The sequence below is a fragment of the Microcaecilia unicolor genome, chromosome 4 (assembly GCF_901765095.1).
Source record: "Microcaecilia unicolor chromosome 4, aMicUni1.1, whole genome shotgun sequence".
Taxonomy (NCBI): domain Eukaryota; kingdom Metazoa; phylum Chordata; class Amphibia; order Gymnophiona; family Siphonopidae; genus Microcaecilia; species Microcaecilia unicolor.
In genome coordinates this window covers 307,985,365-308,129,543 of record NC_044034.1, presented here as the reverse complement: position 1 = coordinate 308,129,543, position 144,179 = coordinate 307,985,365, and the positions used below count along the sequence as shown (strand labels likewise).

The 144,179-nt window shown below is 41.7% G+C and overlaps 2 protein-coding genes and 1 long non-coding RNA gene across 3 annotated transcripts in view; 1 reads left to right on the top strand and 2 right to left on the bottom strand.

Annotated features, from left to right (window-relative positions):
- Positions 1–27,018: 27,018 nt before the first annotated feature.
- LOC115469314 (disintegrin and metalloproteinase domain-containing protein 28-like) lies at positions 27,019–117,335 on the bottom strand. The gene is made up of 19 exons (XM_030201821.1): positions 117,264–117,335; positions 112,644–112,726; positions 112,032–112,108; positions 103,761–103,836; positions 103,256–103,332; positions 102,067–102,250; positions 96,418–96,477; positions 94,990–95,061; positions 87,137–87,306; positions 83,935–84,019; positions 81,816–81,946; positions 69,298–69,475; positions 64,422–64,511; positions 52,797–52,992; positions 50,054–50,156; positions 47,075–47,225; positions 36,597–36,680; positions 35,981–36,058; positions 27,019–27,065 (listed from the first exon to the last, which is right to left on the bottom strand). Exons 1-18 carry the CDS (start codon positions 117,313–117,315, stop codon positions 35,981–35,983), a joined length of 1,947 nt encoding a protein of 648 aa, XP_030057681.1. The 5' UTR covers positions 117,316–117,335; the 3' UTR covers positions 27,019–27,065.
- Positions 78,550–93,287, top strand: LOC115469315. Its single transcript, XR_003941991.1, has 3 exons — positions 78,550–78,635; positions 78,943–78,945; positions 93,276–93,287. It is a non-coding gene; the product is annotated as an uncharacterized LOC115469315 (long non-coding RNA).
- A 17,502-nt stretch (positions 117,336–134,837) lies between the features above and the next one.
- The window catches only part of LOC115469717 (zinc metalloproteinase-disintegrin-like brevilysin H2a), a 107,109-nt gene continuing 97,767 nt past the window's right edge, over positions 134,838–144,179 (bottom strand). The window contains exon 23 of the mRNA XM_030202504.1: positions 134,838–136,278. Within this exon, the coding sequence (XP_030058364.1) occupies positions 136,267–136,278 (12 nt within the window). The 3' untranslated portion in view covers positions 134,838–136,266. The remainder of the gene's footprint in view (positions 136,279–144,179) is intronic.

Here is a 144,179-nt window from a genome sequence, read left to right as displayed (position 1 = left end):
AGGAGCATTTGGTTACATTGTGCCATTATGTTTTAACATTTTTATTGAGAAACCAGCAAGGTGAACAACTTCAATGAGCTCTGTATGATTTGACAAAAATGAATAGCATATAAACAATACAGAGTAGAAAAAGGAATTCCATCCTCAAAGTATTACCAAATCTTCTCCCACCCACATTGTGCCATTTAAAAGTTGAAAATGGACCTAGAGAGAGAAGCTGGAGATATCTGTGGATCTTAATTTTTGCATTGGAAACTTCTTTGCTTCCCACTTCTTAGACACACAGTAAGTTAAGCTTCTCTGAACAGCAAACCACCTGAAAGGGCAAAACCTGTCCATTGTCCCCTTTTATCATGAACTTGGGCTTTGAAAACAATGGGGAACATGTTTGAACCTGTGCCCTTTCAATTGCCACTAAAACCATACTGCCAACGTAGAAAGTAACCCAAATGTATCAGCAAATAATTTAAAGAAATTGGGTGGGGGGGAAGAGGGGTTGGTGGTTGAGAGGCTAGGATAGGGGAGGGCAGACTTATAGGGGTCTGTGCCAGAGCCGTGATGGGAGGCGGGATGGTGGTGGGAGGCGAGAAATACTGCTGGACAGACTTATACGGTCTGTGCCCTGGAAAAGACAGGTACAAATCAAGGTAAGGTATAACATATGAGTTTATCTTGGGCAGACTAGATGGACCGTGCAGGTCTTTTTCTGCCGTCATCTACTATGTTACTATGTTACTATGACATCTCCAGGAAAACTTGGGCATCCCTTTCAATTATGCCCCTCCACATCATCTAAAATGCTGAAGAAGGAATTGTGAATTTTAGTTTTAGGTTTTTTTTTTCCCTGTGAGAGCGTCTTCAGGAGATCTTGATGAGTCAGGGTATCCAGCCCAAAGCTAATGAAAATAACAGTAGAAAGGACATCCACCCAGGACTTCAGAAGATGATTTAAAAAGGAGAGGGAAAGAGAAAAGGTACTTGTTCAGACCAAACCAGTGAGACTGAATAGATTCTGAACTTTATTAAATCTAGTTTTTTCCCCCTTTTGCTGCCTTGTAAATACTTGGTTTTGTGGTCCCTGCCTATTAAAGGTTTTTACTAAAGTAATCCACTAGAGGGAACTGAGATTCTTTTGGAGGTTTTAAGTGTGCTTGGAGTTTTCTTGTAGTCAGCTATTGAGGGCTTTGGGGCATCTTCCTCCCTTCCCTCGTCCACCTGAATGTTTTTGTTTTTCTTTTATCAGTTTGTGTACCCTCAGAGGAAACCGTTTACCTCACCAACAGAGGGGCTACATGTTTTAGATGGGAAATGAGACAAAATGAAACATTGGGGGGAGGGGGGGGGAGTTATTAACATGGGCTACGGTTTTTACCATAAGTTGAATTATTTATCACAGGGTCTCATTGCATAAAATGGGACCCTATGCGAAAATAACTGCACTGTAGTGAAATGACACATCTTAACAGTAGCCCACATTGATAACTTCCCTCTCAAACGTTCTTGCAATTTTCTCAGATTATGGTACTTTGGGCCATGTTTACTAAGGTGCACTAGTATTTTTAGCGTGTGCTAAAAATTAGCACGTGCTAACCGTGAAGATACCCATAGGAATATTATGGGCACCTACACGGTTGGTGCGTGCTAATGCTTAGCACGTGCTAAAAATGCTGCCGTGCCTCTTGCACACCTTAGTAAAGAGGGCCCTTTATATTTTGTCAGACCATCATAACATTTACCTAAAATTGTTGTGTTCCCTTATTCAGATGTTTAGTTGGTTGGTATTCATCTTTTTAGCTTCCCAGACATACTGCCAAACTGTGGTCCTTTGTGTAGAAAGAACCTGTGAGGCCTCAGAAGCTCATGATAATTTTTAAAATGTCCAATAAATGTTATCACATCCAACAAAGAATCCAGTTTTCTCCTGCAACTTTGCAGTGGCTAGAATGCTGTGTTTAAAGAAGGTGATTTGAGGAAACCCATTGATCAGCTCTTATCAATTAGAATCTCACCACATCTAGTTACTCAGTAACATTGTTAAGTAAAACATGTTCTAATGTCTTAGTTTATTAATTTATGCATTTAATTTATTTTAAAATTTTTGATAAACTGCTAAATTAAACAAAGTGCACATGATGGTTTACAGTTAAAATATAAATGTAAAGATAGAAAAAGTTACAAACATCATAGTGTTCTGCTAAAGCAATCATAGCATGTTCTAATCCTTTAAATGAATTTGAACCTCCGCTGGGGGTTAATTATCTTCCAGTAAGATCCATTGCCTTGGATATTTTTTCTGATTCAGTGAATCGGATATGTTATTAGAAAGGACACATTGAAACTGTAATCACTGTACCCACACACCTTCCAATACCTCCCCAAAGCTTAATTGATCATGAAGTGGGATTCCAAAATTGTGTCATGGTTGAGACTGATTTTAGGATGGTTACTGTTAATGCTTAGCTGTAGAGTAGAAGCTATGAGATGGTCATGTGCCAGACCAGCTCTGTACATCAGGTGCTTTGCTGTCCATTAATGAATGCACTCTGGGCAATCAGTAAAGTCTTTGAGGTTTTTCAAACATAGAATTCAACTCTGCACTATATAACATTTCCCTAATGTTGGTACTACTGCTACTATTATTATTGATGTATCTAAAGCTATGCATGGTAAAAAAAAATGTAGGGGCCCTTTTACTAAGCTGTGTAGGAGCTTACCCTGCTTATTTTCGAACGAGAAGGCCGGCCATCTTCCAACACAGATCGGGAGATGGCCGGCCATCTCCTAAACCCAGCCAAATCGATAAAATCGAAAGTCGATTTTGGCTGGCTTCAACTGCTTTCCGTAGCGGAGCCAGCAAAAGTTCAAGGGGCGTGTTGGCAGTGTACCGAAGGCGGGAGGGGGCATGGTTAAGAGATGTCCGGCTTCGGCCGATAATGGAAAAAAGAAGGCCGGCACTGACGAGCACTTGGCCGGCTTCACTTGGTCCATTTTTTTTAGGACCAAGCCTCCAAAAAGTGTCCCAAATGACCAGAGGACCACCAGAGGGAATCGGGGATCACCTTACTCCCCCAGTGGTCACCAACCCCCTCCCACCCAAACAAAATTTAAAAATTATTTTTTTTTCCAGCATCAATGCCAGCTTGAAATGTCATACCCAGCTCCATGACAGCAGTATGCAGGTCCCTGGAGCAGTTTTTAGTGTGTGCAGTGCATTTCAGGCAGGTGGACCCAGGCCCATCCCCCTCTATCCGTTACACTTGTGGTGGTAAACGGGAGCCCTCCAAACCCCCTAAAAACCCACTGTACCCACATGTAGGTGCCCCCTTCACCCATAAGGGCTATGGTAATGGTGTATAGCTGTGGGTAGTGGGTTTTGGGGGGGATTTGGGGGGCTCAGCACACAAGGTAAGGGAGGTATGCACCTGGGAGCAATTTTGAAGTCCACTGCAGTGCCCCCTAGGGTGCCCGGTTGGTGTCCTGGCATGTGAGGGGGACCAGTGCACTACAAATGCTGGCTCCCCATGACCAAATGCCTTGGATTTGGCGGGTTTGAGATGGCCAGCATCGGTTTCCATTATCAGCGAAAACCGATGCCGGCCATCTCAAACCCAGTCATCTCTGACATTTGGCCAGCCCCAACCGTATTATCGAAACGAAAGATGGCCGGCCATCTTGTTTCGATAATACGGTTTGTCAGACCTCTTTACGGCGCTGGCCTTAGAGATGGCCGGCGCCGTTCGATTATGCCCCTTATGTACCCAACACGCATCAGTTTTGAGTTACCGCCTGGCTACCACGTGACCTTTGCAGTAATTTCATTTTTCAAAGAGAATCTGCCTAAAGCGGAGAACTTAAAATGCCCCACGTGAAAACACAAAAGTGAAAAAAAAAGTGGAGGTTGACCACGGATGCCAAAGACTGGAGAGATGAATACTTGAAATCAAATGTTTATTTGGTAAAAAGACTCGACACAAATGTTGTATTTTGGACTCTAAGCCTGCATCAGGAGTCTACAAAAAAAAAAAAAAAAAAAAAAAATATATATATATATATATATATACATACATATCAAATCATAAAATAATAAAAGATAAAGTTTAAATTATTAATGACAATAAAAGAATGGTGGCAAATAAAGACAAGATATTCAAATATGTTAGTAAGCTTGAACTTCTTTCAATAAAATCAAGCACCTTTAAAGATGACTTTGGACATAAAAATCCCCAAATGATGAAAATCTGTTTTACTGATCTGGCATCTTGCCAGGTATTTCTGACCTGATTGGCTACTGGGCTTGATGGACCTTCGATCTGTCCCAGTATGGCAACGCTTATATTCTTATGTCCATATGAGAAAAGTAGAGAACAGTTCTATAGCTGATTTCCAGTGCCAGTGACTGAGAATGCAGTCTCGTTGCAAGGAAGATGAATTCTGGACACTGGGTAGATGCTGACTATGGTTTTCCCTTGGACCTCTGCCTCATCTTTCACATGTTTCAAGTTTATTTGATAGACTGCCTATAGATAAGTCATCCAGGGGTCTATCATAGTCTTTAAACAGTAATAATGTGACATAGGACAGTACAATTAAGGAAGTAAAGCGAGAAAGAAGGAAATAAGATAAGGTTACTATTTCATAAGAGGGGCATAGAAAAAGCTTCACTGTTGTGGCTCCAGATCCCGGGCAATCTCATAGCCCCCTTCCCTCTCATAGCTTGAGTTATCTGCAGCAGGGCCCATTTTATACTATGGGCTCTGCTAAATGGAGAGATCACTATTCAAAGTGCTTTAAACTTACCAGCAGAGCCTGGCTACTTTAATTGCCTGTGCAGGGCTATCCACTGATATTCAGCAGCAGTAAGCTGGTTAATCGCTGAATATTAGCACTGACTGTTAAACTGAATGCTGGCTATTTTGTGAGCAGTTATGTGGTTAAGTGACGATATTCCTCACTTAGGGGTCCTTTTACTATGGTAAGTTGAAAAATGGCCTGCGGTAGTGCAGGCGCGTGTTTTGGGTGCACGCAGATTCATTTTTCAGCGCATCTGCAAAAAATGGCTTTTTAAAATTTTTCCCAGAAATGGACGAGCAGCAAAATGAAAATTGCCGCGTGCTCATTTGGGTCTGAGACCTTACCGCCAGCCGTTGACCTAGCGGTTACATCTCACTCGGTAACCGGTCAGTAATGACCTGTGTGCGTCAAATGCCACTTGGTGCGCATCCAAAAATAAAAATTATTTTTTGGATGTGTGTATCTGACGTGCACCAAAAATGAAATTAGTGCAAGAGCCATGTGGTAGCCCGGCGGTAACTCCATTTTGGCATGCATTGGGTGTGCGTAGATGCTTAAGCGGCTTAGTAAAAGGTCCCCTTAACCCTCTAAGGGGGCCCTTTACAAAGCCGCACTAGCGTTTTTAGCTCATGGTAAAAATCAGGGTGGTAAGTGCTGAGATGTCCGCTCACTGGACAAATCTCTCTTGTCATCCCCCTACTCCTCCACTGCTAACTCCAGACTTTGCTCCTTTTCCTTCGCAGCACCTTATGCCTGGAATAGACTTCCTGAGCTTGTACGTCTAGCTCCATCTCTACCTGTTTTCAAATCTATGCTGAAAACTCACCTTTTCACCACTGCTTTTGGCTCCTAGCCACTACTCAATTGCCCTCCCCTTGTTCCTTCTCACCCAGTACTTCCCTCGCTCTTAATTGTCTTGTCTGTCTGTATTTTTAGATTGTAAGCTCTATTGAGCAGGGACTGTCTCTCTGTGTCAGGTGTTCAGCGCTGCGTGCTAATAATAATAATAATAATAATAATAATAATGGGTGTCTCAGGATTTACCAGCAGATGAATTTTTACAGCAATAAACATGCTAGCGCGGCTTTGTAAATTAGCCCCTAAGTTAAGCAGATGAATCAGACTGCATACAACTCAGTCCTATCTTTATGTGGTATCAGTAAGGGGGCCCTTTTACTAAGCCGCATAAGCGTCTATGCATGCCCAACACACGCCAAAATGGAGTTACTGCCCAGCTACCACGTGGCTCTTGCGGTAATTTCATTTTTGGTGCACGTCCGATACACACGTCTGAAAAATAATTTTTATTTTCAGACGCGTGTATCAGATGTGTGCCAAGTGGCATTTGACTCATGTAGGTCATTACTGCCCAGTTACCACATGCGACTTTACCTCTAGGTCAATAACTGGCAATAAGGTCTCAGAAAAATGGACGCACAACAATTTTGATTTTGCTGCACATCCATTTTTGGCAACAATTTTTAAAAAGGCATTTTTTTGCAGGCACGCTGAAAAATGGATCTGTGCACATCCAAAACACGTGTTATACCACCACAGGCCATTGTTCGATGCACCTTAGTAAATGGACCCCTTAGGCAGTTAAGTGCTGAATATTGCACTTAACTGCATAAGAGATAGCCTACCACAATAATCTGAATATTCAATGCCAGTGCCTAGAGATGGCTTGGCTTTCACTATCTGGGTATAATGCTGAAAGCATCTAAAAAAATGCTTACCGCTGCCAGCAAATATCTACCCCAGAAAGGTGAATGATATCTAGCCTAACGTGCTGAAAGGAGTGAAAGACTAGGAGGTTTTGCTGAAGGGATCTAAATGTGCGTGGAGAGGAGTAAGGGATCAGAAAGCATAATAAGAAAGGTGGTATGCTGGAATGGACAATCTCCAGAGTATATGTTCCATTTAATTGCAGTAATGTTAAAAAATCACGCTATTCGATCAAAAGACTCTTATATCCTGTACTTAAGGGAGTAAAATTTAAATTATTTATATGGTGGGTTTGTTTATCATTCTATTCAATGCTGGAATTCTTTTCCATTAGAATAGAGATTGATCCTATGTTATTTGAAATTTTGTACTGTTAGTGCGGCTGAACATTACCACAGACCACTAAGCTCAAAGCTGGCTATTTTGTGGGTGGTCCAGAGCAGAATTGACACTTATGCGATTAAATACCAATATTCAGCACTTACCCGCTTAAGGGGTCCTTTTACTAAGGTGCACCTAAGAGTGGCCTGCGCTGGTGTAGGGTGTGTTTGGACACGTGCAGGTCATTTTTTCAGCGCACCTGGAAAAAAGGCATTTTGTTGTAGCCTAAAATGGACGTGCAGCAAAATTAAAACCAGTACACATCCATTTTTGACTTGAGACCTTACCGACACCCATTGACTTAGCGGTAAGGTCTCACGTGCTAACCGGGCGGTAAGAGGCCAGCGCGTGTAGATTGCCGATTACCGCTGGGTAAGCACCACTCGGTACAAAACAGAAAATATTTTCTGCCGCCTGTTTTGAATGCGCATCAAAAATGGAATTACCGCCCAGGCATGCGGTAGCCAGGCGGTAGATCTAATTTGACGCATGTTGGATGCACAATGGAGGGGCATAATCGAACGGGGTGCCAAAGTTTTCCTGGGGCCATCTTCACAGGACGGCTCCGTGAAGGGGGGGGGAAACCAATATTATCAAAACAAGATGGGCGTCCATCTTTCATTTCGATAATACAGTCGGGGATGCCCAAATCTCAACATTTAGGTCGACCTTAGAGATGGTCGTTTCTGATTTTTGGCGATAATGGAAACTAAGGACGCCCATCTCAGAACGACCAAATCCAAGCCATTAGGAGCCAGCAATCGTAGTGCACTGGTCCCCCTCACATGCCAGGACACCAACCGGGCACCCTAGGGGGCACTGCAGTGGACTTCACAAATTGCTCCCAGGTGTATAGCTCCCTTACCTTGTGTGCTGAGCCTCCCAACCCCCCCCCCCCCCACAAAACCCACTCCCCACAACTGTACACCACTACCATAGCTCTAAGGGCTGAAGGGGGGCACCTACATGTGGGTACAGTGGGTTTCTGGTGGGTTTTGAAGGGCTCACATTTACCACCACAAGTGTAACAGTTGGGGGGGGATGGGCCTGTATACGCCTGGCCTGCCTGAAGTGCACTGCACCCACTAAATCTCTTCAGGGACTTGCATACTGCTGTCATGTAGCTGGGTATGACATTTGAGGCTGGCATAGAGGCTGGAAAAAAATTTTTTTAACGTTTTTTTAAGGGTGGGAGGGGGTTGGTGACCACTGGGGGAATAAGAGGAGGTCATCCCCAATTCCCTCCGGTGGTCATCTGGTCAGTTCGGGCACATTTTTGAGGCTTGGTCGTAAGAAAAAAAGGACCAAGTAAAGTCGGCCAAGTGTTCGTCAGGGACGCCCTTCTTTTTTCCATTATCGGCTGAAGATGCCCATCTCTTAACCACGCCCCAGCCCTGCCTTCACTACACTGCCGACATGCTCCCGTGAACTTTGGTCGTCCCCGCGACGGAAAGCAATTGAGGGCGCCCAGAATCGGCTTTCAATTATGCTGATTTGGACGACCCTCAGAGGACGCCTATCTCCCGATTTTGTCGGAAGATGGGCGCCCTTCTCTTTCAAAAATAAGCCTGATAGGCACCTACGCGCCTTAGTAAAAGGTCCCCTGAGTTTATTGTTTAAATCAGACCACAGAAAGCACAGTCCTATCTTTATGTGGTGTCACTTTTATGATTAAACTAGTAAAAAAGGCCCATTTCGGTATGAAATGAAACAGGCGCTAGCAAGGTTATCCCTCTCTCCCTCCCTCGCTCTCTCCCTCTGTCCCCTCCAAGTCCCACGGCCCCCTTTCTTCCCTTCTGATTTCCAGGCCCTCCCTCCCTCTCTCTCTCTCCTCCCTCTCTCCCTCTGTCCCTCCCCCGAGTTTCAGTCCCCCCTCCTCTCTGTCTCACAGACACGTCCTTGCGATGCCTCAACCCGCGGCCTCCCCTCCCTGACACTGGCCCCGCCCATCCCCCTACATGCACGTTTCCCCCCCTCCAAAATCTCCAACCCCTCTCTGATACCCTCCCCTCCTCCCTCTTACCGGGGTCCTGGCGGCAGCAGTGAAGAGCCTCGCGAGTCTGCTGCCTTCCCTTCTCTTCGCTCTCAGCTCTGACTCTGGTCCTGCCCTCATTTCCTGTTTCCGCAAGGGCGGGACCAGAGTCAGAGCTGAGAGCGAAGAGAAGGGAAGGCAGCAGACTCGCGAGGCTATCACTGCTGCCGCCGGGACCCCGGTAAGAGGGGGGAGGGGAGGGGAGCAGAGGGGGGTTGGCGATGTTGGAGGGGGGGCGACATGCACTTAGGGACATCTCTGCCCGCTCCCACTGTTCTTCAACGCGCATCTCTCACTGGGATCGTAACCCCATGCTGACATCAGGCAAGCAGGGTTCTACTGCTGGCCAGTGACATCAGCAGGTGGTTACGATCCCAGTGAGACACTTTAGAACGTTCACATAGCAAATTATTATATTAGAAGCTGAATAGCGCACTTAGGGGTCCTTTTACTAAGGTGTGCTAATGATTAGAGTGATGATTACAAAACGGCAGTAGAGCTACCGCACGTGTACTGAATGCCAAGTTGAAACTACCGCCTGGTTAGCGCGCCCACCTGGCAGTAATTTTGAAGTTGGCACGCACTGTTTCCCGCGGTAGAAAATATTTTTCTATTTTCTACCGAAGGGGGTGTTCCCAGTGATAATTGGCAGTGCAACCACATTGGCACACACTGTATGAGCACCGCACATGTATAGCGTGAGCTCTTCCTGCTAGGTCAATGGGTGGCATAAGGGATCTGGCAGTAAATAGCTACATGCAACTTTTAATTGTAGTGCAGAACCATTTACTGCCCCCATTAAAAAAGCCTTTTTTTCCCAGCCATGGTAAAAAATGGCCCAGTGCGCACCAAAACCACATCCTGCAGGCCATACTTTACCGCAGCTTAGTAAAAGGACCCCTAAATGATTAGCACTCACAAAATGATAAGATGCCTATATAATGGGCATGTTACATTGGCCAGAATGAACACAATACTAAATACACAATACAGAGGCTCATGATATCTCTGTATTGCACCATGGAGCAATACAGAGGCATTATGGTATCTTGGTCCTAATAATTCCTAGCATCCTGTTTGCTTTTTGGCCACCGCTGCACACAAGGCAGACAATTTCAGCATATTGTCTACAATGACACCTAGATCTTTTTCTTGGGTGCTGACCCCCCAAAGTGGACCCTAGCATCAGGTAACTATTATCTGGTTTATTTTTCCCAATGCACATCACTTTGCATTTGTCCACATTAAACTTCATTGTTCATTTTGATATCCAGTCTTCCAATTTCCTAAGGTCTTGCTGCAAAGTTTCAGTTTGCATGTGTTTTAACAACCTTGAATAGTTTGTGTCATCTGCAAATTTAATCACTTCACCCATCGTTCTAATTTCTAGATCATTTATAATTTATAGATAGCACTGGTCCCAGTATAGATCCCTGTGGCACTCCACTGTTCACCCTCTTTCATTGAGAGAAGTGACCATTTAAACCTACCTTAGGTTTTCCGACCAATAACCAATTCCTAATCCACAGTACATTGCTTCCTATCCCATGACTCTTTAATTTTCTCAGGAGTCTCTATGAGGAACTTTGTCAAAAGATTTCTGAAAATCTTGACGCACTTCATCAACTGTCTCACCTTTATCCACATGTTTATTCACGCCTTCAAAGAAATGAAGCTAAGTGGTGAAGCAAGACTTCCCTTGGCTAAATTCATACTGTCTATGTCCCATTAAACCATGTTTATCTATGTAGTCTGTAATTTTATTCTTTATAGTAGTTTCCACTATTTTACTCAGCATTGTCAGGCTTACCGGTCTGTAATTTCCCAGATCACCCCAGAAACCTTTTTCAAAATCAGTGTTACCTTGACCACCCTACAATCTTCAGATACTATGGTGATTTTAATGACAGGTTTGTTGGCACATAGCTATATAGATACTAACAAATATAAGTTTTATGCAAGACTAGTGGGATGCTAATCACAGCACAACTATTATTTATCATAATCTTGTCACATTGTTTTTGAATTCTAAGGGATAGGTGATAGAATGTCATCAATGAAATTGGGATCTGAAGTAACTGTCTGTTATAAGAGACCCTATGATCCATTTTAATTTGCTGATGTCCTACCTTATGGATTTTATTATAAAATATATTTAAAAAGAGTTAAAAAAGGATAAAAATCAATAAATAAGTTGATAAGATTTTTAAGTTATTATATTAATGGGAAGTGTGCCTGTTCTTTACCTACTTAACTTAGAAGTTTGAGTATACTTTACATAAAACATGTTCTAATGTCTCATTTTATTTATTTATTTAATTTAGAATGTTTAATATACTGCCAAGTTACAAATGTTAAAGTGTTCTGCCGCAGCACAAACAGCATGTTCTAATCCTTTTCCCTTAAATGAATTTGAACCTTCTTTTGATAGCTGGTGGTCAGTTATCTTTCAGTAAAATTCATTGCCTGGTATACTTTTCTGTTTGCCTGAGTCATTGAATTGGATATGTCATTTAGACAGGACACATCGAAACTGCAGTCACTGTACCAATACACCTTCCAAAACCTCCCTGAAGCTTAAATGATCATGACGTGGAATTCCAAAAGCATGTCCTGGTTGTGACTGTGATTTCAGGGCAGTTATTGTTAATGCTTAGCCTTAGCTAGACGCTGTGAGATAGTCATGTGTCAGGCCACCTCGTATGTCTGGTGTTTTGCTGCCCTCTAATGATTATACTCTGGGCATTCAGCAAAGTATTGAAGGTTTTTCCTAACATGAATTCAGCTCTTCCCTATATACATTACCCTAATGTCATTACTTCTGCTGCAACTATTATTCAATGTGTCTATAGCTGTACTGCAGAGTGTGCAAACCACAAAATTTAGTTCTTTCCTATGTTAATAGGATTTTCCAGCTAATTCAATTTTTTGTCATTTCAGCTGTAATGTCATCAATGTGCATTATTGTGCATTTGTGTGCACTCTCCAAAGTGTGTCCTATAGTGCTTAAAAATGTGCACTAGTGAACAATATGTGTTTATTAATATTTAGAGTACATAGTTGAACAACAGTGCACATTACTGATCAATTTCAGATATTGTCCTGACTTTGAGTTAAAAACAACATGAATGATATGAGGAATATCATTTCTAATGAATTGTTCTACTGTCCTGTAGTTTCAGTGATTACAATGAGAGGAAATATATTTCCTATTTCTAATTTAAACCCACCAACTCCAATTGCTGAAGTATGAATCTGGTGAAAGTATCATTCTTGATCTTACAGGTGCCCTACAATGAGGCATATGTCATTAAAAAGCACTTAGAATCCCATTAGGCATATTTTCAAAGCACTTAGCCTTCCAAAGTTCCATAGGTTTCTATGGAACTTTGGAAGGCTAAGTGCTTTGAAAATATGCCTCCTCCCCACCCATCCTACAAATCAAATTTATCCCCTAAGTTGCACCCGCAACATCCACCAATTCCCCTTAGAATCCCCACTGCATTCCATCAAGAAGAAACAGGAGCAATGCCCGCTCGTTCCTGCCTTTGTGCTGCTACCTTCAAAAATGGTGGTGCCTGACTGTGCAGTGCATCTTGGGACTCACTGCACTGGGTTAGTCTGCAGAATAAGGGGATTTTTCCCTAATTCGGTAGTCTCCACCCAAACTGGATTCCCCAGGGTTCTGTGCTGTGACTGCTGCTTTTTAAAATATGTATAAGTGATCTAGAGATGGGAATAACTGGGGAGGTGATTACATTTGCTGATGACACAAAGATTTGAAAGTTGTTAAATCGCAAGAGGATTGTGAAAAACTGCAAGTGGACCTTATGAGACTGGAACATGGGCATCCAAATGGCAGAAGATTTTTAAAATGAGCAAGTGCAAAGTGATGCATGTGGGAAAGAGGAACCCAAACTATAGCTACATGATGCAAGGTTCCATATTAGGAGTCACCGGCAAGGAAAAGGATCTAGGTGTCATCATTTTCGAAAGAGGACGTCCATCTTTCAACATAAATCGGAAGATGGACGTCCTTCTCCCAGGGACGTCCAAATCGGTATAATTGAAACCCGATTTAGGACGTCTCCAACTGCACTCCGTCGCAAGGATGGCCAAAGTTCAAGGGGACGTGTCGGAGGGGTAGCGAAGGCGGGACTTGGGTGTGCCTAACACTTGGTCATCTTGACCCATAATCGAGAAAAACAAGGACGTCCCTGATGAACACTTGGACGTTTTCATCCGGACGTGTTTTTATTACGACTAAGGCACAAAAAGGTTCCCGAAATGACCAGATGACAACCGGATAGAATCGGGGATGACCTCCCGCTACTTCCCCAGTGGTCACTAACCCCCTCCCACCCTCAAAAAATATCTTTAAAAATATGTCGTTCCAGCCTCTATGCCAGCCTCAGATGTCATACTCAGGTCCATGATAGCACATGCAGGTCCCAGGAGCAGTTTTAGTGGGTACTGCAGTGCACTTCAGACAGATGGACCCAGGCCCACAGCCCGCTACCTCTACATTTGTGGAGGAAACAGCGAGCCCTCCAAAACCCACCAGAAACCCACTGTACCCACATCTAAGTGCACCCTTCACCTGTAAGGGCTATGGTTGTGGTGTACAGTTGTGGGTAGTGGGTTTTGGGGGGATTTGGGGGGGGGCTCAGCATACAAGGTAAGGGAGCTATGTACCTGGAAGCAATTTATGAACTCCACTGCAGTGCCCCTAGGGTTCCCGGCTGGTGTCCTGGCATGTCAGGGGGACCAGTGCACTACAAATGCTGGCTCCTCCCACGCCCAAATGACTTGCATTTGGACGTTTTTGACATGGACATCTTTGGTTTCGAAAATCGCCGAAAGTCAGAAACGTCCATGTCTAGGGATGTCCAAACCTAGGGATGTCCAAATTTAAGGATTTGGATGTCCCTGATGGTATTTTCGAAATGAAAGATAGACGTCCATCTAGTTTCGAAAATACTGGGTTCCCCGCCCCTGGATTTTGCTGTTTTGCATGGACGTCCAAATCGCAACTTGGACGACCCTTTTGAAAATGCCCCTCATTGAAACCCTCTGTTCAGTGTGCAATGACATCTAAGAAAGTAAATAGAATGTTAGGAATTATATGAAAGGAATGGAAACAAACGTGAGAATGTTATAATGCCTTTATATTGCTCTATGGTGCAACTGCACCTTGAATACCGTGTGCAATTCTGGTCACAGCATCTCAAAAAAGATATAGAGGATTAGAACAGAGAAGGGCAATGAAAATGATAAAGGGGATGGGAAAACTTCCTTAGGAGGAAAGGCTAAAGTGTCTAGGCTCTTCAACTTGGAGAAGAGATGGCTGAAGGGAGATATGACTGAAGTCTATAAAATACAGAGTGTAGTAGAACAAGTAGACGTGAATCACTTGTTTACTCTTTCAAAAGATAAATCGACTAGGGGCCATGCAATGAAGCTACTAAATAGTAAATTTAAAACAAGCCAGAGAAAATATTTCTTCTCTCAACATGTAATTAAACTCTAGAATCCGTTGCAAGAGAATGGGATAAGACAGGATAGGAGGGGCAGTGGGGTCCGGGAAAGATTGCAGTTGGGCTGGGAGGCTTAGCCTCCCCAAGCCTCTTATATGGGGTGCCTATGACTGGGTCCAATTTTCCGCTGATGAAGAAGATACATCAGAGAAGGTGACTGTAGAGTGTCAACTGGTTGCAGGTCAGGTGAAAGGGGTTTTGTGTGAGTGCATAATCCAATGAGGAAAGACTAATTGCTCTTGTAACTGCATAGCATTGTGAATGATTACCATCATAGCTGTGTGCTGAGGATTCTTATGACTGTTGCTGCATTGTTCCAATTGTTAAATAAAGTTCAGTTACTTTTCTTGTGTGGTTCCTATGTGTGACATGGAGGGACCCTGAAGTGATTTTTATTTTCGGATGCACGTATTGGACACGTACCAAGTGGCATTTGACGCGCATAGGTCATTACCACCCGGTTACTGCATGAGACTTTGCTGCTAGGTCAATGGCTGGTAGTAGGGTCTCAGACCTAAAATGGACATGCGACAATTCTCATTTTGCTGCACGTCCATTTTTGGCAAAAATAAAAAAGACATTTTTTACAGGTGCACTGAACAATGATTCTGCGCACGCCCAAAACACGCGTCTACACTATTGCCATTTGTTAGCATGCCTTTGTACAAGGACCCCTTAGTTTTCTTTCCCTCCTTTTAGCTTTGAGCTGAAAGGATGTGGTTAGTGAATGCTGTGTAATCCATTTCTGAAGCACAGTTTGAGGTATCTGTCATGACTACAACCAACAGGTATAGTAAAATTGTGCACTTCAGGAGCAGAGTCCACATTACAGAAGGATTGGGGGGGGGGTAGAGGGGAATCCCACTAGACCACCAGGACTATTATTGGTTACTAGGGGTCTGGCCCTGCCGAGGCCCACCAGGTCGAGTCAGGGGGACCTCTGAATCACCAATGATGTGCTTAGTGGGTAAGGGGGTTGGAAGGAGGGCCACTGGATCAATCATCAAGGATTTTCTTTTAGGAGGGGGGAGTCCACTGAATGCCAAGGATTTTTTTAGGTGTAGGGGGATTGGGAGTGATCCACTGGACCAGCAGGGAGTTGCTCCAGGAAACCGGGGGGGGGGGGGGGGGTCAGGAGTGATCCAAACATCCTTGGGCAAAAACACAAGAACTGTGCATACCGCACAGCTCTTGTGGGCATGTGCAAGGAATGTTCGGACCCCTTTACCGACCGATGCACAACCTTAACAACGTGCAAATAATTTGCATGCTGTTAGTGTTGCGCATCAGTCGGTAATTCCAATTCATAAATGAGTTGGTGTTTTTCTGGCACTGTTTTACAGGGCTGGAGTTCTGTGTATCAGTCCCTGGTGTATCAGTCAGCCCTATGTTATCATTGTAGCAAATCAGCAATTTCTTAGGAGATACACTGCTGATTTTGTTTGCTTTTCCAAAGATAAGAAGGACCTTCAGAGATTAAGCCACCAATTAACAGTCCATCAGAGAGCTTCAGTAAACCTGCTCTGCCCTGCTCTAAGCAGGTGGAGCAATTCTCTTTTGCTTGAGAACAGTTGGATTGATTACTTTTTTTTTCCCTGTAGCCTACAAAACCAACTTTCTGGAAAAATGGAAGAGGCAGGAGAATTATGATTTGCCTTTGCAACTGTAATCATACAAATAGCAATATACCTTTTTCCTGGGCACCCCTTTACATAGAAAAATGATTCTATTTCTTTACACATGGCTGGGGCAAGGAGAGAGGAAGGAGTGTTGCATGTGTTAGTGATGGTCATGACAGAAGTAATTGCCATTTTTGCAACTCATTCAGGGGGTCTTTTACTAAAGGTTAGCTCGAGTTATCTGCAGCAGGTCCCTTTTATTCCTATGGGCCCTGCTGCAGATAACTTGAGCTAATCTTTAGTTAAAGACCCCCTCAAATTGTTCAACTACCATACAAGAAGAGCAAAATTTGTGGCTTTTTGAGGTGATTTTTAAGTCTAGAGAGAGAAGCACAACTGCTCCCTCACTCAATGGAGGTGTAAATGCTGACATGTAGTAGCCACACTATGCTCAGAATATACATCTGCAAAATCTGTCCATGCTGCCAATACATACGTGAAAGATGTGGCTTTTCTGAAATTAATTTTTTTATATTTGTAGGTCTATTTACACATCTAATCTAGCTTTGTACACATAAATGCCACCAAACATTCTAAAATACTTACTACATTTTTTAAAACACTAAGGAGCAGTGGCATTCCTAGCCAGGATGGCACCCGGGGCAGATCGCCGATGCGCCCCCCCCCCCCACGGGTGCAGCGCCCTCCCGGGTGAAATGACACCTTCCCCCCCTGGTGAAATGACACCCCCCCAGGTGCATGCCACTGGGGGGGGGGGGGGTTGCCAATGTGCGCCCCTGTCAGCTCCAAAAAGTTTGCTAACTTCGCTCGTTCGCTGCAGCTCCCTCTGCCCCGGAACAGGAAGTAACCTGTTCCGGGGCAGAGGGAGCTGCAGCCAATGAGCGAAGATAGCGAATTCAGAGCCAGGCACGTGCCGCGGCACCCCCCAGCGGCGTGCACCCGGGGCGGACCACCCCCACCGTCTCCCCCTTGGTATGCTACTGCTAAGGAGCCAATTTCACTTTAAGAAGTTCACGTGCCTGGTATTTAACATCTTTTCTCTAAGCATACAGTCTCCTCTTTCTGTGATTGAAATTCAGACCATCACCACCGTCACATATGCGCTAAGGTTTGTGTTGCTAATGTCACTGGTGAAAGTATCACTGTCAGCTCCACTGGACATGCTGTAGAAAACCAGTTCCAGTTTGAAGAACTTTTATTCAAGGACATGCCCTGAAAGATCAGTATTCCTGGCAGAGGTATGAACATTTCAAAATGATTGGGGGTACCAAACAATAGAAATGACTTCTCCTGAACACAGTGAAGGAGTTTGCTCAATATTGGGGGTGCTCAGCACCCACCTGCACCCACCGAACTAGCTCCTGTGGTTCCTGGTATGAAAAGAAGGTCACTAGGCTGCCAATCCAAGGATTCAGGCAAAAATATAGTGCTGTGTCTGTGCTCCAGTCAATGACGTGAACATTTTTCTTTCAAAAATCTCGAGACAGGGATCCATGTGAGGTTTCTTTTAAGACAATCATCTCAAACTGGATGAATGCATTAGAAAGACCTTGGAGCCATCAAAATTCAAATCTTCTTGCTATCATTCAAGTTATTGCTACTGTTAAATGTGGAGTCAATGTGCCAGTCATTGCTCAGAAGATAAATGGAAGCAAATGCAGGAACCTGGAAAAGAATTGTTGCTAATTCTGCTCTGTAACGAACCTGCTTGTTGAGATCTGGCAGTTTATGATCATGTTGAGAAAAGGTCAAATCTTAGTCAGCTCATCCTGCTTTTTGCTGACGAGATTCTCCCGCTAAGAGATTGGTTAAATAGTACAAATTATATCTGAGAGCTTGGTTAAATTGTACAAATTACAGCTGGATTATACCTTCCATTGTGAAAATTGCTTAAAATTGTGACTCACAGTGTTGTATGTACATTTCTGAGAGAGATTGAAGTAGTCATTTTCTATAGTATAACCACAAAGGATCAGATTTCATTTTGTTTTTATATTGCCACAGAAGATGTCTGTGGAGGTTTCGTTTTTTGCACTTAGAAAACTGATACCATAACACCTAAAACATTTTTTTAATTTTGCGATAGGATTTATTAACCACCTTTATGAAGAGATGCATTCAAGGCAGTGTAGAATAGGTATAGCTAGATATAAACAACTTGTGTTAACTATATAACAATAGTAAAATCACCAAATGTAATAAAATTAATGAGATAAGCTTGGAGATAGACAAATAAAATCACATTGATAACAATGACATAATTGAACATCAGAAATTTGTACATTAAAACAGCACAGTAGAACTTTCATCACCACCTTGGGTGAATCTGTTCGTAAAGATGGTTAAAATAAATCCTAATCAATCAATCAATCAGCATAACAGAATATGTTGACAGAACAAAAATGATAATCATATGGAAGAACATTTGTATAACATAGATATGATACTCACAATATCAGCACAATAAAATTAAATACCTTAATAGGCAGCTGGGGGAGGGGAGGCAAATCCAGTTCAGATATATAGCAGACAAGATGGGTAGGAGAAAGGCATTGGTAGTATAGCTACACTGAAGGTAGTTCAATAAAGTATGTGGATTTGGCCATAGTTACAAGATATGTGGAAAGGTAGTCCCGATGCAGAGTGAGTTTCTAGTCAGTTACCAAAGTTATTAAAGGCTTGGGAGAAGAGCCAGGCTTTTACCTACTTCCTGAAGTAGAAATAGCCTTGGGAGAAGAGCCAGACTTTTACCTACTTCCTGAAGTAGAAATAGCCTTGAATTAGGCGTAGCCTCTCTAGGAGTGAATTCCAGAGTGTGGGGGCTACTACTGAAAAGGTCTGTGGTACGTGTCACATTGTGCAATTTCCTTTGAGAAAGGCACAGATAGGTGTGCTCCTTGGGAGAACCTTAGAGGTCTCAAAGGTGTGTAGAGAGTCAATTTAGTAAAGGAGTAGCAGAATGGATAGTGCAGAGGCCTGAGAACCTGGGGAACTGCGTTCAATTACCATTGCAGTTCCTTGTGACTCTGGGCAAGTCACTTAATCCTCCATTGCCCCAGGTACAAAATAAGTACCTGTATGTAATATGTAAACTACTTTGACTGTAACCACAGAAAGGCGATATATCAATTCCCATGCCCTTTCCTTTAAGTACTGTGAACTAGTTTTTTCTGAGCGCATTGAAGATCATATAATTTTAAATTTAGCTCTGTAAGGTACAGGCAGCCAGTGCAGATTATGTAGAAAGGGTGTGATATGGTCATCCACTTGCAACCCTTTATCAGAGCTGCAGAATTCTGATTTAGTTGAAGTTAGTGCAAACTCTTTTGATTTGACTAATATATAATGCATTATAGAAAACTAGCTGTGATATTATCATGGCCTGGGTACTGGGATCAGACTTGCCTTCTCTATATGGAGAGAAACTTCATATTTATCACAGGTTATAGAGTCAGTTTTTGAAGTTGCTTGAATTTGTTGGATCGAAGTATATGATGAGTCTAGCAGTATCCCAAGATTCTTGACTTTTGATTTTAGGGTGAATTCATACTTCCCAAATGGTATTCTTGTATTCAGGAGCCCACAGAATCTCGTTTTACTTGGGTTCAGGCAGAACTTGTTGTTTGCCCATTCCTAAATTGCTAATAGTTGATTCAAAGCTATGGATAGATCTGGTTCAGTAGGTATGAGTAGCTGTTCATCATCAGCATAGATATAAAATTTTGTTTCTATCAACTGAAACAGTTCAGCTAAAGGCTTCAGGTGGATATTAATAAAATAAGTGACACTATGGATCCCTGCGGTACCCACAGCTCAGTGTCAAAGGTGTTGATATGCTGTTACTGAACAGATTTGATTGCTATCTGTCTGACAGATTTGATCTATGCAAATACCATACCACTGATACCTGAAGGCTGTTGAGAAATCCAGCAATGTTTGTACTGAGGCAGATCCCCTGTCATTGGTTTCTGTGGAGATATTCTAGCAAGGATACAAGAAACTGTCTCCATCCCATTCGAAGCCTGAAGCCAGATTGACATGGGTCTATCGAGTTTCTTAATCAGCTGTTCAGTTGAATGCAGACTGTCTGTTCTATAAGTTTTCACAGGAAATAGATGTTAGATACTGGCTGGTAATTTTACAGCTTGTCTTGGTCAAGGGAGCTCTTTTCCAGTATACATCTAGTAGCGCGCTATAGAAATGGTAAGTAGTAGTAGAAAAAACAAAGGGAATGCTTGTGTGAAGAGCCCAGGGCCTTCTTTTCAGTGGCCATTTTTTTTCTAAGACCATTGTTACGTGTGCATTCAAGATATCAATCTGTTTTGACACTAGTCATCTTTTCATCCATATAGCAGTAGGAAAAGGCCTCCAAGAAACTCGCAGTAGATAGATTTCTCATGTCTCAAATCTCCTCCCAAATTCTGTTTGGGACCTTCTGGTTTAGGATGTCCTTTATATAAAATTTTATTAGAAAATGGTCTATCCATAATAGGGATGTTATCTTGGCACTACCAGCCTTGTGTTCAAAGATGCAGACTCCTTTCCAGAGCACAAAGTCTAATATGTGACATGCTCTACAGACTGGAGATTTGATCACCAATATGAATCCTTCAGCTGCCATTTCTAGTGTTTTCTAGTGTTAACGTCTATCAGGCACAAGGCCACTTTGACCTGTAACCCTAGGGTTGGAAAGCAGCTGCCTTCCAGGATTACCTATTAACTTCCAGGATTACCTATTCTGCTTCTTGGGAGTCTGACTGTAGCTAGCCCACTTCTAGCTGTGTCTTATATTTCTGGTACTCTTAGTTCCTACTTCCTGACTGGCCCAGCAGGAATTAGCCCAGGGCAGGCTTGAGCATTTCTGCCCACCACTTGGCTTGTTTCCTGTTGATCAAATGTTGTTTTCTTGTCAAGTCGTGCATTTGCTCCCTGTTTTTGCCTTGTATATAGTAGCATGTAGTGTAGCATATAGTGCCTTTTGCTCCAAAGGAGTGTAGTCAGGGCAGGAGTGATCTCTAAGAACTATTGCCCATGTTGGCTCTGCTGTCAAATGGCTGCCATGAACTTAGAGGCAATCTCATTATTTAAATTATTTTATATATATTCTAGCTTGGATATTATTTTGGTGATTATAAAGTAATTCCAGGCTCTGTTGGGTATGATGAAGAGGCAACATTTTAAACAAACTTGTGGCGTGCAGAAGCTAGATTCTATGAGAAAGGAACCTGCAGTGATTGTTTAAGTGCAAGTACTGGTCAGCTTATAAGTACCTGTATATATGTAAACGCTTTGAATGTAGTTGCAAATAGTGTTAGTTGGGAAATCATATTACAATGAAATGAAGTTATATGCTCTTGATTGTAATTTTTCAGAGTAAATAGTCCTCACATTCAGTGACATCAATGTGCTTTTTTAAATTCTGGATCATGCATCAGGCTGGTATAATGTCTGCAGTGTAGACCTGTGTCTAGGCTCCTTACCCTATTTTTGTAAGAATCTATGTCATGCTTGTCCTTAACGGTTTTATAACTAAAATACAAATGGGAGGACATCTCAGTACTACTTTATCTTGTTGCTTGTGCACAGTTTGGGTAAGCATAACAATCTGGTAATAGTGATTTTTTTTTTTTACACATTCTCTCCAAGCCCCTATCTCAGGGGATATTTAACTACATCTTCATTGACTTGGGAGCCTAACATGCCAGACTTGTTGAAAACAAGTCCTTATTAAATTGGCTCTCCCAGTTGTTAGCCTGTGCTTACTATTCTGGACTGGAGGGTAATAATCTCCTGTGGGTTATGCAGAGGGCTGCTAACTAAAACCTCTGGAAAATCCCCAGTGGGCCTCATTGGTTCACATTCAAATAACCAATTTTAGTTTTTCAGTTTCAGTGTTTGGATTGGGCAATAAGTTTCAACTGAAGTTTAGTTTCAGCCAAAAGTGTTTAAACAGTTTCAGTAGCAGTTTTGATTTCAGCTGAAACTGAAAAAACATGTTTGGTCGGCCTCTATGGTGGTAGACAGGTAGTTGTAATGGGCGTAGTTAGGTTTTTTGTCTCTTGAGTTTGTGCCCTTATTGGCAGATGAGGGAAGCTCTAGTTACTACCAAAACACAAAACCACAAAGACCTCACTTCAATATGGGTGTTATATTGCAATTTGGTAATTTATAAATAATGATGTCATCACATAGTTCTGGGCATCAGCTAGCTCTTCCAGTCAACACTTGAAATCAGGGTCACAACAAAAGCTTTAAGCTCTACTTAGAGTGTAAGCTCTTTGAGCAGGGACTGTCTCTCTTTGTTAAATTGTACCGCGCTGCGTAACCCTAGTAGCGCTCTAGAAATGTTTAAGTAGTAGTAGTAGTAGTACTTGAGCTGGGTGCAGGCCAGGGCCGGATTTACTCTGGTAGGCTGTAGAGTTTTAAGACACATTTTTATTCTTATTTTTCTTTGTTAGTCCGGGAGTAAATAAACTTCACTCTCACCCAAGAAATACTCCAGTCCAGGTTTTGTAAACTAAACACTAACTTTATTTGAAGTCTGCAACAAGCAGTTTATCCAAACTTCATATCGTTGATATCAGTAATTCTTCCACTAACAAACAGTCCAATTATATCCAAACAGTTAATAGCTGAAAAGAAGATTTAAGTGCCGTTCAAAGACAATATTTAGAACGTGCAAAACTCGCTAAGCGTATTCTGTAATGCACAATGCCTAAATTCTAATGCGCGGGGAAATGGGCATTCCAAAATGTACGTGCACTGTTATAAAGATGCCCCTCTGTGCCTAAATCTATGCGTTGGTATTTACATCATGTTTTTCTTGGTGTAAATGGATGCACGTAGTTCTAGGCGCTGAGATGTCAACAGAGCATATTCCGTGTCTAAATGTAGACGCCCGTTTTTAGATTATACTTAGGTGGAAAAATTATTCTGCGTGGATTTTTCAGAGCCCATATATAGAATCTAGCCCTGAATGTATTTGTTTTCATTTGCTGTCAGTAGTTAGCTGCTCTCTCTCTGTCTTCCCCTGGTTAATTATAATAACTTGTCATGTAAAAAATGTTTCCTGGGCTTCAATTTACAGAGTGAAGAAATATATTAGAAGTCATTTACTAATGGTTATCATGGCATTATCTGCTACAAGGCCCTTTTTATGCCATGGACCCGTGGCACTTAACACACAATAATGGTGTTACTTTATGAAAACCAAATACAAATGCAGCACAAAAACGGCCGGATTGTGAAAGATAATATACATTAAAAATGTCAATAAAACATAAAAACAGAGGCACAAACTTACTCACTGTAAACTTATTAACATCATTGATAGCCTGACATGTTTTGACATAGAGTGTGCATCAGGGGCCCATGTTCATAATGGCATCATACAACACTGGTCCTCCGTAAACAGACATTTTGAATAAATGCTATCTTTTGCATTGCGCCAGTATTTGTACTGCTCTTGCATTTTGGTTCTAAGTTTTTACAGTAGTTTTTGCCTCTTTTTTTGTGTTCTGTTACCATATGACAACTATTAGTAATGACCCCCCCCCCCCCCATTTTCTAAAACCATTGCTAGAAGGGTAATTCCTAGAAATTAAGTAATAAATACATACAGATGAATAAGTCTATGCCTTTAAGGTAGCTGAGCCATCTATATTCTTACTATACTGAGGTTGCTTTATCTGTTCCTTCTCTTGGATGATGTGCCAAGCAGATGTCACTGATGGCTCCAGCTTTTGCTGGTCTACAATGAATAGGGAACCAGATGGGATGGTCTTTGAAATAAATGACCACGTGATCCCTTTTTTGGTCTACAGCTTGTTTCCCAGCTCAACTTTTTTCTAGTTGGACGTAAAGGTGATATAAACTTTTTGAATGGGCTTTGTTTCCTTTAATGCAAATTGTAAAATACCATTATGCATGAACTGGGTGTCATTTAGCTATTTCTGGGAGACCCCACGCAGTTCATGTTCCTCTGGATATTTATGAAGGGATCTTGTCAAAGGTAGGAAAATAGAGCTCGGACACTATGTAAATGTAAAATCATATTAACCCTTTATTTCTTGCTGCCATTGATTTACATATGGCTTACAAAACATCCTGGTTGATGTTCAAAACAATTTAACCAGCCCAAAATGGCTGCTGACCAGTTAAATTGCTTGTTTAGAGCTATCCACTAATTTTCAGTGGCACTTAACTGGTTTATCAGTGCTGAAAATTAGCGGTAGTGCCTAAATGAAAGCTGGCTATTTTGGGGGTGTTCTGAGGGCAGAGTCAGTACTTGGCTAGTTTAAATGCCGATATTCAGCACACAACCAACTAAGATAACCACATAAAATGCAACTATTTTTATGTGGCAACTCATGGTCAGTTAACTTCTGAATATCGACTTAACCAGCTATGTTTTAGCCAGTGCCGTATAAACCAATTATTCAATGCTGAAGCCCAGACATGGCCTGGCATGAATATCTGAGAATAGCTCAGGCAGTAGTCAGACAAACACTCACCATCATCGGCTGAATATTTACCCCCTTGTGTCAAGTGCTTTTTCTCATATCTTTTGTAATGAAGGAATAAGGTTCAAGACCATGGTGAATTAGATTTGCTGCTTTTTCTACATCAGCAGATAAAAAGTCACAGAACTAAGCAGAACTGATGCAGCTGCATGAGCCTATGACATCAGTTTTTTATACACCCTTGCAGCTGCATCATCACAAATCATGCATTGGAAAATATTGCATATTGTTTTTGTGTGTTTTTGTTTTAACTGAATGTTTATTAATAGACTCAAGTATGTTTTGTTGATGGAAAAATTCACAGCTGCTTACATAACAGGAAGAACCCTTTTGAGCATCATTAGTAGGTTTACAACAATTTTTGGAAAATGTTATATATTGTTTGTGTTTTTTCAAAATTTTTTTTTTGAGTGCTTCATTTCTGCTATTTTTTTTCCAGTATTAACACACACCACTCTAATTAGTAGAAGTTATCCTTACATAGCAAACACTATTCTATTTAGACCACACTCTATGTAAAATAGTAACATCATAAATGTCGGCAGATAAACACCTGCATGGTCCATCCAGTCTTCCCCAAACAGGTAGCCGGAGTTCAATTGGCACTCTGCATAGGTTCCACTTCTTCATGATTAAGTGTTTAATCTCTGTCTCTCCCTGCAAGGTTTGGGCACAGACTGTATAAGTCTGTCCAGCACCCAGTCCTACTTCCCAACTGCTGGAGTTGTCATCGAGCTCACTCCAGTCTTGAGCTCGATCTGTTTTTTTTACCATTTACAGGATCCAGACCATAGAAGTCTGCCCAACATTGGTCCATATTTCCCAACTTCTGAAGCTGCCATCAAAGTTCACTTCAGTTATGAGACCATTTAAGCTTTGTTTTAATTGGATTCTAATCCTTTTTTCTATGTAGTGTTTCTCTGGTTTATCCCATGCATTCGTGACTTCTGTCACCAGTTTGTCTGCACAACCTTCCTGTTTGAGGGCATTCCAGGCACCTACCACCCTTTCTGTAAAAAGTATTTCCTGACATTGCTCCTAAGTCTCTCAGCTTGGCAACCTCAACTCATGATCGCTAGTTCTTCTACTTCCCTATCTTTTAATATTTAAACATCTGCATCATACCCCACCATCCATCCTTCCTCTAAGATAAAGTCCCTTCCAAATAATGATAACAAAAACCTAAATTTTTTTTCTGTTCTGTTTTGAAAACAATATGAGCAGGATTGAGTAAATGACGCTCAAAGTTAGGCGCTGAAAAGATACACACTAAACTAGTTTACTCGCAACCAACATTGGGTGCTGGATCTATACTTGCTGAAACCTGGTGTAATGTCAGTGCCCAAATTAGGCATAGATATATTATTCTATAACATGGCACCTAACTTATAGAAACAACCCCTGATCTGTCCATACTCCTCCCATAGCTATGCCCCTTTTGAGTTGCGCGCTATGAAGTTCAGGTGTGAATGTTATAAAGTAGTGATTAGGGTCAATTAATTCCAATTATTGATTGTTGTCAGCTCATTAATTAATTAATTTGCACACGCATCAGCCTTAGGCACCCAAATTTGTGTGACCTATGTAGAATCTGGGGGTATGTAACAACATAAGATGTCATTGTCAGTTTCAAACCACTGTACATCCCTAAAGATTTTTGCATTTTTGTTTACCAGCTGTGACTTTGGCTTTGTATCTGTAGGAATAAAATAATTGACCATACATGAAGTTGAAAGGAATTATAATTACTGCATTGTGTCATGGTCTTCAGTGCTTGAACACTGCCAGATTGTAGGATATTCTGTATGAAACTCCAGATCAGGAAAATGTGGATTTCTCGTGTACATTCTCCCTCATTCATCAAACACAGTACAATGAAAGACAACAGCAAATCAGTGCTTGCCTTTATTAACTGTTTTCTGATACAAGAAGGTAGTGAATGCTACTCAAATTAGATCAAATACAACTGCCATCGAGCTTAGTTTTCAGCATAATTAATCTGCATTTTGTTAATGAGCAGAACTCATCAGCAATATGACACATTACCTCCTCAAGCAATTCTTGGTAGCTGATCTATAAATCTTGCTAATGATACCATATCTCCAAAATTACTTATATAATTTATATTTTATCAAACACTGCTATTGATCTGTTTTAGATCCACACTTATATGCATTTAAAATCTTTCCTGGTCAAAGATCCCATATAACATATGAATGCTCTGCTCTGAAGATTTGATTTCTGAACAAACACTTAATCATGGTTATTAGAAAGTAGCTTAACAGAATTTATCTCTTGACTGGGAATTCGTCCATATGATTAAATAAAAACCTTGAATTCCCGGTCATCTGCGGAATTTCTACAGATAATCTTCAGTGGTCCTTTTCTTACATCTCTTGAGGTTCAGATGTCACGAACAGGGGTTGTTTTCACAAGTCTAAAGATATACAACCAAAACACTACATCAATAAACAATGTAATATGACCAATATTTATTCCACTGTGCTTTGGTTTCTCCTTTTAATAAAGAATTTGTATTGAGAATTTACTCTCTAAAAATCTCAACTCAATCTCAATAGTCAAGAAGTCAGAAACATCTTAACTTTATGTTCCATTTAATTTTATTCATGTCACACACAATTGGTGTTGGTTTAAGTCTCAGAACTTCTATGCTCATAAACCCTTAATGGTATCAGAGCAAAGAGTCAAGTCTTCAAAACTTGTTGAGTTGAATAAAAGTAAAATTCAAGAGGTATTCAAACCTGTACAGCTGACTGCTGAGAGCTATCCTTTGTTTGAACAAATTTATCTATCTGAAAAGGAAGAAGTAAGGTTCCCATATATGAAGCACTAGTGCTGCTTTTCTGATCAAAAGTGAAGCTGTTGGTTAATTCAACCCTATGTAATATAAAGACAGCAAGATAGAAACTGTCAGCTAATCCATGAGCTCCTGAAAATGTGTTAAATATCTGAAGCTAAAGTTTCAAGGCAGTTTTGACCATTTATATTATTAGTTTAAATCAGGGCTGCCTAGAGACAAACCCGGGTCTGGGGCAAACACCCCCTGGGTCCGCCCACCCCCCCTCTGGGCGGGCAGCCCCCCTTCAGACCAGCCCCAGTTACTTGTCCTGCTCCTGTCACTATGTGCAAGAAAATTCTCCAAGGTCTGGCACCAGCATTGCTCTCCTGTTCCTGTGCATGGCAGCGCCACAGAGCAGAGTCCTTCCTTCCTTCCTGCTGCGTCCAAAGAGGCTGTTTGGATGCGGCAGAAAGGAAGTACTCTGCTCTGTGGCGCTGCCATGCGCAGGAACAGGAGAGCAATGCTAGCATCAGGCAGGCCTCCCTTGGATGCTAGGCCCAGGGGAATTTTGCCCCCCTCTCAACAACCCTGGTTTAAATCTACATGGACCTCCAAATTCTATAAATTGTTGCTAAAATTGCGTGTGCAAATTTGGGTACTAGCCCAATTTATGTGCTCAATTTAATTGAGCTAATTAGCACTGATAATTGGCTTGTTAATAACCAATTATTGGCACTCATTAGATTTAATCGAAATATACGTGTGTAAATTTAGGCACAGGATCTGCTCCTAAATTTGACATATTATTTCAAAAAGGATCATGTGTGGAACAGGAGCCTTCCTAACATTTGCATGTATTGTTATAGAATGAGGTGGGATACACGCCTAATTTAGGCATGCACATTTGCACCACATTTCAGTTGGTGCAAATGGCCATGCCTAAGTTAGCTGCAAATCCCGGGTGTAAGTGCTGTTCTATAAACAGTGCCTAACTTTAAGTGTGGTTTATAGAATTGCACTTTTTTGGCATTGATGTTTTTGGCACCATATATAAAATCCATTCCAAAATGCTTGGAAATTCATTTTGCATAGCTTCAACATGACACAAGAAATGATTTTTATATATTTAAACTGTTAATAAGAGATGAGAAAAATAAGAGATGTATACAGTAGGTAACATTCAGTGGCAGAGTTCTGCCTATTAATTTAAACACATTAGGCTTGCTATTCAGTTGCTAGTCTTGATTCTTGCCATCACTCCACTTTCTCTCTCTTCCCCTGACCATGTGAGTGCCCACCTGCAATGTACACACCATCATGTTTTGGCATGTACTTGCAGAATACTGCATGCTGAAAAAACGGTCAATTATACATGTATATGTCCACATATACACATAAATGTCTACAAGTACTGACATTTGTACACATTCTTGCTGCCCAAAGCTAGATGGCTCCTTATAGAAATACTGCCATATTTACATATGGAAAATTGATACCATAAAATTGCATGGTGAATATATGGCGATGTAAACACAGAAGAACAAAATCACACAGGAAACAGCAAAGGTGACTGAAAGAGGAGGACTGGACAATGCTCTTGAATACAGAGTTTATTGATCAATCTACAGACTCGATACGGCCTTGTTTCGGCCAAAGGGCCTGCCTCAAGAGTCTTGAATTGCTGCAATTAATAGCTATATCCCTTGTTTTTTCCTTTCTGGACCAGAGGCACAGTTCTCGTTAGTTCAGGGATTCCATTGTGCATCCCGACTGAGCATCAAGTTATAACAGTATCCAGGGCCGGTCTTAGCAACTGTGGGGCCCTGTGCAGACCAATTCACTGGGGCCCCCCCAGTCCCACCCAGCCCCGCCCCTTGTTGACAAGATATGTTTTAAACATTTTCTTTTATTCAAATAAAGACAAATCAAGCAAAACTTGTGTACAAAAACTAATTCAAACTTGAAAAAATGCTATACTAGGAAACCTTTGGGTTTAAAAAGCAAAACCATGTGCAAGTAAGGACTAGATAAATAAATTAAAACAAATCCCCTTAATATGTAATACTGGTAGCAATAATGAAACAGTGATTGAATATTCAGATAGCAAGCAGCCTGAGACAACAGATTTATTTTCCACTGAATATCATTAACTTTGTATGACTTGGCTGCTAATAGTGTGCTGAACTGGACAATGTTGGCACATTTAGCCACACCCGTTTACTAGCCATGGTGCATATAAACAGTAATCATTGAAAATATTACACCAGTACAGGAGAAGAAAAATTACTTTTTTTTTTCCATTATAAATAATTTCTTTAAGCTGTTACAGCTCCAGTATACCCAAAATGACACAAACCAAATTAGCATACAGATTCTGCAAGCAGCACAATACCAGAAAAACAGAACATTGCTATACATTGCAAAATAAGACAGCAGATGTAAATTCTCAAATTGGACATATTCCAAACACTAAAAATGAAAATAAAATGATTTTTTCTACCTTTGTTGTCTTGTGACTTTGTTTTTCTGATCATGTTGGTCCCAGTATCTGATTCTGCTGCTATCTGCACCCTTAACCTCCACTTCCAGGGCTTCCTTTCCATTTATTTCTTTACTTTCCTCTTTTCTTCTTCATTTCTTGCCCTATATCCATAGGTAAAAATCTGGATCCTCCGCGGACTTGACTGGAGGAGGTATAGAGTGGATCCAGCTTTTGCCTATTTTCTCCAGCCATGTGCAGTTTTTCTCCTCTTTTTCCCTTTCCCTCATTGCTGTGAGTATGCATCTCCTTCCTCTCTCTTCCCTCTCCTCCATCCATGTCCAGCATTTCTCCTCTCTCTCCTCTCCTCCATCCATGTTCATCTCATGTCCTCTCTCTTCCCTCCCCTCCATCCAAATCCAGCATTTCAACTCTCTCCTCTCCTCCATCTGTGTCCAGAATTTCTCCTCTCCCCTCCATTCATCCATTCATGTCCAGCATTTCTCCTGCCCTCCCCTCCATCCATCCATATCCAGCAACTATCCTCTCTCCCCTGCCCTCCCCACCCATCCATGCCCAGAGATTCTCCTTTGCTCCTTGTCCTCCCTTCTCATCCACATCCAGTGATTCTCCTTTGTCCCCTGCCCTCCCATCCCATCCCATCAATGTCCAGCGATTTTCCTCTTCCCTCCCCTCCATGTCCAGTGACTCACCCGCCCCAGCCCCCAATTTAACTTACCCCCCTTTTCAGCCCCCAAGTTTCTGAGGTCCCAGCCCCATCTGTGCCCTCAGTTTTCTTCAGCTGCTTCCTACCAGCCGCCGTGCATTTAAAAAGTTGTAGTGGCAGCAGCGAAAAAAGCAGGCTCGCCTCTAGCCTTTAAGCCTTCCCTTCTTCTCAGTGTGCACTGTGCCGCCTTCGCGGAAACCAGAAACAGAAATTGCATCAGTGCACGCTGAGAGAGAAGGGGAAGGCTTAAAGGCTAGAGGCGAGCCTGCTTTTTCACTGCCACGACTTTTTAAACGCAGGGCAGCTGGAAGGAAAGCACATGAGCGACAATATGGCAGGGAGTGACAGGAAGCACTGCGGGGTCCCTGGAGGTGCGAGGCCCTGTGCAACTGCTCCTGTCACCCCTGCCTAAGACTGGCCCTGACAGTAACGCCGTTTTTTTTCTTTCCTTCCAAGACTTGCTACCATTCATTGACCAATTGACCAATTGCAACTTACTCTGCACAAGTTCCACTTCTTCAATTATCTTGAGTTAAGATATAGCTATTAATCTCAGCAACCCAAGAATATTGTCTAATCCTCCTTCACTGTTTCCTTTGTGTATGGGTGAATATATGCTCATAAGTGTTCATACCAACAAGAACACATTCACTTGTATGGAGTCAGTGTGTAGGTGGTCCCAGGGAAGTTCAAGTGTACAGCGCTGTGTACATCTAGTAGCGCTATGGAAATGATAAGTAGTAGTAGTAGTAGTAGGGATGGTGTTTGAGATACACACATAGGAGAAAATTCTATAAATGGTGCTCAAAATTCAGTGCTGACAAAAAATCAGCACAGAACGTTATTCTATAACAGGCGTTCCAAGATTGGAATAGTGTGTACTTCCAGGATCCGCACTCAACTTTGGGCATGAGGCATTCATCTGAAACTAGGTATAAATCCCATGTGCAAGTTGGGCATTGATCCCCAAATTCTGTAACACTTTGCACATTTTAAGAGAATGCCCCTGACTTGCCCATGCCCCCCCCCCCAAAAAAAAAATCGCCAACCACAATCTTCAAAGTGATCAATCACATGTTTGCTGACAAACTAAACCCAACATGGGCCATGTTTCGACACCCTAGCTTTCTTCAGGGGTTGATGTTACTATAGGCATCTCTCAGATATATTTGATGTTGATTCGCTGACCTAAGCTTTTTAGCATTTTGAGGTTACTCAGCATCTATATTTATGATAACCTCGCTGGCTTATAAGAACCCCTGAAGAAAGCTCGGGTGCTGAAACATGGCCTGTATTGGGTTCAGTTTGTCAGCAAATAAATGTGTGATTTATCACTTTCAAGGTTGTGGATGACTTTTTCCACCATTGTGGATTTTCTCGAACTGCTTGTGGAAGAGTTTGTTTTTGTGGTTTGTTTGCCCATGCCCCCACCCATGGCCACACCCCTTTTCATAATTTGCAAGGAAACATTTAGGTGCTATTCTTTAAATAGGCTTGTGTATTTTCATGCAGATCTTAACATTCCGCATAGATGTAAACATCCTGGCCATGTTCCACAGACCTTGGTGGTGGGGAGAGATCAGAAAAATGGGATCAGATATCAGGGGTGATCATATTAGGGAGGGGGGAGGAATATCTTTAGGAAACTGGTTTTCCACTATTTTTTAATTTTTATTTATGGTTTATGGACTGGGCCTCTACCACATTTCCTGCCGTGGCAGATAGCATAGAAGCATCCGGTCTATCTGCCACTGCATGTAATGTATTGTGCAGTCAGTGTCTGCCCTGTGTGATAAATGCAGGATAGATGCTGGGCACATCCCTTGCAGTTACTGCAGAGGCCTTGCACTTATTGTGCCTTAAAGTTTGCACTTAAGGTGCAGTAAGTGCAAAAACTTACCACACTTTAGTAAACAAGCCCCTTAGTTTATCCATTTAAGTTGGATCACACAAATATCTGTCTTACCTTAAATGGATAACCTATCCATTTAAATTTAGGACTGCATATTCAGCAGACCAACTTAAACAGCGCAGCTGAAAATCCACATAAAGTTATGTGGATAACTTATTCTGCTGAATACAAAAAAAACAATCCTAAAATGAATTCAAAAGTTATGTTGATTTAAAAATAGGAAATGCTAGTTGAATTAATATGGTACAGCACAATGACAGATGTTATTTTTAGTTAAAATTGTGTTGTAATGAATTGAAAGACTGCAGATCCATTGCCTGTGTTTTCTTACCAAACTACAGTTTAAGGTGCATTGAGACTGGTGGCAGTCTTTCTTTCACCAGTCTGATCTTCTAGTACCCCAATGTTGATGGGTACCTTGCAGGATTCCACAGCACCACAAAAAGTAACACTGGAGACTACCGTATAACAGCTTCAAAACATCCAAAGGAGGCAGGGGGCGGTAGCTACGCCACCCAGTTTAGCCTCAGGCCCGCCCCAAAGAAGATCCTTACCCTCTCCTACCCCCGCCACAGCGCTTCTTTTAATGCTGTCGGTGCTGCTGTGCAATGTCTCCCACCCCCGCGGCGGCGCTTACATTTCGCTATGGCGCTGCCTGCCAGCAACTCTACAGATGCGTCACCGACGTCCGACATCCTGCTCCGGGGCCTTCCGCGTCCAGCCTCCATAAACAGGAAGTTACATCAGTGCAGGCAGAGAGAAGGTCCCGGAGCAGGACGTCGGACGTCGGTGACGCATCTGTAGAGTTGCTGGCAGGCAGGCAGCGCCATAGGGAAGTGTAAGCGCCGCCGCGGGGGTGGGAGACTATGCACAGCAGCCAACAGCATTAAAAGAAGCGCTTCAGGGGTGGGAGAGGGTGAGGAAGTCAGGGTGCTGGCCCGGGGAGGAGAGGGAACAGAAGGGTGAAGGGTGCTGTACTTGCCAGGGGCAGAGGGTTGGAGGGAAGGGAGAGAGGTTTTGTATTTGTAGAGGGGAGGTTGGAGGGAAGGGGAGAGGTTTGGGATTTGCAGAGGGGAGGTTGGAGGGAAGGGGAGAGGGTTGGGATTTGCAGAGGGGAGGTTGGAAGGAAGGGGAGAGGGTTGGGATTTGCAGATGGGTGTTGGAGGGAAGGGGAGAGGGTTGGGATTTGCAGAGGGGAGGTTGGAGGGAAGGGGAGAGGGTTGGGATTTGCAGAGGGGAGGTTGGAGGAAAGGGCAGAGGTTTGGGATTTGCAGAGGGGAGGTTGGAGGGAAGGGGAGAGGTTTTGGATTTGCAGGGGAGGTTGAAGTGAAGGGGAGAGGTGCTGGACATGTAGGGGGGCTGGATGAAAGGGAAAGAGGTGCTGAACACGTAGGGGGGGCTGGATGAAAGGGAGAGATATGCTGGACATGTGGGGGGGGGGGCTGAAGGAGAGGTGCTGGATATGCAGATGATGGCTGAAAGGAAAGCAGACAGATGTGGACCTGCAAGGAGGGCTGGAGCGAAGGGAGAAAGGTGCTGGACCTATGGGAGGGGTTAGAGGGAAGGGAGAGAGGTGCAGGGAGAAAGAGCCAGATGCATAAGGGGAAGGAAAGAGAGGAAGAGAAGCTGGTTGGAGGGTGGGATTAGAGAGGAGAGGGACACATTGGTGTGGGGGAGGGAGAAAGGGGACATAGGGAAGTATACAGATACAGAAGGGAGATGATGGGCATTAGATGGGAGCATGGGGACAGGGACACAAATGTGAGATGCTGTATGGGAAGGTACATGGGCACAGAGGGGTAATGCCTGACAAGGGGGGGGGGGGGGGATAGGGAATAGAGATACAATGCTGGACACTGGAGAGGGGGGTATATGGACACAGACGGGGGGAGAGATATCAGACAAGGGGAAGAATAGGAACACAGAAGGGATATGCTGGGCATGGGGTGCATAGGTGCACAGAGGAATGATGATGGATGAGGGGATATGAACACAGGGGAGATACTGGACAAGGAAATATAGGAAAACAGAGATGGGAGATGGATGATGGACATGAAGAAAGAAGAAATGTCAAATAGGAGACACTGGCAAGTGAGTTAAGAGAAGACAGAGGGAAGCAGAAACCAGAGCCTGGGACCAATATGATTTGAGAAAAAATGACCAGACAACAAGAAGGTATAAAAAAAATATTTTATTTTCAATGTTGTGAATATAACATGTTGGATTTGAAATGTACATCTTGCCAAAGTTGATGTTAAACATGGCTGGGGTCCTGGACTAAGGTTACCATATGGCTCCAGAAAAAGGAGGACGGATTGAGCCAGCCGGGTTTTACTTCCATTGCTTTCAATGGAAGTAATTGAGCCAGCCGGGTTTTACTTCCATTGCTTTAAAGCAATGGAAATAAAACCCGGCTGGCTCAATCCATCCTCCTTTTTCTGGAGCCATATGGTAACCCTATCCTGGACAGAAATCTAGGAAGGATCCCAAAGTCCATTACCAGGCTGCGCCTTCAGCTTACAGCATGCAGGCTTTCTCTGACCAAGGAACCAAGCACAATTTATTTATTTATTGCATTTGTATCCCACATTATCCCACCTCTTTGCAGGCTCAATGTGGCTTACAATATGGTTCCATCCCCTAACACCATCCCTGGCATGTGCCATCTTTATATTTTGCACAGGAGCAAATGCCTTTCTTTGTTTCACTGGTGTTGTACTACATGCAAGGTCTAGTTTCTTGGGGTTTCCGTTTAATTTATATTTCTAGAGTTTGTGGTCACTTATTCTGTATTTGGCATTTGTGTCTTGTGTGTGTGACTGAGGTATTCTGTTAGCATGAAGTTTCCATGTAGCATTCTGTAGTAATTTGGCTTGTTCAGCTTTCCTGATAAATGTATTTGTATTTTAGGGCCCTACTATAATATTTAAGGCACTTCTTTTTCATAGTTAGGATCTTTGTTTTTGGAAGTTAGTGTTGGCATGGTAGATTTGCTCTAGGTTCTGAGTGACTTTTGTTTTTTGATTTTTTTAAAGTTAATTTATGTCTGTAATTGAGATTACACTAGAAAACAAAATTTCTTTGTATGATGAGTTTTATGGAGAGTTGTCCTTGCTGTGATCTGTATCCATTGTTGGTGGAAAGCCAGGAGGTTCTCTAGATGCAGAATGTGTGGTTCAATGGGGCTGAATAGTGCAGTCTATTGTACTTCCCTTAGCTCTCAATTGGCCTGCAGCCACTGAAGCCTGCACTGCAACCCTCATTGAAGTTATGGGGAGTGGGGTAGGGACAGAGCATGGGGTGCATCAGGTTGCTGTTTTTTCTCTTTCAAAAAAGTTGGCAACTCTAGTGCCCACCCATCCAACCTGTTGGCCCACCCAAAAATTGCCTTCTGGCTATGCCACTGAAAGGAGGAGAAAATGAGTTGAACTCACTTATGGAATAAGAGGTTTATCGCAGTCTGGTGAGGCCCATCCTTCTTCACACTGACACTCCTGCTCATTGTTACACACCTGTCAAAGCCAAATTATGTATTCGTTAACTGTTGCCAAGTAAAGTTGTTGCTCAGATGACACAGAATAATTTCTAAGGCATCACACTCTCCGTAGACAAAGCCTGGAGATATGACAGCATAATGCATCATCCAGTGAAAAGTTACATTCAAACATCAGGCGAATAGGCTGATGACAGCTGCTAAGATATTCACATTTCATCTTTATAGTATAGATAAATCTAAATGGTTTACAATGCTAAAACTAAAAATATAAGGGGGTCAGGAAAGATACAAAAAGTATATCAAAGATACTGAACCAAAACCCAATGTGCATCGGGTATGGTATAAAAAAGTTACAGTGTTCTAGTGAAGCATAGCACTGGTGAACAACTAAAAGCAATGATCTGATCCATTTTAAAGATATGTGTGAACAAGCTCCATTCTTTTAGGGAAAAAGGCTAGGCAAATAAATATATCCTCCAGTTGGGATGACATCACAATCATCAGCCAATCACACTGCTGCTGCTCATCAATATGAAACAGAAAAAAATCCTTACTGCATTCCCTTTGCACTTTTTGGAGCAGTCAGGGTCGAAACTATAGGCTTCACTAACACCCAGACACGTACTGTTGCTGCACACCTGTAATTCAAGTCACAGACATGCATATAATTTTCAGCAGTGAGTAATACGTTCTGCATCATTTTCACCAATAAAGCAATTATTTAAAGAATGTAAAGTGGAATTTTTATGATGGTGCTGTTTGTATTGTACTGACATAAATCATAATTCAGTTATATGATTGTCCTACAATACTGTTAAATATGTATATTTCTGATACAATTTCATGGTAGTCTTATTACTATGTTTCAATTCACTATTTGCAAGTTTACCTCATTAACTGTATGTATGTATGGTTATATTGGTCATTTTACTATTGTTATGCTGTTAACAAAATTGGTTTATGCTAAACTGAGTTTGCTGTACAATGCCTTAGGTGGACCTCTTCATAAAGGCGAATAATAAATGCCAATAAATAAAATGCCCACATTGGTGATCTGTGCTACTCATTCCATGAGCATATGGCGGGTAATTTTATAACTGGGACCATAGTAAAAGAGCTATTTAGGGCACTATCATAAGCCTATTTTCTAAAGAAAAGTAGGTGCCTACTTTTCTTCATAAAATACCAACATAAGTGGTCAAAATGTGCTTTGATTTAAGGCACAATCAAATGCTTGCATCTAGAACACATATACATTAACTTATTTTCTAAGTTACATGTACATGTATGTTCCGCCAACACTCACTTAAATTCCACCCATATGCACATCTATGCATCTTTATAAATTAGGGACTAAATAGGTGCCCATCCTGCTTATTTTCGAATGAGAAGGCCGGCCATCTTCCGACACAAATCGGGAGATGGCCGGCTATCTCCTGAACCCGGCCAAATCAGTATAATCGAAAGCCAATTTTGGGTGGCTTCAACTGCATTCCGTCGCAGGGCCAGCCAAAGTTAAAGGGGAAAGTTTCGGCAGGGTACGGAAGGCGGGATGTGGGCGTGGTTACGAGATGGCCGGCTTCGGCCGATAATGGAAAACAAAAGGCCACCTCTGATGAGCACTTCGACGGCTTTACTTGGTCCATTTATTTTTAGGACCAAGCCTCCAAAAAGTGCCCCAACTGACCAGATGACCACCGGAGGGAATTGGGGATCACCTCCCCTTACTCCCCCAGTGGTCACCAACCTCCTCCCACCCAAAAATGTCAAACCCAGCTCCATGACAGCAGTATGCAGGTCCCTGGAGCAGTTTTTAGTGGGTGCAGTGCACTTCAGGCAGGCGGACCCAGGCCCATCCCCCCCTATCTGTTGCACTTGTGGTGATAAATGTGAGCCCTCCAAACCCCACCAAACACCCACTGTACCCACATGTAAGTGCCCCCCTTTACCCTTTAAGGGCTATGGTAGTGGTGTACAGTTGTGGGTAGTGGGGTTTGGGGGTTTTGGGGGGCTCAGCACCCAAGGTAAGGGAGCTATGCACCTGGGATCAATTTGTGAAGTCCACCGCAGTGCCCCCTAGGGTGCCCGGTTGGTGTCCTGGCATGTGAAGGGGACCACTTCACTATAAATGCTGGCTCCTCCACGACCAAATGGCTTGGATTTGGCCGGGTTTGAGATGGCCGCCATTAGTTTCCATTATTGGCGGGAAACCAATGGTGGCGATCTCTAACGCCAGCCATCTCTAACGCTGACCCCGACCGTATTATCGAAACGAGAGATGGCCGGCCATCTTGTTTCGATAATACGGTCAGGTATGCCACTTTCCAGGGCCGGCTCTAGAGATGGCCACCCATATAGATGGCCGACCCCGTTCGATTATGCCCCTCCATGTGCCTTAGGAGTGGAAGAGTACCCTAATGGTTAGTACAGTGGTCTCAAAACCAGAGGAACTGAGTTCAATTCCTACTGCAGCTCCTCATGACTCACGGCAAGTCACTTAACCCTCCATTGCCCAGGTACAAAATAAATGCCCATATATAATATACAGTATAACCACAGAAAGGCAGTATATCAAGTCCAATCCCATTTCTGTTTCTTAAGCTAGGCACCTCCTTTTTAACATTACCTCTTTATGCCTGAAATTTATGATACAGATGGAATGGGGGGGAATCAAGATGGCGACGTGAGCGGAAGTCGGGACCGCCAGCTCCTGAATTTTTCATTGACGTCTTGGCAAGGGGAAAGTTTCTCTGACCTAGCGATGGGGAAGAGAAAAGGAAAGATAGCGGTTCCTATCTCCGGGGTCCCGCAATCAACTTCCACCACACGTCAAATGACTTTGGATAATTTTGGGATCGGGGTCCCTGGAGAACAGTCACCCACCTCGATTGACTCAGCCCCGTTGAGGATCGAGTGCAGCATTGAGGGAGTAACGCTCACCCCTCCCTCTTAAACTGCACCTCCATGACCCGGAAGTGATTTGTTACACTCGGGGTCACAGCGTCTGGAAGCCGCGGAATCCCCCGGCCCTTCAGCGTTTGTTGCAGGAGGACCCACGAGTACTTCTATTCCAGGCCAAGGAACAACGATGCAGGACTCGGTTCGAGGATCTGCGCTAAATGCCCTGGAGATCGGGACCGTGAGTACTGGAGTGTTAGAAAGACTTGCAGTGGTCACTATGAATGTCTTATGGGACGCTATTCAGGGAGTGAACAATACTTTACTTTTGCTGAATATTTCACTTAAAAACGAAATAACTGACTTAAAGAATTCTAATCAGTCAATGTCTGAACAAATTCAAGAGCAGAATGCTAAGTCTCAAAAAACTGAAGAACAAATTGTGAAATTACAAAATCTTACAGAGGCTTTAGTCAAGGAACGGGATATCCAGGATAGAAAACTTGAATACCTTGAAAATAATGGACGAAGAAACAACCTGAGATTCTTGAATTTCCCAAAGTCTACTTTAATAAATGTGTTAGATATGTTGAAAAAATATTTCAAGGATGTATTGGGGATTCCAGAGGAGGCATATCCTCCTATAACGAGAACCCAATATATCACAGGGATATCATCATTACCTAAAGATAAAACTCAAGTTGCTCCTTCTACTGAATTGAATTTGACAGATTTCTTGGAATCCTCCCTTGAATTTATTTCCGAATGCACTACATTGCTGGTGACATTCGCACTTGAACTTGACCGCAATAACATCTTATGGTCATATTTCAGGCATATAAATGACTTATTCATGGGACATAAAATTCAAGTATTTCGTGATTTGGCGCGAGCTACTCAAAGGAAAAGAAAGGAATTTTTGATATACAAATCTAGGGTTCTAAAGTTAGGTGGTACCTTTATTTTGAAATTTCCCTGCAAGTGTTGTATTACCTTGAATTTGATAAACTACCTTTTCTTTAGCCCAAAGAAATTATTAGATTTCATTGAAGCAAAAGAAAAGAATGCTCAGTCCTTGGAACAGAACCCATAATAATGAAATGCTGGTAAAATCGGCTGTGGGGGCTTGTATCTCCTATCCGCTCTTTATTGTTATAAATTTAGGTCTTTCCTATGTTAGAATTTCCTAGTTCTTGATTCATAATTTTTGTGGACAAATGTATGAAAAATATTTTTGTGTTATATTCTGGGTAATATATTACCCCATAGTATTTATTTCTGAATTTCATCACATTTATGTTTTATAGATATAAATGTAAAATTTAATAAATAAAGAATTAAAAAAAAAACAGATGGAATGGGAAAGAAGGCTTTAAGAAGTCAGGCTATTAGCATGGTACCTGGTGCATGGCAATGAGTATGATATTTCTGGAGGAGTAGGTCATAAGGTTAAAATAAGTGCAAAATCAGAAAACACAAATTAATACAAAGATTGATAGCAAATAAAGTAGTTCTGCTAACAGATCTAGCACCAGCTAATAATTAGTGTATGCTAAATGATTTTACACCCATAGGAATATAATGGGCATCGTATCATTTAACATGTGCTAAATCTGTTAGTGCACCTTAGTAAAAGGACCACAAATAATGAAAAAAGTCTGAGACCAGGGGAACCCTTTCTTGACATGGTTCAGAGCCAGGTTATATCTGCCTTCATTTTGTTTAGTTAACAGGGAGTCTTATCCTAAAGAACAGTGCATATTATCTGCAGCAAGGCACATAGGAACAAAATCTTTAGTAAAAGACCCCCAGAATGTCATCTGTGATTAGTTTCAATTTTGAGTTTTTTTTTTTTAAATTTAAAACATCCAGTTGATTCAGCTTTTTAAGGAATTTAGTGAGGGTACATAGTCAGCTCTCCAATTATGGAGGCACTAGGGATAGGCTGGGGGAGCAATGCATTGCTTCCTCCTCCTCCTCTCTCCCCCCCCCCCCCCCCCCCACCATGAATACATGCCAAATATACCTTTCCTGGTGGGGATGCTGAAGCCCCACCAGCCAAAGAAATACAGTGTCACGGCTTTCCTCCTCGCCGCGCTGCTTCCTTGAGGCATAAGTTCAGCCGCTGACACCAGGTTTTCTTGCACACATTGTGATAAGGCTAGTAACCGTGGCCTTAAAGAGAAGCAACTAACCTCAGAACTACAATACCCCAAATCCCATAGGAGACGGAAAGAGAAGGGAAGACCTAAAAATGCAAAAGGGATTTCTAACACCAGCAGGGGGGAGAAGTAGCTCAGGGCAAGGTGGGCCAGTTACTCCATTTACCACTAGGGGGAGCAGAAGAGAAGAAGCCCAATTCCCTTGGCTGTGAAAGCAATATATAATTCCCCCCAGCTGTGAGGAGGGAAGGACAGATTTCCTGAAAGCTCCCAGAAACCAGGAGGGAGAAGAGACCTACTCAGAGAAAAAAGAATCCATGGAGTACGTGGAGGAAGGAAAGGATCTGCCTCCAGAACTTCCTTGCATAGAGGAGCAATCTACCATGGATTGGGAGAATACAAATGCAGACCATTCCAGCAATTAAAGGCAGTGTGGGAGGACACAGAAGTTTTGGTGCTGTGAAGTGGGAGATGAACTGACAGCCCTGCTCACTGCAGGGCACCTGAAGTGCAAAGAAGGAAAGGTGATTTAATTATTATTTTTTCTGAAGGAACTGTCTGTGTGGGATTGTTTGAACTGTCTGAGACAAAGAGGAAGGGGCAGAACTGTCAATAAGCCCTTCTTGGGAGAAAGGTCCCTCTTAGAAGCAGAGCTGCCAAGGGGTCCTAATTTTTGAGAGGGAGATTTTAGTCCACACCCCCAGCCCCGCCCCACTCTGCATTGGCTCCATCCACTGGCTCCAGCCCCAACACCTCAAACCCACGGCCATTTCAGCAAAAATGTTTTATTTAATAGCCTAATACCCTTTTCAATTAGCTTTCATATGCCAAAACCTCCTGCCTTAGGTCAGGTCAGTATAATGCTGTTATGGTATCCTCTCCTGACCCGAGGAAGGAAGTGCTGGTTCTGAAAGCTAATCAAAAATGTTTTAAAATTAGTGAAGGTATCACCTTATTTTCTATTTTGTGTTTTATTTGCATTTATTAACCTTTAGTAACATAGTTACCACATTACTTTATCCTAAATTAAAAGTAAAATTATTCTGTGTACCTTTGTTGTCTGGCCATTTACTTTTTCTAATTGTGTTGCTCCCAGTCTCTTGATTCTGCTTTCCTTCGTCTTCTCTTAACTCTCATGCCAGGATTTCCTGTACATTTGTCATTTTCTCTCTTTTTTCTTCAATATTATTCTGCCTCTCTCTCTCTGTCCATATTTAATTCATTCTTACTATCCATTCTTTAATTTCCTTCATTTAACTTCATCTACCTATAGCTTTTCATCTTTTCCTCACCCTTGTTCTCCCCATGCCCCTTCTTCTTATTCTCCAGTCTTTCACTACTCTGTCCTCTCCCCCTTTCCATCCAGCAGCTCCCCTCTCTCCCCATCCTTCCAGTGTCTCCCCTCTTTCTTTCTGCATCCTTCCATTCAGCATTTCCTCTCTTTTTCTCCCTACCCTTCCATCCAGCGTCTTCCCTCTTTCTCTCCCCATCCTTCCACCCATCTACCGTTTCTCCTGATCCTTCCATCCAGTGTCTCTTTCTCCATCCCCCTCCTTCTATCCAGTGTCTCTCTATTTCTCTACCCTTTTCTGTTCCGTGTTCCCTCTCTCTCTATACATCCTTCCAGTCTCTTCCCCTTTCTCACTGCATCCTTTCATCCATCTCCCCTCTTTCTCTCCGTATCCTATCCAGCATCTTCTCTCTTTCTCTCCCTATCCTTCCATCCAGCGTCTTTCTCTCCATCCTTCCATCTGTCTTCCCCTCTTTCTCTCTCCATCCTTCCATCCGTCTTCCCTCTTTCTTCATCCTTCCATCCAATGTTTACCCCTGCTCCCAATCCTTCCATCCAACATCTAACCCTCTCCCGATCCTTCCATCCAGTCTCTCTCTCTCTCTCTCCTTCTTTCCATCCAGTGTCTCTCTGTACCCTTTTTTCTATCCAGTCTCTCTCTCTCTCTCTACCCTTTTCCATTCATCATGTCCCCTCTCTCTCTCCCCATCCTTCAGTGTCTCTCCTGTTTCTAGCCCTACCCTTCCTTCCAGCGTCTTCTCCCTTTCTCTCCCTCCTTTCATCCAGCAGCTCCCCTCTTTCTCTTGCCATCTGCCCAGCAAGGATCCCCCCTTTCTCCCCATTCTTCTCTCTAGCAGCTTCTCTTTCTCTCCAGCCCTTTTCCATGTCCCGTCCTTCTCTCCCCACCTTTCAATCTCTCTCTCTATATACCCCTCTTCTATCCCATGTCTTCACTCTATCATTTTCTCCCCTCTCTCTCCTGCCTCCCGCTCCCCCTTCCACCCTTCCCCCTTCCACCACTCGGTATCCATTTCCTCACCATTGTTGCTTCTCCTGTTGGGCAGCAGAAAAAAAAAGCAAGTGCGGGGCCGCAGCAGCCTTCATGTATGGGCTGTTGGCTCTGCCGCTCCTCTGTCCTCTCTCTGCCCCTGGAGCAGGAAGTTGATGTCAACTTCCTGCTCTGGGGGCAGAGTGAGGAGTTGCAGAGCCGACAGCACATGCCTGAAGGCTGCTGCGTCCCCTCGCTTGCTTTTTTTTTTTTCATCGACACTGCTGTCCAACAGGAGAAGTAAAGCAGCAGTGGCAGGAAACGGGTACCAGGTGAAAGGGGGAGCGGGTGACAGGAGTTGTTTTGCCGCTGCTGCTGCTGCTCACAGGGAGAAGTAGCAGCAGTGGGGGAAAAAGCAATCTGACCTGCAGTTTCTCAGCGGGAGACTTTCCCGCTTTGGCAGGAGTGCGGGAGATAACCCGCCAAAGTGGGAGTCTCCCGCTGAATGCGGGAGACTTGGCAGATCTGTAGAAGGGGAGGGGGAACCCCCACCTTGCATTTTGAGTGAGCATTTGAATTGAATTGAGCCTGAGTTTTTGAACTGAATTTTGATTGTGCTTTTGAACTGAATCTTAAACATGTTGAACTGTGCTGGAACCATGTGAACAGAACACGATTTCCGCAGAGAACCCCAGGCGGAAGTAGAAGACCTCTTTACGACATGCAAGAAGTTCTGGTGTCAGTAGCGGAAGCCACACTACTTCTGCCTTAAGGAAGCAGCGCAAGGAGGAGGGGAGCTGCGGTACTGTATTTATTTGGCTGGTGGAGCTTCGCCCCCCCCCCCCCAGCAAAGGTAAAGTGGTGTTACAGTTCTGGAGGGGGCAGGACCCCCTGTGGCTATTCCACTGCTTCAGTGTATATGAAAGACAGCATAAACCTCAAATGCTTTCAATAAATGTTCAAAGCCCAACTGTTTGCATCAGAAACAAATTAAAAAGTTCCAGAACAGGTAAATTTTCAGCATCACGTGGTACCAGCTCTATCCTGGTTTGGTCAGACCCAGCTCAGATCTGCTGAGCTTCCTGGTAAAAATGACTTTATCTGTGCAGTTATGGGTTTCTGAACATCAGTACCTTAGAGATAGGTATGTGATCTTTCTGTTCTTAAGAAGTTACCTGAGCTCACACTACATGGTAACCAGGCCTGAATGTATGCACAGCAAAATGTGGGGATAGAGCTTGAAGCTCCTGCCCCTTGCCACCCTGATGACTTCCAGTCCTGTCCTGGCTCTCCAATCCTACTTCATGCCCTGAACTGCCAATGTCTTCTCCCTTGCAGATCCGAAGACTTCAAATCCAGCTCTATTGCTATTAGATGGGATAGAGTCATTGCAGCAACACAGGCAGACTGACTCTTTCTCTGTGCTTACCATATTATAATGACAGCATAGCCAGAATCAAAGCCCTGAGATCTGTACGAGGGGTGAGTGATGGAAGGGAAAAGATCATAGGTTTAAGCCAAAGAGGGTGGGAATTAAACTGAAGGTATTCTATAAGGGGGCTAGGTAAATGAAGGCTCATAATGATGCTGGAGGAAACAGTCAAATAAGTGGTCCAGAAAAGGTAGGGAAATGAGAGGTCCAGGAGTGGAAGGAGAAAATTTGGAGGTCAACTTGGGGGGGGGGGGGGGGGGGGCAAAGGGCTGTATGGCACTACCACTGCTTCAAAGCAGCAAACGCCAGACTCTTTCCCTGATGTTGACTGAGCAGGGAGGTCAAGAAGGCAAACCTATCCAGGGCCTTGATGTCACACAGTAGTCAAATATGTAGATAAGATACAAAATTTAGGCATAAGATTTATTTATTTATTTGTTGCATTTGTACCCCACATTTTCCCACCTATTTGCAGGCTCAATGTGGCTTACAGTCGGTGGATAATAAATACAAAGTTGTATAGTGATCGTATGAGGTATAAGTGGAGGGTCGGAATGGATGAAGATTGCGTGTTGTCCTGTTCAATCATAGTCGTGCTGTGTTGGTAGGTGAAGAGGGTTATGTGGGGTTGTTGGGGTAGGCCTTTTTGAAGAGGTTGGTTTTTAGTGATTTCCTGAAGTTCAAGTGGTTGTGGATTGTTTTCAAAGCTTTTGGGAGCCCATTCCATAGTTGTGCGCTTATGTAGGAGAAGCCGGATGCGTAAGTTGTTTTGTATTTCAGTCCTTTGCAATTTGGGTAGTGTAGGTTTAGGTTGGATCTTGATGATCTGACTTTGTTTCTTATTGGTAAGTCTATGAGGTCTGTCATGTATTCTGGGCCTACGCTATATATGATTTTGTGAGTAAGGTGCAGATTTTGAAGAAGATCCATTCTTTGATTGGGAGCCAATGCAACTTTTCTCGGAGGGGTTTGGCACTTTCAAAGTGTGTTTTGCTGAATATCAGCCTGGCTGCTGTATTTTGGGCATTGTTCTTTGCAGCCCATGTAGATTCCGTTGCAATAATCTGCATGGCTTAGGACCACTGATTGTATTAGGTATCGAAAAGTTGCTCTTGGGAAGAAAGGTTTTAATCGTTTGAGCTTCCACATTGAATAGAACATTTTCTTTGTTACAGAGTTTACTTGGCTCTCGAGGGTAAGGTTGCGATCGAGTGTGACACCGAGTATTTTCAAACTGTCCGAGGTAGGGAGGGTATGTCCTGGAATATTTATGGTTGTGGGTTTGTATTTGTTATATGACAGATTGATTTATAGATATGATCTGGGCATAAAGACAATGGATTATGGACATACGATATGGCTTATGCTTATAGAATGATGACTGTGAACATAAGATATGGAGTGTGTACATAAGAAATATAGATGCAAGTTATGAAATATGAATGTGTCATATGGATATGGTACCTACATGTAGAATATGGATTATGTGGAATTTGATGTACACATCTAAGAAATGGGTTCCTCATTGTCTATTATGGGTACTATGCAGGCCTGGCAACCCACTTTGGTTCAGGCTCTGAAATGACAGTAAAACTGACAATGCCCAATTCTATGTGACTTTCAGCTGAACTGCAGAATAAATCAAGAACTCATGATCTGTCACAAGCCATATGAGGAAGGCTGGAGGTGCAAAATGGCTGATCACAAGGGTTTAGTAATGTGACAGTTAGTGACAGTTAACAGATGTTCGGGAGAAAGAAGTAACAAAGTAGTTCCTTGGGAAGGTGACAGGGCTTCCAAGAAATGTTAGCCACTTCATTAACATACAACCAATTATCCATAACCAATTTATTATCATAACCTATCATATGTAACCAATCAATTAGCATGTAGCCAATTACCTGTAACCACAATATTATCATATGTTATTGAAATTATCCATATAAAGATGACTGTACCAGGAAACTGGAGTCGGAGTGTTAGATACAGCCAATGCCTATGTATAGCAGTTCTATACTCTCATATGAGAAATTCCTATTTGTTATCTGTGCTTGGTAAGTAAATAAACAATTGCATTTCTCATAACTACGTAGCCTTGGTTTATTTATTCCACCTATTAGGAGGTGGCTGGTCCATACATCTTTAGTAAGGGATAAATAAACCTAAATAAATTCATCATCAATGGTACATATGTGCAGATAAATCATCACTGTTCCATTATTACTGCTGTTTCAAGTGAAATACAGACATATAGGACTCACCTCTTCATTTCCACATTTTGTTCCTGTTTCCACAATCCCAGTCTTTAGGCTAGGATGGAAAGAAGTTTTGCAGGAACGTATTGAAGCTGCATTTCCTGTTTTAGGTAGCTTGTTACCACCAGTGCAGAATAGCTTCCCGCACTCCATATCCCTGTTTCAGAAAGAAGGGGAAACAGTTTACTGATACTTTATCACAATAACATACTGAACATTTTAGAATATGTTTGCCTTCAGGCTGTTAAAATCTACATCTGGCTCTACTTGAACTGTACTTGAACCAGTATCTAGGGAATTCGATAAATGGCACCTATAGTTAAATTCTGCACCCAACTTTTGGCATAGAAAAGCGCTGTAATGGATGTAAGTTGAAGAAATAGGGCTGAAATGGCAGATCAGCATAAAAATGCATGTACAGTTATAAGATAGTGCCTCAGTGTATCCACCTACAGTTACAAAGGGGATAATCCCATGGGAGGGGCATGGGCAGGTTAGGGGAATTCTGTAAAATTGTATGCAGTATTATAGAATAACATGGGTGCGTGCCAAACTTGTATGCTAGGATTTACACCTGGTTTCAGTTGGTGTAAGTCCTCATGGCCAAAGTTGGGCGTAGAATTCGGCACCCAAGCTATTCTGTACAGAGTGCTCATCCCGAAGTGCCCTTTATAGAATAGTGCTGGGCATCGATTTTTTTTTTGTGCCTATATTTGGACGTCATTTACTGAATCCGGCCCTAAATGTCCTTCTGCTTCCTGCATTCAGACCACAAGCAAGACTAGCTGTGCCATCTCTAAAGGACCTGTGCTTCACAAGTATGAGAAAGGGCCTTCTTAAGATTAATTTGCACCTTGTGGGACTCTACCTGCAATAAATCTGCCAGTCTTCAGAAAACTCTTAAAAACATAAAATTGCTTTCTAAACCTGAGAAGCAATTGCAGCCTATCTTTTGGATATACCCTCATAAATGTGTGACTTGGGTGTCTCTAAAGGTCTTGAAACAGAAGCTGAATTTTTCCTGACATGCGTTTCAGTAGTGGTTCTGCTCTGGAAGAAACATAAGTGTGTTCCTAGGAATTTCTCAGCTGGGCTTTCAGTAAGGGAAGAGCCAGGGATCCTTTAGGTGATGTGATGCCCAAAGATGTCTGGGCACCAGCACTGAATACTCGGGGCTATTTTCTTATGTGCTGGCTGCCAGAGCTTATGAGAGTCCTGGACAATATTCAGCTGGGACCCTCATAAGACACTTATATGGGCGCTGGTTGAATATCAATTGGGACCACATAAGGGAAGTAGGTGCCCTCTGATTCTGATCCCCCCTGCCTCCCAGCCCTCCAGAACATCCCAAAGCCCCCCTTTGATCCTCCCTCTCTCCCACCCATTCCCTAGAAACACATTCCCCTCCCCCCAGGTCCATACCAACATCCCCATCCCATTCATAATAGCATACCCCTTCCCCCAGAGCTTACCAAAAGTCCCCAGGGGCCAGTGGAGGTGATGGGAACAGGAGCGACCCTCACTCGCTCCTGCCACTAACAGCTGCTTCTGAAACATGGCTCCTGTGACCTCTACCTGCAGCTGTGCAACACTTTGGTAGTACCACAATGCTGCCATAAGGGTACAGCAGTCAAATTTCCAAAGGCAGCTGCTAGGGGCAGGAGTGAGTGAGGTTTGTTCCTGCCCCCATCACCTCCACTGGGCTACCAGGGGCTTTTGGTAGACCTGGGGGGATGGGGATGTGGGTATGGCTCTGAGGGTAGCTGCCTTGCCTTGTCGGAGAGATGGGGGATCTTGCTTTGTCTGTTGTAGGGATGGAGAGAAGGGGATCAGAAGCAGGACTAGGTGCTTCCGGGAGGAGTTAGAGGGAGGGGGATTGGAGTCGGGCAGGAGGGAGGGAAGATGTGCCTCCATGGGAGTGGGAGAGAGTAAGAAGAGATCAGAATTAGGAGGTGTGGGGGGGGGGGATGTGCTTCCAGAGGGGTGGGAGCGAGGAAGGGAGGACCTGGGGGGGGGGGATTTGGGATACTCCGGAAGGAGGGAGGGAGAGGTAGCTGGTGACTCTTTAGATGTTAACCAGGCTCTGGCTCCCCAAATCCCCCCCAAAACCCACTCCCCACCACTGTATACCACTACCATAGCCCTTATGGGTAAAGGGGGGCACCTACATGTGAGTACAGTGGGGTTTGGGTGGGTTTTGGAGGGCTCCCATTTACCACCACAAGTGTAACAGGTAGGGGGGATGGGCCTTGGTCCGCCTGCCTGAAGTGCACTGCACCCACCAAAAACTGTTCCAGGGACCTGCATACTGCTGTCAGGGAGCTGGGTCTGATATTTAAGGCTGGCATACAGGCTGGCATAAAATGTTTTAGATTTTTTTTTTAGGGTGGGAGGGGGTTGGTGACCACTGGGGGAGTATGGGGAGGTCATTCCCGATTCCCTCTGGTGGTCATCTGGTGAGTTGGGGCACCTTTTTGCGGCTTGGTCCAAAAAATAAAAGGACCAAGTCACGCCAGCCAATTCCCCACTTAAAGTTAGTACAGCCTTTTTTCTGTCATAATTTTATGCAGTTGCTCAGCCAGTTAACAGACTAAAAATCATTGCTAACCGACTTAGCTTCCGCTCTACCTGAGTTCTGCCCCCAGATCACCCACAAACTATCTGGTTTTGGCATGGGCTGTGAAAGGGGATATTCAGCAGCACTGTTCACTTGAGTGCAGCTGCATATTCCCAGATAACTCCAGACAAGCGATTTCAATGGTCAGGAGCCTCTCCTGGCCGTTCAAATTGCTTTCAATATCTCCCTCTTTATGTATGTTACTGCAGGTAGAGCTATGCAAAAAGCCTAAAATAAAAGCACTCTCATTCTGGAGTAAGTTGTAGATGGAGGGCCATTTTCTTTGGTTTAGATAGGGCAATAAAGTTCTACACACAAGCGCATACAAACACACATATATTACAGTGAAAATAATAAGTGAGGCTTACTTTCTTGTGCAGGGAATAAAATTTGTTGCATTCTTACTGCAGTATCCATACTGAAATCCTTTTGTGTTCAATGTAAAACAGTGTATTTTAGCCACTTCTGCATCTGTAAATAGAGTATACAAAATCTAGGAATATCCAGGCATGCTTCCTGTGTCTCATGGACCCCCCTCTGTTGATTAACACTTGTGATAACTTACCTTTGATCAAACGATTCTAAATCAGAGCAATAACTACAGGGAATAACATGAATGTTTGAAATTAAAGTTTTGGAGGTTTTTTTCCGATGATGAAGAAGCCCTAGCTCTTTCACCCGTTCATTCAGGGAGAAGGTGCTTCTTGAGGTTTTTCCTCCTATTTACGAATGTATAACAGATTACTTGCATTACAGCTCCCAAGTGTTTGTAATTTTTGGATTATCATGTTTCTTTTACCTGAATTTAAATACACAGATATAACATAGGAAATGTATTTCTGGGCCTGGCCTTTCATAGTACCTGATTTTCAGTTTTAAAATCATTCAGGCCTGGGAGGAAGGAAACTTTGGGATAATTCTTGTTGGTGGATAGAAAGAGGGAAACAGCTTTTCTTGAGCAGTGGTTGCTCTAGCTGGGAGAGTGTAAGGACAACATCAGGACTTGTATAGATGGAGCAGTAGAAAATAGAAGATGGACATAAATGGATATTTATATATATTAAAAAAAATAAATAAGGGAGATCTACTGAATGGATCTGCCACCTCGCCCAGGTCACCTGAAACAGATTGCCCATGCCTGCTTTTGCCCCATAAGGTAGTCCTGCTTTGCTTATTGAAGTCAGGGAGGTGTCATTTTGCAATTTGGACAATGCTGTCTCTTTTTTTTTTTTTTGGAATGGAAGTTTATTGACAATCTAAGAGACTCGAAACAGCCATTTTTCAGCCAAAAAGCCTGCCTCAGGAGTCTCTCTATGCTGTATGCAATGCAGTCGTCAATATTGACTGATGTGAATCTTGGCGGGAAGGCACACTAACTACCAATAAGTATTAAGCTTTAAAACTCAACATAAAATATCCAGTCCTGAGAATTGTTGGATATTTTATGTTGAGCTTTAAAGCCTAATACTTATTGGTAGTTAGTTTGCCTTCCCTCCAAGATTCACATCAGTCATCGATCGATTCTACAGATTTTTCCTGAGTTGAGATATATGCAATATTAACGAGTACATTGCATACAGCATTGAGAAACTCCTGAGACAGGTTCATTGGCTGAAACATGGCCATGTCAAGTCTGTTAGATTGCTAATAAACTTCCATCCCACCCACCCCCCAAAAAAGAGTTTTGTCTAGCCTTCCTTCTTGGGTTACCTTTGCTGTTTCCAGTGTAGTTACAAGCCTGCAAAGGTTTTGTTCCTTTGTGTGTACACTGGTTTTGCAATTTGGGACAGGATTGCATAATGTTTTATTTATGTTTCATTTGTGATTTTAATATTTTATTTATGTGTATATTAGAATATTGTGATCCATTTTGGACATTTTGTTGAGTGTGAAGGCTGACTTATTTTTGAATTATATTAAATGATGTGGAGGGGCATAATCAAACGACGCCGTCCATCTACATGGGTGGCCATCTATATGGCCGGTGCCGGAAAGAGCGGTCCTGAACCGTATTATCAAAAAAGATGGACGGCCATTTTTCTTTCGATAATACGGTTGAGGCCGGCCAAATGCCTAGGATTTGGCCGGGTTTGAGATGGCCAGCATCGGTTTTCGGCGATAATGGAAACCAAAGCCGGCCATCTCAAACCCGGCCAAAACCAAGGCATTTGGTCATGGGAAGGGCCAGCATTCATAGTGCACTGGCCCCCCTGACATGCCAGGACACCATCTGGGCACCCTAGGGGACACTGTAGTGGACTTCTGAAATGGCTCCCAGGTACATAGCTCACTTCCCTTGGGTGCTGAGCCCCCCAAATCCCCCCAAAACCCACTCCCCACCACTGTATACCACTACCATAGCCCTTATGGGTAAAGGGGGGCACCTACATGTGAGTACAGTGGGGTTTGGGTGGGTTTTGGAGGGCTCCCATTTACCACCACAAGTGTAACAGGTAGGGGGGATGGGCCTTGGTCCGCCTGCCTGAAGTGCACTGCACCCACCAAAAACTGTTCCAGGGACCTGCATACTGCTGTCAGGGAGCTGGGTCTGATATTTAAGGCTGGCATACAGGCTGGCATAAAATGTTTTAGATTTTTTTTTTAGGGTGGGAGGGGGTTGGTGACCACTGGGGGAGTATGGGGAGGTCATTCCCGATTCCCTCTGGTGGTCATCTGGTGAGTTGGGGCACCTTTTTGCGGCTTGGTCCAAAAAATAAAAGGACCAAGTCACGCCAGCCAAATGCTCGTTAAGGCCGGCTTTCTTTTTTCCATTATGGGCTGAAGCTGCCCATCTGTTAACCATGCCCATGCCCGCCAATGTCCCGCTTTCGCCACACCGCCAACACGCCCCCTTTGACGTTCGCTGGCTCCGCGATGGACTGCAGTTGAAACCAGCCAAAATCGGCTTTCGATTATGCCGACTTGGCTGGCCTTGAGAGATCGCCGGCCATCTCCCGATTTGTGTCGGAAGATGGCCGCCGATCTCTTTCAAAAATAAGCTGGACAGTCATACAGGCAAAGAGGCAAACCCAGGCTTTTCTGTTCCTGAAAGATGTAATTAATTAAGATAAGAAGTCCTAGAGGAGAGCAATTTCTAAAATTCCCACTTACCTTCCCCCCACTCAGCCACACACTGGTCGTGCATTGTGGGGCATTTTCCCATGTAACAGTAACTTTGGTTATTTTTGCAAGGGGATCCATTCTGTCTAAATTTGTCTGCTGGACACCAGGCTGACTGGCCATCACAGACATCAGTGAGATCACATTCTTCTACAGATGGTCTGCATACAGATCCAGCACTCTTAAGCTATAAGAGATAAATATTAGAAATAATATCTATTATCTATGGAGGGTACAAGAACTAAAAGCTATACCTGGACAGCAGGAATTGCAAGATTGCATAGTACGATATCAAAAAGCTTCCCCCTATAAGGTGTGTTAAGAGATCTATCACTGTCAGTGGGTGCATCTTTCCAGGGATTTTGGAGGGAACTGTAAGAGACTTTGTTGATCAGGGGATTACGGGAGATGTCAGCACAGTAAGAGTGCTGAAGGAACCTAGGAGGTTTCAAGGGCTGCCAATAAAACACCAGAGAAGCTAGGGCTAGTCTAAATATCAGAGAAGACTATGTGGTTGTGCTTCAGTGCTGGGTGGACAGCAAAGAGCATCTGCAGTCAAAGAAAAATGGTAAGCCATGACAGCCACACAAACTCAAGACAACCATCAGCACACACATTTACCTACAGAAAGGGGGTAAGCAAGTTTCAAATAGACTATTTATTTGAGTACATGGCTTTTGGACTTTTGGAGATGTCCTTCTGTATCTGTGTGTGTGTGTGTTTTGTTTGTTTTATTTAATTAGCAAAAATTGGCCTTAGCATGGTCTTACGTGGGTCTTTCTTGCTTACTAAGGTCATTTTTACTGCAGCCGTAAAATGGCCTATTTTCTATTTGTTGTATTAAAGGCCAAGCACTAATTTCTCATTAGCACACATCCATTAAAAAAAAAAATTAGCACGCTTACACTTACTGCCATCCATTTTGTAGACAGTAAGGGCTCATGTGGTATCTCTGCACTTACCAGTTAGTATCCATGACATGCCCCATATATAAGAATGTGCATAGATTTTAGAAACGCCCATGTCCCACCCATTCCAGCCCATTGCCACACCCCCTTTTCAACTGTGCAACTTAGAATTTACATGCATCATCTTATAGAATTTGTTTAGACAGTTGTGCGCGTAAATTCTAATTAATGCCAATTAGTGTCAATAATTGCTTAAGTGGCAATTATTGGTGCTGATTGACTTATTAACTAAGTTGCAGGCACAAATACAGAATACAACTGGATTTGCGCTCACAACTTAAGTTGTGCTTCATAGAATCCGGGGGATAGTGGGAAATATCCATACAGGTAACTAGAAGGGTAGAGACAGAACCTTCTGGGAGGGAAAGAATATAAATAAACAGAGGCTACTCTAGGCTCACTTTTCTTGTGTTAACTGGGCCCCACATAGTATCGCTGCTGAACCCCAGCAACATTAGAATGTATCGGGTTGAAATGCACATTAGAAGTAAAAAAGGTTTGAGGGCTTTGTTAAAATACGATGATTCAAGTCATAGGTAAATAGGCAGTTTGCTCTACAACTATAGGTTGATGATGCCAAAATCAGAACAATATATTAATCAGAACTCTATATGTAATTCAACAGGGAACACCAGGGGAAATGTTGTAATAGCCTAATGGTTAGCATAATAGGCTGAGAACCTGGAGGCCCCAGTTCAAATCCCATTACAGCTCCTCACGGTTTGGGGCAAATCACTTAACTCTCCATTGCCTCAAATACAAACCTAGATTGTGAGCCCTCCAGTGACAGAAAAATGCATCCTATATCTGAATGTGCACTGCTTCAGCAGTTTGCAGGCTGTACATAATCTCTGTGAAAGTACAAGTGCACTCTTCTGTAAATAAAGATTGAGACAGGGGTCCACAAACTTTTCAAGAGGAGGGCTACATAGAAGAGACAAGGGCACAAATCCCTCCTTGGAGTTTGATGTGCAGGTGGAGGGAGGACGGAAAGACACATCTAGCCATTTTTATGACTTTGAAATTTTGGAAAGGAAAAGGCAGAGAACAGGTTCCCAAGGGTGTGGCAGGTAGATAGTAAGAGTGTCAACAATAGGGCCCGATATTCAAAATGATTTAACTGGGTAGGAGAGGTTTCTTCCTGGTAAAATTGTACTGGCCTGTTTAACCATCAACATTCAGCTGCACATGCCCTGATACTGCTGCTGAATATTAGCACTGGCCACTATGGCCTATCCAGTTTACTATAAGAACATTGTTTAACAATCTTATAGGATCCCCTTCAAACTCATTGGATCTATTCTACTGGTTTACCCATTTTCCTAGCAGGTGTTCCCATCCTTTACTCAGTGTGTCATCGATTACAATCATGCAACAAAACCTTCTCATGGTCACTGCATATTCAAGGTGAGAATGGAAGTGGCATATAATCAATGGGTTGGAACTGGTTGCTGAAGGAAACTCCCCTGACTATGAAACTTTGACTCGCCTTTGAAATCCCATTTTTGGATTTTCTGAGATCTCCCCAGCCTCTGACCATAATTTTAAGTGGAGAACAAGTTCCTGGAGGAAAGGTCCACAGTCTCCTATTGAGACAGACATATGGAAGATACTGCTTACCCTTGGGCTGGTAGCATGGAATGTTGCTACTATTTGGGTTTCTGCCGGATGCTTGTGATCTGGATTGGCCACTGCTGGAAACAGGATACTGGGTTAAATGGACAATTGGTCTGACCCAGTATGACATGCTCTTAACCTTGAAGCCTAAGCCTTAGCCTCATGGACCAGAAATTAAATAGACTGAGTTCTGTGTTCCCCAAGTCAGTACATTAAGGTCAAGAAAGACCCAGACCCAGTAGTACATAGCTGACTGCAGTTGCTTAAGCAACTGTCTTATTTATTTATTTATTTATTTATTTATTTATTTATTTATTTAACACATTTATACCCCACATTTTCCCACCAATAGTAGGCTCAATGTGACTTACAAAACCATAGGGCAAACTACATTTCAATTAAATAACATAACAATGTGATATAGTTCAGTAAAATAACATAATAATGTAATAAAAAAATAGTAAACGTATAGGTATCGTAAAGAACAACAGAGATAATAAGAGTGAATAATAAAGGTAAGGGTCCATGGAATTTGCTGTAACAGGAAGAGGTAAATTAAGTTGAGTCATGAAGGTAAGCAGTCTTAAACAGGATGGTCTTCAGTAATTTCCTGAAATTTAAGTGGTTCTTATTGGCTGACAGAGGACACAAGGAACCTTTACTTCCCCTGTTGAAGTACTGAGGAAAAGAAGAAAGGGGTCTATTTGTATAACTTTTCCAGCAAGGCAACCTAGACTTCATCCCATTGACTGGTGACCCAGAAACACCACTGGTTTGAAGGAATTATATCATCAACTAAAATTACAGGGCTCCTGAGGCCTCAAGAATACCTCAACTGATTCCTGTTGAAAAAACCTGCGTCTGGAGTTTCATGATCCCTGAAACTCACTGCAGCAGCAACTAAGAACTATAAGTGTGACTTTTATTAAACTGTAGTGTACTGTTACCTCCAGTAGCAGACCTCTGAGTAAAGGAACTGAACTGTGTTTTCATCCTGTCACTCTGTAGTAGGAATAAGAATATAAGTAGAGTGAACATTTCTGTGAACTAGAAGTGTAGAGTAAATGACACCAGAGCTACTGTACATAATTATTGTTGCCCCTTGTTACCTTTTAAATTGCTACTGCCTCTTGCACATTGTATTTTGACTGCCAAATAAGTGATTTTAGTGAACAGTTGGTTTAGAAAAGCAGCCTTGGACTTAATTGGCTTGTTGTAAATGTGAATAAAAAAAAGTGTGGAAAGCTGTTTCTTAGCCTCATGGAGAATTCCAGCCCCAGCTCTGGTTCCAACTTATACAAATATTGTTTATGTGCAGAAGGTATCCATATTGTGGGCACACAATTGGATGGCCACCGAGAGGAAACAAATGACCCTCAGCTATATGTGGTTTATCACTTGCTACAGTGAGTCCAAGAACAAGTTCACCATGGACTTTATGTGCAGTGTCTCCACTATCACTATCAGCACCTTTAACCATAGTGAGTAAACTATGGGTTGGCACCTGTTTATCCTGGGCATCATGCAGTCAGTATATATTCTTCCTTTTCTTTTCTAACCATAGTTTAATTGTAATGTCACCTTGCTGAGATCACTACATGAAGGTATTCAGCAAGATTTGAGAAGAAACATTTATTCTTTCCCCCTCAGAGATACCTAGCAATCCACCAGCTGTTACTGCTGAATGTTATGTTTTGCTCTCTTTTTACATCTCACCCCCCCCCCCCCCCCCCCCCAAGTAGGCTGCTGAAGACACCTCTTCCCTTCTTTGATAGATAAACATCATCTCTGTTCAGCAGCCCTTGGAAAAGAATCCCATGATCCAGGAAGCCAAAATGGTCTTGACGACACCATCTCTGCAACCACATATTCATCTCCAGGATGCAAGCTTCTCTGTCTTGACCTTTACCCTCAAGTGCATAAGGTTTGTGTGACATGGAGGGGCATAATCGAACGGGGCACCCAAGTTTTCCCGAGGGCGTCCTCGCAGGATGTCCTCAGGAAGGGGCGGGGAAACCCATATTATCGAAACAAGATGGGCATCCATCTTTCGTTTCAATAATATGGTCGGGGACGCCAAAAATATTTAGGTCGACCTTAGAGATGGTCATCCTTAGAGATGGTCGTCCCCGATTTTCAGCGATAATGGAAACCGAGGACGCCTATCTCAGAAACGACCAAATCCAAGCCATTTGGTTGTGGGAGGAGACAGCATTTGCAGTGCACTGGTCCCCCTCACATGCCAGGACACCAACTGGGCACCCTAGGGGGCACTGCAGTGGACTTCAGAAATTGCTCCCAGGTGCATAGCTCCCTTACCTTGGGCGCTGAGTCCCCCAAAACCCACTACCCAGAGGCGTAGCCAGGTTTTGATCTCAGGGGGAGCAGACTTTTATAAAATAGGCACCAGCTAGTGTCAGCTACACAGCAGTGTCTGTGTTGTTGCTCAGGGGCTGTAGCGAGCACTGATTAATACAGGCTGTCTCTGTTGTGTCCTGCCTACAAGAAACAGTAAGTTTCATCAGGAGGCAGGACGCAGAAGAGATCCCTGGACTGGCCAGAGAAGGCAACCTGTCTTCTTAACTACAAAGTAAAAATATTCAAATCGTGACCATCACCTCAGGAATAGCACACACATTCCTTCCACTGCTAGACACCTTGTTTAAATCAGATGGGCTTTTGTTTGTGTGGTGACTCTACAGGATGTGAAGAACACTAGTCTGGAGCATTTTTACTTGGGTGACAAGTGCCACCAAACCTTGCCCTAGAGTCTACTTTCAAATAGGGATAGACACTTTGTGAAATAACACAAACCACTGCAAAAAAGACACCAAAAAACTTATACTGAAAACTTACCACACCATATTTATTTATTTATTTATTTGTTACATTTGTACCCCGCGCTTTCCCACTCATGGCAGGCTGTATGCCCTAACCCACCTATGAAAAGACGGTGCCATAAATATTACAGTGGGACCTAGAGAAGTGTTTCCCTAGGTGGTCCTGGAGTACCCCCCCCCCCCTTGCCATTCATGTTTTCAGACTATCCACAATGAATCTGCATGAAAAAGATTTGCATGTAATGGAGGGAGTATATACAAATCAATGTCATTCGTATCTATTGTGGATATCCTGAAAACCTGACTGGAAGGGGGTACTCCAGGACCAACTTAGGAAACAATGCCATACAACACAAAACTTACCACACCATAACAGCCGTAACCCACCTATGCAAATACAGTGCTAAATATATTACACTGGGCGGGCTCTGGAGCATCACTTAACCTACTATTGGGAAACTGGAACAAACTACACTGTTACACATTCCTACATAAATGCTACATGCTTGCAGAATCCTTCATCTCAGTCACACATGCAGAACATGGACAGACCCTCATCTATATAATATAAACCAATGGTCCATCTAGCCCAGTATCCTGTTTCCAACAGTGGCCAACCCAGGTAACAAGCACCTGGCAGAAACCCAAATTGTAACAATATTCCATAATACCAATCTAATACAGAATAGGGAGCCACAAAAAGAAAAAGAAAACAGAAAACACTATCACCACCACCAACAAAAATTGAAATAGACCCCCCCCCCCCCCCTCTCTGCCCAAGAAAGCCAGACTCTATAAACAGTGCAAGGAAAGCAAGTTTGGGCCAGTGAAGATTAACTCAAAATAACCTGGTCCTTAGCTGGGCCCTAGTATTACCATATAAAAAATGCGACCATACCATGCTTCTGTGGCTATGTTCCACTAATGTTAAACTAACTGGATTTCTTGAAAGGATTATATACATTTAGGATGCATGACTAGGGACACAAACATACACTTATTTATTCAATAGCACAATTACTTACTGTATATACAGCCACAAAACAACTTTTTAGGGTGGATCGTATTCAGTGGTGTGCTGGTAAATTTTTAACAACAGGCTCTCTCCCCGGTCCACCTCGGCGCCCCCCCCATCCACCACGGTGCCCCCCCCTGTCCACCTCTGCGCCCCCCCATCCACCTCTGCTAGCCCCCCCAAATTGCAGAGCTGGCTATAGCCGGGGGGGGGGGGGGGGGCAATGCATTACTCTCTCCAGGAAAAAAACTATTAAATGATCCCAGGTTCCAATCTAATTCATGTTTAATGTGGGATAAAATGCCATAAATAAGTAAAATATAAACTTTTAATGTTGAGCACCTGATTCTCAAGGTGAACATATTCCAAACACTATAATGAAAATAAAATGAGTTTTTTTCTACCTTTGTTGTCTGGTGACTGTTTTTCTGCTCATGCTGGCTCAGTATCCGATTCTGCTGCTATCTGTCCTCTTAACTCCGTTTCCAGGGCTTCCTTTCCTCCTTTCTTCTTCATTTCTGCTTTCTTCTTCATTTCTGGTCCTCAGCTTCTGCCTATTTTTTCCATCCATTTGCAGTTATTCTCCTCTCTTCCTTTTCCCTCTTCTCATCTCATTCCTCACTCTTCCCTCCCCTCCACCCATGTCCAGCATTTCTTCTCTCTCCCTTCCCTCTCCTCCACCCATGTCCAGCAACCCTCCTCTCCCCTGCCCTCCATCCACCTACCCATGTCCAGCAGCCCTGCTCTCCCCTGCCCTCCATCCACCCACCCATGTCCAGTAACCCTCCTCTCCCCTGCCCTCCATCCACCCACCCATGTCCAGCAACCCTGCTCTCCCCTGCCCTCCATCCACCCACCCATGTCCAGCAACCCTCCTCTCCCCTGCCCTCCATCCACCCACCCCCATGTCCAGCAACCCTTGTCTCCCCCCTATCCTCCATCCACCCACCCACCCATGTCCAGCAACCCTCCTGTCCCCTGTCCTCCATCTACCCACTTATGTCCAGTAACCCTCGTCTCCCCCCTGTCCTCCATCCACCCACCCATGTCCAGCAACCCTCATGTCCCCTGTCCTCCATCCACCCACCCATGTCCAGCAACCCTCGTCTCCCCCCTGTCCTCCATCCACCCACCCATGTCCAGCAACCCTCGTCTCCCCCCTGCCCTCCTCTCCTCCATCTGCCTTCTTCCAGCCTTCCCCACTCCCCTGGTCGTCCATCTTCCGTCTGCAGCTCTGCTCCCCGATAGTAGCCCTGGTTTCCTTCTTGCCCCGCCACCCTGCTTTTAAAATTTTTATTTCCCCTCGAGGCGCGCCAGCGTTGAAGCGAAGGCAGCAGGCTCAGCTCGGTTCCAGACTTCGTTACGTTCCTTCACATCATGGCTCCGCCCTCTCGCAAACAGGAAATACGTCAGGCGAGGGCGGAGCCATGATGTGAAGGAAAGGAACGAAGGCTGGAACTGAGCTGAGCCTGCTGCCTTCTCTTCAACGCTGGTGCGCCTCGAGGGGAAATAAAAATTTTAAAAGCAGGGCGGCGGGGCAAGAAGGAAACCAGGGCTACTATCGGTAGATCTGCAGAGGGCAGATGGAAGATGAACGAGCGGGGGAGCAGAGGCGAGCCGGCTCGCACGGGCCAACAACCGACTCGCAAGATGCCAGTAAATTTAACAACCGGCTCTTGCGAGCCGGTGCGAGCCGGCTCCAGTACACCACTGATCGTATTCCTATTATCATCGACCAAATAGAGGTAAGAGTTTTTAGTTTTGGCACAAGATAAGTCATCATCACAAGAATAAAATATAAGAAAACCAATGGACTGCATTAGGGGGCTTATAGCCCATTTATGTTTAAGCAAAAGAGATCTGCAGGAAACAAAATATTTAATAATTATAAATATTTAATATTTATAAACCACTTGTCCCTGAAACATGCACAAACAACAGAATAATCCACTTGTGTACCTAAAAGGCTGCGCGGGGGAGTGAAAACAAATTAATCAAACTGTCTGGCTTCCTTGCATTCAGTGGACTAGATGGCTCACTTTCACTTCGATCTAATAATCGAAATTGGCCAGATTTTTCTCCCTTCTCCTCCACCCCCCCCCCCCCCCCCCCCCCCCCCGCTGTTCATGCTCCCTCTGCCCTGGAACAGGTTACTTCCTGTTCTGGGGCAAAGGGAGCATGAAAACGAAGAGCCGACAGGCGCGCGGCACCTCCCAGCGGCGTGCACCCGGGGCGGACCGCCCCCATCCCCCCCCTTGGTACGCCACTGTGCTGGACATGGGTGCATGCAGGGCAGGGGAGAGGAGGGTCACTTCTGGACATGGGTGCATGCAGGGCAGGGGAGAGTGTTATGACCCGGTAGTAGTGACCCCCTGTGCCCTGACTGAGCACGGCAGAGATGGAGTGACACCGCACTTGGTCAGGCAGCCAGACAACCCCTAGCTTCACCTGGAAAGCGACCACCGTTCACCGGGAGTTGAGCTCCCATCTGCAGGTAGCCACCAGGACTTCTGGAACCGGCGAGGTTGCACAGCCACTGACCAGGATAGCAGGAAACAGACACAGTCCAGAACCAGAACTCCAACAGGCAAAGAATAGTCAATTCAGTCCAGGGTCAAGGCAGGCAGCAAACAAGCGTAATCCGAGAAGACTAGCCAAGGTCTGGTACACAGGAAAACAGGAACAGAAGAAAGTCGGTGAACAGCACTCTGACAGCAGCTCCTCAGAACAAATGAGGACCCTCCTAAGACTGAACCTTGTCCCTCTTGAATGAAGCTGAGGAATGACTTAGCCAAGAGGAGTGTTGAACAGGTGAGGGATGTAACAGAGAGGAGGGTCACTGCTGGACATGGGTGCATGCAGGGCAGGGGAGAGGAGGGTCACTACTGGACATGGGTGAATGCAGGGTAGGGGAGAGGAGGGTCACTGCTGGACATGGATGCAGGGCAGGGCAGAGGAGGGTCGCTGGGTATGGGTGCATGCAGGACAGGGGATAGGAGGGTCACTGCTGAACATGGGTGCATGCAGAGCAGGGGAGAGGAGGGTCACTGCTGGACATCTGGGTGCATGCAGGGCAGGGCAGAGGAGGGTCACTGGGTATGGGTGCATGCAGGGCAGGGGAGAGGAGGGTCACTGCTGGACATGGGTGCATGCAGGGCAGGGGAGAGGAGGGGAGAGAGAAGAAATGCTGGACATGGATGGAGGGGAGAGAAGAGTGAGGAAGGAGATGAGATGAGGGAAAAGGAAGAGAGGAGAAAAACTGCACATGGATGAAGAAAATAGGCAGAAGCTGAGGACCAGAAATGAAAAAGAAAGGAGGAAAGGAAAGAAATAAATGGAAAGGAAGCCCTGGAAACGGAGTTAAGAGGACAGATAGCAGCAGAATCGGATACTGGGCCAGCATGATCAGAAAAACAGTCACCAGACAACAAAGGTAGAAAAAAAATCATTTTATTTTCATTATAGTGTTTGGAATATGTTCACTTTGAGAATCAGGTGCTCAACATTAAGAGTTTATATTTATTTACTTATTTATGGCATTTTATCCCACATTAAACATGAATTAGATTGGAACCTGGGATCATTTAATTGTTAAGTCCTACAAATGTAATAATATTCTTCATTTTACACAAAACAGTTGATCATTCCTTCAACATCTACAGTTAAGCTGATATCTAATAGGAACTTATTATTCAACTCCTAGGTTCCAATGGAATAAATTACTATTCAATATGAATATGCATTCATTAGTCTGCATCTGGGTGCTTTAACATTTTTAGTGCTCACAAAATCTATTTATTGTGCATTAAACTTCCAGTCTGCTCTTTTACTTGCCAAACAGGACTATTACATCAAGTTGACAAATTCTCTTGGCTCAAACCCTTAACGTCTCTTTGCCACACTGAACTCTCTCCTCAAAGAGAGAGTAATGCATTGCCCCCCCCCCCCCCCCGGCTATAGCCAGCTCTGCAAATTTTTTTTTTTTGGGGGGGGGGGGCGCAGAGGTGTACAGGGGGGGCGCCGAGGTGGACCGGGGAGAGAGCCTGTTGTTAAAAATTTACCAGCACACCACTGTGTGTGTGTATATATATACTAGTAAAAAAGCCCCATTTCTGATGCAAATGAAACGGGGAGCTAGCAAGGTTTTCTTATGTGTGCATGTGGGAGTGTGTGTGTCCCTGCCCTTTGTCCTCGAGTCCTTCAGTGTTAAGTTTCCTGCTGTGCTGTGTTTATGTTACAGAGATAGTGAGGGCTTCTGCCCTCTCTCCCCTCCCCCCTCTGAGTCCTTCACTGTTACAGAGAGAGCGATTTGATTTCGTGCTTTGCTGTGTTTTCCTTCACTGTTTGTGTTACAGAGAGAGCAAGGGTGGGGCAGACACTCATGGGGAAACCGGATATCTCTCCCCCTTCACACTTCCAGCTGGAGGCTTCATTTAGAACGTTGGTGGTGCCTTTTATATATAGAGATGTGTGTGTGTGTGTGTGTGTGTGTGTGTGTGTGTGTATAATTGGTAGGAGTCTTTATCAGTGAAGATTTCAGTTGTAGTTTTATTATATTTTTTTGTGATGTGTTTTTTTTTTCTAAGGGGGCTGTTTTGTTAAGGGGCTATTTTGTGTAGGGGCTATTTTGTCTGGACAGTTATCTAGACACCAGTACTGAGCGCTGCTACTCTCTGGATAAATTTTGGCTCCTCTGAAGCTCCACTCCCACCTGTCATAATGCTAGTAGGATAGTGCCAGGATGGTCTTCAGTGATTTTCAGCAGCTTTAACATATTCTGTAATTAGTGGTATATCAAGAAATTCTAATTACTGAACCACTGAAAAGCCATGGATGACCCCAAGCACCACTTTTTATCTGGGTAGCAGCCCACATATTTTTGAATAGCCAAGAAGCTGTATTTCACCATTGTTATCAATTAAAAAAACAAACAAACAAAACAATTTATGTAACCTACACTCACATACGGACTTCTGATCATGCAGCCCACTGCTGAAGAAACTTGGACACCTCTACACTACTGTATCTCAGCTGTAGGTGTCTTTCTTTCACTAGAAGAGCGTTTCATTACAGGTTCCTACTGTACATGGAGATTATTCCAATATTATCTGTACCTCCTATATAGTAGCACTAGATTTTAAGATTGTATAAAATAGGTTTTAAGAGAATGTCTTACCTTGCAGTTCTCACAACACTCCCCTTGAGCACACTTAGACTCTCCTATTAAAGTACATGTCTTTGGATCACAGCAAGGATTGGTACATTCCTATGATTAGAGAACAGCATATTAGTTAACTGCATTCATGGTCTTATTCACATGTTCCTTATCTGAACCAGCCTATCACTCCATTATGAGCTTTCAGTTCATTTTGGGTATCTGAGATGCAGTGGTGCGGCTAGAAAGAAATTTCTGGGTGGCCCCTGGTGGAATAGGTGGGCCAATGCATTTCCTCCCTACCCATGTCTCCCACCTCCAAACTGGCCTGGAGGGGTTCCAGCTGAAAATGTCTTCAGCGACACTGAGAAGGAAAGCTACAGCTGGGTTGAAGTCTCCTGAAGAAACAGACTCAAGATTGGCAGCAATGTGTGGAAATACTTTGCTAAAACAAGGTGATGATGAAGTACAAGGTTATGTTTGCAAGTTATGAAGAAAATCTACTTTAGATTATTGTTGTTCTGGTTTTAAAATGTTTTCTATTTTGGAATAGAACATACTGGGTAACACTTTCAAGAAATTAAAATTAGCCTATATGGGGGTGGGGGAGTGGGGGGGGGGGGGGGGGTCTGCATCCCCCATAATCACAGATTGAGAAAAGATAGCCCTAGTCAGCCTAAGCCAAATGTGGAGGACACTTTGATAGCAGGCTGTCTCTTAAAGGCACTGGTTATGGTGCTTATTTCAAGTACATTCTATAAAGAAAAGTAGGTGCCTACTTTTTTCATGCAATGCTTGTGCAAATGGCTGAAACTGCTCTTACATTTAAAATGCGAGCACTTACACCAATGTATATGAATGATAGTACTCTATAATTTAGGCAAGTACTTTGGTACGCCACTCATGCTTTGCCCAAACTCTGTCCAAGTACACAGCCACAGGCAAAGTATATGCCATCAAATTAGAGCATATACTTCTCCACTAGGCAGTACTCGATAAAGAGGTCATTTGTAGGCATGAGACCAATTACATATTTAAATAACTAAAATTACACCATTTAAGCATCTACTTGCCCCATAACACTAGGTGGCGCTTTACAGAATTACTCCCACATTGATCAGTGAATAATCCAGTGGGAAAGCTGAGAAAAGAAAAATGATCACCTTGATAATGAAAGAGCCCTGAAGATGGAGTCTAGGCCTGACATTCATCTAAGTTTATGAGCATCATTTACAGGTGTAGTTAGCAATGTGGGATGCCACAAATCCAGCTGTTTTAGCACAGGTCCCACTTTATGCAATGAGACCTAGTTACTACCGGTAATAACTACCATTCTCTATTTCAGTAGATGGCACCCTTATCCTCCCTGTCTCATCTGCTCGCAACCTAGGAGTCATCTTTGATTCCTCCCTCTCCTTTTCCACTAACATCCAGTAGATGGCCAAAACCTGTCGCTTCTTTGTCTACAACATTAGCAAAATTCGCCCCTTCCTCTCTGAATACGCTACCATAACCCTTATCCAAACCCTTGTCACCTCTCGCTTGGATTATTGCAATTTGCTTCTCACTGGTCTTCCGCTCAGCCATCTCTCTCCTCTCCAGTCTGTCCAAAATTCTGTGGCACAAAAATCGTTTTACCTACACTAGCCCACTCCTCAAGTCACTTCACTGGCCCCCTGTCCGCTTCCGCGTACAGTTCAAACTTCTCTTACTGACCTTTAAATGCATCCATTCTGCAGCCCTCCATCACCTCTCCTCTCTCATCTCTCCCTACATTCCTCCCCGTAATTGCCGCTCGCTGGACAAATCTCTCTTGTTGTCCCCCTTCTCCTCTACTGCTAATTCCAGGCTTTGTTCCTTTTCCCTCGCAGCAGCTTATGCCTGGAATGGACTTCCTGAGCCTGTACGCCTAGCTCCATCTCTACCTGTTTTCAAATCTATGCTGAAAACCCACCTTTTCACCACTGCTTTTGGCTCCTAACCACTACTCAGTTCCCCTATCCTTGTTCCTTCTCACCCAGTACCTTCCTCGCCCTTAATTGTCTTGTCTGTCTGTATTTTTAGATTGTAAGCTCTCTGTGTCAGGTGTTCAGCGCTGCGTGCATCTGGTAGCGCTATACAAATGTTAATAATAATAATAGTAAAATAACTCATCTTAATGGGAGCCCAAATTGATAACGTCCCCCCTTAATTAAAGAAGGCAGAAATGTCTATAGAAATCAAACTCACTGCTATCCTATATAATAATTTGTACCTCCAAGGTTCCACGGCTGGCTGGCTGGCTGGGTTCGTAACTTCTCCTGACATCAGCCAGCCTCTAGCATTCCATTCCATTCATTCTCACTGTCCCGCCCTCGCGTCAAAACTTAATGACGTCAGAGGAGGGCGGAACAGTGAGAGGGAAGGGAACGCTGGAGGCTGGCTGACGTCAGGAGATGTTACAAATAGAACGTTACCGTTACGGAAGCCAGCCAGCCAGAATTTTCAGGTACAAATCGCTGGACATGGAGGGGAGGAGAAGCACTTAGCATGACATTAAATGCCCCTGCCTATTTGCCTACATTCATTACAGCTCAGGTTAAATGCAATGAAACCAAGAGGCAGAGTCAGATCACTTCAATTCGTCTGCCTGTTCAGGCTCCTGCAATCGTTAGGCTGGCAGGGGTCCAGATAACTTGGGGGTGCTACAGGAAAAGCTGCTTTGTGATAATTCATTGCCCTCTCCGGTAGCTTTAAAACTTAATACAGCAAGTTGACTCCTGCTTCCTCCTCCCAGGCATTTTAAATGTCCATTGTTTTGCCTACCATCTGGGACATGTAAAATGTAAACAGTCTGTGGGCCATTATGGAAGTAGGTTTCGTTTTCTCAAGTTGAACAACGAAAGAGGAGGGGAGGGGAGGAGAGGGGAAGATAATAAGTTTCATCAACAGAGCTGTTCTGATAATAGAAATACTGAGAGCAAAGCTTTGATGGTGTCAACATGGTAGCTCAGCAGACTGCTCCTGTCCTGCTCTCAGCTACTGTATCAGGGTTGAAACCTTTGCTGGGAAGTAAAATTGGGGAACACACATGCACACACACTCTCACAAACACACACACACACACACTCTCTCTCTCACATACACACACACACACTCTCTCTCACACACTCTCTCTCACACACACCCTCTCTCACATACACACACTCTCTCACACACACACACGCACACTCACGCACACTCACACACACACACATACACACTCTGTCTCTCTCTCACACACACACTCTGTCTCTCTCTCTCTCTCTCACACACACACTGTCTCTCTCTCTCACACACACACACTCTGTCTCTCTCTCTCTCACACACACACACACACACACACACACTCTATCTCACACACACACACATACACTCTCTCTCACACACACACGCACACTCACGCACACTCACACACACACACACACTCTATCTCACATACACACACACACACACACACACACACACACTCTATCTCACATACACATACATTCTTTCTCACACACTCTCTCACACACACTCTCTCTCTCACTCTCTCTCTCTCTCTCTCTCAAATGCAGCCTTTTTAATACAATGCTTCTCTCCCCAGAAACTGTCTCTCACACATAAACAGAACATACCGATGGACATGGATAGAGAGGAGAGAATCACGAGACATGGATGGGAGGGCAGGGAAGAGGAGACTCGCTGGACATGGAGGGCATGGGAGGGGAGGGCAGAGGAGAGAGAAAAAAACACTTACATGAGAGCCTTGCTAGGCAGCTATAGCCTTTTTTTCTATATGATCTTTATCACAGGCCTGCTGTTATACATATGTCCAATAGTACATAATGCAAGCACACTGCCAGTTTTTCATATGCAGCTCCCAAAGTAGAGGGACTGGAGTGGTCACCTTTGCTCACAGGGATAGCACAATACACAACCCCCCACCACCCACACATTCAAATACAGCCTTTCAAATACCATGCCTCTCACACAAAAACAGAACATACCAATGGACATGGATGGAGAAGAGAGAATCGCAGGATGGGCAGGGGAGAGAGAAAAAAACACTTACACGAGAGCCTTGCTAGGGCCCATTTCATTGTTGATGAAACGGGCTTGGTTCCACTAGTATGTAATAAAAGTGAGTCAAGTATTGTGACATCATTGATGAGATTGACTTTTAGGCATTATAATATCACAACAGCAGCTCTGAAACTCTTCACAAAAAGGGGAGAAGTTATCAATGTGGACTAGCATTAAGATGGGTTATTTTACCACAATTCACGTGATTTTAGCACAGGGTCCCATTTTATGCAGAGGCCTTGTGCTAAAATAGCGCAACTTGTGGTAAAATAACCCATTTTAAGGGTAACCCCATTGCACCAGTTCTATAACTGGATGCATGTATGTATATGCCACTTAAATGTGTAAATGTACAGAATACTGGCACTTTTATGATGTAAGTGGTAGCAAAGCAACCAAACACTATTCTTTAAGGTAGTACATAATTGCCATATTTTCTAAATACAGTACTAGTATACTACACTATAATTGAATCTGGATGTCCAGATGAAATTTTAGGCAGGCTTTCACCACATGACACAGGGACACGTAAAAGGAGGTATCCCCTTATAGAATTGCCACTGTAATGCTGAAAATCAGTGCTCAGCTTCTAACTTTCCCCCCACCCTAAAACTACCCTTGTTGCCACCTACTTTTTAAAAGCTTAATATAGGGCCTAGTGAATCCTCGGAGTATAAATTCATGCACTCAGCCCTACTAATATCCTTTCAATATGAGCCTCAAAGTATCAAGAACTTCCATCAACAACCAACAGATCACAACTCCACCATCCTACTTAATGAGAAAATGTGCTAGAATGATGGAGGATTACCTCAGGACCTCCACAATCACATTCTTCTCCCAACTCAAGAATGCCGTTTCCACACAATGGTGTTGATTTTATGTCTTCGGGTAATGGCCTGTTCTTGGTGCACTCGAATGCGTCTTTGGAGGTGAAATTGTTAAGATCCTGTAGACTGCAATCACTGAATTCTTTTGCGATGGTTTTGCTGTATAGATAGCAAATGTAGAGCATAAGGTAAGACTGGATATTGTGACAAGCAAGCTAGGTCAAAACACCTGGGAGTCAAGAAATTAGGATTTAAACCATGTGATCACTTGAGAAACCCTCTATTCCCAGAAAAGTCAAAAGAACTTTCAATAATATATCCTTACCTTCTTGCTTCTTTGTCTACGTCCAAGGAACTCCCTGTAATGAGGCAAAGCAGAATGCATGGGGGAGGAATAGTGACAGGAAGAAGCACACAGAAGGTACCTCCAGCAGCCAGCTGGAGTTAGAGAGCAGCGCCTCTTGGGACAGGTAGTCCAGGACCTAGTATCTCCCCAGCTAGGACAGATAGCTCATTAGCTGCTTGGGCAGAAGCAAGAGAGTGAGGCTGGAAGCACATGCTGCAGGCAGTATTTGAAGGAGAAAGACATAGTACAGTGAAGGCCACATGCAGGCTGAAATTCATTGAGTAGTGTATAGACCTAAAAGTAAGAGAAGCATACACATGCAGGAATTCCTTAGGTAGATGATAGACCCTAAAATATGAGGAGCACAGGCAGACAGACTGAAATTCCTTGGGTATTGGATAGACCCTAAATCATTGAATCTACCAGGAAGGTAAAGAGGCTGGGAGAGAAAAGCCTTTGTGAAAGTTATTACAGCCTTGGAAGTGGAGGACTAGGAGAGAAAATATAGAGGATTTTATTGCAGCCTAGAAAGAGAACCTGGAAGAAGGTTTGGGCTGGGGAAAACAAAGCTATAGTTGGGGAGAAACCTCTGTATGCTGAGCTTTGTAACCCAAGGGACAGTACTGGTGGGCTGAACTGGGAAAAGAGTTTGAGAGCCTAGGTGTGGCACATGTTATATGCATGAAAAAGTGGTTTCAAACCTCTGTGCAGTGCTGTGCAAACCATAGAGAGGGCACTGTTAGGCTGAACCTGGAAGAGAGGGATTGCCCACATGTAACTAGTATTGTGTAGAACCAGAGAAGGGCTTTGGTAGGAATAAGTCCTCAATGATATGTTTCTTGCCCTATTGTTTGTAAGGAAAGATGAATATTACTTTGTTATTGGTGCTTTTGTATATTCTGAAAACCCTATAAGCCAATGCTAAGAATAGATGCTTGTATTTTCTGTTTGTTATAACCACAATAAAAAGCTTGGTTTTGGGGAATGCTAGGAATTGTGGTCATTGTAGGAAAAGGCTTCCATGGGGTTAGGTTGAGCTAGTAACAGGGGAAATAGGAATATCATGAAGGCTACAGCTCCCTTTCAGTACCAACCATACGTGTCTGACATTCTGTCAGAGACCGCACACTCACCTTAACTAGCTGTCAGGACCAGGACTTGCACCCTAGGTTGCCCCTAGTGGTGACAATATATATATCTAAAGGAAAATGAATGGCTCAAGGAAAGTTGAAGGAGAAAGCTATAATAAAAGTTATTAGTAATCATTCCCCAATATTCAAGCACCTGGCCAGTTAAACGACTCATAACTGGCTATCCAGCAATATTAAGCAGAGGATAGCCGGCTATCATCCACAGAATATCAGACGATATAACCGGCGACATAACTGGCTATCCACCAGTTTTCAGTCCCGCTTTAGTGTCTATGTTTGGCTATGGGAATACATGGTATATTTTTGGCCAGTTTGAACATAAGTGGCTAAGTCATTGGTTATGTTCAAACTGGCCAAAAATAAAATGGATGTTCAATGCCAGTCACTGGAAATGGTTCAGCATTGAATATCTGGTTTAGCGCTGTGACCATGGGAATTAGCCAGGCTAATGCTGGCGGTCTGAAAACTGGCCCCTTTTGTATTTAGACTACCTTTTCAATTTTAGCTGAAGATGTCTTGTGGTATCTTTTCATCTTGCAATCTAAGTGGGTACCTCAGGCAAATAATGATTATGGGATCAATATTCAAAGGGATTTAACCTAATCCCGCTGAGCTAAGCAGCTGCCCATATTTAGCAGCAGTTAATTAGGTAGTGCTGCTGAATATTGGTTCTAATTAATCATTCCCTAACTGGCTAGGTTAGGGGTAGTTTGGGGACAGAGCTTAGGCACAGTCACTGCTTAGCCAGTTAGCGGCAATATTCAGTCTGCTAACCGGCTAAGTAAGTGGATAAAGTTAGAACATCAAAAACACTGTCTTAACTTTATCCGCTGAGTTAATCAGGCACTGGTCTGAATATCAGCAAGTGCCAGGTTAACTTCTGGGTTGCTACACTAACCCGGATATTCAATGCCAGAGGCTGGACATACCTCAGCAGTGAATATTTGGGGTTAATTCAGCCTGCGCCTGTGAGCAACTTAAAAGTCACTTACCACTGAGGGCTGAATATTGGACCAAAAAGTGACTCATTTGATTCAAAGGGGTTATCCTACAAAAATTGTACAACAGTGGCGTAGCAAGGGGGGGTGGGGGGGGTGGTCCGCCCCGGGTGTCAGCTCAAGGGGGGTGCTCCCTGCCAGCTCCCCCCCCCCGGGTGTAGCACGATGACACTCCCCCTCGGCGCATCAACACCCCCAGACCCAGTGCCTACCCTCAGCTCTGTACAACCAGCTCCCGCACCCTACCTTTAAAGAAATCTCAGAAGCCGTGGCATGGCGAGGCGCAGTGCCTCGCACCTGCATGTAAAAGAAGTGTGGATCGTCTCATCGGGCCTTCCCTCACTCTGTCTGTCCCACCCTCCACTGACGCAACTTCCTATTTCCGCAAGGGCGGGACAGACAGAGTGAGGGAAGGCCCGATGAGATGATCCACACTTCTTTTACATGCAGGCACGAGGCGCTGCGCCTCGCCTCGCCTCGCCTCGCCATGGCTTCTGAGATTTCTTTAAAGGTAGGTGTGGGAGCTGGTTTGATGGAGTTGAGGAGGGTAGGCACTGGGTCGGGGGGGGGGGGTGTTGATGTGCCAAGGGGGGGGGGATGTCATTGTGCTGCACCCGGGGGGGGGGGGGGGTGCAACGGCGAACCGCCCCGGGTGGCAGCCCCCCTTGCTACGCCACTGTTGTACAAACTGATTATAAGAGAGCTAGAGATTTATTGTTTAAGGGAACAAAAGTTAGAGACAAATTAGAGACAGTGAATTGTGTCCTAAAATATGGCCCAGGGATAGAAAATACTTAGAATCTTGGGAAGACATGTTGTGACTATGAAGCCAGGCCTCAAAGACCTGAATCTAAGGATTGCATTCACTAGAAATCAGAATTTGAAAGAACTTTTAAGTCTCTCAGACACAGAGAGATCTGGGAGAATTCCAAAGACAATACAGGGATGACATGTGAAATGCCAAAACTGTAAAGTCTCTGATGTTATGTTGGAAGCACTGGCTTGGTTTGTAGATCTAGTAATGAAAAGAAAGTACTATTTGAAGTATCAAACCACTTGTAATACAAACCACATGGTTTACAAAATTTTCTGTCCTTGCTCTAAAGTGTACCTTTGAGAATGCGTCTATCAGAACATAGAAGTTGTATTAAAAGAGAGAAGGAGGAAGCACTGAGAGTGCCCCACTCTATTGAAAAAAGACATACATTTGAGAAGCTATGATGCTGTGCAATTGAGCATGTTAGTGAGGGTGTCTGGAATCGCTCCAGACATTTATTACGAAGAGAGCAATATTTGATTTTTCAATTGAAAACTGAAGAGCCTTGGGGGGGGGGGGGGGGGGTTAAATTTCAAATTTGAATGCAAGAACTTGATATGAAAAGAACATTATGATATGAATGAAAGAGTTTATAACTGGATATGATGTCAGATGCTTAGAGAGTATGAGTAAGAGCAACCTGTGGCAATGTTAACGGGACCTGTTTGTGTTTGATGCAGAGAGAAATATGCATCAGTAAAAATGATCAGTAAATAGTCAGAATTTTTAAATGAGTACTGGATTAATGTATTGATTTAACTGGTTTTTAAACACATTTTTTTATCACTGAGGTTTTGTTTAGTTGCTCACATGAATATTTATAGATCTTTTTTTTCAGATATAAAATGAATGCACCTTGAAATAGCCAATAAGGCGAAACTTTGGACACAGTCAGTGTTTGAATTATTGGGATATTTTTTTTTTATTTAAACGCTAAGTTTTGCACATATTTTAATTTTTGAAAGTCACTTATATAGGTTAACCAGAAAGATGAATATCGATGTAGGGTCTTAATGATTCATAACTAGTGGGTTTTTATGCTGATGACAAAAACTGGACCCTGTTAAAATCCTACCACATAAAAAAAGTTGTAAGAGGTGGAGGTAGGGGATTTGAGGCTTTTTCCTCCAGGTTCAAATCATACTTTGCATCAGGATTATTTCCATTGTAAGATTTTGCTGGACTTTTAACAGGATAAGAGTTTTACATTTGGTTTAGTGTTAAACTCTAGTCACTTTTAGTTTTCCTTTTCCTTTACAGTCACCAGTATAAGAACGTCATATAATCCAATGGTTTCCAAACAGGATCTGGGATTCCCTCTCCCCCAAGCCAGTCAGGTTTTCAGGATATCCACAATGAATATTCATGAGAGAGATCTGCATGCACTGCCTCCACTGCATGCAAATCTATCTCATAAATATTCATTGTGGATATCCTGAAAATTTGACTGACTGGGGTACCTCCGATTATTATTATTATTATGACATTTGTATCCCACATTATCCCGAACAAGCTCAGGTTCAATGCGGCTTACATTCAATAAAAAACATCAGAAATATAATACAGTCAGATAATTATAACACTTTAACATATTAGGAATAATTGTGTGATTGTCATGAAGCTAGGTTAGAGTACTGGTTATGTTGAAACATATAAGAGAGACGGCAACATTGGTTTATTCTCTTAATAGAAAAGCCTTTAGTAATTTACGGATTCTCAAATACCTTAATTGCTTGGGTAGAGAATTCCAAAGTTTGGTACTCTGATATGTGAAACCTGCAACAAGGATTGATTTGTAAGAAAGACCTTTGTGGTTTGGATAGGGGAGCGTGAGGTGTTCTCTAGATGTTTTTACTGTATTACGTGAAGGTAAATCAATTAGTTGTTGCATGTAGGAGGGTGATAAACCATATATGATTTGGTAAACAGTCACACATATTTTAAAGGTGATCCTAGCATTTATGAGAAGCCAGTGAAGTTTTAACAAGAGAGGGGAAGCCTTCTCAAAGTGAGGAGCACTACATACAAGGTGGGTAGCGGTATTTTGTGCTGTTTATAGTCAATATTCAGTTGTATGGTGAATGTAGAATTTGAAATATTCAACTTAGATGTTTTCAAATTATATATGTTCAGCAGTGCTATCCATTTAAGGGGTGCCACTGGACATACTTAAATAATTAGAATAGTCAATGCTAGAAATTTCAACTTATACCTACTATTTACATGGGGCACCTAATACGCTATTATTTTAGAAACATATCCACATGTAAATAGCAGCATTTGCATGTGTTTATAGCATACACATGTAGGGGTCTGTTTACTAAGCTTTGCTAGTGACTTCACTTCGGCATTGCCGACACAGCCCATTCAATGTGCCGGCACTAGCGCATAGCCAGTCGTGCTAGTGGCTTAGTATACCCCAGCCACTTTGGAATTTCACACCATGCAGAGATTTCATGGGGCGTGGTTTGAGTGCGGTTTGGGCAGAACTAAAATCTACACATGCATTCCCCATTTGATAAACGGACCTTAAAGACCCTATCATCTTAGATCTATGTCCACCAGGATACAAAATAACCCACTGGACAAGAAATGGAAAAAGAGGAGGAGCAATAGCAATTATATACAAATCTGAGTTTATCATCACAACAATAACCAAATCTATTCTACCGCAACTTGAAATTGCTTCGGTAAGAATTAATCACTCAAACCTGCAAGAACACCTTACCGCAGTCTTGCTCTATAGACCACCAGGCAACTGGCAAGAATCCCAAATATACTTCATGGACTTTATCTCGAACACTTGTGTCTCCAGCTCAAATCTCATCATAATAGGAGATATCAATCTACATCTTGAAAATCTCAACTCAACCAGTACCCAAAAATGCGAAGAGTTCCTACAATTATGGGACCTTTATAGGACACATACACAACCTACCCACAGAAAAGGACACACTCTAGACATCATCACACACAACTTTGACCTCGATGCAAACCTTATACTAACAGACACAAAATGGACACCCGTACCATGGTCGGACCACTATAAAGCAAACATCTCCCTCCAATGGCGATCAAAAGGATGACCGAATAAACAAGAACGGAAAACTTACACCACGAGAGGAAAAATAGATCCGGTAATATTATCACAATGAATGGACAATAAAAACAGATACAATCCAATTCCTCTTAGAATGGGACGACAGATGCAGATCTATACTAGATAACATTGCTCCAACCCAAACAAGAACCTCACACAGAAAAAACTCAAAACCATGGTTCAATGAAGAGTTGAAAAAACTCAAAACACAAGTCAGAAGGTTAGAACGAGCTTGGAATAAAAAGAAAGATGACACCACACTTAACACCTGGAAACAACTTCAAAGAAAATACAAATACACCATAAGACAAACCAAAAGACTACATTACAAAACCATAATCGGACCAAATTACAAGGACACACATGAACTTTTCCAACCCATGAACAAACTATTAGATATCACACCAGTCACAACCAACAGCAAAGACACTCCTGGAGCAGACAATCTCGCAAGATACTTCAATGAAAAAATAGTACAACTACGACTTAAAATACCTGTCAGTACCATCGACTATGCTGAACTCCTTAACTGCCTAGACCCAGTCCCTGGCATTCACCCAGCGGACAGGACCTGGACTAACTTCGAGATATTATCGGAGAACATCATCTCCCAAACGCTCAAAAGATTTGCCAAATCTCACTGCAAACTAGATATATGTCCAAATAACCTGATGACATCTGCTCCTCAACAATTCATAAACGACATAACGAAACACCTGAATTACATGCTACAAAATGGACTCTTCCCGAAGGAAAAAGGAAACATTTTACTCACCCCCATACCCAAAGACGCAAAGAAAAGTGCCAGTGAACTAACTAACTACAGACCAGTAGCATCCATTCCCTTAATAACTAAATTAACGGAAGGGTTGGTGACCAAGCAACTTACAAACTATCTAGATAAATTTTCAATACTTCATGATTCACAGTCAGGATTTCGGTCTAACCACAGTACCGAAACAGTATTAGTAACTCTCATGACTAAATTCAAACAAACGATTGCATCTGGTAAGAACATACTACTTTTACAATTTGACATGTCAAGCGCTTTCGACATGGTTGACCACGGAATTTTATTACACATCCTTGAATACTTCGGAATCGGAGGCAACGTCCTCAACTGGTTCAAGGGATTCCTAACCACAAGATCATACCAAGTAACATCTAACTCGACTATTTCAGCTGCATGGGTACCTGAATGCGGTGTACCACAAGGATCCCCCCTCTCGCCAACTCTATTCAACTTAATGATGATACCCTTGGCAAAATTACTATCAAATCAAAACCTTAATCCATACATTTATGCAGATGACGTAATGATCTACATCCCATTCAAACAAGACCTAAAAGAAATTTCCAATGACATCAACAAAAGTCTCAATGTCATGCATTCCTGGGCGGATGCATTTCGGCTAAAACTCAATGCAGAAAAAACCCAGTGCCTAATACTCACCTCCCAACACAACAAGAAAGAATTCACCGCCATTAACACACCAACTCTAAACCTTCCTATTTCACAAACCCTAAAAATTCTTGGAGTCACCATTGATCGACACCTAACACTAGAGAACCACGCGAAAAACACAACCAAGAAGATGTTCCACTCAATGTGGAAATTAAAAAGAATAAGACCTTTCTTCCCAAAAAGTGTTTTCCGCAACCTGGTACAATCAATGGTGCTCAGTCATCTAGACTATTACAATGCACTATATGTCGGCTGCAAAGAACAAATAATCAAGAAACTCCAGACAGCCCAGAACACTGCAGCTAGACTCATATTTGGCAAACCAAAATTTGAAAGTGCTAAGCCCTTACGAGAAAAATTACACTGGCTCCCACTTAAGGAACGCATCACGTTCAAAGTATGCTTACTAGTTCACAAAATTATCCATGGAGACGCACCAGCTTACATGTCAGACCTGATAGACCTACCACCTAGGAATGCCAAAAGATCATCCTGCACATTCCTTGATCTGCACTTCCCCAGCTGCAAAGGAATGAAATACTAATGCATGCGTCAAACTTTACCTACCTGAGCACACAGTTATGGAATGCACTGCCGCGCAGCTTAAAATCGATCTACGAAAGAACGAACTTCCGCATATTACTGAAGACCCATCTCTTTAATAAAGCATACCACAAAGATCAACCAATGTGAACATGCACAACTCGCCCATCTAAATTCAGAACTGTTTCACAATATCTACTTGTACACTATTACTTTGTTTTATTATCATCATGCTGACCAAGATCCTGCAATACTAAATGTTTATTTACTAACATTCTTCCACTACTCATGATGTATTGTAAGCCACTTTGAGCCTGCAAAGCGGTGGGATAAGTTGGGATACAAATGCAACAAATAAATAAATAAATACACATCTATGGAGAAAACCTTCAATGTCAGGTTTCACATCTGCTCAAAGGCATGCACAGGATTTTAAAAAATGTTTGTTTTGACTAAAGCTTTACAAGAGAATTAAGGGAGTCATTCTCCTTAATCGCATGTAGTCTATGGCCATCTCCAAAATGAAATAAAGGGGTCGGCATTCAAAAGGGTTTAACTGGGCAAGAGCATCTCCTTTGTGTTTAAACCAATGGTGTTCCTTGGTCGGCTGCCACCCGGGGTGGATCACCGCTGTGCACCCCCTCCACCTGGGTGCAGCATCCCCCTTGATGTATCACCTCAAAACACCCCCCCGGGTGCATTGTTCTTACCTCCTGGGGTGTTGGAAGCGGCTGTCGGCTCTGCTGGTTCCCTGCTCCCTCTGCCTTGAAACAGGAAGTAACATCAGAGGGAGCAGGGGACCCGCGGAGCCGACAGCTGCATGGCTGCTCCCTGCACCCCCCCTGCAGCGTGCACCCGGGGCAGACCACCCCTACCACCCTGCCCTCAGTATGTCACTAGTTTAAGCCCCACTGAGTGAGCCTGCCATTGATATTCAGCGGCACTTAACTGGTTATTGACACTGAATATCTCTGTTAACCAGCCATCACCTAGATTAGGAGTGAGCAAGGGGCAGAGTTATGGCATGGCAGTCGGTTATCGGTGATATTCAGTTCAAACATTATGTAGTGAGTTAACTGGGCTCCAGTCTGAATATCGGTCAGTGTCCAGTTAACTTCCAGCTCAGTGGATATACTTGGTTATTCAATGCTAGGAGCCACACATGCCCCAACAGTGAATATTTGGGATTAGGTCAGTCTGTGGCAGGAAGTGGCCTGCAAGATGCTTACCACTGCAGGCTGAATATCTCTCCTCTCCCCCCCCCCCCCCCCCGAAGTTAAAAATTGTGGTCTCACTACTTAATTGTCAGCACTTATACCTGTAGGTTTATAAAATGTGGCAGTTGCATGTGGAAGTGAAATTGCCACTTTTACAGATCAGTGCCGACCCCCCAGATAGAAGATGCTGGGTTTACACCATTGATATTTTTCAACTTATATATTTGAAAAATAGTCACTCATGTGCTGTACCTGCCATAAAATACACATGCACTCATATGGGCTCTTAGAAAAGTTTCTGCATCGACAAAGCCTTTTCTACTGGAACTGATCAGGTTCCACTTTGGACATCTCAACTCCAATCTCCAGGTTCTAGGCAAAACAAGGCTTCACACACATATTTAATGGCCGAAAACTGCTTCTTCAATATATCAGTTATACTTCTAAGTGGTGCAGCCCCCAGAATATGCCAAATTCCATTCCCTTTTTGACACATTACTTTGGACATGGGGGTACTTCTATAACACACATCCTGACTTTCGTGTGTCAATTATGCACATAAAAGCCAAAATGCCACCGAAGTGTTGTTCTGCAAATATCTGTTTAACTTCCATAGGGGTCCTTTTACTAAGTTACACCAATGAATTTCGCACGCACTAATGAAATAGTGTGTGTTAAATGCCGTGCAGCTCATAGGTACTGAATAGGCTATGCGGCATTTAGTGCACACTAAGGGATCCTTTTACAAAGGCGCACTGAAAAGTGGCTTGCGGTAGAGTAGGCATGAGTTTTGGGGCGCGCAGAATCATTTTTGGGTCTCTGACCTTACTGCCAGCCATAGACCTAGCAGTAAAGAATTTAGACAGTAAGGACCTATGCGCGTCCAAAAATAAAAACAAATTTTCAGATGCGCGTCGCGGATGCGAGCCAAAAATGAAATTACTGCAAGAGCCATGCAGTAGTCGGGCAGTAAGTCCATTTTGGCACATGTTGGGTGCACCTTAGTAAAAGGAGCCCATAGTGCGTATTTGCAAAGGGGATGTGCTCATGGGTGGGGCTCAAACTTAAACGTGCAACTTACAGATAACTGTATATAACATGTGTATCAATAAAATTTAGACGCGAGCATTTAAACCAGCTCTGTGACTGGCATAACCTCTAAATTTTAAGCATATATATACCCAGTTATGCTAATATTCTACCCAACGTAGGCAGCTTTGTTCCTTTATTGAAGAGGATCCTACTAGGTGCCCTGTTATAGAAATACCATGGTAGTAAATTATCTCCCTAATTCTATAAAAGTTACCAAAAATTGTGCATGCAAATTTGGATGTGCGCACAATTTAATTGAATAATGAGCCAATTAGTGCCAATAATTGGCTTTTTAAACAATTATTGGTTCTAATTGGAATCAATTAGGATGTACACGTGTAAATTTAGGCACAGGATCCGCACCTAAATTTTATGCACGTCCCAAATAGGGGGGGCACAGAAATAGGGGCTCGCGGGCAGTTCAGGGCAGATCGTGAGCGCATTTTTGCATTATGTGTTCAGTTATAGAATAAGGAGGTTCCACGTGTAAATTTAGGCAGGGGCATTTGTATCACGTTTTCGTTAGTTTTCACCTAAATTTACACGAGACCCCCCCCCCCCCCCAGGACTTAAGCGCTACTCCATAAACCGTGCCTAACTTTAAGGATGGCTTATAGAATAGCGCCTAAGTGTTTTTTCGTGCTGACTTTTTAGTTTTAGATGTGATTTATAGAATTCACCCCTATGCGGCCAAAGATATACATTCAATCACCTAAAATTAAAAAAGAAATCATTAAGGGCATCTTTTACTAAGGCGTGCTCACATTTCTAGTGCATGCTAAAATTGTGGGCATACTAAACGTTAGAGACACCCATAGGAATGCATTGGTGTCTCTAACATTTAGCGCACCCACAATCTTAGTGTGTGCCAAAAACGTGATCGCACCTTAGTAAAAGACCCTCTTAGTGTATCTGGTGCTATGAGGGTACAAGTGCTTTTGAACATTGGCCTTGACATCTCTAAAATGAAATGGTGAAAATGTGTGTCTCTGTGTGATGAGACAAGCATAATTTCAAGTGCTGCAAACTCATCAATAGACCAAACTCTTCTTGGGCATTGTTGGGTGAAAGTGTTGATGCACTACAGACTTTTACTGTGTTTGCAACTTGAGGCTGTTGCAACTAACAATATTGGCATGCTTTGTTTTCTCATACGCTGTTCTTTTCCTAATAAGGAGAGATTGTTTCTGCCATGTTAGGGAGGTGACATTTTTACACGGCTGATTATGTTACGTTCCAAAAATCCAAAAACTATCTACAATTTAACACTGGGGCTAGTGGTAGGCACAGCCACACGTACTTGTGCTGACTTTTTGAGTGATACTTTTTAAACTGTATTTATATATATTTATTAGGCAGTAACATTATACAGACATTTAGACATCGATCATGTGTATGATTGTTCTTTGGGGTGCCTATACCCTGTTTTGCGTACTCTTTTGTCTAATATATTCTGAATTAGAAGAGATTCAGAGAGGAATTTAGAATATCAGAATTTTCCCTGAAAATTTATACACGGGTCTGCTGGGGCTCAAACTTTGCCCAGACTAAGATAGAAGCACCCTTGGGGGAGCACAATTTGAACTCAGCACTGGGAATTTCTCCTGTCCAGTGCTTCTATTAGACTATGTTACGACAACCACTTGACTATTATGTGTAAAATCTCCAGATCAATGAAATTAATTCTTCATATTCTTTCTGCTTCTATTCTTTATGTATTGCCAAAGTTGGATGTGGAAAATATAACATTTGCAGAACGTTGTGTCTAACCTTAGTATTGGAGTCATGATACAAATGCTTCCATTGCAGAAGCAAGATTCCTTGTCATGGTTCATACCAAAACTGTGTCCCATTTCGTGTGCCATGGTTGATCCAACTTGGATTGCATCTTCAGAATAGTCCTATCGTGGCAGAAAGGATAAGTGAATTCCAGACCCCCAGTGATTAGTGTTACGTACATGACAACTGAAACTTACTTGGTAACCGCAAAGAAACACACAGTAACACAGTTAATGATGGCAGATAAAGAGCTTCATGGTCCATTCAGTCTGCCAACAAAGTAAACCTACATCCACCACTCTATGCAGGTTAAAGTCATTCATGCTTAAACACTGATTGACAATTTGCCATCATGTCAACCACATATAAATAGGTAGTTAAATATGATGCAGTTTTGGGACAATCTTCTATAAAGAAAAGCATTGCTAACAGTATTTAACTTACTAATTTCAACATACATTTATTTATTGGGATTTATTAGCCGCCTTAGTGCTGATAATTGGTTGGGCATGCACTCAATTTAACACACAACTTTAGTGCTATATGTAGAATCTGGGCCTATGTGTTGAAATGTAGGCCTGCCATTCATTTGTCTAGAGATAGAAGCCTAATTTAGATGCCTAGTGCTGAACATCAGCACCAAGCTCATAAATGTTTTCCTCATCTTAAATCCATCTCTGTTGCTACCCACATTTTAGGGTCCTAGTGCATGTAAGAGCAAAACTTTAGGAACTCAGCCCTAGTAAAATTTTCAAAAAGGCCTTTTGGTGCCTAACTCTTATGGTATGAAACCTAAGCCCTTCAAATATCAGCTTCTAAATATGTAATTCTTTCTTGACATTTCATAGGTTTATATCAGTATTTTACTAAGAATACAGTAGGCTTACATTACAGGACATAAAAACAATACCAATGCACATCTTAGATTTGTGTGTGTTGCTTGTATGTTATGCATAGACATTCTTGGTAATAGAGAGGATAAGATAGCACAATATAGAGATGGGAGAGAATGGGCATGAAGAGAAGGGATATAACTTATAGAAGCAGATGCACAATGGTCCCTTAAAGAATCGCTCTGTATTTCCACCTCAATAACAAATTACTGATTTGGAAATACAGAGGGATTCCCAAAGTGAATTGCATGCAAATGAGCTTGTTGCTGCTTTTGCGATCAGCAATGGGGGGGGGGGGGAGGGAAGTCAGCTGAGCATGTGCAGAGCAGCCAATCGCTAAGCGTGGCTCCTCTGCACATGCTACAAATGGCTTCCCTATACACACACAAACTGAGTGTATGAAAGCCGGCGTAGCTTTTTTTTTTTTTATAACTGCCGTGGTCAAGTTGCTGATGCTGGGAGCCTGCTATATGGATGTCCTGCCTACAGAAGTTGGGAGGGAGGGGGGGTTGCAGATCCCAAATACTGGAGCAGCTTTTAAGTGCTGATGAGTCTTTTAAAGCAGGAGCCTGCACTCTTCCCCAGCCCAGCCCACTGCAGAGCCTACAGCCTTGTTTGTTGTTTGAAAGGGTGTTTTTTTCCTCTACTGGTGAAGGGTGGGTGACAGCTGGTACTCCGGTGTGACTTGTTTCTCCCCACAGGTCATTCTCCTCTTACAGGAGTGGCAGAGGAGGTGGCTATAGAGCTGTAGATGTAACCTAATGTTTAGAGCAGCAAGATGGAACCCTAAAGGACCCAAGTTCAAATCCTACACCAGCTCCAAGAATCTTCCATGCCTTGGGAGAAGGCAATGGAAAACTACTCCTGTAGCATGCCAAGAAAACCATAATGGGGGGGGGGGGGGGAGTCGCTCACTGTGTGGTCGCCAAGAGTCAAGCCTGACTTGAGGGCGCATCTGGATCTGGAGGTTGTAAGTAAGGTCTTAGTCAATTGCTCATCATGATGGCTCAGATATATTTTTTTCTGTTTATTTTTTTCATATTCATTCTTTATCTCCCTGAGATGTGGAATTTTGCATTATTCTTAAGATTGTATAAAATTATTACTTCTCTTATGTTTTTTTTTTTTACTTTAGTGTTATCCTTTCCTTGATTTCAGTGTAAAAATTTCACATTTTCAATTTTAAAAGATGTAGAAATGTTAGATACAGTACACACCTGAATAACCGCAGCAGATTGATCTACAGAGCACATGGTACCCACAAAAGCTAGTCCCACTCTTGGTCCATCGAAATTCATATTTCTGTTTTAAAAATAAATATATCAAATGACATTGTTATAATTTTATAGTGACATTACAGTACAGTAGAGATGATTACAGTCCCTCATGGTAGGTTTCCTATGCAACACTTTGGGCCAGATTCAGTAAATGGTACTTAGATTTAGGCACCTGGAAAAATCTGCACAAACCACTATCATATGAAGGGCACTTTGGGCTGAACACTTTTTATAGAATAGAGCTTAGGGTTCCTTTTACTAAGCTGCAGTAAAAGGGGGCCTGTGCTAGCATGAACTTTTGATGCACGCTGAGGCCCCCTTTAACCACAATGGGTAAAAGGCTGGTCTTGTTTGGAAAAAGAAATGGCCGTTTGGTAGGTGAACCACTTACTGCACAGCCATTTTGGTAGGGAGCCCTTACTGCCATCCATTGAGATGGTGGTAAGGACTCCCATGCTAAACCAGCAGTAAAAGGGTAGCGTGATTACCGCTGGTTACGTTCCAGTGCTACAAAAATCTAAAAAATTACTGTAGCACCATAAATGGCACAAGCCAGGAGTAGTTACAGATTGGTACATGGCAAGCCTGTTGCTATATGCCAACCCTTTAGTAAAAGGGCCCCTTAGAGCAGAATCCCATGCCCAACATTGTGCCAGTGCACTTAGGCCAGCTGAAAACTTGTATAAATACTGACAAGGAAGTTGGGCACGTAACCCTGGCATTCGTAACACTGCACCTAAATATTCGGAATGCCCCTGACCCACCATGCCCCTCCTCATGGTCAGCCCCCTTTTGAGTTTCATATAAGACTTTGGGCATGCAGTGTTATAGAATAGACTGTAAGTAGATGGGTGTATAAATCCAAATTAGTGCCAATTAAGCACCCATTAATTCTAATTAACATCAATAATTGGTTATTAGCACCCACATGACTAATTAGTTTATGCACACATCTGGGTTTTATGCCCAAATTTGGGTGCCCACCTTTGGGCAACCTGTAAAGTATCCATGGGTTAGTGACTCTGATGAAAAACTGTAATGGTTCCTTTTTCAGATAAGGTCTTCTTATCTTTTGATCTCAACAGCTCAAATCCAACAACCTGTTTGGATATTTTTTTCTGTCAGTCCAATGAAGGGTCTTACAGCCTTCACAGAATGCAGTTTCTCCAAGGATAATGTGGCTGGAAACCTGCCTTACAAACACATGACACATCTATTGAACTCATCCAAGAGAAAATTGAGACAGTGTTACACTCTGTCACCAAGCAGAAATGAGATCTCTAACTTATAACTTATAGAGGTTTAACCATCATCTCGGTGTTGAAGAAAATTGGATTCTATGCAGGCTGCAATAATATTTATTGGAGCAACACAACAATAATTCAGAAGATGCAGTGTCTGAGGTTTGCAGGCTACTTAGATTTCATTCCAGAAAATTGTTTTCACTGTTTCATTCGAAGGAAGGATCTATTAGGCTCCTTGCAGTAGTTTCAAGTTTAGCTTAATGTCCCAAGTGGGTTTTAAGGGGTCCTCTTACTAAGCTGTGGTAGAAGTAGGCCTTAGCATGCCCTTACGTGGGTATTTTCCACATACCTAGGTCATTTTTACCTTGGTTGTTAAAACCTAATTTTCTATTTTTTGCATTAATGGCCATGCTGTAATGTCATTTTTCAAAATTACAGCGGGAGCACTTACCACCTCCTATTTTGTAGGCAGCAAGGGCTCATGCGTTATCCATGTACTAACTGGTTAGCACAGGAACACCCTCTCTCTGCCCCTGACTTGCCCCTCAGATTAAAAAAAAAAAGAAACAATTTTAGTGCATGGTTAGCATGCAGGATGCCTGAGCGCAACACGTGGTACTCCATTTTTTTTTTGCTGTTTTAGGTGTATATTTGTGCCTAATGCAACTTAGAAAAAGGACTCCCTTAGTTATTATAGATGTACATTTTTAGCCCAAAATGACCAGAATAAAAAAAAGTCTGTTTTTGTCCCCTATGTTGTAAATAGTGCATACTGTTCACAAAGAATGCACACTATTTGTAAAAACAAAGGGGAACACATGCATGCAACACTGAAAAGAGTGCACACCCTTTATGATTGTGCAAAACTAGTTACATTAGCCCAAAACAAATAAAATATATTAATGACACTAAACCAAACAAAAAATTATGGTCTGCATGCCCTTATTTGTTATTAAATCTGTTGTAATTATTAACTTGTTGTTTCATATGCAGATGTAGAGACCCTTATGGTTCTATTATGTCTTGATGGTGGAGATCTCTGGTGACTAAAAAAACAATGTATTGTGACCTTTCTATACCAGTCCTGGCTGACAGAACATGGGAGGGTACATCATTTCAATAGCCTTCAGGCTTATAGGTGTCTTATATATTCAGGTACAATAGGTATTTTTCTGTACCTGGATGGCTTGCCATTTTAAAAAATACTGATGTGGGATTTGAACCTGAGTCCCTTGGCTCCACTGTACTAACCATTAGGCTACTCCTCAAATCTGCATGCTGCTATTCTAAAAATGACTATATCTAAAACTGTCATACAGCCTGGTATCCCTTGCCAGTTTTGCATTCAGGGGAGAGGGAGGGGGACAGCAACCACTGGGGGATGCCTTAATCTGCAAGTGGATGAGTGCTCAATCAGGGCACTTTTCTGTAACCTAGATGTGACAAGTACCAGGTCTAAATACAAATGTTCATCTTTTTAGACATGGGTGCCCCTTCCTATTCTGTGATCGGAGTTGGACATCCATATTTTGGGCCTTCCCTAATCTTACTCAAAACATGGCTAGACCATGCTCCCTTGCCATATGGACATACTACAGTGCTAAATGTTTATATCACCCTTTGTAAAATTGGAATGTCCGTGCAATATAGACCTCTAAATGCTAGATTTCAGATGTCCAAACAAGAATTAAGCTTCTTAAATAACCACCAAAGACTGTAACTTTTGTATCAAGCCTTCAGCTCCTAGAGTCAAAGCAATGACAGCAAATCAATTATGTATCAAAGATTGACATTTTGTAAGAAAACCAACTTTTCAAATGATTCAAACACCTCTTGGCTTCTGGGTTGGTGGAAGGATGGGACTCAGAATGGAAAGTATTGCACACAGTGATGCTTACGTGAGAAGCTGAGCATGATCATGGTTCTTCTGTTTCAGTAACACCTCAGAGCGCCAAATGGAAAAATTGCTCAACGTAACTGAAATGTCTGGTGAAATCGTTACAAGATCTTCCTGGGTCCAAACTTCAAAGCCAATGAGGCTGACAAAAATATGAATTCTTCTGTAAACCTGGAGTAAAATGAGGCAGAATACTGATCTTTTTGCATACACGCAATGTTTATATATGTTACACAGTGAGCTTGAAAACTGGTTTCACAATATAATAGAGTCCATCTTTGGCTTTTACTAAACATATTCAGACTTGTCTTCTTCAGATAGTTTCAGAGGCACTGGGGAAAAAACTAAATAAGGAATATATCACAAAATAAAGTATAGCGGATGGCTACTAAGCTGAGCTAAGCACACTAACAGCTACTGCATTCTAAAAATCGACCAGCTCAATTAAAATCCTACCCTAGCTGCTTAGTATGCTTAGAGGTGGGAGGAAATGGGGCATGAGCTACCGTGACAGCTAACACACAGGGTATTACTGTACACTGTCACAACTGAAGATAGTGCAGCTGCAGGTCAAGAGGTAGTGTTAAGTGCAGATACACAAGCATCAGTACGGTAGCCTGGCCACAGTCTATTAAGAATCTCCTCCAATCCCCCTGGATCATGCCCTCCTGGTTATACCTCCCCACTGAAGTTCCATCCTCAGCTAACTCCCCTGGATAAGCCTTACCAACATGAAACTTAAGAATAAAACTTTCCTGAGTAGAAATCTACCTCCCCCCCCCCCCCCCCCCAAGCCTGCATTTGTTGTGAATAGCTAGGGCTGGGTTCAGGTTTTTCACAGCTGCCCAGTAGAGGACCCTGCTTTGAATTTCAACCAAATTAACTTTTGATCTGTGTGCATTCAAAATATAACAATGAAAGGTTGTAATAACTACAGGATTGGAGATTAGTTACTTCAAATATGGTATATAGGCTCTAGATTTCTCTCAGGCTCTCCTAATCAACCTTTCACTCACCCACTCCAAGGCTGACACTTCTTATATAGTCAACCTAATCCACAGCCTATCATAAAAGGAAACCATTGCAAACTGATACAGTTTTTGTTCTGGCTTTTTAACATTACCCCCCCCCCCCCTCTTTTACAAAGCCGCACCAGTGCATGGGCTTTGTTGGCATTGCCACACAGCAACCACTAGCATGGCTTTGTAAAAAGGGGGGGGGGGGAGAGTAAGTACTCTGCCTGATTAATTTTTAAAGGATGTTTGGTTCTTGTAATTTTATACTGCGGTGTTAACTGTTGGGTTGTTTTCTGTGCCTTTAAAAAAAGGAGATTGATTTAGTTTGTTTTTCTTGTTTTAGAGAACTTGTGGTTGACTTGTTCTAGGGCTTTCTTTTAACCTCCACTTCAAAAGGGGAGGCAGACTAATTGTATTCTTTATATGGAATCTAAATTGATCCACTCATCACTCAGCTTAATTGAAATTGACAGAAGTATTTGCCATTGGTTCATAGAGAAATCGAGGAAGTCAATAAGTCACATTTTAGTTTTCTTAAAGGAAAACCATTAATTGTATTTTTTTTTTTTTGGGGGGGGGGGGGGCTTTAATTAGTAAAAATCTTAACTCTTTGAGATAAGCCTACAAAAGGAACACACTACATTTCACACATCAGATACATAAAATACATTTCTACAGTTTGAACAGATAAGATAAACCCATAGCAGGACTGCACACAGATAATCAGACCAGGAGGTTAGATTTCACATAAAATAGCTAGCTGCTTCTTTTAAGTTAAAGAACAGTTTAGAAAAAGGTATGGACCCTGGTAAAGTTTCCTCTTCTCTTTCAAAAGGTGAAAAAACTCCTGCAGCTGAAGTATGGCTAGGTTATATCATGTCACTAAAGCTGTTGCCCCCATCATAGCTTCTGTCTCTGTATAGACAGAAAACATGATCCATGCAGGTTGAATCCTTTACAATAGAAGAGGAAGAACTGTAGGGCAAGTCAGAGAAGCATCCATGACAATGAGAAATACAGTGATGAAATGCTTCTAAGGTGTCAAGGGTCTCCAGCAGAAGAGAAGAAGACGCCGTGCTGAAAGAAGACAACTGGACACAAATGACCAGACCATGAAAAATGAAAAATCGATAACCAGCTCCATCTTCCTTTGAACTGAAGAAGTGGTATGCAACCCTGGAAATGGAGGAGGTGAGAACATCCCAGGAACATAGACACATAGTTATAGTAGTTTATATAGGCTAACCTTTTTTTCCTTACATTTTCAGCTACTGCTTTTGAGAACCAAGTGGCCTCCTTTTCCTCTCACTTGTATTTATTTTGCTTACAAAATGCTAGTTGACCTTACAATAGCTCCTTCAATTTATCCCACTGCTTTCCAACTTCTTGATGTTCCCATCCAGAAATTCCTTGAGGGAATCCCCCATCTGAATAAATTTAGTTTTTTTGAAGTCTAGAAGCTTCACTTTTGAATGAACCCTCTCCCACCTATCTTAATATTAAACCACACCATCTGGTAGTCACTGAATGCCAGATGATCACCTATTATAACATCAGAAACACTTTCCCCATTAGTAAGCACTAATGGGGTAAATTCTATAAGTAGCGCCTAAAAATTGGCACTGAAAATTTAACACACAGCATGATTCTACAAGGCATATGTGTTCTTTATATCATCGCACTTAGGGCATAAACCGCGCCTAACTGTAGGAACCTGCAAATAGGCCTGTTATAAGCAGCACAGTTTGGTCATATTCTATATCTGTGCATGTAAAATTTGGGATTGTCTTAAATATTTACGCATGTTAGGATTTACATGCACATCGTTATAGAATACGATATGCATATAAATCCTAATTATTGCCAATTAGTGCTGATAATTGGTTGTTATCATTTTTTGTATAAAACTCTAACAGACTTAAAAGGCTACTCTGTTGTCTAAACTGACTTTCCTAAATAAGTAAAATAATTTAGTTTTTAAAAATGACAATGAAATTACCCCAAATTTACCTGTTACCAAATTTTAATGCAATTTCTAGCAGGTAAGGTAAACCAGTGACGTCCTCCCCCCCCCCCCCCCCCCCCCCCCCCCCCCCCCCCCCCCCCCCGCCTTCAGCAGGTCCTCTTTTAGCATCTCTTCAGGACTAGCTGAACAGAAGAAACCAAATTAAAATCCCCAAAGTTTCTTGATCAGTACCACTAGGAAATAAAAGGTAGTGGTGGTTGTTGATTCCCTTCTAAGGGGTACAAAGGCATCCTTCTGTCAATCAGACATGATATCCCAGGAGGTGTGCTGTTTGCCCAGTTCCAAGATTCAAGAGTTTTGCCAAGACTCATCAAGCCTACTGACCATTATCTCAATGCTACTCATCCATGTTGGCACAAATAATTCTGTAAGATAAACCACCAAATGTATCAAAAGTGACTTTATGACTCTGAGAGAGGGTGCAGCAAAAAGGTAATCTGGTGGTGTTATCACTTATCATCCCTGTCATAGGTAAAGGGTGAAGCAGAGAAGCTCGTATCCTTGAGGTGACTGCATGGCTATGTGGGTGGTATCTTCTAGAGTGTTTTGGCTTCCTGACCATGGGATAATTTTCCAAGAGCTATTGAGCAGAGATGGTGTTAATCATTCAAAGAAGGGACAAAATGTCTTCTGCAGCACATTGCTAATCTACAAAAGAGGGCTTTAAACTCCTCAGGTAATTAAAATACTAAATACCCCTACAGAATAGGAATAAAGGGTGATATTTGGAAAGCTATGTAGACTAATGTCTGTACTGTGGGAAATAATATTGTGGACCTAGAGGTTGTGATGGAAGAAGCTGACTTGGATTTAGTGGCAGTCATGGAGACATGTTTCATGGGGAACCATGACAAGGATATAGTTATACCTGTTTATAATGTATTCAGGAAGTACAGAGTAGGAAGAAAAAGAAGGGAGTGGCATTATATGTTAAAAATATTATTAACTGACAGAATTGCAGGACTTACAGGATAAGGAAAAGGCACAAGTTAATCATGAAAAGTGAATGGAAAACCTATTAACATTGGTGTGTGTGATTGTGATGGGGTGTATGCCCCTTCACAAGGCAGGGTGAGCCCCTGATCCCAAGTGGGTATCACCAATAGGCATACAGAAGGGCAACTTGGGTCTATCTAGATTGTAAGCTCTTTGAGCAGGGACTGTCTTTTGTGTATGGTGTACAGCGCTGCATATGCCTTGTAGCGCTATAGAAATGATAAGTAGTCCTCACACAGTTAGGGTGAACATCTGAGACCCTGCATTGAGTGGTTGTAGCTAGACAAGTAAGACTGGGGATAATTCAAGAGCTAACCAGTGAATGGGCTAATCCCATCACCCTAGTGCCCAAACCTGATGGAACTACCCGCTTTTGTGTAGATTTCAGAGGAGTCAATGGTGTATCTCACTTTGATGCCCACCCCATACTTTCAAGCATGGCTTAAGGCTTGTCTTTTTATCAAAGCATTTGGTCCTATCGGGGAGTAACCACTAAGCTGTTCGCTGCCTGTATGTTATCTATTTTCTCCAGTCCTTCCTCCTCCTTCTCCCCAGCCTATGTACTGCTCCCCTCTTTCTATTCTACCCAATCTTTACTCTTTGAGCATGGTGTGTGTGCGAATTCCTTTCCTATTAATATATTGTAGTTGTTTTCTTTTTCTATGCTTTTTAAAATTTTGTACACCACTGTGATCTGTGAGTGCTTAGGGGCCATGCTAAGTCAAGGAGTAGGAGAAGAGGAACATTCGATCCTATATCCAGTAGGAAGCTAACTGAAGCTGAGCAACAATGTTCTACCACCAAAAAGGAGTGCTTGACAGTAAAGTGGGCAGTATAGACCCTGAGATATTACCTTTTGGGTACACTTTGCTCTCGTTATGGACCATGCTCCACTTAGTAGGTCTAATGAGATATCATAATGCAAACTAATGAGATGCTATTTGACCCACTAGGCTTATGATTTCTTAGCAGAGCATTAGGTTGGGAAATTAATGCAGACTGCAGACTACCAGTCCCAGGAGGGTGGAGGAGTGAACATGGACACTGAAGGACGAGGGGGGGGGGAGAGAAACATGAGGGCCTAAAGAGGAGGAGGTAGGTGACAGAATGTACATCCCATCACAAAGCAGAGGGAGCCCCCAACCCTGTGAGAGTATTATCAATAGACCATATAGGACAACTTAGATCTAGTCCCCAGTAACACAGTTAGGGTGAATATCTGAGACCCTGCATTAGCTAGACAGGGAAGGCTACGTGGGAGGTGGTTGAGGAGGATTAACCCATCCAGAAGTTATTTGGATAATTCCCTGAGCGTTGAGAGTAATAGAGCACTCAGAAACTGAACTACATCCCAATTAGCATACAATTTGCATAGACAGACAAACAAAACTTTGGGTTTGTCCACAAAAGCCAAGAGGAGCCAGGGTGGGAGTATTGGTGTCCTACAGGACTACATCGAGCTCAGAGGTGGGTAGTGCTTTAAGGGTCTTGGACGCACCCTGAGTAAAGAGTAGTCTCTAATCAGGACCTGACAGCAAGGGAGTCCAACAGATTAGAGAGTGATCTTTCCCTTCTGGGAGGTGAGAGGTCTTTTGGAGTGGTTTATCCTTTTTTTAAGGATTGCCATGGATTAACCTTTCTGTTGGATTATTGGTGGATGGACCTTTTTCTAAGGATTATCATGGATTAACCTTTTGGCTGGATTATTGGTGGTGGACAGATAGGCACTGGATATTTGGCTTATATCTTCAGGTAGGCGCTGGCATCACAGTGATATATATAGGTCTCCTTCACAGGCAGAAGAAGTGAATACAAATTTAATTGAAGTGGGGGGGGGGGGGGGGGGAAGAGGTCTGCTGATCTTGGTGGGAATCAAATGTGGGGAGTGCTGTCTGGGACAGCACTGATCTTGGGCGTGATATCTGAGTGGTTTAGAGTAGGCAATAATCTTATATTGGGGATTGGATTAGGGGGATACTGTGCAGTAAAGTGCTTAGAGGGAGGGGGTAAGCGCTGCACACCCAGAGAGAGGGGGTAAACACTGTTCCAGTGCTCTCATGACATCTCAGCAGATAGGGAAGGTACACCTGCACTCTGCCAAGACATGTAAATGTCTGTGTTAGGCAGTAAATGCAGGGCAGATGCTGTGCATGCCCTTTATATTTATTGCATAGGCTTTGCCCTTGCCATATCTTGAGTTTTGTTCTTAAGGTGTGGCAAGTGGATTAACCTTTCTGTTGGATTATTGGTGGATGGACCTTTTTCTAAGGATTATCATGGATTAACCTTTTGGCTGGATTATTGGTGGTGGACAGATAGGCACTGGATATTTGGCTTATATCTTCAGGTAGGCGCTGGCATCACAGTGATATATATAGGTCTCCTTCACAGGCAGAAGAAGTGAATACAAATTTAATTGAAGTGGGGGGGGGGGGGGAAGAGGTCTGCTGATCTTGGTGGGAATCAAATGTGGGGAGTGCTGTCTGGGACAGCACTGATCTTGGGCGTGATATCTGAGTGGTTTAGAGTAGGCAATAATCTTATATTGGGGATTGGATTAGGGGGATACTGTGCAGTAAAGTGCTTAGAGGGAGGGGGTAAGCGCTGCACACCCAGAGAGAGGGGGTAAACACTGTTCCAGTGCTCTCATGACATCTCAGCAGATAGGGAAGGTACACCTGCACTCTGCCAAGACATGTAAATGTCTGTGTTAGGCAGTAAATGCAGGGCAGATGCTGTGCATGCCCTTTATATTTATTGCATAGGCTTTGCCCTTGCCATATCTTGAGTTTTGTTCTTAAGGTGTGGCAAGTGCAAAACCCTATCTAGGTTTAGTAAACATGCTCCTATATTGCACTGAATTTTCAGAAATGATAACGAGAAAAAGAGAGAACATCATCTTCAAGATAATGTAAACAGCAGCAGCTTATTATTATCTGGTATATCTTTCTATATAGACATGATGTCAACTTCTGGTTCAGTTCATTTTGTGCTATGTTTACACTAAAGAATGCTTATACTGCTTCACATATATGTGTATAATATGTAGTACTCAATATAGGCCAGTGCTGCAATTTGCAAGTCCTCACTGCATTCAAATGGTACTTGAAAATGGAGTGCTGTGGTTGGGCAGAAGGGATGATATGAACATGCCGTGAGCCGTGACTGGTTTCTTGACTGCTTGCCATCTCTCAGTTCAGTAGCTAATGGCATGAGCATAGTAATATCTGTCTTTTAACAAACCCAGACTTGTCTTGCTGATTAGGTATGCAGTAACCAGCAGTGGAGTGGAGGAGTGGCCTAGTGGTTAGGGTGGTGGACTTTGGTCCTGAAGAACTGAGTTCAGTTCCCACTTCAGGCACAGGCAGCTCCTTGTGACTCTGGGCAAGTCACTTAACCCTCCATTGCCCCCTGTAAGCCACATTGAGCCTGCCATGAGTGGGAAAGCACAGGGTACAAATGTAACCCCCCAAAAAATGTTTTTAAAATTTATTTTCTCTGAACCTGATGTCACATCTCCGTGGTTAGCAACCATTTTTCGCCAGCTATGCACCCTTTTCCATAGGTTATCACCACAGAAAATTCCTCATTTAATTTCCTATTTTATTAATAACAAGATACACCACTGAGGAAACACATGCAAAAAAAATCATTAGGATTACAAATGGAATCAAATCTAGTAGGGATCACACACATTTTAAATAAGAAAATAAGCATATTTTACTGTAGCTACTTTGAAAGTATCTTCATCTGAAAGCAACCCGTTGGCAAAGAATCTTTTGAGTTTTCCCAAGAAATTTCAAAACTGGGTTTTACCATATTCATAAAGTTAACGGATTCAAATATCTTGTGTTTCACAGCATTGAAGTCCTTTCCGTACTTCTGAAACTACAAATGGAAAATGATAAGGAAAAGAAGTATTGCAGCTATATAACATGCATACATCCAGCTAAGACAACCAGTATTTTAAATGACATCTATTTCCTGTTTGTAAAGTTCTGTTGGTACAATTAAAGGAATGGAAAAAGCATGCATGGATGGAGAAGAATCTGAAACCAAACCTTTTAACAGCTGGGAAGACCAGAAGGAGATGTGAAGGATGAACACCTAGGAGTTAACTCTAGAAATATTAGGTGCCTTTAACACGTATGGGAGTAATGTTATGACATACAGCCTATGGGAGGAAGGCCTTGTAGGCATCTATTTTCAATCTATTTTATAAGACAAATGGATGCCTATGGAGCTCATTTTCTAAACAGAAAAATGTCTAAAAGTGGCATAAAGCAGCATTTAGATGATTTACTCACAAAAATGTCCAAATCAATATTTTCAAAACAAATGCTTAGATGTTTTTCTATGAAGTCAGGAATTTTTATCGTGATCTAGAGTGCTTAAACTAGGAGCTACTTTTTTTGTTAAAGTTTCCTTGCAAATGTCATGTTACCTTTGAATTAGTTAATTATATATTCTTCACTCCCTCGAAATTGCTAGAATTCATAGTACTGAAGGAAGGTGCTAAACCTCTTGATGATTTGCCTCCCTAATTAGAGAGCGCTGTTACGTTGGCTGTAAAATCTATTTCGACCCAACCGTTTAATAATTTTTTTCTTTTTTCTTTAATATTATATTACCTAGTATCTTGATTCAATTAATTGTGGACAAATTTAAAAAGGTTTTTCCTTTATGCCAGAAATGGTTACAAGTATGTATTTCCTTTTTTGTATTTTATTTTCTGATATTGCCATATTTATGTCAAAGGATGTACATGTAAAACTTATAAATAAAGAATTAAAAAAAAAATAAAAAGTGGCATAAAGCAGCATTTGGATGATTTACTCACAAAAATGTCCAAATCAACATTTTCAAAACAAATGCTTAGATATTTTTCTATGAAGTCAGTCAGAAGTGCATTCAAAACACAACGGGGCGTGTCGTGGTGTCTTAAGGATAAGATTTGGGCGTTCTTAAGATGGACATTTTACAGCCATAATGGAACGAAACCAAACCGTCCAGGACTAAAACTAAGATGTTTTGAGCTAGACCTGTTTTTAAAATGAATAAGGCACAAAAGGTGCCTAAATGACCAGATGACCACTGGAGGGAATCAGGGTGACCCCCTCCCAATACCCCCACAGTGGTCTCTGACCCCTCCCACCCCCAATGGTTAGTGTAGTGGGCTTTGATCTCAGTATCCTTGGTTCGATTTCCACTCCAGCTCCTTATGATCTTGGGCAAGTCACCTACCATAGAATTATCTGCTACTATGTAAAGTTCGACATACATCTTCTCAGGATTTCCTGTATTCTAAACAAATAAACAAAATTGTAAGAAAAGATCATTCTAATTAAACTTTTTCCACTCCCTCTTCCCCTCCCAAAAAAGAAAGAAAACCCCAAACAAACAAACAAGCATTCTGGGAAGAGATCGACATTTACAGGTATATGAGTATTTTGATCCACTAAACTTGCTGTACTTCAAATAGACTTTTCTGATCTCACTTCATGATTCATGGGTTATTTTGTGATTTGCAAATGACTTTTGAAAAATGTGTTTGAGATTCAGTTATCAGATGGGATTTATTGGGATTTCTTGAAAGTAGATATATTAGAAATACAAAACAAGAAGACCACATGATATCATCTGAGAAGTGCACTATCAGTTCAGTAGGAGACACCCTAATTAGCTGAAGGAGATTTGATGATTAACTTGGAGTGATTCTACTTTTCTCACAACATTTTTCAACTGCTGCTAGAATGAGCCTCTTATGGAAAATATTCACACTACACATAATATTACTGCAACAGTTAATACTAAAAATACTCGGGTCAATATTCAAACAAGCTTATACATTCACAAACAGGTAGTAGACATGTAAGTTCAATATTCATATATTGTCAGTGGTTATATGGATAATGTCAGGATTAAAAGCCCTTTAACTTAACACTATCCATGTAGTGAAGGGCTGTAGGGAGGGTGGAGCAGCAAAATTATCTGCCAACATCTAGCCACAATACAGGTAAGTTATCCATTTATCTTAGGCTTACTGATGTGCCAGATCATATATGGTTGAAGTGAAGGCTTCAACTAAATGGACAGTGATGATTGCAACTGCATAGTACATATTTTCCCTACTACTGACTATACATATTTCATTGCTGAATAGATGTACTAATTTTAATTCCAGCATTTAAATTAATTCTCTCACCACCACTGCTGAAAATTGGCCCCATTGAAGATAAAATAAGGTAAAATGGGGGGACAATACATTTTTTAGATATGATAATGATAGGCGGAGGAAGTGCAAAAGTGGTGTTGTGAGACTCAAAGGTGATGGGGAGGAATATGTAGAAGCTGATAAAGATAAGACAGGATTGCTTAACAAATATTTCTGTTCTGTGTTCACAGCTGAAGGCCCTGGAGCAGGACTGCAGAAGGAATAGGAATGGAGGTCTGGTAGTCCCTAAATGATTTTCAGAGGACTGTGTTTGTGGGGAGCTGGCTAAACTAAAGGTGGACAAAATGATAGGGCCGGATGGCATACATCTGAGGATACTGAAAGAACTTAGGGAAGTTCTAGCGACTCTGCTGGCTGACTTTTTCAATGCTCCTCTAGAGTCAAAAGTGGTCTCGAAGGACTGGAGAAGAAGAGCAGATGTGGGTCCCTCCCAATTAGAAGTAAGGAAGGGTTTGTAAACTACAGGCTGGTATGTCTGAATTCTGTGGTAACTAAATTAATGGAAATGCTTTTAAAACAGAGAATAGTAAAGTTTTTAGAATCCAATGGATTACAGGATCTGAGGTAACATGGTTTCACTACAGGCAGGTCTTTTCAGACAAATTGATTAATTTCTTTGACTGTGTGACCAGATAGAGAGAGCTCTAGATGTGGTGAGTTTAGATTTTAGGAAAGTCTTTGACACGGTTCTAGACAGACAACAAATAAATTAACTGACCAGCTCATTTTCGAAAGTGATCGCCGGCCATCTTCTGACACAAATCGGAAGATGGGCAGTGATCTCCTGAAACCGGCCAAATCGGTATAATCGAGAGCCGATTTTGGCCGGCTTCAACTGCTTTCTGTCGCGGAGCTGGCAAAATTTCAAGGAGGCATGTTGGTAGGGTAGTGAAAGCGGGATGGGGGCGTGCTCACGAGATGGCCGGCTTCGCCCGATAATGGAAAAAAAAAGCCAGGCTTGACGAGCATTTCGCCGGCTTTACTTGGTCCCTTTTTTTTCATGACCAAACTTCAAAAAGGAGCCCCAACTGACCAAATGACCATCTGAGGGAATCGGGGATGACCTCCCCTTACTCCCCCAGTGGTCACCAATCCCCTCCCACCCCCCACCCCCCCAAAAAATCCAAGTGCACTGGTACTACTGAAAAAGCCAAGCAAAAATAGTTTTGATTTAGGATGTCCCTGACGAGCACTTGGATTTTTTCCCACTTTTTTGAAGCCGGCCATCTGTAAACCCGGCAATCTCAACATTTGACCTAAATGTTGAGATTTAGCCGGCCCCAACCGTATTATCGAAAGACGAGATGGCCGGCCATCTTTTTCAATAATACGGTTGGCACGCCCCTTTGCGGAGCTGGTAATTAAAAACACCCTGAAGATGGCTGGTGCCGTTCGATTATGCCCCTCTGAGTGTCCTTGGTATGGGCCAGCTGCTGCAAGAAGCATCTAGAAATTTTATCTCCTTGGCACTCCCTGATGTAACATTTATCCAGTCAATATTAGGGAATTGAAATCACCCATTATTATAGCATTGCTCAATTTGCCAGCTTTCCTAATCTCTGTAAACATTTCTTCATCTGTCTGTTCGTTCTGTCCCGCTGGATGGTAGTACAGCCCTACAAGAATACTCCTTCCCTTTACACATGGAATTTCTATGCATAATGATTCTATGCTGCTATCTGTGTCATGTGGACTGTTTATTTTATTTGACTCAATTCCCTTTTAACATATAATGCAACCCCCCCTCCAATTTGATCTGTGTTGAACACTTACTCTCCCTCTCTGTGTCTCTTACAGCACAACCTCTGGTCTGGAAACCGCACAACACCGCCTGTAGTGATGAATCTATCCATCAAACCAACTGCCCTTCCATTTCACTATAACAAAGGCTTGAGGCAAAAATTATTGAGGATAAAACTCGGTCGGCAGTTGGAGAGAGGTTTCACCACCACCACTACCTTCCAGGCAACATCTTGTCTACAGTCCTCATTTAGAATATTGTGTACAATTCTGGAGATCACACCTTCAAAAAGATATACACAGGATGGTCCATCAAGTCCGGCATCCTGTTTCCAACAGTGGCCAATCCAGGTCACAGACACCTGGCAAGATCCCAAAAATGTACAAAACATTTTATATTGCTTATCTCAGAAATAGTGGATTTTCACCAAGTCCATTTAATAATGGTCTATGGACTTTTCCTTTAGAAAGCCATCCAAACCTTTTGTAAACTCTGCTAAGCTAACCACCTTTACCACATTCTCTGACAACGAATTCCAGAGTTTAATTACACGCTGAGTGAAGAAACATTTTCTCTGATTCTTTTAAATTTACTACAATTAGCTTCATCGCATGCCCCCCTAGTCCTAGTATTTTTGGAAGTGTAAACAGACGCTACACATCTATTCCTTCAACTCCACTCATTATTTTATAGACCTCTATCATATCTCCTCTCAGCTGCCTTTTCTCCAAGCTGAAGAGCCCTAGCTGCTTTAGACTTTCCTCATAGGGAAGTCGTCCCATCCTCTTTATCATTTTCGTTGCCCTTCTCTGCACCTTTTCTAATTCCACTATATCTTTTTTGAGATGCGGTGACCAGAATTGATCACAATATTCGAGGTGCAGTCACACCTTGGAGCAATACAAAGGCATTATAACATCCTCATTTTTGTTTTCCATTCCTTTCCTAATAATACCTAACATTCTATTTGCATTCTTAGCCGCAGCAGCACACTGAGCAGAAGGTTTCAACGTATCATCAACGACAACATCTAGATCCCTTTCTTGGTCTGTGACTCCTAACGTGGAACCTTGCATGACGTAGCTATAATTCAGGTTCCACTTTCCCACATGCATCACTTTGCACTTGCTGACATTAAACGTCATATGCCATTTAGACACCCAATCTCCCAGTCTCATAAGGTCCTCTTGTAATTTTTCACAATCCTCCCGCAATTTAACCACTTTGAATAACTTTGTGTCATCAGCAAATTTAATTACCTCACTAGTTACTCCCATCTCTAGTTCATTTATAAATATGTTAAAAAGCAGCGGTCCCAGCACAGACCCCTGGGGAACCCCACTAACTACCCTTTTCCATTGAGAATACTGACCATTTAACCATACTCTCTGTTTTCTATCTTTTAACCAGTTTTTAATCCACAATAGAACACTACCTTCTATCCCATGACTCTCCAATTTCCTTTGGAGTCTTTCATGAGGTACTTTGTCAAACGCCTTCTGAAAATCCAGATACACAATATCAACTGGCTCACCTTTATCCACATGTTTGTTCATCCCTTCAAAGAAATGTAGTAGATTGGTCAGGCAAGATTTCCCTTTACTAAATCCATATTGACGTCTCATTAATCCATGCTTTTGAATATGCTCTATAATTTTGTTCTTTATAATAGTCTTATTAGTCTTTATAATAGTAAGTCTTTTTCAGTTGAAAGGAAGCTCTGGGATGAAGGGGCATAGGATGAAGGTTAAATGGAATAGACTCAGAAGTAACCTGAAGAAATACTTCTTCACAGAAAGGGTGATGAATTTATGGAATGACCTCTTGATGGAAGTGGTGAGGAGAAAAACAGAATCTGAATTCAAGAGAGCTTTGTACAAGTACATAGGATCTCTAAGGGAGTGATAGGGAGAGTAGATGGCATGGACAGGCAGATTGGATAGGCCATTTGCTCTTTATCAGTCTACATTTTTCTCTGTTGATCACACTTGCAGTTTCTAGGATTCTCCAGGAACATCAAAATTAATGTAGGTTTTTAAAATATCTTTCAGCATTATTAATTGGTAGCTGGTGAGGTTACTAAGTGCAAACTAATTTAAGAAATGGGTCCAACATCCTTGGAGAAAAAAAAGACAAGCGGAATTGTGCTACTGCATTTCATAAATGGCGGTTCAGCGGTTGAATGCTTCGAGAAAGGATTGATTACTCCTAAGCCTCCCATTTCTTAGCACTTGGAGCCGTTCTTGCTTCAATTTGACCTTAATTAAGCACTTTTGAATTTCCATCTACAAAAATACAGTGCAGCACATTTTTTATGTTCAGATGTGGCTAATTAGGCTAATAGTAAATGTTGGCATGGTTCAAATAGCAACATGGTAGGACTCTTCAAAAACTCCCTGTTTATAATGGGTGCTGGTAACACATTAAATCTATGATATTTCTCCTCATCATGCAATCTCTATTTATGAGGTGTACTAATTGCCCTTTTTTTTAATAGTCCCCTACTTAACCTTGGGGTTTGGGATCATCAAGGCATACGGATTCTAATTGTCAATCTCAGTGAACCCAGAATTCTGATAGGGCAGGGAGAAAAGGTAAGGACCAGTATTAGACATACTGGACCCCAGTACAGAAATTTTGGAGGGACCCCCAGAGCTCACCAGCAGGCTGTAGTACCTTCAGCTTCAGGGAGGCTTGGGACGACTGTGGCATGGGGGCCCAGGGCAATTGCCTTTGTATCACTCTAATGCTAACCCTGCTATTACCATTGACTGTTCCTAGTAAGTTTGGCCTCAGATTGAATATCTATTTTAGAATCAGTAAATGTTATTTAAATGTATTTCTATATAGCTTACTGTAGGTATAATAGGACAATATATTAAATGTATTTTCCCATGATTACCCAGCTTGCACTTACATTATAGCTCTCACTGGGGAGCGAGGCCTCAAGAACCTGCTCATCATTCCAGGCTGAGTTGGTTACACCACACACACTGGTGTCACTTTCCAGACTTGCATAGTCATAGATGACATGTTCTTCATCATTTGTTAGCTGGAGGGGTTCGATTCCATATTTCTGATCGCGAATCTTGACAAATCCACTGTAAAACAGTCATTAGCTTAGAAAACCATAATCCCTGTTCTATTTGTATTGTTATAGTAACATAGGCAGTAAGGGGTAGATTCTATAAATGGTACCAAATTTAGGCACTGGGAAAAAGGTGTGCTAAGCACTATTCCATAAATGGTGCTCCGGGCTGAGTGCCCTTTGTAGAATATTGCTCAGAGTAGATTCCTTCAAATTGTTTTGGGTATGAGGACTTGCACCTGCTGAAACCTGGTGTAAATCCTGTCACACAAGTTGGGTGCTCAACTCAGGAATTCTATAACATTGTGCCAAAAATATGGAAACACCCCTGACCCACCTATGCCCCTCCTGTGGCCATGCCCCCTTTTGGACTGTAAGCGAGACATTTTGGGCATACATTGTCATAGAACAGCTTAGACAGATGCATGTTCAAATGCAAATTTGTGTTAATTAACACAAATAACTGATTGCTAGTAGCATGTTAATTTTACTTTGCATGGGTATCTGCCTGGTGTGTCCAAATTTGGGTGACCTTTATAGAATTCAGGGGTAATAGCACATATGAAGTGAATACCAGATGCATACTGCTCTTGGAAAATGTGACCAAAAATTGCTAATCAATACTATAAGACAGTGCATCTTCTCCCCCTTTCTCTTTTTTTCCTCATACATTTAAAGTAGCTGTACTGACTATTTCCTGGTTCTGTTGTTTTCCCTTTAATCTTAGATCTAGATCCACTCAAAGAATTATTTCTCACTATATTTAAAAACTTGAAAGGTGCATACTTTTTGTTCTGAACACACTTTCATTGTAGAAACAGTAATTGGTCTTCTTCTTGAGCTCACTCTTCAGTGGTTCATATTCACATGTCCATATCATTGCTTAAAGTTTTCTCCAAGATAACTCTCTATCTTCCTCTGCTATCCCAGCCAATTGAGCTCCAGTGATCATAGGGTTGCCCACCCTAGAGTTGAAAAGGAAGTTAGAAGCCTACCATACAAAGAACTGAAAGCTTACCTTAAACCATTGCAGGTACTGATGCTAGCTGAGGAGTCTTCTTCTTCCTTGATATAACCTTGATAATAACAGTGGTCCTATAATGCAAGTATATTTTATTTATTTACTTGGATTTTGCTCACACCTTTTGAGTAGTAGCTCAAGGTGAGTTACATTCAGATACACTAGTAGTTTGTGTATATGTGTATGTATGTATGCTTATGTGAATGTGTAGATATGTATATGTGTATATCTATATTTATATCTACACCTACACACATATATCTATACCCACCCACCCACACATATATATCTGTCTATGTCTATCTAATTTATTTCTTTTTACTTTGACAATATCTGTACCATAGAAATATTCTTAGCCAGCTAGAGAAGAAACAGATGCCGCTGATAGTTCTATACGTAAGTAAATTATCTGGTATAGAACACGCAAATACCCAACCTATTTATTTTGATAGTCTACTTGAAAGAAATGAAAGTGCTCACATAAAAGAAATATTTTCATTACCAAGGTTGGAGGACTTCCAGTTACTTGTTTACCATCTTCCTGGTAATAAGTTTCAGTGAAGTTGTTTGATAGATCACTAAAAGAATACAAAAGAGCAGATAATTCCAGCTAATAGTTCAGCTCCAGAGATGTTAAACAGAAGGCAAGAGGAATGAGATGCCTGTTCATTTTTGGCATTCAAGGCCATTCATCCACATTACATGAGAAATCCAGTTCCTATTTCAGAGCTGGAGGCATTCATAGATGTGTTTGCAAATGATCTAACTTTAGGCATATTTGGTTCAGACAATTTGTGAAAGACTAGGGGTGGGGATAGAAGGAGAATGTGAAAAAGAAACTCTGATTGAGGAATAAGAAAGGATTGTACCAGAGGAACACCCTTGTAGAGTGATATTTTTGTTTGTTGAAGGAGTAGGACCCCTGCAGCTACCAAGTTTTGGCTACTATGTTTAATTACTTTAGTGCATTAATGTCCCTGTATTATGAAGTACCAAAATAACAGGAATGAGACCCAATGTACAAACCCTTCAAGCAAAAGTGGCAGAGTCCTGAGCCCTCACGCAAACAAAGGTACAAGAACCATTCTTCAAGAGGGTGGAATTGAATAACAGGCCTGTGGCTCTCACTTTGTGCTTTGAAGCCACCTGTGTGAGCTTAGAAGAACCACCACAGGGAACAATGAAATTAATTTTTTTTTCCAAAACAAAATGTTACTGCAGAGCATGGAAGTACGTTCTGTGACAAACAGCTAGACAGTGCTTGTCTTGTGAGAAAGTAATGGGTAAAAGTTAGGGTTAACTTCCATTCCTTAAGCATAAGGAAATGTAAAGCATAAACTTCTCTGAGAAAGCTGGATTGCATTTCCCAGCAGGCAGAAAGGCTGGAATTGGAAGGAGCATGTGCTTCAGGGTGGAGAAAACTTGACTACATTTCCCAGCAGACAGTAGGGCTGGAGTTTTGAAGGAACAGGTGAGAAACCTAGAAGAAGGGCAAGTTAGCAAATTTCCAGGAGCTTGATTACTAACCCATCTCATTCTATGAGAGGAATTTAAAAATAAGGTTTTGTCATTTAGAAGAGGCACAGACAGGGCACACAGCAAGGCACACCATTTGGTGGAAAGGAGGATGGATTTCCCCAAAAAAGTGGGTGGTTAGCCACTTTAGCAAGGTTCCCTCTCCTTGCTTGTTTTCCTAGGCACAGGCACATGAGCATGGGGAGTTATTTGGTCTTCACAACAGGTAGCTGGGGGTCTGAAGAAGGAGATGTGATTTGCCTCCACTCCAGGCTGTCATGTCAGGCGCTTATGGAGCTTAAAGTGTTTACAAGCTCTTGGGTGAAAACCAGTCCAGGAATAGAAAAGTATGCAGAAGCTACATAGGAAGCTTTGATTCTAGTTTAGGAAGATTTGCTCTCTTATCCAGAGTCTAGAAGAGAGGGAAAATTTAATAGTGCACCTGCAGATGCAAAAAAATGCCCTGGAATATGAAGCAGAAGTGCATAATAAGGAATTATCTGTTAAAGCTGGGCAGAACTGGAAAAGCGAGACTGCAGTTTCAGCACATAGAACTTATATTAAGACATGTGTGCGTGTCAGTGTCTGAAAACCTGGACTGTATGTAAAACAGGAATTAAGATGTAAGTTTGTAACCGGGCCATGAATTTTGCTTTGTTAAGAAACATTAAAGCTTTTTGATATTGGAAACTTTTAATGTGGTTCTGTTGTGTGTGTGAGGCCTTTGAAAGTGACTGTTTAACAAGGCCTTGGCAGGGTTGTTTCACTAGCTTACAGAGGGCAATAGGCCCAGAGCATTGAGGATCTGAGACTAGGATGGCTTGGGATAATCAAAGTACACAGTGAAAACAGTAACAGAGTAAATGATGGCATCTACTTTACTTTACACTGACTGGACTTGTATCCCACAATTACCTTCTATGCAGGTTACAAAGAAAAAAGAGTGAAACAGCTATTCAGATGATGCATAGATCAATTAACTAATAAATACAAAGAAACATTAACAATAATACATTCAATTTAGGGATCATAAAATTACACTTTGAAATATTTCTTAAATTAAAAATTCTTAAGCGGCTTCCTAAAAAGGGAATAGTTACTCATCATATATAGTTCTAATGGCAATGAATTCCAGAATGATACTGCCTGATAAGATACAGAAGTCTCTTAAACCTAACCTTATATACTGAAGAGAAGTGTAATAAGAGTTGCCTACATAAGTGATCTGATTTATTGCTGGTAGAAACATTAACCATTTTCACAAAACAATATGGAGCCTCCATGCAACATCCTAAAGACAATAGTTCCTAATTTAAAATTGCACACACAACACTAACTGCATAAAAGTAGAGCATAAACTGCAATCAGAGTGGAGGAGTGGCCTAATGGTTAGTGCAGTGAACTTTGATCTCCATATCCTGGGTTCAATTCCCACTGCAGCTCCTTATGACCTTGGGCAAGTCACCTAACCCTCCCTTGCCTCAGATACAAAACCAAGATTGTGAGCCATGTAGGGACAGAGAGAGTACTAGCTTATAACGTGATTGTTCTCCACCTTGAACGTGATGGTTAAGCAGAATATAAATGCCAGAATTAAATTAAATAAAAAATAAAGACCTGCATGATCAGTCTAGTCTGCCCATCAGGGCAGAGCTGTACCTGCCACACTGTGCCAGTTATACTCATTCTTCTTAAACACTGGTTGGCAATTTGACATCATGCCAACCACATATAGGTAGTTAAATATGATACAGCTTAGGGACAACCTTTTATAACCAAAAATATTGCTTACAGTAGATCATCTTAACATCAGGGCTTTTTTTGAGGAGGTACTTGGGGGTACTGAGTACCAGCACCTTTTCCATTGTCTGCTAAAACTGACCCATGGTCCCCAAGTTTTAATGAAAGAGCTCAGGCTCTACACACCAATTCTGTCTTCTCATAGATTCTGTGACTGGTTGCAGGGGGCCTGGCTGCTGTGGGGTGGGTCCCTCAGTGATAACCCCACCCCTGAAGAGTGGCTTAGCATTTGAGTACCGGCACTTTTTTCTCTAGAAAAAATGCACTGCTTAACATTAAGATGTTTTCCCCTCTGCCTTGAGATGCACAGAACCCTCATTCACAGCTTATGATAATAAAGTGATATACAATACATAGACTTGATCTTCATCTGTCTTTTGCCATTTGCAGGACACAGACCATAGAAGTCCATCTGGCACTAGTTTTAGTTCCCAACTTCTCTTGTCTAACATTATACCTCAACAGTCATATTTTGTTTCTGTCCTTTTTCTGTTTAGGCAACCCACCTATTTGCAAGCTCAATGTGGCTTACATTATATTGCAAAAGATATAGTTATGAACAGAGTAAGAGGTTTGTTCTAAATGAACATATTACTATGTAAGAATTAAGGAAGATATGTCTGTGGAATAATTTACATAGCACATAATGAAAAAGAAAAAAAAAATATGATAATATGGCTAATATAATCAGTTTAGAGGGATTAGTAGGTGGTTGGTTTAGATATAGAATAATCAAGTTCTAAGGAGGATTCTTATTGTAAGTGTTTTCAAACAAGTGTGTTTTCAGTAATTTCCTGAAGTTTGTTAAGTTACGTGTTATTTTTATAGTGTTTGGGTCCCGCAAATGACAAGATGGATTTGGATAGGCTGGAGTGGGCTTTGATGGCAACTCCAGTAGGTAGTAGGATAGAGCTGGGCCGACTTCTACAGTCTTTGTCCCAGAAATGCCAAAGAAAGACTCAGGATAAAGTATATAATATCAAATTCATTGTTGATTTAATCATAAATTGATAATGAGTGTGACTGTTGGGCAGACTGGATAGACTGTTCAGGTCTTTATCTGCCATCACTTACTTTGTTATTATTTTACTATGCATTTTTGAATTCCCTCACTGCTTTTAACTCCACTACCTCTCCTGGACATGGATGGAAAGGAGAGAAGACAGAGGAATAGATGCACATGGATGGAGTGGAGGGGGAGAGGAGAAATGCTGGACATGGATGGAGGGGAGGGAAGACAGAGGAAGTGAGATGAACATGGATGGAGGGGAGGAGAGAGGAGAAATGCTGGACATGGATGGAGGGAGAGAGGAAAAATGCTGGACATGGATGGAAAGAGGAAGGAGATGCATACTGACGAGATGAGGGAAAGGGAAAAGAGGAGAAAAACTGCACATGGATGGATAAAATAGGCAAAAGCTGGATCCCCTCTATACCTCCTCCAGTCAAGTCCATAGAGGACCCAGCTTTTACCTATGGATGTAGAGCAAGAAATGAAGAAGAAAGGAGGAAAGTAAAGAAATAAATGGAAAGGAAACCCTGGAAACAGAGTTAAGGGAACAGATAGAGAGCAGCAGAATCAGAGACTGGGACCAACATGATCAGAAAAATAAAGTCACTAGACAACAAAGGTAGAAAAAAAATCATTTTATTTTAATTTTAGTGTTTGGAAGATGTCCAGTTTGAGAATTTATATCTGCTGTCTTATTTTGCACTGGGTATACTGCAGCTGTAACAGCTTACAGAAATTATAATGAAAAAAAATCACGTTATTTTTTCTCCTATACTGGTATAGTATTTTCAATGATACTGCTTATATGCGCCATGGCTGATATAAGGAGTGTGGCTACTGTGGGTGTGGCTACCATAGGTGCGGAGTCATAGATGGTGACCTCACCCACAATAAGTACCGGTACCTTTTTCCTACAAATAAAGCACTGCTTGTAAAGAAGTACAGGAAACATATGTTATTTTTACTTTTACCAAAGTAATAATTTCACCAATTTTTACTACTTTTATTCGGTTACATCTGATGCTTGCAATTAAAAGTAAAATCAGAAGCAAGACCTAAATGAGAATTCTTCAGTAAACCAAATGACACAGCAAAACCAGGAACAGGATTTTTCTATTGCAAACCTTGCCATGCAAACAGTGGATCATCTCATCTTAAACCTTTGTTGTTTAGTTTATTAAAATTTAATATACCGCCTTCACAAAAGACAAGGCGGTGTACAAAAAAATAATAATAAAATAACATAACTGGAAAGGAAATACAACCAATAAGAAAAGAAAATGATAGAAAAGGGAGAAACTAAGAAGTAAAGAGATAGCTGTTGAGATCCAACTGCACTAGGCAGAAACCAGGATGCCTATACCACTAAGAATTATCAGAAAAAACCTTAGTAAACAGGTGAGTTTTCAGCTCCCTCTTAAAATGTTGGTAAAAACAGTCAAAACAGAGTGTAAATTGGAGAGAATGTCAAAGAGAGGGGCTAAGAAATAAGGTTGATTGAAGTATACAATGAGCAAGTGTGGGGATAGCCAATTGGTGGCTTCTAGAAGAACAGAGTGTGCGCAAAGGGGTGTAAGGAACAATCAAAGCCGATAAATATGGTGGAATGTTCAGTGAATAAAGCCTATGAGAACAATGGAGTTGCCAGTGATGAGTTGGGTCATATTAAAGAGGAGATGAAGCTGAAGCTGGTTGCAATTCTTGGTAACTAGTTATATGCCTCTATCACAACGGAATGGTGGTCATCCAATGGAAATTTTTACATTGGGATACTGTTCACTGGATTGATACAGGCTTTAGCAAGGAAGTTTGCTTGTCTGGTCTTAAGACTGAAAGGTTCCCACACATTTGACGTTCTTGCATCAGCTCTCAAAGATATTCAAACACAGATTTCCATCAGATGAAAAATTGTTAAAATAACAACAGATAATGATTCCAACCTTGTGAAAGCCTTCTTTGTAACTGGGCAGCATGATGATGATAATGAAGATGAAGATGCAAGTGATCAATTAGACTGTACTAGTTCTAACTTAGATGATAATGACAATGATGATGATAAAGTATTCTTTGCTTGACAGAAAGTCAAAGACAGATGTTCCCTTGATCAATACCTGCAGACAGTCAGAAGACATCAGTAATATTGCAGCCTGGTCTGATTTGAGTGACCTTTTTTCTTTTAAATCAGACTGAAGACTTCACGTTTTCAATGTGCTGGTTTAATAATGACTCACAAACACACTCGCTTGAGTGACAGTCATTTCAAAAAATGTCGTTTTACCAAAGCATTTTGAACTGCCTGCAGCCTACAAATCTGCTTTTGGGAAAGATCCATTAAAACAACATTACATAGTCCAGTGTAGAGAGAGCTAAAGATGGCACATCCATTTAAACTGGTACTTCTCAAAATACCTTTTTAGTCTCCTCAACAATTTAATAAAAACAATTTAATATGTAATATGTAAATCCATTGATAATCTAGAGTTAAGGATAACTTCTAACAGTTTAATATAAGATTTCAGCAAAACTTCTATCCCTGCTAATTTTGGATTAGTTTGGGGTATCATCTGACAAGAGTTACCCACCCATAAAATATTCTTGAGCAGCACTGCCAATATCTTTCCAACCACCAAAGTAAGACTTATTAGCTTGTAGTTTCCCTACATTTTCTCTGTGTCCCTTTTTGTGAAGAGGGATCATATTTGCTCTCTCCAATCCCACAGAACTCCTCCCATCTCGAAGGATTTATTCAACAAATCTTTAACAGGACCCACCAGAACTTCTCTGGGATGGACCTCATCCAGCCCCATGGTTTTGTCCTCCTTCAGCTTTTCAAGTTGTTGAAAACATTTTCTTCTGTGAACGGTGCAATATCTGCTTCATTCTCATACGTACCTTTAACAGCCAAATGAGGTATTTTCTTCTGCTTTTTCCCCATCACTCTCCAGGTAGCAGTTCACAGCATCTTTCAGTTATAATTCCATTTCTAGCCTTCCTCCATTCACTAATATACCTGGAAAAAGTCTTGTCACCATTCTTTAAATTTGTAACCATTTGTTCTTCCACCTGAAACTTTGCCAGCTGTATTTTTCATTTTGCATATTTCAGTTTTATCCAGTAATCTATTCTGTGTTGTTCTTCTTGTGTTCTTTTATATTTTACAAATGTCACCACTTTCTCTTTTATTTTATCAGCCACTCATAGTATGGGTGACCATTCTTGCCCAGACTAATGTACATTTGCATACAAAATTTTGGTGTACAATATAGTCTCAGGCTATACCAAGCCTAGGAAGCTTCAATAGCACAGACAATCTCAGCTAAAACAGGTCATGGTGAGTGACAAGGTTTGCCCAAACTAAGCATTACTCTACAATTCCATATATAAGGGACAAGCTAAGCCAGTCTTGGTGTTTCTGCCTACTGCACCTATGAACCTAGTCATAGAAACTGAACTTATGCCAGGACTATCCACAGCTGTCTCTTATAATAAAGATCAATCTGCTCCACTTAGCTAAACATGTTTCTAATCTGTGGAGAAAACAAATTTTGTGGTTCACTAATTACAAGACATTGCAGTAATTGTAGCAGCAGTAGCTTGGGCTTAATTGATATGAGAAAACATTATACCAAGTACATATAAATGGACTGAGTGCCAAGGATTTATTCAATGTGAATCCTTTCATGTGGATTGAGTGCCAAGGATTTATTCAATGTGAATTCCTTTAGAATGAAACTGCTGTCACATCAGTTACAGAGCACCAAGCCAGCTGCTTTAAAAATCTTTGAACTAAAGGAAAATGATCCTTGTTCCCTATTCTTAAAAGAATTTTACTAAAAACATGTAGCAGACATGTTTTTCCTACTTTAGCTAAATAAGCCTTCTAAAAATCGGATAAAAATCACAAAGCAATGAAGCCTGTTCAGTCTTCTTTATCATATATGCCAAAGACAAATTCTTATGAAGAGACATTCTTAGAAAGGTTCTGATGCAATTTTTGAGTTTTCTGATACCTTTTATTCATTTTGAGTTCTTCACATGTTAACTGTATATATTTTTAAATATTATATATTTTATTTACTTGCACTTGGTACATACAACAATTACACCCTCAAAACATTAATACTAAATAGCAGTTTGAGGTGCTTTAAGCAGTTTTGCATTTCAGAATGTAGCCTCCTATCAATCATTGCATACAAAGGGGGACCACATATGTTCATCTAGACATCTGTCTCATGCATATCCACTGAGAATATCCTAAAAACCAGACAGACCAGCTAGTTTCCAAGGATCAGGTTGACAAGCGTTGATGTGGATTATCACTACATACAGACATATAAGTATTGATCAGTGCTTATCTCTAAGCCTGTACACGACTATTGAACATTCACACATGCATGTATACAGAAATCAATACAGTAACAGAGAACAAGAAAACCATAAATGTACTTAGTCTTTTCCAGGTGAATCACCCGTTCCTGTCCATCTATGTTCAGTTTATATTGCACAACATCCGGGTATTTTGCCTAAAAATATCAATTAAGCAGTAATTTAGTGGAGGCATACATATGAAAACAGTCTTCTAAAGGCACATTCATTGCCATATTTATCATCCTCCAAAAGTAAATAACATGAAAACACAGATTTCAGTCTCATAGTTAATAACTTACTGTAGATTATTTGTTATGATAATAGGTCATTTCCATACTAATCCATTGTCATCTATCAGTATCACAAAGAACATGAAAATGGAGACGAAAGATTTTGACATAATACGAGAAAAGTGCATGACTGTGTATTATAAGTGATTTTTGGATATGGCCTATGTCTGTAGCAGATCCGTTAGAACGTCTAGATAATCTATTGTCATCACAACAAAATGAATGAATGAATTAATTTTCAGAATTCGTAAGGCTATTCTACTATTCTGTACAAATTTACCCCCCCCCCCCCATTTTCTAAGCTGCATGGCTTAGTAAACGGGGGGGGGGGGGGGTGGTAATGTTTCTTCAAAAAAATATTCAACAAGATTTCACAGAGGAGAAGGAAGTAGTATCTTACCTCCACATCTCGTTTATACTGGGTATAAATGTTTTCAGGATATACCACATCATACTTTAACATAGGTAGTGATGTGGGATTCACTGTAAGGCAAAAAATCAAACAAAACAGACTGATAGATTATTTATCATATAACCGATGATTCACCCTTGTTACATCCCTGCATTGAAACCTTGCATGTATGTCTTGTTAAGCACCCAATACTGAGGTATACACTCCATCACAGCAGTTATCTTAATAAGATAGATTGATTTTGTACTTCATGCATCTTAGTGTTGATTTTGAATGCATGTTAAGTACAAAACCTCCTTAGTATTATTTGGGGGCATTCGTGGAATATGAGGGGAAATGACCATGATACTACAGTAGTGCAATGCATGCTACTGCACATTAAAAATAAAAAGCAAATAATGTGGAATGACCTCAGTTACACCTCTGAAAATGTAGTCAACTGTTTGTCATGCACGTTAACTGTTGAGTCACCCTACCCACTCCTATCTTACTGTCTTCCCTTCATTTCAGTAAAATCCTGTGTTATGTACTTAATGCAAGTTAACTAACTTGGTGCCAAGATGTAGGTGAGACAACAGGGCACTTATTGCCAATTCTATAAAGGCTTCAGGGTACACCTAAGCTATGAGAGAACACGAGCACAAAGTCATATTGGTTTACTGAAATTTAGGCTCACCCACTTATGTCAGGTTAATGGCTGGTGTAAGTTGGCCATGCAGTGTACACAACTGAAAACATTCTACAAGTAGCATGCGTCACTTGGTGACATGTCGATGATCCACTTTTGTTCTACTCACAAGTATGCCCCCTTGCAATTACATGCTAAGCAACTTTGGCATGTATATTAGAAAATAGTGCCTAGCATTTAGATGCGTAACTGCCAATTACTGGCACCTACGTGTCATATTATTATACTTTTATATTATTCAATAACATATGCAGGCACTTGATGCCCAACATTAGATGCCAAGTTATAGAATGAGGGGTAAGCATTTAGGGGGTCTTTTAATAAGCGGCGGTAAGCCCAACTCAGGCTTACCGCTCACTAAACTGGAAGTACCACCAGGCTACTGCAGCAGCCCAGTGTTAGTTCCCACTTCCAGCATGCACTGCTCGGTTATTTATTTATTTGCTGTATTTATATCCCACATTTTCCCACCTATTTGCAGGCTCAATGTGGCTTCCAATATAATACAACGACAATCACATTGATGGAAAAAGAAAATCAGAATATAGATAACAGATAAGGTGCATAAGAATAAGGTTACCGCTGGGTTAGTGTGGGAGCCCTTACTGCCATCTCAATGGGTGGCGGTAAGTGCTCCCCCCCCCAAAAAGAAATGGATGCACGGCAAGTGCTTCACTTGCTGCACTGCCATTTCTTTTAGAAAAGCATCCTTTTTCCTGCTGTGGTAAAAGGGGGCCTCAGCACACGTCAAAAACACGTGCTGATGTCAGCACAAGCCCCCTTTTGCCACAGCTTAGCAAAAGAACCCCTTACTTATTTTAAAACACACCTTAAACACTCACTTCCAGATTCAATATATGGGAGCCAAATTTATTGAGCGCTAACAACAAATTATTGGTGCTAATTATCATATTTGTACGCATATCTGGCTGCGTGCTATTCTCAAAGGCATTACACCTACCACTGTCAGGGACCCTTTTACTAAGCAGTGGTAGGGCTAATGTGCGGGTAGCATGTGGCAAATCAACACTACTGCTAGGGTAGCATGGGCACCCAGCAGTAATTTCAAAGTTAGCATATACTTTTATCACGGTAGAAAATATATTTCTATTTTCTACCGCAGGGGCATTCCCGGCGGTAATCAGCAGCGCAGTCAGATTGACACATGCTGCATGATTACCGTGCAAGTAGCACATGAGCCCTTACTGCTAGGTCAATGGGTGGTACTAAGGGCTCTGGCCATAAATAGCCATGAGCTACTTTTAATTTTAGTTCACGGCCATTTACTGCCCCATTTTAAAAAAAAGCCTTTTTATTCCCAGCCACGAAAAGAAATTGGCCCAGAGCTTGCCAATTTCACGTGTCCAAACTACTGAAGGTCACTTTTTTTTTTTTAACAGAAAACAAGAAGGCAGATGATCTGCAAAATCCAATATGGATACAAACAGAGCAGATCAATCAGTGGTATGGTTCAAACCTTTATTATAAAATAATCACTCGACACAGACTGTGTTTCGCCCACAGGGGCTGCATCAGGGGCTTTCAATTGATGCAGGGCAAAAAACCAGCAGGTTAACTTCCTCCAATACAAGGTCTATAAATCAGCACTTGATTAACGTGACCATATGATGTTCCTCCTTCGAGTGCATTTATAGACCGTGTATTGGAGGAAGTTAACCTGCTATTTTTTTGCCCTGCTGTTTTTTTTTTTAATCTTGCATCGATTGAATTTATAGATCTTGTATTGGAGAAAGTTAACCTGCTGATTTTTTGCCCTGCTGTTTTTTGTCTTGCATCGATTGAAAGCCCCTGGCACAGCCCTTGTGGGCGAAAACACAATCTGTGTCGGGCAATTATTTTATAATAAAGGTTTGAACCATACCACTGATTGATCTGCTCTGTTTGTATCCAATTTTTTTTTACCACAGCTTAGTAAAAGGGGCCCCTAGTGTATAATGCAAAAAGGGGTCATTGCCATTGGCGAGTCAGGTGCATTCTGAATTATAGAATATGGTCTCAGAATGTCTAACTTGGAAGCCAGTATTTACAGCAGGCTTCAGGAGGCATAAGTCTAGTGACTAAATTTAGGCTTGGGAATCAGTGCTAAGGACAAATTTATAAAGGGTGCATGGCCTTTGTAGAATTGCACTTAGCACTGATTTATTCTGGCACCATTTTTGAGCACCATTTACTGAATCCAGCCCTCAATGCATATTAAATTCCCACATTAAACAGCTAACACGGTTTAGTAAATAGAATGCACAAACCACATACAATTTATCTGCATTTATTGACTGGTAATTTAAATGTCAGATTATACTATGGGGCTCATTTTCAAAACAGAAAAACATTCAGAAAGCAGCACAAAGATGCAGATGGACATTTTTTTTTGTCAAAATGTCCAAATTGCTATTTTCAAAACTCATTTTAAGATGTTTTTCTATACAGTTCACATGTGTGTCCAAACTACAAGGGGGCATGTCAGGGGCTTGTTGGGGGTGGGATTTGAGCGTTCCCAAAATTTGGACATTTTTCTGCCATAATGGAACAAAGCAAAAATGTCCAGGCCTAAAAGCTAGACATTTTAGTCTAGACCTGTTTCAATCACAACTAAGTCACAAAAGATGCCCTAAATGACCAGATGACCACTGCAGGGATTAAGGTATGACCCCTCTTTACTCCCCCAGTGCTCATTGAATCCTTCACACCCCCACACCCCCAAAGATGTGAAAGAAACAGTACATACCAGTCTCTGACAGCTTCAGATGTTATGGTCAGGCAATTTTAAAAGCCATAGGGCTTTTTGTGCAGAAATAGCACTTATTTTTTTATTTATTTGTTGCATTTGTATCCCACATGTTCCCACCTGTTTGCAGGCTTATAAAATCGCACATCCAAAATGCACATAAAATTACATACTACAACTCACCCATAGGTACCTTTACCTGAACTGAATGGAAATGTTCTCAGGAGTGGGACGGGAGATGGGGGTTGCATCTGTGCACATTCTTTTGAAAATACATGTGGATCAAGTAAAATAACTCAGATAATTTGTATGGAGCAGATGTAAATGTAATTCCCTGGGGTTATTTTTAAACAGGACTATGTGAATATTTTAATTGAAAAATTTGCTGGTACCACTGGAGTAAAGTGTACATGTGTAGTATTTATGTGTGCACTCAGGGTTTCTTTTATAAAGCCACGATAGTGATTGCTGCACGGCAAATGAGAGAAATCCCATTCAATTCCTATGGGCTTCCTCTCATTTGCCATGCAGGAATCACCAGTGCAGCATTGTAAAAGAAGCCCTCAGTTATTAAAATATCTTCCAAGAGGTTATTTTTATAACTGGCACCTAGCTGTGAAGGTGTACATGTGCATGTGTTGTAACTCTCCGAAGCTGGTGTAACTTTTCTACTTATGTTTGCATAGGCGTGCACATATTTTATGACACACCTGTGTATTTAGTGGGTCTACCTCAACTCCACTCAGAGTGCTTGCACATATACTACATAAAAGTTTGTGTTATGCATTGGCAACATATTCATATATGCATGCATACCCTTGGATATTTTTGTCTGGGCTTCTATCTGCATGTAAATTACCCCCCCCCCCCAAAAAAAAAAAACAAAAAAACAAATCCCTTTCTAATTTAGATGATGGTTTCTGAACTGAAATGTTAGATAAAATTAGAGCTTGGCTGTTGTTTAGGGTTATAGCAATAAAGTGAATATAATTTGAGTAGAAGCTACAATAAATAGAGACATATCTGCCAACTCATAAATATATATATATATATATATATATATATATATATGCAGCAGTAACTCCTGTATATCAGTTTATAGATTAATAGACATTTTGAAATACACATACAATAGACTAATGTATCCAGTTGCTATCCATGAGCTATAACATACCTTGACCTGCTGTAATCAGCATAGGTAGAAGAAGGAGAAGAAGTTCTGGCATTGTGGATCACAAGTCATACGTCTGAGCCCTGAACTCACTCCTTCCAGCTGTTTTTATATCCTTGTCCTTAAGGGTGATGCCCAATTCATACATCACAGCCCTGTGCTCACATATGACAATGCATGGCAGAAAGGTGAGAGTGGGGAGGAGTAAGAGAGGGTTTCCTCCACCAACACAGTGTGTACTTCAGAATCCCACATACACTCACTGTATTTGGAGAGACAGGGTATAGAGATGACAGATTAGAGTACCACAACAGGCAGTATTGTAACTTGTTATATGTAGACATATACATGGCTCATATTCCTTGATTGTTTCTAAACTTTGTAATCAGTGAATCACACATGCATGCACACTCACAAACACTGCGTGTCTGCATTTATACTTGTAATGAGAGGAAAAACTTCATACTACTGTTGCCACTTGGTTGCTTTTAACCGAAAAAATAGTGTTGGCACACAGTGAAAAAGTAATCATAGGTAAAAAAGTAATCATAGGTTTAAAAAAAAAACCCTCTCATCTATCTAATCGTGGCAGGGGCGTAGCTCCCCCCCCCCCCTAACCACCACCCAAAAAATATCTCCGCTGGCGGGAAAATGCTTCTTTCCACCTTGGCAGTCTGAAGCAGGCATGCACTGAAAACTGAGCATGTGCAGGTGCCAGTATCATGGAGAGTAGCGTTTTCATTACCATCAGGGGGAAGTCTTCAGCTGACGGAGCTTGGGATCCCCAACAGCTACCGCTAAACGTGTGCTACTGTTGGGTGGGCCTAAGCCCTAAGTGAGGCCCACCTGTGGCTACGCCACTGAATCGTGGTATAATAATCCAAATCCATTTATCTTTTATCAATGCTCCATTGCTCCATGGATACTTTTCAATGAGAGCCCATTTTGCTGTCGCTTCGTCAAGGGTCCTCACCATACAACTGTGGGAGCTGGAAAAGCAAAGAATGAAATCATCGCTTTAAACACTCAAATGCAGTGACACGGTGCAAGGAAACCTCCTGTACCCTGGGAGCTGCAAGCCGCTAAATCGCAAGGAGCCAATTGGCAAAATGACGCCTCTGCTTTTAAACGTTCCGATCATCACATAGGAGTGGGACATGGTGTCGTGACGTCTTGCAATTCCCAACGCCCCAACCGGCCTCTAGAGTTAATCAAAAACTCATGCATGATACTGCCGAGTAACACAAAAAATATGATACTGCTAAGCAATGCAAAAAATGTCTTAAAATGATGATAAAAGATGTGATGAAAAAAATGATAATAATGCATCCAGTCCGGGTCCTTCCAAAACAATGTATTGAAGAGTATCAATGGAGCAATGGAGCATTGATAAAAGATAAGTGGATTTGGATTGTTATACCACAATTAAATAGATGAGAGGTTTTTTTTTTTACCTATGATTACTTTTTTACCTATGATTACTTTTTTACCTATGATTACTTTTTCACTGTGTGCCAATACTATTTTTTCGGTTAAAAGCAACCAAGTGGCAACAGTAGTATGAGGTTTTTCCTCTCATTACAAGTATAAATGCAGACACGCAGTGTTTGTGAGTGTGCATGTGTGATTCATTGATTACATTGTTTTTTAACGGAAAAAAAAGGTGTGTGAATCGGATCTATGGGAGCTTTTCTGCATCAAAAGAAACCACATGTTCACTTATAGAAACCTTGGAAACACTGACATTTTAAAATTAAGTTACATAATCCCATAACTTAAAACTTTGCCATTATAGTACACTTGAGTCTGGTCAACCTCTCAACACACATCACAGTATCCTGGAAAATAATTACTGCAATGACACATATCCCTCAACCTTTGCTTTATAACAAATATAAAATGCCTTATTAAACAGTATTAATAAAAAAAGTCTTCTTGACCCTTCATCTGGTTCTACTGCTTTCTCTCCTTTATGAAGCTGACATTAACCAGTTCAAGTTCCTGGAGTTCCTGACAGTGTTCCTTCCACACCCTTCTCCTTATGAAGGAGCAGAGACAAATAAAGGATTGTCTACCAAATTACTTTTGTGAAGTAACATTCCCAAAGCCTACACATAGCAAGCTTAACAGCACCAATTCTGAACACACAAAAATCAGTTACTATACCTTTAAAAAGGCAACAGTGAATATACAGAACCGTAATATGCTTCCTATTGGAAAAGCCAGAAAAGTCAGACTCCTATGGATCCACACTTTTTCAATATGGTAATACTAGAGCTTAGCTAAGGAACAGGTTATTTTGAGTTTGTCTTCAGTGGACCAAACTTGCTTTCCTTGTGCCATCACCATCCAGCTGGATAGACAGTGTCTTAAAAGGTGGAGGATAAAGGATTTTTTTTTACATTTATATCTCATATTATCTCAAGCAAACTCGGGTTCAATGTGGCTTACATTTGAAAACACAGTGAGACAGAATAATAGAATTCAATTATATCATGGGAACAAGTAGATGAATATGTCTAAAACATTTAACAAAGTTGAGATCAGCATATATACCCAACTGGGCATTTAAAAATCTGTCCTTTAATGATGCCACATGTTCAGAAATCATAGCCATATGTATAGATATGCACACACCAGAACAGGCATCCATGCACATATTGCAAAAGTAAGCAACTTCTACAGAGTACATCCAAAACTTAATTTTTATTTTCTCATTTCCATCTTCCAAAATTCTAGACAGCAGACATACAGATCAGTAAACCCAAAGCAGTCCAAAACAAGTAAAGTCAGAAACAACACAGTTTATACCTAATTGTTCAATTACCCTTAGGATTCACGTTTGGGTTTAAAAAGCAAAGCCATCTGCATGTAAGGACTGTACAAATGAAAACAAAGTTTAGAGCAAATGCCCTTAATATGAAATACTTGGTAGCAATAATGAAAGAGTGATGGAATATTCACATAGCAGGTATTCTGAGTCAACAGATTTAATTCCCATTAAACATAATTAACTTTGTATGAACTTGGAGGCTAATAGTGTGCCGAACTGGACAATGTTGACACATTTTAACTGACTCTGGACAGAACTTCTGCATGAAGGAAGCCCTTCCCTCATTATTCAATACCTCTCTGTGAAATAGTAGTAATAAAAAAGCAAGTCTATTTTTTATAATATGTCATTGCATTCCACAAAACAAAAGAACCAAGTTCCCACATGCCACCTTTTTCTTTTGATGTAGACACAGGAAAAAAATATGTTAAATATTCCCAGGTTTCAACCTAATCAATGATGTCTTTTAATTGTAGTGTAACAGAGAGAGGGAGCAAAGCACAAAAAAAGCCAAAAAAACACAACAAAAAGCACCAGGGGCCTTCAAAGAAAATGTATCAAGTCTTTAATTGTATACGTTGATGAAGCAATACTTAAATTGACCCGACACGGTCCGTGTATCGGCGCCCAACGCCTGCGTCAGGGGTCGCAAGAAATAACTGACCACATGCGGCAGTATTATAAAGAATGATATAATGTTTAAAAGCAATATACTGCAACCTTCTATGGTCCCCTTCACACAAAATTGATAGATATTCTGATTGAGCAAACGCAATCCTTCAGTCCAGAACTCAATCAGGTCTGATTGTTAAGCACCTGATACTCATAACATGATGTCTGTTTTGGTGGCCCTTTACTAGGTGAAACCATCTCTGTACAAATATAGGGAATCCCTATGACCAACCCCTCCAAATGACATAATAATTTACAGTTTAGAACTAATTACTCTAACAGATGAAACCAATATTTCCTCTGTGTACATCTGTATGCTGCACAAGCTGGCGTATTTGAAAATATAAGTAAGATCAAATAAAAATGCTACCAACAATAAAGAATGACAACGTGCATAGATCAGCTCATAGGCTTGCTTGCTTTGTTTATGTTGAATGTGGATGATGGCTGCATGGAGGAGAGGGAAAGGGAGACTAACCTTATGAACTTCAGCCATCATGCAGACTCCTGTTCACACTAACTTCCTTGGTCAGCTCTCGTCTACTTACTCCCGTCTGACTCCTTGAACCACTGCTCTTCTTCAACTTTCCGGAGGAAAGCTTTTGGATGTCGAAAGGCAGTGTGCTTACCTCTGATGCTGCTGGTGGCCCGAAAAATTGAAGGACAGCAGTGCAGAGAGTGGGAGGGCAGCCAGTAATGCCCAAAACACAGGCACTTGACTGGCCACCAGGGTTGGGGAGGGCCGAGGGTGGAATGGGGGCCTGGGCCCCCAACCCCCCCCCCCAAAGCTACACTACTGTACTAGACTATTCCAGGGACCTGCATGCTGCTGTAATGGACCTAAGTATAACATCTGAGGTTGGCATAGAGACTGGCAAGTAATGATTTTAATCACATTTTTGGTGGAGTAAGGGGAGGACATTTGATAAGCATGCAGGTAAAAGCCTGGCTCTTCTCCCAAGCCTTTAATACATAGAGGGGCCCTTTTACTAAGCCGCATAAGCGTCTACGCATGCCCAACACGTGCCAAAATTGAGTTACTGCCCAGCTACCGCATGGCTCTTGTGGTAATTTCATTTTTGGTGCGCGTCCAAAAAAAAAATTATTTTCGTACGCGTGCCAAGTGGCATGTGACGTGTGTAGGTCATTACTGCCCGGTTACCATGTGAGATTTTACCGTTAGGTTAATGGCTGGTGATAAGGTCTCACACCCAACGTGGATGCACGCCAATTTTGATTTTGCCACACGTCCATTTTTGTCAAAAATTTTTAAAATGGCATTTTTTGCAGGCACACTGAAAAATTATTATTAATATTAACATTTGTATAGCACTACCAGATGCACGCAGCGCTGAACACCTGACACAGAGAGAAAGTCCCTGCTCGATAGAGCTTACAATCTAAAAATATAGACAGACAAGACAATTAAGGGCGAGGAAAGTACTGGGTGAGAAGGAACAAGGATAGGGAAATTGAGTAGTGGTTAGGAGTCAAAAGCAGTGGTGAAAAAATGGATCTGCGCACCCAAAACAGGCGCCTACACTACCGCAGGCCATTTTCAGCACACTTTAGTAAAAGCACCTCAGAGTGACTGACTATACACCCATTCTACACCTATACTAGTTTGCTACACACACTGTGTAACTGTGTGTGTAGCAAGCTGATTAACTGTACAAAGAACTTGCCTTTAGTTTAGCCACCTATTTATTTATCCCAACTGATTCTGTTCCACACACCTTTCCCAATCTATATATCTGCATTTGGCCCCTCAGCTATATTGTAGAAAAGAATTTTACTATCATAGCAATGTTATTTGAATGTTCCAATTGTGTGCTTATTAGATATTTCATTAGTATTATCGGATTTCAGTGCTGTTAAATGTGTACATTTTTGATCCTGTTGTATTGTAGTCCAATTAGGTTTCAATTTGTGTATGTATTATATTTATGTTTATACTTGTACATTTTACTATTGTTATGATGTTAACAAAATTATGTTTGATGTTAAACTGTATCTACTGTACACCGCCTTGGATGAATCTCTTCATTAAGGCGGTTAATAAATCCAACTAAATAAATACATAAAAACAGGTCTAGCTCAAAACGGATTAGTTTAATCCTGGACAGGTTTGTTTTGTTCCATTATGACTGAAAAACGTCCAAGTTTTAGGAACACCCAAATCCCACCCTTAACACGCCCCTGACATGCCCCCTTGAGATTTGGATGCATTGAAGACGAACAGTTTAGAAAAATATCTACAAAATAGGTTTGTAGATTTTGATTTGGATGCGTTTGTGAGAAAAATGTCTGAGTGCTGCTTTATGCTACTTTTTAGATGTTTTTCTCTTTCAAAAATGAGCCCCACAGTAACCTATAGAACTTTGTAAGCCGTGGAGGCATATTTTCAGCTAAGTGCTTTGAAAATATGCCTCTAAGTGTTTTGAAAATGAGCTCCATAGTCAACTAGTAAGATACTGGGGGCAAAAATGGAAGGAAAAAATGTTGTAACTGAAATAACAAACTGGAATTTGTACTTGCAGGCTGTTATATAAATTAAACCCTTTGCATATACTGCAGATGCAAAGAAGGCAACAAAGTCCTGATTGTTTGGGATGGACAATACCTGTAGGGTTTGTATCTTGCTCATCAGGAAACAATTGGTAAGCATCCTCCCTCTGCCGACAGGGTAAACAAGGGTTAGTCTGTCTGCTTATTTTTCAGCTGGATAAACATAGAACACTACAGGCAATAAGGTTTAAGAAAACACACTGCAGTCTTAATGCTGCAGAACTTGGGAATGTGCAGAAAGTCAGGCATAGAGCTGTCAATCTTTCCCAAATGACACAGAGCTGATAATTCAAACCCCCATCACCTGCCTCACCCCCTTTCCCTTACTCCAAAGGGGGCCAGCTGGTTTATATTCTGATTTTTTACATTTCTGAAATGTCTCTGGCTGGAATCCAAGAGTAGATTCTAAGCTATGAGTTGAGAATGTTTATTTATTTATTTATTCATATAAAATCTTTGTATACCCTCTTCTTGGGGAAATTCCAGTCAATATGGTGAACATAATCACATAAAAACAGATATAAATTATATATAAATATAAAATTCTGAGCTATCAAATCCCATTTAGAAGGGATAACATATTATTTTAATCTTTTCTAAAGATTAATAATTTTCCATTTTCCAACCCCTCTTGTAGATTATTCCAACAATCCGGCACAAATACTCCAGAAGCTCTCCTCTTCCAAGTTTCTTATCATCACATCTTTACCAAGATACATTAACTCGTCATATTGCATTGACCTCAGAGATCAAATGGAGATGTGGAGGGGTATTTTTGATATGCACTAATGTAGCTGGCTCAGTGTTACAACGCAGGCATGCTACCATTGCTGCAATTCGCACCAAAAAGGTGAAATGTACAAATGGAGCAAAAACTTATATTGTTATTCTTGAAAACCTGATCTTGGATGTTTTGTTAAAAACGTCCAAAAAAAATCAAGTGGCAAACATGACCATTTGCTAGATGTTTTGTACTCTATTCTTTTTGGATCATTTTTGAAAAAAAAAAAAAAAGTCAAGGGAAAAAACACAAAAACAAACCATTGGATTATATGGGGGGCCAGCTTCTTAGTAAACTGGCCACACAGACATCTCAGCAGGGCAATGGACATCCTAGTTGGTACTGCAGTGAACTTCACATAAAAAGCACCAGGTACACATCTCACCGCTACCCCCTTATATTGTATGGCGAGCCTTCCAAAACCCACCCAAAACCTTCTGTACCCAACTGCACACCACTACAATGGCCCTAAAGCTGCAGGTGTTACCTATATGTGGGTATAGTAGGTTTTTGATGGGTTTTGCAAAGCTCAAACTTCCACCTCAAATGTACTACTTAGAGTGGGATATGGGCCTGGGTTCCCTTTTCTACAGTGCACTGCACCGACCACTAGGCTACTCCAGGGACCTACTTGCTGCTCTAGTAGGCCTGGCCATAACATCTGAAGCTGTCATAGACACTGGTATGTACTGTGTCTTTTTTATCTTTGTGGGGTGGGTGGGAGGGGATCAGTGACCACTGGGGGAGGAAGGGGGGGTCATACCCTTGAATGGTCATTTAGGGCACCTTTTTGTGACTTAGTCATGATTGATGCAGGTCTAGACCAAAACATTTAACATTTAGTCCTGGATGTTCTTGCTTTGTACCATTAGGGCAGAAAAACACCCAAGTTTTGGGAACACCCAAATCTTACCCCCAGCACGCCCTCCCAACACACCCCTTTGTGATCTGGACTGACTGCATATGGACTGCATAGGAAAACATCTTAAAATGGGTTTCAAAAATAGTGATAAGGACATTTTGGGGAATAAATGTCTATCTGCCCTTTATGCTGCTTTTTGGACATTTTTCTGTTTCGAAAATGAGCCTCATAGTGATGTAATCATTCATATAATACATGAGGGGGTTTGATTTTTCAACACTTTAAAAGTTAGTACTAATGATATAAAAATGTTTTGCTCCCTAATTGGTAACCAATGTAACTTGTTTAACAATGGAAATGCACTATCTTCTTTTTCTTTGGTGGAGATTAGCTGAAATAATAACCTACCATTTGACTTCATTGGGAACCATTGCCAAAAAGCAAACAGATTAAACTTTCAAAAATTTTATCCAGGTAAGAGCAAAATATCATGGGAAATGTCATAATGGTTCAGACCAATGGTCCGCTGAACTTGGAATTCTATCTGTAACAGTGGCCAGTTTAGGACATTTAGAAAAACTACCTAGCAGATCATAATGTGGAGATCCATTCCTTACTGGTCACCCCCAGCTTTAGATATAAAACATGATGTTCCCCAAGTTTGGTTAATTGCTGCTAAAGTAGTCAGTCATTTGCACTGCTCAGGAATTTTAAATAACTGAGACCCATATCTTGACAAGTATCTAATGAGTGCAAAACAGAAAATGCAATCCAGTGAGACATGCATTAACTTATGCTCTAATCCAGTGGTATTCACTTCCAGTTTTTGAAGGCAGTAAACAGGATATCCTAAGGGGCTCATTTTTGAAACAGAACAATGTCCAAAGTGGCAGATGAACTGTTTTTTCATAAATCATTGTTTTCCAAATTCATGTTTAAGTTGTTTTTCAATGCAGTTTGTCTAAATCTAAAGGGGCATGTTGGAGGTGTGTTTTGGGTGGGATTAGGGTGGGCTTACAATTTGGATGTTTTTCTGTGATAATGGAACATTGTAAAAACATTTGGTTTAAAGTAAATAATAATAAAGGTGCTCTTATTGAATATAGCAGTCATAATAGCAACATATAACCCACTTGATGAGGAAAAGGCCTCGAGATACCCCGTGACTCCTACGACAGTCACTCGGGGTTGGGCTCTATCAACATAGGCCAGAAAAACCTCTTTAATCCAAATTTAAACAAGCTATTTAAACTTTAAATACACTTAGCTTGGTAAAACAAATCTCTGTGTTCTCAACAGTCTCTTGGTCCGTGATCAACGATAGCCAACGTTTTGAATTCTGCTTCAGGATCATTAGACATTCTGGAAAAACATAGAAAAGACTAGTAGGTGAAAAACATTCCTTCTTGTCATTAGACGAACCTGCTATATACTCACTCGCACTCCTTTCTGTTGGCGAGTGACACAGAGACAACCCTCTGGAAATATGGCACTGCTTTTAAGCAGTGATGACGTCAGACGCTAAAAAGCTGATTGGTTAGAACTTTAGCAACGACTATAACATTAAAGCCCATCAAAATATTGTATGTGCATGATGTACATAGTGTAGAAAAACAAATTCTTCTTATATAACACATTGAGATATTTCAAAGATGAATATATACATCAAGCCATTCAAAAAAGTGAGAAGAAAAATCAAAAGAAGTGCACCCATTCTACCCTCGAATTTAATCCTTTTGGAGCTAAGGAGTCCAACTTATAAATCCACTTTTGCTCAGTCTGCAACAGAATGCGATGTTTATTCTTCCCTTCAAATTGAATCTGTTGCAGTACCAGGCAATGGAGAGAGTCAAAACGATGTTGAAATTCCTCACAGTGTGCAGGCAGGGGAAAATTCTGCTTTCTTGTGTTGATAGTACTTTTATGCTCTGTTAGCCTTGTGACAAGCATGCTAGAGGTCTGTCCAACATATAACTTCTGACAGGGACAAAGAATGCAATAAACTACCATACTTGATTTACAGTTGGTGTTAATCTTAAGGAAACATTCTTCCTGTGTGCGAGCATGTTTAAAAATAGAAGTCTCTATCATCAATTGACACATATTGCATGACATGCATTTTTTATGTCCTTCATAATTATTCACTTGAACAGATTGCTGTACAGGGATCCTAGTTGAACACAAGAGTTTCTTAAGATTCCTCCCACGGGTAAAGGCGAACCTTACCCCAGAATTCACAAAAGGGGCGAGAGTCTGGACCACATGCCAATGTTCTCTGAAGATTTTAACTATCTCCTTTGCTTGTGGTGTGTGGCGGATGACACAAGTATGTAAATTAGAATCTTCATTCGTCTGTGATCTAGGGGCTAATAACAACTCCCTGTTATTGTGTTTCGCTCTTCTATAAGCCTTTTTAATAACAGGCAAAGGGTAACCACGTTCTAACAGACGTTGTTGCATTTCTTTACCTTGAACCCGATAATCTTGGAGGTCTGAACAGATCCTTCTATATCTTATAAATTGAGAAAAAGGGAGACTATCCCGTAATTTCTTAGGATGACAACTGTCATATTGCAAGAGTGTATTTCGATCGGTTTGCTTACAATAAACTCTTGTCTTCAAACTATTCAGTTCCTTATGCACTTCTATATCCAGGAATGAAATATCTCAATGTGTTATATAAGAAGAATTCATTTTTCTACACTACTACTACTACTACTACTACTACTATTTAGCATTTCTATAGCGCTACAAGGCATACGCAGCGCTGCACAAACATAGAAGAAAGACAGACCCTGCTCAAAGAGCTTACAATCTAATAGACAAAAAATAAATAAAGTAAGCAAATCAAATCAATTAATGTGAACGGGAAGGAAGAGAGGAGGGTAGGTGGAGGCGAGTGGTTACAAGTGGTTACGGGTCAAAAGCAATGTTAAAGAGGTGGGCTTTCAGTCTAGATTTAAAGGTGGCCAAGGATGGGGCAAGACGTAGGGGCTCAGGAAGTTTATTCCAGGCGTAGGGTGCAGCGAGACAGAAGGCGCGAAGTCTGGAGTTGGCAGTAGTGGAGAAGGGAACAGATAAGAAGGATTTATCCATGGAGCGGAGTGCACGGGAAGGGGTGTAGGGAAGGACGAGTGTGGAGAGATACTGGGGAGCAGCAGAGTGAATACATTTATAGGTTAGTAGAAGAAGTTTGAACAGGATGCGAAAACGGATAGGGAGCCAGTGAAGGGTCTTGAGGAGAGGGGTAGTATGAGTAAAGCGACCCTGGCGGAAGATGAGACGGGCAGCAGAGTTTTGAACCGACTGGAGAGGGGAGAGGTGACTAAGTGGGAGGCCAGCAAGAAGCAGATTGCAGTAGTCTAAACGAGAGGTGACAAGGATGTGGATGAGGGTTTTGGTAGAGTGCTCGGAAAGAAAGGGGCGGATTTTACGGATGTTGTAAAGAAAGAAACGACAGGTCTTGGCGGTCTGCTGGATATGAGCAGAGAAGGAGAGAGAAGAGTCAAAGATGACCCCAAGGTTTCGAGCTGAGGAGACAGGGAGTATGAGAGAGCCATCAACAGAAAAAGAAAAACGGGGGGAGCGGGGAGGTGGGTTTGGGGGGGAAAATGAGAAGTTCGGTTTTGGTCATATTTAATTTCAGGTGGCGTTGAGACATCCAGGCAGCAATGTCAGACAAGCACGCTGAAACTTTGGTTTGGATGCAAGGTGAGATATCAGGGGTAGAAAGGTAGATTTGGGAGTCATCAGCATAGAGATGGTAGGAAAAGCCATGGGATGAGATTAATGAACCAAGGGAAGAAGTGTAGATAGAAAAGAGGAGGGGACCAAGAACAGAACCCTGAGGTATGCCGACAGGCAGAGGGATAGAAGTAGAAGAGGATCCACCAGAGTGAACACTAAAGGTGCGGAGGGAGAGGTAGGAAGAGAACCAGGAAAGGACAGAGCCCTGGAATCCAAGTGAGGACAGGGTATCGAGAAGTATGCTGTGATCGACAGTGTCAAAAGCAGCGGAAAGATCATGCACATAAAATCTTTTGATGGGCTTTAATGTTACAGTCGTTGCTAAAGTTCTAACCAATCAGCTTTTTAGCATCTGACGTCATCACTGCTTAAAAGCAGCGCCATATTTCCAGAGGGTTGTCTCTGTGTGACTCGCCAACAGAAAGGAGTGCGAGTGAGTATATAGCAGGTTCGTCTAGTGACAAGAAGGAATGTTTTTCACCTACTAGTCTTTTCTATGTTTTTCCAGAATGTCTGATGATCCTGAAGCAGAATTTGAAACGTTGGCTATCGTTGATCACGGACCAAGAGACTGTTGAGAACACAGAGATTTGTTTTACCAAGCTAAGTGTATTTAAAGTTTAAATAGTTTGTTTAAATTTGGATTAAAGAGGTTTTTCTGGCCTATGATGAGAGAGCCCAACCCCGAGTGACTGTCGTAGGAGTCATGGGGTATCTCACCAAGTGGGTTATATGTTGCTTTTACTACTGCTATATTCAATAAGAGCACCTTTATTATTATTTACTTCAAACCGAATGCTTGAGGTTCTCACCCCATACAACTTGTGACATTGTAAAAACACCCAGGACAAAAAATAGGATGTTTTATTTTTGGCTAGACCTGTTTCAATAACGACTAAGTGCCAAAAAGGTACCCAATTTGACCAGATGACCACTGGAGGGATAAAGGCATGACCTCCCCCCTTAATCCCCCACTGGTCAATGACAGTTCATACCAGGTTCTATGACTGATGCAGTTATAATGGTCATTCCTCTTAGAGCAGCAAGCAGGCCACTGGAGTAGCCTAGTGGTTGGTGCAGTGGACTGTAGAGAAGGGGACCCAGGACCATATCCCTAGAAGGTACCTGCCAGTTGGATCCAAATTCACAGGACAAGGTTGATTCTGTCCTGGGTTTTATCCCATTGCATGCAGGGACTTTTAGTTCTGATTTCCCCATCACGTTCCCTAAGAAAAGCAGGACTATAAGTTCCAGCATGCACCGGATTAACCCTGTTCTGTGAACCTACACCCAGTTGGCAGCCTTACATACAGGTGCATTTGTTGCCTTTATAAAATATATTGGCTCTCTTTAGATAACATCCGTAAAGTTTTGTCTAAGGGTAAAAGGCTCTGGTGCTACAGTTTGATCTATCTAGCGTCTTTGATTTAGTGGACCATGACATTCTTTATCATATTTGAGAGAGAATGGGAATAACTGGTAATGTCTATAAATGGTTTTCAGGTTTTTTGAGGGATCGCTTCTATAGAGTGAAATTCGATGGTAACTGCTCAGAGAACTGGTATAATCCCTGTAGTGTTCCACAGGGTTCTCTGCTCTCTCCCATTCTTTTTCATGTATATATGCACTCATTAGGATATGCACTAGAACAATTAGGAGTTTATCTTTATAGCTATGCTGATGATATTACGGTTATAGTTCCTGTTACTTTGTCAGTTTCATCTCACTTATACTTACTTCAAAGTAGTCTCAATATGATAGAAGTGTGGATGACAAAGCATAAGCTTAAATTAAATTCAGATAAAACAATATTTCTGGTAATTAGTCATACTACTAATATGGATAAAAAGAATATTATGATTAATAAGACACTATTGGGCTCATTTTCAAAAGAGAAAAACATCCAAAAAGTCTGCATTTGGACGTTTATCTCACAGAAACGTCCAAATCAGTATTTTCGAAACCTCTTTTTAGACGTTTTTCTCGGACGTCCGTCAGAAGGACGTCTAAATCTCAAGGGGGCGTGCGAGGGGCATGTTCAAGTCGGGACTTGGGCATTCCTAAGATTTAGACATCTTTCAACCATAATGGAACAAAACAAAAACGTTTTGAGCTAGACCTGTTTTTATTACGAATAAGGCACAAAAAGGTGCCTCAAATGACCAGATGACCACTGGATGGCAACTGGAGGGAATCAGGGATGATCTCCCAATACTCTCCCAGTGGTCACTAGCCCCCTCCCACCCCCCAAAATTGTGATAAAGAACATTACTTGTCAGCCTCTATGCCAGCGTCAGATGTCATACTCAGGTCCATTACAGCAGCTTGCAGGTTCCTGGAGTAGTTTAGTAGTAGGTGCATTGCACTTCAGACAGGTGGACCCAGGCCTCTACCTCCCCCTATTTGTTACACTTGTGGAGGAAATCGTGAGCCCTCCAAAACTCACCAGAAACTCACTGTACACACATATAGGTGCCCCCTTCACCCATAAGGGCTATGATAGGGGTGTACAAGTGGGGGTAGTGGGTTTGGGATGGGTTTTGGGGGGCTCAGCACACAAAGTAAGGGAGCAGTGGTCCAATGTGTACCTGGGAGCAGTTTATGAAGTCCACTGTAGTGCTCCCTAGGGTTCCCTATTGCTGTCCTGGGATGTCAGAGGGACCAGTCTACTAAAAATGCTGGCTCCTCCTACGTTCCAAAGGCTTCATTTTGAACATTTTGCACGTGGATGTTTTTTGTTTTCGAAAATGGCTGAAAAACAAAAATGTCCAAATCACAAAACGTACATAGTATTTTCAAACATAAAAGATAGACATCTATCTTTTTTCGAAAATGACCTTCTTTCCTGTTCAGAATTTGGACGTTTTTGTAAAATGTCTAAATTCTGATTTAGATGTTCAATCAAAAATGCCCCTCCACGGGCTCTGTTTACTAAGCTGTGCTATAGACATGCTAGCATTTTTAGTGAACACTAATGCTAGAAACACCCATATATTCCTATTGGTGTCTCCAGCATTAGGGCACGCTAATTTTTAGCACATGCTAAAAACACTAGTGCACCTTAGTAAACAGGGCCCTATATTATTTTTCTTTAAGATTCTGGGAGTTTGGTTGGATAACAAATTATCTTTAGAGACACAAATTAACACTCTTACGCAAAACAAAACAAAACATTTTTTCTGATGTGTAATTTACGTCATATTCGGAAATATTTTGATCAAGATCATAGTCCAAGCTTTAATCTTAAGTTTACTTAATTATTGTAATATCTTCTATTTGAGAGCTTCAAAACAAGTACTAAAGAAACGTCTTATCATACAGAGCATTGCGTTATGTCTGATCTATTCTTTGAAAACATTTGATAGTATATCTTCATGTTATAAAAAAAACTCTATTGAATTCCAGTGCAGGCCAGGGTATTGTTTAAATTCTTCTGCTTTATTTGTAAAGTTATGTATGGTTTAGCCCCATCTTATCTCTTGGACCACTTTGTTTTTACACAAAAATTAAGTTACCAGATCACTAATGTTTTTTTTTACTTTTCCTCCTTTAAAGAATCTAAGACGTAGATTACTAGATATTCTTTTTTTCATTTCAAGCAGTTCATTTGGATAAGGCTATTAAAGATTTATTATTGTCTAGAGTTAATTACAATCTGTTTCGTAAACAGTTAAAGACTTATTAATTTAGAAAATGTGTTCTAAATCATACTGATTATAATATGGTCGTTCAGTAATAGCTAATTTTCTTTGTTTAGTGCTTTGTATTTTCTGGTAATGACCAGTCATCTTAGAGCATGTGAATCCGCATTGAACCGAAAGGGATATGATGGAATATAAATTCATTGATAATGTTAATGTTAACCCATGTGACCACGGGGTTCATTTTCAAAGCATTTGGATTTACAAAGTTCCATAGACTACTATGGGGCTCATTTCAAAAGAGAAAAACATATAAAAAATGACATAAAGCAGCATTTGGATGTTTTTCTCATAGAAACATCCAAATCAGTATTTTCAAAACACATTTTCCAGATGTTTTTCTATGCTGTTCACCTGCAGTGTGTCCAAATCTCAAGGGGGCATGTCAGGAGCGTGTTAAGAGCAGGATTTGGGCATTCCTAAGACCTGGACATTTTAAAGTCACAATGGAACAAAACAAAAATGTTCAGGACTAAAGCTAAGATGTTTGAGCTAGACCTGTTTTTAGAACAAATAAGCCACAAAAAGTGCCCTAAATGAGCAGATAATCACTAGATGAATAAAGGAATGACCCCCCCCCCCCCTTACTACCTGAGTGGTCACTGGCCTCTTCCCACTCCCCAAAGATGTGAAAACAACAGATACTACCAGTCTCTAGTACAGCCTCAGATGTTATAGCCAGTTCTATTAGAGCAGCAAGCAAGTCCCTTGAGTAACCTGGTGGTTGGTGTGGTGTACTGTGGAGAAGGGGACTCAGGCTCATGATCCACCCTAACTGTTACACTTGTGGTAGAACATGTCAGTCTCCCACAACCCACCAAAAACCTACTGTACCCACATATAGGTGACACCTACAGCCATAAAGGCTATTGTAGTGGTGTACAGTTGGGTACAGTAGGTTTTTGGTGGGTTTTGGAGGGCTTGCCATACAATATGAGGGGGTTAACAGTGAGATGTGTACCTGGGACATTTTATGTGAAGTCCACTGCAGTGTCCCATTGATCTGGGATGTTTGTGTGGTCAGTCTACTAAAACTATTGGCTCCTCCTACATCCCAATGGTTTGATTTTGTGCATTTTTCACTTGGACTTTTTTTTTTTTTTTTTTTTCGAAAATGCCCTTATTGTTTTTCTGACTTTTTCCTATCATTTTGATGAGCACTTACATTCGAAGTTCATTAATGTATAACATCCTAACAGCAAATCATTATTGCTGCTTGGCCAGATGGTACATTTAATAGAGGTATACACTGATGAATGCTTCATTTTATTGAGGGAGCGGGTGGATTTGTTTTATGTTTTATTTTATTTATTCCTTTTATTTGGGGGAAAAAAGGAAAAAAATAAACCCCAAAACAGTTTATGGCCTGGCCCACCCTTGCCCCCTTCCTATCCTCCCCCCAACCCCATAGGCTGATATATGCAGAACATTGAGAATACCCACAGCATTATTTGAAGTATGGCACTCGTGCAACTGAAGTGACTGCAGATCACTCCTGCCCTACTTCGATCTTGGCTATGCATTAAGGTTTGAGAGAATTCTGAGAGGGTCTAGAGGAGTCAGAAGAGGCTTGGTTTTGTTTGAAGTTTCCTGCATCTTACTTAATGTTGGAGGAGAAGGAGTGTTTAATAAAGAAACAAATGTACAAGGAATGAAATTCCTATTTACTTTCATATTATTTCTGAATGAATCAGGAAACCCATTGATTCTTCCTATTTCATTTTGAATGAAAGTATATTGCAGACATTGATGACCAAGTGGTCCTTTTACTAACCCATGTAGGCATCTGCGTGCATCCTATGTGTGTCAATTTTGGGCTACCATGTGGCCCGGGCGGTAATTTCATTTTTCCAGAGTGCAGTGCTAACTGGGCGGTAATCGGCATTGTATGCATTTAGACCATTACCGCCCAGATAACACATGAGACTTTACTACTAGGTCAATGGGTGGCAGTAAGGTCTCAGGCCTAAAATGGATGCACACCAATTTTTATTTTGCCGCACATCCATTTTCGGCCAAAGAAAAGGCCTTTTTTGCAGGTGTGCTGAAAAATGGACCTGCGCACGTCCAATACATGTGTCTATACCAGCACAGGCCATTTTTTGGCGCACCTTAGTAAAAGGATCCCTAAGTGTGCACCCCTAGCAGTAAAGTAACCTGGAACCTGGGCACTGAGGACCATGTACAAGGCCCAATTTGCTGTTTTCTTTCAAAAGGAACCAGTTGCTTCAAATGGCACGCTATAGTTCCTTAACTGTACAGAGATATCATAATTCATCGCTCATCAGTGTAGATTACTTGCTTATTTTGGCAATATCACAGGAGCTTTGTCTTTAATTAAAGTTCCCTTAACCCCCCCCCCCCCCCACACACACACACACACACTAACCAACACCAGCAATATTACAGGAGCTTTCTCTTTTATTAAACTTCCCTTAACCCAGAAAAGAATGACATTAATATAAAAATGCTACATTAATATGATTCAAAAGTACACCTTAAAAAATTTATTAATAGAACACCCTACTAAATACAGCACCTGCTAACCACTAGATAACATGTAACCACAACACCATATAAATTCAAGAAGTGGAAGGTAATGTGTCAATGCTAAACACCACAAACAGGACTAATGTCCAAAAATAGGGGCTACAGCAGTTACAATCATTGGCAACCTAGCCACCAGAACTAAATAATAGTGAAGAAAAACGCACAACACAGAAAAAAAAAAAACTCCACTCAACTCAAAGTGTGTGGTAACTCTAGCTAATGAAAAACAAGTCCAACTGACGACTTCTTTTTCATTAGAGTTACCAAACACTTTTGCGTTGATTGGAATTTATTTCTGCCTTGTGCGTTTTTTCTCCACTATTATTTAGTTCTGGTGGTTAAGTTGCCAGTGTTTGTAACTGCTGTAGCTCCTATGTTTGGACATTAGTCCTGTTTGGGATGTTTAGCATTGATCCATTACCTTCCACTTATATGGTGGTGTTGTTATGTGTTATCTAATGGTAGTTAACAGGTGCTGTATTGTGTTATTGTATATATCCCTGCTGAATATTGACCACACTATGTCCAATGCATATTACTAACTCTAATTAGTCAGGTGTTTCCCAGAGTACATCTAATAACTGACACATTCCCCCCAAACTAATCTTCCTTAATTTCATCCTTACAAGCCTCAAAGTTTTGTCCCAGTCATTCTTTTTGGATCAATAGATAATATATAAAATTGTAAATCGGTGCCAAAAAACCACACTCAACATTATTCTTTAAACTACTCCTAAAGTTAGGCGCACTTTATAGAATATATGCATCTGCCCTTCTTGTGCCTAAAATTTAGGCACACCCATTTAGGCTACCTAAAACCAGGCCTAAATAACTGTGCCTAACGTAGGTGCATATCGGATGTATTCAATAACAGTGCAAATATTTATTTTGGCATGCCCACAACCAGCCTATTCTCCACCCATGACCATGTCCCCTTTTTAGCTGTGCATATTAGAATTTGCGCACACCATGTTATAGACTACTTCTATAAAGTTGTGTGCATACATTTGAATTAAGTACCAATTATTGGCACTGATTGACTTGCTAATCAATTAAATTGTGTGCACATTTTGGCTGCATACACCCTATTAGTGCACACAACTTAAAGCGCCATATATAGAATTTGGGGAATGTAAGCATGGTTAGCACCTCCTAAACAAAGTCAACTATACAGAGAAAAAGAATCCGATGAAATGATTTTGGCTGTCACGCTTCTGGAGATGGTGTTTGTCTATAATAAAATTCCATTTTGATGTTTGTGGTCTTCCTTGATTCCTTCTTTAATCTTCAAGTTAGGTTGCTATCTGCAAAATCATAAGGAATGCAGCTTATTAGTGGGATGTTTTATAAAAATGAGGTCAATAACAAGACTTTGTCGGCCATTTTTCACAGTAAAGATTTTCTGCATGTGACAAAGCCCTACTTCTCATATCAAGGGCATAAATTAAAGGGCATTTAGAGAACCCCAGGTGGGCTTTAGAAGCCCCCTGATGGGCTAAAGAGTCCCCTCAACCCCTTCAGCTCAAATGAAGAGCAACACACAAAATAATTACTGGTGACATTTACTTATGGATGCAGAGGAGACAGGAGATCATTCACATCCCATAGCTACATTTTGCAAAAATGGATGCTAACCTTCAGGCATTTTAGTTAGTACTGTCATGTGTGATGATCACATTTAGCACAACTTTGAAACCTTTGTAGGAGTTGCAGCCCTGTGGGTACATTAACTCACAGGAGTGTGAGTTTGTGTCTAAGGGAAATCTTCACTGATTTTGTCTCTTGAGTTTGTCCCTTTTCTCTGTTGGTAAAAGTAACTGCACAATCAAACAGCTTAAGCACCTTTAGGTGTAGATGGAGCGGGCAATTCTTCATCAGTTTTTCTTTTCAGGTAAACTGGTATTTACTTCAGCCTAAAATTTGAAAGTTGCCTGACTGGAGATAATATTCTAAGGACCCTTTTACAGAGGGATGGGAGGGCTAACATGTGCCCAATCGGCACTACAACCAGGGCAGCACATGTGCCCGGTGGTAATTCTGAGTTTGGCGCATGCTGATTCCTATGGTAGAAAATAATTTGGCGCACACTGCGTGGTTTACCATGTGAGCCCTTACTGATAGGTCAATGGGTGGCGGTAAGGGCTCAGGCCGTAAATAGATCCGCGCTAGTTTTAATATTAGCGCGGGCCAATTTCCCAGCACATTAAAAATAGCCTTTTTCCCAGCTGCAGTAAAAGAAATGGCCCAGTGCGTGCCTATAAATGCGCCCACACTACAGCAGACCACTTTTTACCACAGCTTTGTAAAGAGACCCTTAAAACGGTTTTCTGCATGTTAAGCCACTTTTACAAACAGAAAACGGTTTTTACAAAATTGCACAATCATTTACTCGTGCTCAGTGTGTAATAGAGACAAATAAAGCAAACAGAATGCTAGGAGTTATTAGGAAAGAATAAAGAATATCATAATGCCTCTGTATCACTCCATAGTGAGACCACACCTTGAGTATTGTGTGCAATTCAGGTTGACGCATCTCAAAACAGCTACAGCAGAATTAGAAAAGGTATAGAGAAGGGTGAAGAAAATGATAAAAGGGGTAGAATGATTTAAGGCTAAAGAGGTTAGGGCTCTTTAGCTTGGAGAATAGATGGCTGAGGGGAGATCTGGTAGAGTTCTACAAAATCCTGAGTGGATTAAAAAAAAATACAAGACTAGAGAATACTCCATGAAGTTACATAGCAAATACTTAAAACATAGAAGAAAGTATTTTTTTTTACTCAACATATAGTTGCACTTTGAAACTTGTTGACAGGGAATGTAGTACAAGCATTTAGGGCCCTTTTACTAAGCCGTGGTAAAAATTGGCTTGCGGTAGTGTAGGCGCAGGTTTTGGGCACGTGCAGAAATATTTTTCAGCGCACGTACCACAAATGCCTTCTTAAAATTTTTGCTGAAAATGGACGTGTGGCAAAATCAAAATTGTTGCGCGGCCATTTTGGGTATCTGACCTTACCACCAGCCTAGTGGTAAAGAATCTGCGTGGTAACGACCTACACATGTGAGATGCCACTTGGTGCTTCCACTAAGTGCTTCCAATTATAAAAAATTTTGTCAGATGCATGTAGCAGATGTGCACCAAAAATGCAATTACCATAAGAGACATGTGGTAGTCAGGCGGTAAGTTCATTTTGGCACACGTTGGGCATGCGTAGATGCTTACACGGCTAAGTAAAAGGGGCCCTTAGTATTTTAAAAAGATTGCACACTTTACTGCTAGGAATTTTCCCAAACTATTATTAAGGTATTATTTATTTTAAAAATGTCTTTAGCTTTAGTTACACTACCAAAGTAAAACAGTTCTGACCATTTTCTTACCCCAAAGCTTATAGAACAGAGGCTATGTTCTTCTTCCTGATTGATAGCGTGGAAGGATACATCCCATGGAGAAAAAATTCTGAACTGGAATAAATATCCAGCCCAAGGTAGGGTTTCTTGTCTTAGGTTCCAGGTCCTCAGCCACTGTCCCTTGCAGCAAGGGGACCAGGGTTTTGGTTTCAGGCTCCCTGACCAATTATTATGACCAATACAAGGGGACAAAATATAGCTAATAATCTGACTGCAGCATCTTTATCTACTGAGAGAAAGATCTCTGACTAACTTAGTCTCAGATGCACTAGAGCTAGGAGTGGGAACTAGCTGCAGAATCTGGAAAGCTGCTGGTCTACCTCAGATGACAACTGGAACAGGGACCCAGGGCACCATCAATGTTTAAGGAAGAGTAATGGATAAAGAAGAAGAGATGCTACACATCCAGCCTGAGAAGGAGAACGCAGAGACTAGGAAAAGTCTAGCAAAGAAGCCAAGGTAAAGCCTCCAGCACCAGGTTTCCCTCTGGAGAGAACCAACTTTTACACTTGTATTTAAGAATAGAGAATTAGGGAGGAGAATATAAAAGACTTTATCTGTAAGTATTAACTTACCTAAACTGTCTGACAGATACAATTCCTGTAAATAGTTGCTTTAAAGTACTGTCACATTTATTTGATCTGTTCCAAGTTTGAATAAACCCTTTATGGTTAGGAACAGATATCCATGTGTACACTACTTTGATTGCTAGAGGTGTGCTGAGTGTGAAGATTAAAGTGTCAGTTTTTGCCCTGTCACTCAACTACCAGTCCAATAAACTTTTTAAGTAACCTAACCTGATGCTCACTGAGCAACCTAGAGTTACATAAACCTTAAGAGAAATAGGAAAAGTGAGGAAATCATAGTGAAATTTTTAAATCAGATTGATAATATAATAAATAGGTAATTGTAGTATTGTTGGTCACATAATTGCATTTTTGGTAAATTATTTTAATAATTTATTTTTAGAATCTTCATTGAATTCTTAAAATCACAATAAATCAATTTTTCCACAAGAATGATGCCTCTTAGAGTTCTTGCATTAAATAATGTCTGTTAATGTGCAATAAAGCTTATCAAAACATTAACGCAGGTTACATAAGTACATAAGTACATAAGTAATGCCATACTGGGAAAAGACCAAGGGTCCATCGAGCCCAGCATCCTGTCCACGACAGCGGCCAATCCAGGCCAAGGGCACCTGGCAAGCTACCCAAACATACAAACATTCTATACATGTTATTCCTGGAATTTTGGAGTTTTCCAAGTCCGTTTAGTAGCGGTTTATGGACTTGTCCTTTAGTAATCCGTCCAACCCCTTTTTAAACTCTGCTAAGCTAACCGCCTTCACCACTTTCTCCGGCAACGAATTCCAGAGTTTAATTACACGTTGGGTGAAGAAAAATTTTCTCCGATTTGTTTTAAATTTACTACACTGTAGTTTCATCGCATGCCCCCTAGTCCTAGTATTTTTGGAAAGCGTGAACAGACGCTTCACATCCACCTGTTCCACTCCACTCATTATTTTATATACCTCTATCATGTCTCCCCTCAGCCGTCTCTTCTCCAAGCTGTATAGCCCTAGCCTCCTTAGTCTTTCTTCATAGGGAAGTCGTCCCATCCCCGCTATCATTTTAGTCGCCCTTCGCTGCACCTTTTCCAATTCTACTATATCTTTCTTGAGATGCGGCGACCAGAATTGAACACAATACTCAAGGTGCGGTCGCACCATGGAGCGATACAACGGCATTATAACATCCTCACACCTGTTTTCCATACCTTTCCTGATAATACCCAACATTCTATTCGCTTTCTTAGCCGCAGCAGCACACTGAGCAGAAGGTTTCAGTGTGTTATCGACGACGACACCCAGATCCCTTTCTTGGTCTGTAACTCCTAACGTGGAACCTTGCATGACGTAGCTATAATTCGGGTTCTTTTTTTCCACATGCATCACCTTGCACTTGCTCACATTAAACATCATCTGCCATTTAGCCGCCCAGTCTCCCAGTCTCGTAAGGTCCTCTTGTAATTTTTCACAATCCTGTCGCGATTTAACGACTTTGAATAACTTTGTGTCATCAGCAAATTTAATTACCTCGCTAGTTACTCCCATCTCTAAATCATTTATAAATATATTAAAAAGCAGCGGTCCTAGCACGGACCCCTGAGGAACCCCACTAACTACCCTTCTCCATTGTGAATACTGCCCATTTAACCCCACTCTCTCTGTTTCCTATCCTTCAACCAGTTTTTAATCCACAATAGGACATTTCCTCCTATCCCATGACCCTCCAATTTCCTCTGTAGCCTTTCATGAGGTACCTTGTCAAACGCCTTTTGAAAATCCAGATACACAATATCAACCGACTCCCCTTTGTCCACATGTTTGTTCACTCCTTCAAAGAATTGAAGTAAATTGGTCAGGCAAGATTTCCCCACACAAAAGCCATGCTGACTTGGTCTCAGTAATCCATGTCCTCGGATGTGCTCTGTAATTTTGTTTTTGATAATAGCCTCTACCATTTTCCCCGGCACCGACGTCAGACTCACCGGTCTATAATTTCCCGGATCTCCCCTGGAGCCTTTTTTAAAAATGGGCGTTACATTGGCCACCCTCCAATCTTCCGGTACCACGCTCGATTTTAAGGATAAGTTGCATATCACTAGCAGTAGCTCCGCAAGCTCGTTTTTCAGTTCTATCAGTACTCTAGGATGAATACCATCCGGTCCAGGAGATTTGCTACTCTTCAGTTTGCCGAACTGCCCATTTACGTCCTCCAGGTTTACCGTGAAGTCAGTAAGTTTCTCCGACTCGTCCGCTTGAAATACCATTTCCGACACCGGTATCCCACCCAAATCTTCCTCGGTGAAGACCGAAGCAAAGAATTCATTCAGTCTCTCCGCTACGTCTTTGTCTTCCTTGATCGCCCCTTTTACCCCTCGGTCATCCAGCGGCCCAACCGATTCTTTTGCCGGCTTCCTGCTTTTAATATACCGAAAAAAAATTTTACTATGTTTTTTTGCCTCTAATGCTATCTTTTTTTCATACTCCCTCTTGGTCTTCTTAATCTGCGCCTTGCATTTGCTTTGACACTCCTTATGCTGTTTCTTGTTATTTTCAGACGGTTCCTTCTTCCATTTTCTGAAGGCGTTTCTTTTAGCCCTAATAGCTTCCTTCACCTTACTTTTCAACCAGGCCGGGTGTCTTTTGGACTTCCGTCTTTCTTTTCTAATTCGCGGAATATGTATGGCCTGGGCTTCCAGGATGGTATTTTTGAACAGCGTCCACGCCTGTTGTACAGTTTTTACTCTCTCAGTTGCCCCCCTAAGTTTTTTTTTTACCGTTCTTCTCATTTTATCATAGTCTCCTTTTTTAAAGTTAACGCTAACGTATTTGACTTTCTGTGTACAGTTACTTCAAGGTTGATGTCAAAACTGATCATATTATGGTCACTGTTATCAAGCGGCCCCAGTACCATAACGTCCCTCACCAGATCATGCGCTCCACTAAGGACCAAGTCTAGAATTTTTCCTTCTCTCGTCGGCTCCTGCACCAGTTGCTCCATAAAGCTGTCCTTGATTTCATCAAGGAATTGTATCTCTGTAGCGTGTCCCGATGTTACATTTACCCAGTCTATATTTGGATAATTGAAGTCACCCATTATTATCACATTGCCCATTTTGTTCGCGTCTCTGATTTCTTTTATCATTTCTGTGTCTACCTGCTCATCCTGGCGAGGCGGACGGTAGTACACTCCTATCACCATTTTTTTCCCTTTTATACATGGAATTTCAACCCACAGTGATTCAAAGGTGTGATTTGTGTCCTGCTGAATTTGTAATCTATCTGAGTCAAGGCTCTCTTTAATATACAATGCTACCCCTCCACCAGTCCGGTCTACCCTATCATTATGATATACTTTGTACCCCGGTATGACAGTGTCCCACTGGTTATCCTCCTTCCACCAGGTCTCAGTAATGCCTATTATATCCAATTTTTCATTTAGTGCAATATATTCCAACTCTCCCATCTTATTTCTTAGACTCCTAGCATTTGCATATAGACATTTCAGAGTATGTTTGTTGTTCTTTTTTGCATGATGCTTAGTACCTGAAACTATTGATTTGACATCTTTTGTCTGATCTTTAGTTGTATTTAAGGGCACCTGGCCTACCATGGTCTGTTGTGCAACCTCACTATCCAGAAACCCTATCTTCCCTGTTTGTGAGGTATCTTTGCAAGATACCTTTTCCCGAACCATGCATAAGTATGTAAGTATTGCCACACTGGGACAGACCAAAGATCCATGAAGCCCAGCATTCTGTTTCCAGCAGTGGCCAATCCAGGTCACAAATACCTGGCAAGATTCCGAAAAAGTTCAATACATTTTATGCTGCTTATCCCAGAAATAAGCAGTGGATTTTCTCCAAGTCAATTTAATAATGGTCTATGGACTTTTCCTTTAGGAAGCAATCCAAACCTTTTTTTAACCCCGCTAAGCTAATCACCTTTACCACATTCTCTGGCAATGAATTCCAGAGTTTAATTAATTACAACCTTTATCATTTTCGTCGCTCTTCTCTGTACCTTTTCTAATTCCACTATATCTTTTTTGAGATGCAGTGACCAGAATTGAACACAATATTCGAGGTGCAGTCGCACCATGGAGCGATACAAAGGCATTATAACATCCTCACTTTTGTTTTCCATTCCTTTCCTAATAATACCTAACATTCTATTTGCTTTCTTAGCGGCTGCCACACACTGAGCAGAGGATTCCAACATATCAACAATGACGCCGAGATCTGTTTCTTGGTCGGTGACTCCTAACGTGGAACCTTGCATTACGTAGCAATAATTCGGGTTCCTCTTTCCCACATGCATCACTTTGCACTTGCTCACATTAAGCGTCATCTGCCATTTAGACGCCCAGTCTCCCAGTCTCCTAGATTATAAGCTTTCTGGGGCAGGAAAATATTTATTTTACATGAAATGTAATTCGTCTTGAGCTCATGTTTGGACATGTTTGTAATCAAATCCAAATCAAAAACTATATAATATTTTATTTATTTATTGCATTTGTATCCCACATTTTCCCACCTATTTGCAGGCTCAATGTGGCTTACAGAGTTTTGTTATGACGTGTCATTCCAGGATATCAGATACAATTAGTAATATATAGAGATTAAGAAAAGGAAGAGAGAAGGAAGGTATTGGGCAGGATAGTATAGATGGTGGATTTTAATAACTGGGTGGGTTGGTGAGGTAGTTTTGTAAGGCTATGGGTTCTCTTTGTAGGCCTTATTGAAGAGATGTGTCTTCAAAGATTTGCGAAAGTTAGTTATTTTGTCAATGGTTCTCAGGGCTGTAGGTAATGCATTCCACAACTGCGTGCTCATGTAAGAGAAGGTGGTGGCGTGTATCAGCTTGTAGGACAGAAGAGATGTATGGTCTAAAGAAACATTGTGTTTGGTATAAGCAACATTGAGAGGTCCTTTTACTAAGGTGTGCTGAAAAGTGGCCTGCGATAGTGTAGGCAAATGTTTTGACCACGCGCAGAATCTTTTTTCAGTGCACCTTTAAAAACTGCCTTTTTGGGGGGAGGGCCGAAAATGGACGTGCGGCAAAATGAAAATTGGCGCGCGTCCATTTTGGGTCTGAGACCTTACCACCAACCATTGACTTAGCAGTGAGGTCTCAAGCATTAACCAGGCGGTAATGGTCAATGCACATCGAAATGCCGATTACTGCCTGCATGCCAGGAAATAAAAATATTTTCTGACGCACGTATTGGAT

Bases quoted from the DNA above. Each gene is read 5' to 3' on its own strand.
- LOC115469314 (XM_030201821.1), bottom strand. From the start codon at position 117,315: ATGCCAGAACTTCTTCTCCTTCTTCTACCTATGCTGATTACAGCAGGT. The intron at 102,251-103,255 runs GTAAGCTTTCAG...ACTGTTTTACAG, and splicing joins AGTACCTGCAATGGTTTAAG to TGGATTTGTCAAGATTCGCG. The intron at 36,681-47,074 runs GTGAGTCCTATA...CTTGAATTACAG, and splicing joins CAAAATGTGGAAATGAAGAG to GTGTGCAGCAACAGTACGTG.